At 44.8% G+C, this 144,179-nt stretch overlaps 3 protein-coding genes across 4 annotated transcripts; 1 reads left to right on the plus strand and 2 right to left on the minus strand.

Moving 5' to 3' along the window:
* Nucleotides 1–7,239: 7,239 nt before the first annotated feature.
* Nucleotides 7,240–40,503, minus strand: NDC80 (NDC80 kinetochore complex component). Its single transcript, XM_084780276.1, has 17 exons — nt 40,362–40,503; nt 38,546–38,655; nt 37,402–37,479; nt 35,447–35,570; nt 35,177–35,349; nt 32,431–32,533; nt 26,260–26,349; nt 23,664–23,757; nt 22,280–22,386; nt 21,357–21,501; nt 20,062–20,267; nt 18,254–18,406; nt 14,743–14,832; nt 12,006–12,098; nt 10,206–10,336; nt 9,120–9,222; nt 7,240–7,521 (listed from the first exon to the last, which is right to left on the minus strand). Exons 2-17 carry the CDS (start codon nt 38,644–38,646, stop codon nt 7,384–7,386), a joined length of 1,929 nt encoding a protein of 642 aa, XP_084636402.1. The 5' UTR covers nt 38,647–38,655; nt 40,362–40,503; the 3' UTR covers nt 7,240–7,383.
* A 270-nt stretch (nt 40,504–40,773) lies between these two features.
* On the plus strand, nt 40,774–64,738 carry METTL4 (methyltransferase 4, N6-adenosine). 2 transcript variants are annotated; one of them, XM_084780277.1, is made up of 9 exons: nt 40,774–41,021; nt 42,872–43,905; nt 48,184–48,246; nt 51,671–52,037; nt 53,169–53,238; nt 56,156–56,330; nt 57,977–58,083; nt 58,449–58,540; nt 64,057–64,738. In XM_084780277.1, exons 2-9 carry the CDS (start codon nt 43,513–43,515, stop codon nt 64,200–64,202), a joined length of 1,413 nt encoding a protein of 470 aa, XP_084636403.1. In that variant the 5' UTR covers nt 40,774–41,021; nt 42,872–43,512; the 3' UTR covers nt 64,203–64,738. The 2 variants fall into 2 exon arrangements, with proteins under 2 accessions (XP_084636403.1, XP_084636404.1); XM_084780278.1 differs by lacking the exon at nt 40,774–41,021 and having other exon boundaries at nt 43,491–43,905; nt 51,917–52,037.
* Nucleotides 64,739–79,696: 14,958 nt separating this feature from the next.
* Nucleotides 79,697–80,162, minus strand: LOC311596472 (large ribosomal subunit protein uL23-like; the record flags this gene model as incomplete). The annotated part of the gene is made up of 1 exon (XM_084779931.1): nt 79,697–80,162. Exon 1 carries the CDS (start codon nt 80,150–80,152, stop codon nt 79,697–79,699), a length of 456 nt encoding a protein of 151 aa, XP_084636057.1. The 5' UTR covers nt 80,153–80,162.
* Between the last annotated feature and the right edge of the window lie 64,017 nt (nt 80,163–144,179).

Raw genomic sequence — 144,179 nt, forward strand, 5'->3', positions numbered from 1 at the left:
ATATTCCCTTACAAAGAAAAGTGGGCATGATGCCTCACACCTGTAATCCTGCACAACGGGAGCCAGAGGCAGGAGGACTGGGAGTTGAAGGCTTTAAAAAAATTTTTTTAATTTATTACATATACAGTGTTCTGCCTGCATGTATGCCTACACACCAGAAGAGAGCACCAGATCTCATTAAAGATGGTCATGAGCCACCATATGGTTGTTGGGAATTGAACCCAGGACCACTGAAAGAGCAGATGGTGCTCTTAACTACTAAACCATCTCCCAAGTCTGAAGGCCATTCTTTTTTTTTTTTTAATTTTATTTTATTTTATGCTTTGGTATGGGGATGTCAGATCCCTTGGTACTGGAATTACAGACAGTTGTGAGCTGCCATGTGGGTGCTGGGATTGAACCAGGGTCCTTTGAAAGAGCGGGCGGTGCTCTTAACCACTGGGCCATCTCTCCAGCCCTCCGAAGGCTATTCTTATCCATTCTTACCTACATATTGAGTTGAGTCCATCCTGGGTTACAGGAGACTCTGCCTCAATCAATCAAACAGTATTTTCATTTTCTTAAAGAAGTTTCTGGTTTACAGAAAACTTGGAATGAATCCAGAGACATTTCCCATCCTCCCACAGCTTCTGCCTCCAAACATGTACAGCCCCCCCCCTCCCATTTGTTAATATCCTCTACCTCGAGAACTCAGAGATCCACCTGCGTCTGCCTCCCAAGTGCTGGGACTTGCCGCCACCACCTGGCTCTTTCTCTTTCTTGATTGAATCCCCAGGGTTCCTTTTCTTTTACTTTCCTTTTCTTCTCTTTTCTCCCGATTCCTGCTCTTTCCCCCTTTCTGTGGCAGTCTCATTTAGCCCAGACAGGCCTCAAATTCACCGTGTAGCCCAGCATATCATCACTGAATTCACAATCCTCATAGTCTCTACTTGCCCAGCGCTACTGTAAGTGGATGCTACCACATCCAATATCTTAGCTACTTTCCTACTGCTTTGATAAAGCACCAAGGACAATGCAATTTACAGAAGATGTTGGATTTGGGGCTTAAGGTTTCAGAAGGTGAGTCCATGACTGTCCTGGAGGGAACATGGCAGCAGGCAGGCAAGAATGGCACTGGAGCAGTAGCTGAGAGCTCACATCTTGAGACACAACCGGGAATCATGTGAGCACTTAAAATCGTTTTTTAAAAAAAGATTTATTTATTGTATATGAGTGCTTTATCTGCAGAAGAGGTTATCAGATAACATTATAGATGGTTGTGGTTGCTGGGAGTCAAACTCAGGACCTCTGGAAGAGCAGGTGGTGTTTTTTAGCCACTGAGCCATCTCTCCAGCCCAAGCTTTTGAAATCTTAAATCCCACATCAAGTAATACACCTCCTAATCCTTCCCAAACAGTTCCACCAACTGGGGGCGGGGGGAACCAAGCCTTCAAGTAAGTGAGCCTTGTGGGGCATTCTCGTTCAAAGCTCTCCACTCGGCAATCAAACAGGGTTTCAAGCATGCCAGGCAAGTGCTGTACCAACTGAGCCGCACTCCTAGCTCCCTCCTCTCCTCTCCCCATTCATTCCCTTTCTTTGTTATGGGACGGACATTTTCTTCTGGGCATGACGTCTGCAGCTCTCAATTTGTGGCCACCTTCCAATAACCACCACAGATGGAGAGCGTCTGCACTTGCTTTACCAGCACCTTGCTGCCACCTCCGACTCCTGATCCCCAGCCTTCCATCCCTGTGTCACCTGGCATGCTGGGTTATTTCCTCTTCTCTAAGTCAACTCCTTGTTTAGCCTAACTCAATGTGGCATCTTTTCCTTCTCTCCCGAAAGTGGAACAGTCGGGAGACTACGTGCTCCACTTCTCCACATCCCTCCCATGATGGAGAGAATGAAGGTGTCAGGGTGGGGGCTGGACTTCTTTTCCTGTCTTCTAAGCTTGAACTTTTCCCAAAACACAGTGTGGCAGAGGCTAAGTCACCCCATGGTGGAGAGGAATCAGGAGGCACTAGGTACAGCCTACACAGCCTCTCTCACCCCCCTGCCCGCCTCTCTTTCCCCCCTCCCTCCCCTCGACCCCTCCCCCATCCACCAATTAGGCTTCTCCTAGAGCTGCTACTGCCTGCCCCAACATTTGATACACAGACCTGTAAGGGGACATTCCACATTCGAGGCACAGTGTATACTTATGACAAAGATGCTGAATAAGCCAGGCCTGCTATTGTATGCGCCCGTGATCCCAGCAGCCTGGAGGCTGAGGAGGGATGACTAAGTTACTTTGGGGCCTGGAACTAATTTCTTACCTAGTATCTGGAGAGAAGACACATCTCTGCTTGTGGTGCTGAAATGGTTAAGAAAGGACTAGTCTCCCCCATCAGACCATCCCTCTGATAGCACACTGCTTGGCTTGCATTTTTTATTTGTGTGCATGTTGTGTTTGTGTACATGTGTGTGCATGCAATATGGAGGCCAGAGGGCCACTGTGTCTCCCTTTATCCTCTCTACATGTTATTTTCTCAGACAGGGTTTCTATCGGACCTCAGCTAGAGGATCCACCTGTCTGCCCAGCTCCCGCACTGGGGCTACAGATTCATCACCAGTCCTTTTTTTTTTTTTTTTTTTTTTTTTTTTAAACAAGGGTGCTAGGGATCTGAACTGAGGTCTTCATGCTTACACAAGCATTTTCTGACTCAGCCATCTCCTTAATCTCCTGTGGTTTGTACCTTTTTGATTCATTTGACTTTTTTTTTTTAAACTGGTGATAATTTTATTATCTGTGAGTGGCACACAAGCAAATATTCACTACTCAAAACTATGTCTCTGTGGAAGTGGGGAATGATATACAGGCCATTGTGTGCATTTAATTATTATCCTAGCTGGGCGGTGGTGGTGCATGCCTTTAATCCCAGCACTCGGGAGGTAGAGGCAGGTGGATCGCTGTGAGTTCAAGGCCAGCTTGGCCTACAAAGGAAGTCCAGGACAGCCAAGGCTACACAGAGAAACCTTGTCTCGAAAAAAAAAAATGTCATCCTTTAGGTTTTTTAGCTGCTTCTTATGCAGACGCTCAATCTCTTCCATGTGGTGGCCGATCTCATCTTTGTGACGTTTCTTCAGGGCAGCCAGTTGCTCTCTAGTCTTCTCTTGGAAGTATCGATCCTCTTCAGCCTTCTCCCTCTTTCCGAAGGCCCCACCGGTGTCTCGGATGGAGCCAGCGCCAGGGTCTATGCTGTCCGATGAGTCCGAGCCGAAGCTTCGGGATTGCAGGACCCTCATGCCACGAACACCGAGCCGAGCCCGAGCCGCCAACGCCGAGTCTGCCATTGTCGCTTGCAACGGTCCTCTTAGGTTCCGGGCGTGGCAGCTTCTCTCATTTTGACTTTTGAGACAGGGTCTCACTATGTAGTCCAGTCTGGCCTGGAACTCACGGCTATTCTCCTGCTTTAGGGAGATTAGCTCTGAAATTACAGATATGCACAAGTGGCTGTACCCTTTTTAAAATAGAGAACCCCTGAAGTTCCTTGATAGCCTTTTACAAAAGATTCATTTTTATTTTATGTGTATGTTTTGACTGCATGTATGTAAGTACATCATGTATGTGCAGTGCCCACGGCGGCCTGGAGACAGTTTTGGATCTGGAACTGAGTTATAGATGGTTGTGAGCCACCATGTGTGTACTGGGAACTGAACCCGAATTCTCTGCAAGAGGAGCCAGTGCGCTTAACCACTGAGCTATCACTTTTGCTCCTCGACAGGCTGGTGTTGCCTCCTTTCTTAGGAGAGCTCACCTTACCCCACCCCTGCCACATGCCACTGCATCTGTATGTATTTTAACCCTGCTAGGGTCTAGTGGGTAAAGTGGCCTGCTTCAGAGCTGATGCCGTTCTTTCATTCAGAGGCTGCAAAGTCTGTAAAGGGTAAGCAGCTCCCACTGTCATATCCTTTCAGAGTGTCGGTGCAGCCTGCTCCCTGCCTGCCCCCAAGCCCACTCACACCCACCTACTCCCACTCACACCCACCTACTCCCACTCACACCCACCTACTCCCACTCACACCCACCTACTCCCACTCACACCCACCTACTCCCACTCACACCCACCTACTCCCACTCACACCCACCTACTCCCACTCACACCCACCTACTCCCACTCAAACCCACCTACTCCCACTCACACCCACCTACTCCCACTCACACCCACCTACTCCCACTCACACCCACCTACTCACCCACCCACTTAACCTACTCACCCACTTTACCCAGCGCACATAGCCAAGTCTTCCTGGCTATTACACCACGCCCTTGGAACTGTAATGCCCCTTGGCAACATGAAAGCTAGTTGTGTAACATTTACAGTTTCTTTTGCTTTGTTCACGTTACCAATTTGCTCAATTCAGCTTCTTGAACAGTTGCTTGATTTTTAGGCTACTTTGCAAAATTGCTTTGTTCCTTTCACTTTTATGTGGGTTCTGGGGATCAAACTCAGGGTACCAGACCTGGAAAGCAGCACCTTTGACCCACTGAACTAGCTCACCAGCTGCAACACCAACCTAAAAAAAAAAACAAAAAACTTACCTAATGACGGACAGACTGACACTGAGAAGAGCCACACGAAGTTCCTTCCCTTGGTGGTACAAGGCAAATATTCTTGAAGAAAACGGTGGACTTTAGGTAGTTTAACGGGTAACAGCTCTGCAGGCCCTCTTTGCATAGACTAGACAGGATCCCAGGCTGGCCTCAACCTTCACACCTTCTTACCCCAGCCACCCAGACGCTGGGATTGCAGGCATGTAGTTAGCACTCCCAGCCCTTAATACTTTTATATTCGTCCAGAGAAGTTTAACTTTTATTACTTTTTTAAAAGATACATTTTAAGAAGCACAACACACAGAGTGCTGTGGTATACACTACTAGTGCCAGCTACTTGGAGACTGAAGCAGAGGGCGGAGATCAAGAAGGCCTGACACCGGCGTGGGCACCACAGTGAGACTAGCTCAAAGATAAAACAAAGACGCTGGGCATCTTAGCTCCCAGCGGGCTGCGACAGGAATGTAGGAGAGATAAACATGTTTTGGTGTTGATCCCAAGTGTGGGGTGGGGAACAGACTAGTGAGAGAGCAGGATGTTTATGGGGGACTATGTATACTAGCGGGGGAGCTTGGATGTTGCCAGCTGAAAACATCCTAGCAGAGACTCTGAGAATACACACACATACGTATGCCCCAAAATAGAGGCTTGAGAGAGAGGACTTGGGATTGTTTTGGCTGTTCATCAACACTTCAAGAGAGAACTGCTCCAGGGAAAGCCTCAAGGTTTTGGACTCCAGCTGAGGCTTCAGGCTCCGGTTACTCCAGGTTCCAGCAGCAGCTCCGGTGGGATGGCAGGTCTGCTGAGGTCCTGCTGACTACACCAGGAGAAAGAATCGTTCCTCGGAACTAATATCCTTAAGGTCTCATTATTGCGTTCTTTAATCTCCTTTTCCTATTGTTTGAGTTAGTCAGGTTGTAAGGGAGGTAGGATCATTTAATAAGTTCATAATAAAATATAGTTAAGAAAATTGAGCCTACACAGGAAGACAGCCGTGAGTTGCCAGACCATCCCTCAAAAGCCAGACAAACCAACAGGGAAGGAGAGAGCCCCAGAGGATTCAGATTTCAGATTGGATTTCCGGCACCCCTAAGGTAGCAGCTCCAGTTGCAGGGACCCAGCATCCTCTGGCCTTTGCAGGCATAAGAATGCTTGTGAGGCAGACACACATGCAGGCAAAACCCCAAACCTATTAAAAAAAAGAAACCCAAACAAACACGAGTGTTAAATCTAGCAGCACAAAATTGTATCATAATCAAGTGGTATTTATTCTAGGAATGTATAGATGCATATTTGTTTTCCTGACAATATTCAGACTGACAGTGTTTGACAGGTGCGCTAGGCAAGTGCTTAACCACTGAGTTACAGTCAGTATAAGGAACAAATGTGTTACAGCAAACACGCAGTCTCAAGCTCAGCGAGGCATGATAGCAAACTTGTATCATCTCCAGGATTCATTCAGGATGCTGAGAGGCCCAAGGACTTAGAGGTCAAGGCCTGAGTTGTATAGCAAGTTAGAAAAGGCTAAAGAAAGGCACTTAGCTGACCAGCACGAGCGGCTTTGTGATACAGTAACCCCCCTTAAGCTCCCCAGCCCCCAGCGCTGCCTGTACGCTGCCCGGGGGTTTCCTGATGGTATAGCTGCCCAGCCCCCAGCGCTGCCTGTACGCTGCCCGGGGGTGTCCTGATGGTATAGCTGCCAGGGGTGTCCTGATGGTATAGCTGCCCAGGGGTGTCCTGATGGTATAGCTGCCCAGGGGTGTCCTGATGGTATAGCTGCCAGGGGTGTCCTGATGGTATAGCTGCCCAGGGGTGTCCTGATGGTATAGCTGCCCAGGGGTGTCCTGATGGTATAGCTGCCCAGGGCCATCTGCGGTCCTCTCAGTATCCCCAACGACCTTGCTGATTGAGGAAGCTGGATGTGGATGGAGTCTTCGTTTTTTTGTTGTTACCTTTCCCATGTCCCCAGAAAAAGTCATAGGACAAGGAACCCGAGAGTCAACACATTTGGCTTTGCAGGCCAAGTGGCTTCAGCTGCATACTGCTTTACTGCCTCACACTAGGAGAAAATTAGTAGGCAGCGAGTGGGTGTGTCTAACATGGTTTACAATGTTGGGTATTTTTAAAAAATTCTTTCTTTCTTTTTTTTTTTTTTTTGGTTTTTCGAGACAGGGTCTCTCTGTGTAGCCTTGGCTGTCCTGGACTCACTTTGTAGACCAGGCTGGCCTCGAACTCACAGCGATGTGCCCGCCTCTGCCTCACGAGTGCTGGGATTAAAGGCGTGCGCCACCACGCCTGGCTAAAAAATTCCTTATATTTTATGTGTATTGGTGTTTGTGTCAGATCTTGGAGTTACAGACACTTGTGAGCTGCTGGAAATTGAACCTGCGTCCTTTGGAAGATCAGTCAGTGCTCTGAACTGCTGAGCCCTTTCACACTGTATTTCTAACTCCCAGTTTAAATTTAAATTTTAAATATTTATTAATTATGTATACAGTGCTCTGCTTGCATGTACACCTGCAGGCCAGAAGAGGGCATCAGACCACATTCTAGATGGTTGTGAGCCACCATGTAGGTGCTGGGAATCGAACTCAGGACCGCCCCTAACTCCCAGGTTAGTGCACACCATGTACCTTCCTATCACATCACAGAGATGGGAGGGGAAACCCAGTCCACTAATGTACTTTATTAACTTGTCTGTTACATCTAAAAGGTTAATCTATCATGTTGCCATAATTTTGGGGTAAATATTTCCAGCTTATGCTATACCGGTGAAAGAGAGATACAAGATGACCACCATTAGTTTATCTTCATTCACCAGGAGCCGTAAACAGCGCAGCGTTGTTCCTATATTTCTCTGCAATCTCCCTGATATTTCCCAGGAGATCTTCAGCCATGCACTCTTCATACTCCTTGTCAGCTTTACCAATCTGTTCTTCAAGATGTTTCTAGTGGAAACAACTCATATTAATTTTAAGTGTGATATTTACATATAAGAATGACATTTTTAAATTAAGAACCAGTTAGATATAATAGTAGGTGATCATAATCTCAACACTTGAAAGGCTGAGGCAGGAGGATCACAGTTTAATTCTAGTCTGGGCTGCCAAACAATACCATCTTAAAAGAAAACAAAAGGATTCACATCTGGCCATGAGCTCCGTGCTTCCCTGTGCAGACCAGGCAGGCAGGCACTGTGCCGTGGGGAGAACAGGCCTACTAGCCAAGAGTCATGGCAGTGCATCGTGGGGGCCAACGGAAAGATCCAGGGAAAGGAAGAGACGAAGCAGCCCCTGCACAAAGGACAGGAAGAACAGAAAGACTGCCCTTCGAGAAGAGGTGACGGCCACCAGCCTACAGCAAACACTCCCAACCGAGGAGGGCAGGCTAGCTCACTTGCCCCTAACTTTTGACGGGCCAACCCAACAGGCAGATGAGTGATGGGTCAGGTGGAGCTGGAGATGCCATGGAAATGCTCATGGAAGAGATGAGAGAAATTTGGGAGCTACAGTTGAGAAATTCTCATATGGGAGCTCTCTAGTCGTCACAACACATTCCTCACGCCTGGATGTGGAGCATTTCCCACGAGATCCACACAGCGGCTCCTGCTGTGTTCCTTCCCCTTACACTTTCCTGACAAGCTTTACTGATGTGTTTGTGGTGAGCCTTGTGCCATTTCCATGTGGCAGGTGGGGCTTATGTTGCCAGTTTCTAATTGGAGATTGCCTTCCACTCAGTGTAAGTTTCTGTCAGCAGCACAGTGTTACCACTTGCATGAAAAACAAAAAACAAAACAAACAAGCAAAAACCAAAGCAAATAACTAAAGAAAAAAGAAAAAAAAAAAAAAGAGAAGAAGACTATTCTCACACATTCTACTTCTTTCTTTCTTGTTTGGTTTGGTTTGGCTGGTTTTCTGAGACAGGGTTCCTCTGTGTAGTCTGCTGTCCTGGAAGTACTCTGCAGACACGCACCACCTCTGCTGGGCTGCAGCCCATCTCCTTAAGGGCATTTCCCCTTCTCCAGAGATAACCATTTGCCTAACTGATGTGGGTTTTTTTGTTTTTGTTTTTCCTGGAGACAGGGTCTCTCTGTGTAACAGCCCTGGCTGTCCTGGAACTTGCTCTGTAGTCCAGGCTAACCTCGAACTCACGGAGAGCCACCTGACTCATAACCTAGCCTCACCTTAGGTTCACAGTCCATGTGGACCTGAGCTCTGTGTGAGTGAGGAGTTTGCTTCCTTCAGTATTCTGTGGAATACAATTTCAATTCTAGGCTCGTGCATCTACTTTTGGACTCTTACTTGAGACAGGTTGGTTATGAATTCATAGCAATTCTATTGCCTCAGCTTCCTAAATGCTGGGATTATGGGTATGGGCACCATGTCTGACCTATCCACCCCCTAGTCCCTGTGTGTGTAAACATGAGCAAAACACTACTTTGTAAAGCATACAGGGTCTCCTGTAACCTTGCCACACCAGAACACAGAAATCGTAATTTAGTTTCTACAGAGAACAAGCAGAATTCAGCAAAGACCTTCATACTTACCTCCAAAGATCCCACGTGTGTAGCAACCATCTCTAGAAGACGCTGCAGGCTGTTTCCCACCTTTCTCCTTTCTTCAGTTGTGGTCTGCACAGCTAATTGGTATCTACAGAATTAAAATTAAAAGACAACTCTTGTTTAATGTCTAGAAGAATGACTCAGCACAGTGTAGAAACCTGCATTTACTTATGCTACTATTTTCCCTGAGAATATGTGGTGAGTGTGGAAAGCCTTATTCTACGTAAGCACACTGGCTGCGTCAGTTCACTGCACGTGTGCTGAGCTACTCTGCTGCTAACTCCTTCCATCCCACTTCAGACAAACCTTCCACCTCTTAGCCCAAGTGCTATCCCACAATGCCTGGCTTTGCAGGTCCTCAAAAGTTGAAGTGTTCCACACTTATTGCATCACTTATGTATTTCTTAATTATGTAAGATGTGTCCAGCTGGGTGTAGTGCAGTCTCAGCAAATGCAAGCGGATTTCTGTGAGTTCAAGGCCAACCTGCTCTACATAGTGAGTTTCAGAATAGCCAGGGTTGTGTATAAAGACCCTGTCTGAAAAAACAAACAACCAAACAAGCAAACAAACAAAAAAAAAACAATACCAAAATTGACTATCTCCAGGCATTAAAAGCCATCTAATAACCTATCTGGGCAACAGCTGTAAAGGGGAGCAGGTGTCTTATGGGTTCTCATTCTTTTCACTCCAGATGCTTTTGTTTTGGTTTTCCGAGACAGGGTTTCTCTGTGTAGCCCTGGCTGTCCTGGACTCGCTTTGTAGACCAGGCTGGCTTCAAACTCACAGCAATCCACTAGCCTCTGCTTCCCAAGTGCTGGGATTAAAGGCGTGCGCCACCACGCCCAGCCATCCAGAAAGCTTTATAATAGGAATTAAAGGGGAAAAAATAAATCAGAACAGTTTGTTTTGTTTTGTCTTCAAGACAGGGTTTCTCTGTGTAACAGCTTTGGCTGTCCTGGACTCACTTTTTAGACCAGGCTGGTCTCAGAGTCACAGAGATGCACCTGCCTCTGCCTGTCTCCCAAAGGCTGGGATTACAGTGTGCGCTGCTGCTGGTGAGGGGAACTTACTCCCGCTGCACAGAGTCCAGCTCACGCATGGCTTCGCTGAGGCCCTCGTTCACGGCACTCTCCAGCAGGTGCTTGTGTTTTTCCAGGGACTCAAGCTCACTGGCACACTTCTCATCTTCTGCCTCAGCTTCCTACAGGGAAAAGAAAATCATTTTCCTTGATAGTCATACTCCATTTGCTCAAGGTATACTAAAAATTATAAGGCACTGGAAAAACATAATGTTGCATCATTTGTATTCCCAAGATGTTGACTGCCTCCTCTAACTGTTCCACTGGGGTTCTACATGGTAAACACAAATGTGCCCCTTCCCAAGAGGCTTCTGGGTAGCCACTCACTCAACAGTGTTCCAAGTCTAATTTATAAAAAACCTGAAAATTTGATTAAAATTTTTACACAGATATTAGTTATCTATAGCAAAAGCAGTACATATCTGATTCCTAGGTTTGTGAAGATGAAGTTTGGACTTAAGAATAAACTTAGACTTTCATGGATGAAACATGATAAGAGTAAAATTGATCAGCAGTGCTAACCTTCCCCATCCTCTGGAGCTTATAAACAGTCTGGAGTTCAGTTAGGACAAGCAGTTTGCGATGACTCCTGATGGACAGTTACTTATATAAAATACCTTACTGGGGTTCATTCTTTAGGAATACTTATCAAAAATACATAAGAGAGTATAGTTTTGCTATGTAGCCCAGGTGGGTCTCAAACCTGTGCCAATCCTCCCATTAGGGTCTTCCAAATACTGGGATTACAAGTGCAACAACACCACACCTGCCCCTCAGTGTATGTGTGCCACCAATCCAGCCAGGATTTCAGAGTGATGTCAGAGGATGTGCACAGACTGTCAGTGACGGCAGAGCGCTGGCCGAGCCCTACCTTATAGACTGTCAGTGACGGCAGAGCACTGCCTTATAGACTGTCAGTGACGGCAGAGCACTGGCTGAGCCCTACCTTATAGACTGTCAGTGACGGCAGAGCACTGGCTGAGCCCCTACCTTATAGACTGTCAGTGACGGCAGAGCACTGGCTGAGCCCCTACCTTATAGACTGTCAGTGACGGCAGAGCACTGGCCGAGCCCCTACCTTATAGACTGTCAGTGACGGCAGAGCACTGGCTGAGCCCTACCTTATAGACTGTCAGTGACGGCAGAGCACTGGCTGAGCCCCTACCTTATAGACTGTCAGTGACGGCAGAGCACTGGCTGAGCCCCTACCTTATAGACTGTCAGTGACGGCAGAGCACTGGCTGAGCCCCTACCTTATAGACTGTCAGTGACGGCAGAGCACTGGCCCAGCCCCTACCTTATAGACTGTCAGTGACGGCAGAGCGCTGGCCCAGCCCTACCTTATAGGCTGTTGTCAGTGACGGCAGAGCACTGGCTGAGCCCTACCTTATAGACTGTCAGTGACGGCAGAGCGCTGGCCTAGCCCTACCTTATAGGCTGTTGTCAGTGACGGCAGAGCACTGGCTGAGCCCTACCTTATAGACTGTCAGTGACGGCAGAGTGCTGGCCCAGCCCTACCTTATAGGCTGTTGTCAGTGACGGCAGAGCGCTGGCCCAGCCCTACCTTATAGGCTGTTGTCAGTGACGGCAGAGCGCTGGCCCAGCCCTACCTTATAGGCTGTTGTCAGTGACGGCAGAGCGCTGGCCCAGCCCTACCTTATAGGCTGTTGTCAGTGACGGCAGAGCGCTGGCCCAGCCCTACCTTATAGGCTGTTGTCAGTGACGGCAGAGCGCTGGCCCAGCCCTACCTTATAGACTGTCAGTGACGGCAGAGCGCTGGCCCAGCCCTACCTTGACCTTCTGCTGGTAGAGGTCTTCCAGCTTCTGCACCTCCTCCTTCAGCATCCTCACAATTCTCTTGCTTTCTGTCTTCATGGTGTTCAGCTTGGGGACAGAACTTTGGTTGAGAAATCATAACTAATACAAAGCATCAAAATTTCTTTAACATGAAAATTTTATATTTTCTTTGATACATAATATATTTACTTATTCACTGTGTATGTGAGTGTTTTGCCAGCATGTATGTCTGTGCACCACGTGGATGCCTGGTGCCCACTAAAGTAAGAAGAGGGTGTCAGACCCCTAAGGTTGGTGTTAGCAGACGGGCGTGTGCTGCCCCGTGGGAGGGAAGCACCCTGGGCCCTGTGCAACAGCAACAAGTGCTCTTAACTGCTGAGCCAGCTCTCCAGACCTTGTTTTCTTTTAAAGAATTCCATTTTTTAAAAGATTTCCTTTTATGTGTAAGAGTGCTTTGCCTGTATGTATTCCTCTATGTATTCATGTATGTATGTATGTGCATATACCATGTTTATACCCCGTGGCCATGGAGACCAGAAGAGGGCACCAGGGCTACAAGTGGCTGTGCTGCCGTGTCAGTGCGGCAGCTGACCCTGGGTCCTCTGCGAGAACAGCGAGCGCTCTTATCACGGAGCCGCCTGCCCAGCCCCAGCAGCTACTTAGTCTCTGTTCTCACAGATGTCAAAACATACATTAGGAAATCACAGCCTTTAACAGAAGTTCCCTGAGAAAACGGGTTATGTACTTGTAGAAAAATGAAATCTAGTTCTGAGTATCACCCTACACAAAACATTGAAAACAGGCCAAAGACTTGACGGCAGGACCGGAAATGTTAACTGCCAAGGAAGGTTCTACATCAACAGTCACGCTACGCAGAGGCAGGACTGCTGGAAGGACTCTCAGCACAGGAGATATGCCCAAGCACTAACAAATGGCAATACAGGAAATTAACAAAACAAACTGCTCAACAGGAAGAAACCCACAACTGAAGAGACAGCCTACAGAGTGTGAAAGCCTTGCTAACTATTATCGGATATGTGAAAATTCATGTGTGCTTCTACTATGTAAGAAACAGGAAAAACTAAACACCAGATCCAATCAGCGTATGACAGCAGTACAGTGAACAGACAGCTCTCAAAGGTAGGTATAGAAATAAATGGCCAATAGTATTTGATGAACGGTTCAACATAGTAAGACAACAGGGAAATGCAAAGTAAAGATTTGTGATTTCACCTTACTTGCTTAGAATGACTTTCATCAAAAAAACAAATGACAAACAAAATGCTGGCAAGGATTTGGGGAAAGAGAAACTGTAGTGAGAATATACATCCTTGCAGCTACTATGGGAATCAGTATGAAGGTTTGTCAGGATTAGAAAGGGTAGGAGAGGTGGTTCAGTGGGTAAGAGCACTGGCTGCCTTACAGAGGACCTAGGTTCACTTCCTAGTGCCACGTGGTGGCTTACACGGGGTGTCACTCCAGCTCAGGGCACTCACATCCTCTTCTGGTCTCCACAGGCACCAGGCATATACATGGTGCACACACATCCAGATGAATAAATACATTTCTGAAAACTACAACCAGAGCCATCATATGATCCGAGTTCTGAGTCACTCTCCACATTCATGCTGACGGCTGCGTTCTTCTTCTAGCTGTCCACCACAGTGGCAACAGCACGCTGTATGTGTGCATAATATAACGCTATTCATCTGTATTTAAAAAACAGCCTCCCAAGGGCTGGGGTTGCTGGTTTTTTATTTATTTTTTTATTCTGTCTTTTATTTTTTCGAGATAGGGTCTTACTCTGGGGCCCAGACAGGCCTGAACTTGCAGCTCTCCTGGCCTCTGCTTTCAAAGTGCTGAAATTGAGGTCCAAGGCAATACTCCTGGCCTTGTATTAGAAACAGTCTTTCTAATGCAAAGTAGCATGCCCCCCTCCCTTTTTTTGTGGCACTGGGGATAGAACCTAAGTGTGCAGGCACATGCTAAGAAAGTATCTGCAGTCCACAAAGTCAGATGTTAACAGTGAAAACACCTCTCTGTGGATTACTTGGATAGTTACTTATGAAATGCCACAGGTTTATTTACAGATTAAAAAAAAGAACAAGTCTGTTTTGAGACAGATAACCTTAAATATTGCAATAGTTCCTGAAGAGCTGAGTTAACCAGGGTTTCACTCACTGTTTGCAACCACGTAAAAACAGTTTGAATGAGTTTGAAGCAGTTTCTTAATTAACTAGTCTGGTATCTCAGGGTTAGAGATGGCATATGTCTCAGGTGTCTGCTCCTCAGTGCTGGGAGAACAGGCTTGTACCACCACACCCAGTTGAAAATTACTTAAGAAACCTCACACACTGAGTTTTAAGAAACACATAGCCAATCGACTTGACTATAAAAAGGACACTGGATTTTGCCAAGAAGCAATAAAAAAAAATTGCGTTTACTCCACTTTATTATAGCGGTAAATGGAGCCTCAGATAGTTAAAGAACTTAGTACCTGTCAATGTTAGCACCAACTTCCATTTTTCATAATTTTATTAAAATTTATGGAAGGCAGAGGCAGACATCTCTGAGTTCGAGGCCAGTCTGGTCTATAGAGTGAGTTCCAGAATAGCCAGATCTACACAGAGAAACCCTGTCTCAAAAAACAAAATAAAAAGCCAAACCATTCCTGCCCAGAAACCACAGTGTCACTCAGTGTTCTGCTTCCGCTGCCTTGTGCTGTACTTACTTGTTCTAAAGCATCCTCCAGACTCATCTTTTTATTGAGAGCTCTGTTAATTTCTTCTTCACTTTCATTCAAGAGTTCTTTGAGAGGTAACTAGAAAATACATAGAAACGTAGTGACAAAGTATCTAATTATAAAACTTCTCCCATAAGGCATGTAAATATTATAAGTCAGTTTTGGAAAAAAAAAAATAAAGCCATGACATTTTAAATCTAATATATCATTGATGAGAAAACATTTTTGATTTTTTTTTAAGACAAGGTTTAGGAAAAGAAAAAAAGCTAGTCTCAACCTTCATCCTCCCAAGTGCTGGGATTACAGATGTGTCACAAAAACCTGACACATGTAAACGTGTGTGCATGTGTACATATGTGCATATGAGTGCAGGTGCCTGCTGAGTCTACCTGGAGCTGGAGCTATAGTGTGTTGTAAGTTGACTGATGTGGGTGCTGTGCGCGGAACCTGGGTCCTGTACGACTGCAGGGCACACTCTTAACCATGAGCCACTTCTCTTAATACTTTGCCAAGATTAACTTGTATAATTCTGGTCGTATTTGTATTTGTCTTCTAATCCACTGGTTTTATTTCAATACTATACGTCATTATTTCTCATTGTACTTTTAAAAATTGAGTTAATACACACTTTAAAATGATTAAATAGAAACAGTTATATAAAATTAAACTTGAAACTAAGCTTAGTGGATTTAGTATATTTATAATGTTATATACCATACAAATGTCATTTGTCCTTTTAAAATATTTCATCACTTCAAAAAGAAAATGCCATAGGACATTATGTGTCAAGTAGGCATTTTAAGGCTATTCTTGGCTTCTAATTTTGAGCAGCTCCTTTTTGGTGATGTGCAAACACAAGACCTTCTACACTAGAGTGTGAGCTCAGCTTCTGGTGATGAGTCTGGACATACAAATCTCTAACCCCAGGAGTCTGAGGCTGCTCTAGACTACAAGTTAATTTCAGCAAAGTAAAAACAGGATGTGCACGATGGCTCAGGGGGTAAAGACCCTGCTGTCTAAGCCATGAGACCTGCCCTCCACATGTGTGTCACTGCATGTGCCTTGTTGTCTAAGCCGTGAGACCCGCCTTCCAACATGTGTGTCATTGCATGTGCCTTGTTGTCTAAGCCGTGAGACCTGCCCTCCACATGTGTGTCATTGCATGTGTCTTGCTGTCTAAGCCGTGAGACCTGCCCTCCGCATGTGTGTCATTGCATGTGCCTTGTTGTCTAAGCCGTGAGACCCGCCTTCCAACATGTGCTCTCCTGTACACCTTTCTATACTCTAATAAAAAACAGAACAATGAAAACCCTTGCCCAACCCCAAACCACACAACACAACACGACACAACACAGAACTACCCCAGTTCATCCTGTTTTTAAAAGATTCCATGCCTTTTTATATCTCTTGTCCAAGTAGCTAGGTTGAAGACAGATGCTAGAGAACGGGAGGCAAGGGGTTAACAGTTGGGATGTGAGGGAATCAGTTATAACAAATAAATAAATAAAAGAAAGGCGGATGCCATCGTTTCTAACTATATCTACTTTCTCTTTTTTGGATTTTTAAAAATTAGTTATGTGGCTATATGTGCACACTGAATGCAGACGTCCGCAGAGGCAGAGCCCAGGATCCCCTGGTGCTGGAGTAACAAGTGCGTGTGGGTTAGGTGCTGCAGGGGCCAGGCTTCTAATGTGGGGTGTCTGTAACAGCTGTGAACGCTCTTAACCGAGCCATCGCTCCAGCACCCTATTTCTACCTAAAGTATAACAATATTTCTAGAGAGCAGAGTAAATTTCTTGCTTTCTGAACGTATTCTCTACCTTTTACAAGACTATTATTTGATCGAGGTAATTGCTTTACCACTCAGAGCTGTGATGGGCGAACGCTGCCTGGCTGTACCCTGGTTGACAGCTAGTGGCTTGCAGAACCAGCGAGCAGCTGAGTGTTCACCGTGTGCACCTGCTTTCCCTAACTAGAAGCAACTCTAGCCTGAGTGTCCCAGCACCTAGCAGGAGGAGCGCGAGGCCAGTCTGATGCAAGCAGGGAGTGACTCACAGCCAGAGCTACAGTGAGACCCTGAAGCAAGTGCAGAAGCTGAGCATGTGGCACACGCCTGCAGTCCCAGCACTCAGAGGCCTGTGAGACCAGCACTGCCATGAGTTGAGACCTGGATGGGCTACATGGTGAGTCACAGGCCAGGATTCACAGTACAATCCTGTCTCAAAAACACTATTGAAAAAAAGGGGGACTGGAGAGATGGCTCAGAGGTTAAGAGCACTGACTTTATTTCCAGAGGTCCTGATTTCAATTCCCAGCAACCACATGGTGGCTCACAATCATCTATAATGTGATCTGATGCCCTCTTCTGGCCTGTAGATGTACATGCAGGCAGAGCTCTGTGTACATAATAAATAAGTAAGTAAGTAAGTAAGTAAATGAAAAAGAAAAAAGGGTGGGAGTGGGGCAGGATCTAGCTGGCTTGATTTAAACACTGTCTGTTCATCAATCAGCTTCTCTCTCTGAGAAAACACGGCTCTACTTGGTGTTGTATCTCTAGCACACAGTCTATACACAACAGACACATGGTAGATGCAAGCACTAACCAGACCCAGCCCCGCTTAGCTTCCGATTAGATGAGATCAGCAGGTTCAGGGTGGCTTGCCAATAGACTAGATGAATCATTCTCAATGGAAAAATGCATAGCCTTTGACTCTTGCATTTTTATATTCAAAAGCTAAATATTTCAAAGGTGGCATTTTAGTATTGGTAATAAAACTTTAACACTTATGAATAATCTAAAAATTGTAACATAGCAATTAAAAAATTTCTTCTCAAAATTGTCTCCTTGGACATTTTATTTGTTTGTCTGTTTTGGTTTTTTGTTTTTGAGACAGGGTTTTTCTGTGTACCTTGGCTATACTGGACTAACTTTGTAGACCAGGCTGGCATCAAATTCACAGAGATCCACCTGCCTCCGCCTTCCAGGTGCTGGGATTAAAGGCATGAGCCACCACGCATGGCTTTCCTTGGTCATTTTAAAACTAAGAACTTTTTGCTGTTGCTGATTACTGACATTTCTTTTTCTTTTTTTCTGCCTTTAAAAATAATTCATTATACTTTATGTTTTCATGTGTGTGGTTGTTCCTAGAACTTTTTCCACAGAGGTATCTTCATCTTTCAAGATTTCACTGTAGGACCACCACCCCCTTCAGCTCCCTGGCTGGACAGAATGCCTGGTGACCAGCCTTGTAAGGACTTCCAGTGTGGCACACACTTGGCGTTTACTAATGTTGCTCTCCCAAGAGGGGCTGAAGGTAACTGAAAACAAAGGTTTCCTCGGATTGTTGACACACTCCTGATACTGTACTTGTTATCAACTTACAAATGAAACATTACATGTGAAACAAGACTTCCGCTCCTCGGAAGAAAGAGAGGGCAGGTCAGTGACTTCCTCCTTAGTCCTCAGTCACAGATAACTGGGGTTTGAACACATACTTACATACACTTGCGCCCTGTATTTGACAAGACATTTGGCGCCAGCCTCAGGATTAAACTTAATTTCGAAGTCATAGCCTTTGGAATTCTCAGCACCTTTGGGGAGGAGCTTCAGCTTTCTGGCCAGCTTGTGGTACTCCGCTAATTGTGCCTCAATCTGGGAAAGGAGAACCGGAGAAATGTTACAAGTAAACACCGTGGGTCCTCAGTGGTTGCCTCTGCAATGCTATACAAGCTGTTATGCCAGTTGGTGGTAGTTTGATAAATAAAGGGCAGCAATTTTAAAACATGCAAATGAAAGGTTTGCGCAATAACTCTACAGTTGTGACCGGCCAGTGAGTAGCACACCATTGTTATCTCATTTAGTCTGTATAGTTTAGATTAAGTCCACGTTTTGTTAGCAACTAAAATTTACCTCCTCAAACCTAGATAGAAATATGAGATAAAACTAAAACTTAGATTTGACAATATATAAATTAAAGCATTTAATTACCAAAAATAAATGAAGCAGATAATTTGCATTTCAGAGTGCTAACTATATTGAGAACATTTTTAGTAGCTCCTATCTCTGTCCCTCCTCCCCCTAGCGGAGCCCCTGGCTGCCCACACTCTCACGTATTAGCTCACTGTCACTGGCTGCAGGTGAGCGCTACAGAAGCAGACACATCCTCTCTCTCCTTCCTTATGCTGTTCCACGGTAATGCAGTGATCTTGGTCTAGTGCACTTGGTCTAGGACCAAGTGAGAATTTATCTGTTCTTCTGCTTGTGGCTCTAATGAAAAAGCCTGCAAGAGTTCACTGCATCTGTGTCTGGTTTCTTGTTCCCACAGTAAACACCTCTGATCATCTAGATGAAGCCGCAGTGCTATACTTCATGGGAGTGTGGGAAGGGCACTACCAGAGTTGGATTGTGTGGCAAAAAGTTGGTACAGGAAAAAACGTTACAGACGCGTTGCTTGGAATGAGCGTTAGTGTCCTGGTGAGATCCTCTGGTGTGATCTCAGGCAGCTCTCAGGTACCCCGCACACTCAGCTTTTTTCATGTGGCCAGAGTTGAGGTCCGCCAAGGCCACTGCTTACTAGTTCCTAGATTTCCCCCTTCTCTCTATTTATCTAAATAAATCTGTTATTCTTTTTAGCTTCATAGAGCCGATGCTTACGTAGTGCAGAGATTTGTAACCTTCCCTTTCTTACACAGCGTTTGAGAGATAAAGGACCCTGAAGTAACGCACTTCATTTCCTAAAGCACGTGGAGGCTACGGAAGGTGAGAAGATGCAGACCACGTAAGCAGACAGCGCCAAACTGCAGGCGAAGCCACACCAGGGTCGACCAAACTCTGGGTTCCAAGACTGTGGCTGCCGCATCCTTCTCCTTAGTATTACGACAAAAGCTGGTGTCCTGAGCATGCCACGCTTGCACTCTGTCACTCAGGTGTATTTCTAAGTAGTTCTTACAAGTGTGCATATATATTTCCTTTATACACGGGGACGGAGCTTGCCTACAAGGGTCAGGACAGAAAGAGAACACCCACAACTACTGACACTGACCTGCTTGCTCACTCTATGTCAGAATCATGTATATCTTTTTTCCTCCCTGACTTCATGACTCATTATCAGAAAATTGAGTTTATTTTAAATTTGACTGACATATATTGGGTGTTAATGAGTTGACATAAGGATATGAGTGTTTCGGTTGTGAAAAATGTCAGTGCCAGAAAACTTTAACACTCTACCCACTGAGTTCCTCGTGGTTACACGACCTTTACTGAGGTCGGCTGCGGTGAGTGGCCCCTGAGAATATAGTGTGACTTACAGCCTCTTTGCCTCGGGCATACTTTAATTCCTCATTCCACATTTGTTGTTGTTCGGCCTCCAGGTCTTTGGTTAATTTATTAATGGTCTGCTGCAATTCATTTTTTTCATGATTTATTCTCTCAATGTCAGCAACTGAGTACTTCTGGTTTTCAACAACAGTCTGGAGTCGAGTGTTCTCTTGCTTTATTGTTTCACATTCTAGTTCTGCATTGGAAGAAACACAATTTTCAAATTTAATTCCTAAATGGTAGTAGTAGTGGTAGTGGTGCACGCCTTTAATCCCAGCACTTGGGAGGCAGAGGCAGGAGGATTTCTTGAGTTTGAGGCCAGCCTGGTCTACAAATTGAGTCCAGGCCAGTCAAGGCTACACAGAAAAACCCTGTCTCGAAAAACAAACACAAAAACAAAACAAAACAAAAGATGGTTGGCGTTTAAACACCCTTGTTATAACCACACACCCTTTCTTCTGGACAACTGATCTTACCTCATTAATGACATAAGTCAATACAGCTAAACTTTTGTAGCTTCATCCACACTGGCTTCTAAAGCTTCAGAAAGAACTATATGCCAAAAATGTAGGCCTGTCCAAGGCTTCATTTAAAACTGGGGGCAGCTAGTACACATGTGGTGCACTTACATACATGCAGGCAGAACATTCACACTCAGAAAATTAACAACAACAACAGAACAGAAGGGTGTGGTGGCATTTTATAATCATAGTTTTTAGCAAGCCGAGGAGGCAGGATTTTGAGTTTGAGGCAAGATTGGGCTATGAATTAAAAGCCCCCTGGAGGCTGAGGCAGGAGAGTCATTAATTCAAAGCCAGCGTGGGGGTAGGGGGTGGGGAGGTGAGGGTGGTGGGATACAAAGACAGCCTTTAAAAAAGAGGAAAAAAAAGAAGAGACACAGTGTTGTTGTTGTTATTATGGCAGCTGCTATTATTATTATTGTTGTTGTTGTTGTTGTTGTTGTTGTTGTTCTCCACACAAGGGTTCATTATGTAGCTCTGGCTGTCCTGGAATTCACTATGTAGACTAGACCAGGCTGGCCTCGAACTCACAGAAATCCGCCTGCCTCTGCCTCCCAAGTGCAAGAATTAAAGGTGTGCACCACTCTGTCTGACTGAGGGAACAAATTCTCAGTCTTATAATCCATGTACTAACTACGTAATAGTTTGTTATAGCAGAAAGTTCTCACAAAGGAAAAGATTACCCAGCTGTTTACCAATGAGACAAGTCCACAAAGGCGCAGAGGCCCACTTCAGCGGCCTCTTTTACCATTAGCTCTGCTTACCTACTCTACTAATTTCATCATCAAGGCCACTCAATTTCTGGTCCAGAATGGATGAATGAGACTCCAAATTGCTCATGTATGCTTTATACTTTTGAACATCTGCTTGTAAGGAAGCTCTCAGTTTCTTCAATGATATCAGACGATTCTTGAAATAAAGAACATATTAAATTATTTTCACCAAGAAGCATTCTACATTTTAAAGAAATCAGTATTAGTTACACTTATCTTAGAGGAAGCCAAAAAGAACTAAAAAATAACTATGGTATTACTACAACTTAATAATTTAATGAGACTTCAAACAGTTTAGGATAGGGAAAAACCAAGGAAAATGTAGAAACAGAAGTACTTAATATCTGATTACTTCACAGAACAATCTGGGTGCTCCACTAGTGAGACAGAAGTGAAAGTTAAGATGCTGCTGTCAGGGCTGGAGAGACAGCTCAGGGTTAAGATGAGCACTGGCTGCTCTTCCCCAGACCTGGATTTGATTTCCAGCACCCACACAGTGGCTAACCACCATCTGAATCTTGAGTTCAGGGGACCCGACACCCTTCACAGGTCTCCATGGGCACGGTTATCATGTGGCACACACATGTGCATGCAGGCAAAACACCCATATACACTTAAAAAAAAAAACTCTCCTACTATCACCCTGCTTTTATGAAACCACGTACTTTATACGCAGTTTGTTACCGCTGTTTTCATGAACTAGACTTCAGGCGTCTGGAGAACAGTGCCCCCTGTACACTCCAGGGACCTTGCTCTATGATGAAAGAGTCTTTCATCACACCCTGAGTACCACCAGGCCACGACTGATGGGCCACAGACACCACACGTGGGCTCACTGAAAGGTCTGTAATGTATAAAAGCCCTCACCTTAAAGAAGCTTGTTTGTTTACCCATTTAAAAACACATTTACTAACCGGTTCTTTTTCTCTTTCTTGCTCCAGTCTTGCAATCTGTTCATTTAGTGCCTTGTTTTCTGCTGCTAATGATTCCAGCTTGGACGCATCTACCTTATACAAATCCTCTGGAGACAAAGCCAAACACCCCATCAGTATCGGCCCCAGCGCTCCTGAGGGTTTCGGCATCTTCCTCCCTCACCCCGCCAACACCGATGCAGCAGATGCCTTCTGTGACAGCACGCCCTTGCTTCACTCCATGGAACAACCTGCTTCCCTTCAGCCGCTGACCCGGGGCCACAGTGCTTGTTGCCATTTATTTGCCTGGCAGCCCCTCACTTGCTTACCGTCCTCCCTGTCTCAAGAATACAAGCTCATAAGGCCAAGATCTTCTCCATTACGGTGCCTAAACATAGTAGGTATGTAATAAATGTGTATCTGAGTGGATTAATTTAATTATATATAGAAATGTTAAATAACTCAGAAACTGCTTTTCATAATAAATCAAAGTGAATTTTGCGTGTGTGTGTTATGTATGCCTTGAGTGTGCATGTGTGCTGTAGAGGTCACAGGCTGAGGCTGTGTGCCTTCCTCAGTTATTTTCATCCTATGCTTTTAGATAAGGTGCCTGCTTCGGTTGGACTTGGTCAGCAGGCTCTAGGGACACAGTCCACCTGCTGAGCTGGGTGCTTTTATGAGTGTGGGATCCAGATTCAGGTCCCCATGCTGGTTGAGGATGTACTTTATCGACTGAGCCATTTCTCTAGCCTCGACTTTTGCCTTTTTGGATGTATCCACCTGTTCCCTGTCCCACGTGCACAAGCTAGAACTGTCCTCTTTGCTCTTTAGGATGAAGCACTCCTGGGAATACTTTTGTTTTTCCCTCTCATTTTTTATGCTGTGGTTGTCAAGGTGATATTTCCCTATCACTAGGTATCAATGAGCGGAAAATAATTTATTTAGAAACACAATGGCCTGTTAACTTCCCCCAAGTTTTAATAGAGAGACTTCATATATTTTCCATAAGTAGTGCTGTAACTTCTTAAATATTAAAGCATGTACAAATATCTTCTGTGTCCTTGCAAAGAGCATTTTGTACTTTTTTGAGATGGGGTTTATCTATGTAGTCCTCAGTGTCCTCAAACTCACTTTGAAGACGAGGCTGGCTTTGATCTCAGCAACCTGAGTACTGGGATTAGAGTTATGTGCCACCAGTGTCCGGCCTACTTGGTGTTTTATTACATTGCTGTCTAGTTTGCAGAACTCCTCCTGGACCATGCGTTTCTTAAGCTCTGCAGCCATCGAGGGCTACGACTCAGGCTGAGTAGGCCTTCCGTCCACCTCGCTGTAAAGCAGCTGGCGAAGCACCAGGCACGGCAGGCAAAGCAGCGCAACAGGGACTCACTCAGCTTCGACTGCAGCTCCATGTTCATCTCCTCAAAGCTGTCGGCCCCGGACATGAAGCTCTCGTAGCATTTTATGGTGTAGTCCAGGAACAGCTGGTGGGTTAAGCACATTTTAAAAACAAAGACATGAATCTTTAGTTTTTTTTCCCCCCATACTGGAGATTCAAATTTGCAAGAATAGTAAGCAGTTATATGAATTTCTCAGAACAAGAGATTAAAAACCCGTCATTTGCTGTGTTGTAAAGATGCACACAATCCATTACTTGTAACTATGAATGGGGATGAAAATACCAAATTTGGATAGAGAATATATTTTGAAGCCAACTCGGGAAGCTCATGTTGAATAAATGTAATTCAACATAAACTGAATAAGCTTAGTCTTCTTTAAGACGAATGCTGGGGCTGGAAAGACCCAGGGGCTGAGCGCCCTCGCCTCTCTTGCAGAGGACCTGGGTTCGCGCCCACATGGTGCTTCACCGCCACTCACAGCTTTAGTCCCAGGGTACCCGATGCTCTGACTTCCCTAGGAACCAGGCAAGCATGTGGTACACACACGTATATATAGGCAAAGCATTCATAAACATAAGAAAACAAACCAACCAAGCCACCAACCGCCAGCAACAACAACAAAAAAGAATGGTGGAGCACGGGAGGCAGAGGCAGGTGGATCACTATGAGCTCCAGGTCAGCCTGGTCTACAAAGCGAGCCCAGGACAGCCAGGGTAGCAGAGAAACCCTGTGTCAAAAAAAAAAAAAAAAAAAGCAAGCACACTGTAGCTTGGGATGGCTCAGTGGTTAAGAGCAAGCACACTGTAGCTTGGGATGGCTCAGTGGTTAAGAGCAAGCACGCCGTAGCTTGGGATGGCTCAGTGGTTAAGAGCAAGCACACTGTAGCTTGGGATGGCTCAGTGGTTAGGAGCAATCGCTGCCATCGGAGAAGACTTGGTGTGGTTCCCAGCATCCACATGGTGGGTTACAACTGACCACAGACTCCAGCCCAGAGGACCTGACCACCTCTTTTGGCCTACACAGGCACTGTACACATATACACATACAGTACACAGACATACATGCAGGCAAATCACACACACACACACAAAATATAAATACATTAACAAGCCAAAACAAAAGCACTGTGAGTAACTTCTGTGCGTCTCGAAGACTGGCAGAACAAAACAGGAATGGAACGGACTGATTCGGTCCAGTTAGCAGAGAGGGACTCATTATGAATGTCAGAACACAGCTAATAAACCTGTGACTACAATGACACTGTCACTGGCTACAGGTCCCTTTGCACCAACCGTGTGCTTACTAAGAAACCCTCTCACTACCTTGGGTTCAGGGCACCCCTGAACAGGCAGTAACACTCCTGTAGCCAGAGGGGCACTGACGGTAAGTTACTGCGTCTCCCTGGCACTTAAGTTTATTTCTTGTGGATCTGTCAAGAGTGAATCAGCTTCCCCAGGTTTTCAGTCTGGGGACCGATCAGAAGCTGGTAAAGCTGTCGTCTGTGACAGTGTGCTGTAACTGAGAAGGTGTTCAGTGGTTCCAAAAGTGCTTCTGTGGTTACTGTCATCTTGTGTGGTCAGGAACGTTCACTGGCTTAATCTTTAGGCTGAAAGCCAAGAAAGCTAATAGCTGAGCCAGGAAACTGGGGTAGAGCTAAGTGTAGTCTGGTATGGGCTGTGCCATGGGTGACTTGCCCTGGGATTCGGTTGTTACTGCTGAGCTGCTGAGGACTGAACCCAAGGCTCTGGATGTATCAGGTGAGGGCTCTCAAGAGTTCTGCCTCCAGTCTGAGGAAAGGTTGAAAGACTCTCAGAAGACTCTCCAGCTTGGATCATTATTTAAGCAGAAAAGTGGCTTATTCTTGTTTTAAAAAAGCGTATTAAAACAAACAAACAAAGACCCAACAACAGCAGCAGCAGCAGCAGCAGCAGCAGCGCAGGGGTAAAAGGCCTTACTGTACAAGTCTGACCCTCTTGATTCTACACTCGGAATCTGTACTGGGAAGAAAAAAGAACTCCTGAAAGCTGTCCTTTAATTTCACATGTGCATGTTTGCACGCGTGCGCACGCACATTTTTTTGGGATTTATTTTATTTTATGTGTATTTTGCAGGTATATTTGCCCATGTCACTAATCCCAGCATTTGGAAGCGAGAGGCAGAGAGATTTCTGTGAGTCAGGAGCCAGCCTGGTCTACACAGAGAGTTCCAGGACAGTCAGGGATACATATGAGAATCTGGCGACTTTGCCAAGGCCACCGCTGACACCATCTCCAGTACCTAGAGCTACCTGACCCCTGACCTCTGGAAGGAGACTAGGCCCACTATGTCTTCTTATTAGGAATTCACTGACTGTTTTGTGAAAATCCACACCAGAGCTTCTGTTCAGAGGACCAAAGCTCCACATAAGGGTTTTTACACAAAAAAATTAAAGAGGCTAGAGTACGTTAAAAAACAAAAAACAAAAAAAAAACAAAAAAACTTCAAAAATTTGTTAGAAAGCAAAAGACAATTTCTATAAAAGAATAATTTTTAGTTAACATTATCAAAGCACTCGCTATGTATTATTTACAATAATGTATAATATACCTTATTATGTATAATTCCATCTTCAGTTTCTTCTCCCCAAGGCTGCCCATCATCAAATAAAGGTGAGCTTTCTTTCATGGCAGTATGAATCTTAATTAGAACACAAACAACACATGAGTTGATAGTTTGTAAAATTCACTTGTTTGAGAAATTTTAGAAATATTTAAACATACAACTGAAAATTCTAAAAAGAGAGTTTATCGAGTCTTAAATGTGACACTTCATATTTTAATAATTAAACATCGAGATTTGCTATTACTAAAACAGTGAGAGCACATACTTTATTTTATTTTTACTTTTTTTGTGTGTGTAGTGTGCGTACATACAATACAGCATACATGTGGCAGCCAGAGGAAATTTTAACATATTACTTAATTAAATTATTCACTAGTTAACTGCTTGTTATATAAATTCAAATATAAACTTTATGCTTTTTCTCTCTTTTTTTTAGATAGGGTTTCTCTAGGTAGCCCTGGCTGTCCTGGAACTCTAAATGTAGACCACACTGGCCCCAAATTCAGAGATCAGCCCTCCTCTGCCTCCCGAGTGCTAGGAGTAAAGGCGTGCGCTACCATGCCCGGCTTAGTCCACAAATATGAACTACAGATTGCACTACAGATGTTTAAGTTAGAAAATCCTAAGAATGTGCTTGCCTGCCGTAGTATTCAGGAGGCTAAGGCAGGAAGGCTGGAGTGTTCCGGCCAGCCTTGGACACACAGCAAGACCTCGCCTCAGACAACTAAATGTTGTCGAGAGCAGAGATGTGACTTCAGGAAGACATTGTCCTTCGCTCAGCCCGGGTGGCTTGTCCTGCCACCTTTCCCTATGTTGAAGGCATCATGAGGCTAGGGCAGATCCAGGAGAGCAGGAGCAGCTCACCTTTGCCTTTACCAGGCTGCAGAGGGACACGTTTCATGAAGTCTGAGAGACGGGGAGGACAGACTCAAGAATCAGAATAGGGCCTCTGCCTCATCGCCCAGGTCTCTGCTGCCTGTCAGCACTGCTATACAAGGGCGGAGGAGAGGCTTACTGGCGCAGGCCACACTCAGATGTGCAAGCTGTAGCTGTCTCTCCAGGACAGCATAGTGCTGCACTCAGTGTTGAAGTAGCACTGACTTTAAGATGTAAAGAGATTAAAGCACATTTATCGCTGCTTTTATTTTAGAGACAGAGTCTCACTATGTAGCTCTGACTGGCCTGGAACTAACCCTGCCTTGTCTCCTGAGTGCTGAGACTAAAGGAGGAAGCCACTGCCAGGGCTCTTGTTTATGTTTGAAAGAAAAAAAAAATTAAATTGGCTGTGGTGGTACAAGCATGTACTCCCAGCACTCAGGGAGGCAGAGGCAGGAGGATTGCTGTGAGTTCAAGGTTAGCCTGCTCTACAGAGTGAGTCCAGGACAGCCAATACCACACAGAGAAACCCTATCTCAAACAAAAGAAAACAAAAACATAAACAAAAAGAAAATCTAAAAAATTTAAAGCACACATCTGCATACATCTATGTGTGGGCATGTGCATGTGAGTGTAGGTGCCTGAAGAGGCCAGTGGACCCCTAGAGCTAGGGGTACAGGTAATTAAGAGCTACCTGGAACCCAAATTCTGGTTCTCTGGAAGAGCAGGAAGCTCTCTTAACCAAGTCACCCCTCAAGCCCTTTACTAACATTTTTTGAGATAGGGTCTCACTCTGTATCCCTGCTGTTCTGTACCTCAACATGGAGCCCAGGCTAGCCCTGTATTCATTGCAGTCCTCAACATGGAGCCCAGGCTAGCCCTGTATTCACTGTAGTCCTCTCACCCCAGCCTACAAACGTGGAGCCCAGGCTAGCCCTGTATTCACTGCAGTCCTCTCACCCCAGCCTACAAACGTGGAGCCCAGGCTAGCCCTGTATTCATTGCAGTCCTCTCACCCCAGCCTACAAACGTGGAGCCCAGGCTAGCCCTGTATTCACTGCAGTCCTCTCACCCCAGCCTACAAACGCTCATCACAGGAACAAGTCACTATGCACATCTTCAGACGTAGAATGGAACCATGCCCCACCCCTAATCATGGTATTTTCTCATAGGATGCTGCCACCATGTGTTCAGGGCTCAGGAGATCTAAATCAGGGCCTAAGCATCATCGCTACAGAACTCATGCGACACTGTGACGGAGCTTGTGGAACTTCCTCACTTAGCCTTTACAAACAGCTGTGATGCCAACACATTATGTGCCAAGCTCTGAGCAGAGATGCAGCGGAAGAGTGAGGCACGGAACCAAACCACTTGTAAAATATAATCAATCAATCTGGGAGCAGAACAATGGACAAATGGAGGTCACCAACCAATATATATTCTATATAGTCACGAGAACAATGTTTTTGGAGCTGGAGAGATGGCTCAGCAGGTAGGAGCACTGGATGCTCTTCCTGAGGATTCAAGTTTGACTCCGAACATCCAAGTTGGCGGCTCACAAATGCTTGTGACAAAAGTTCTAGTGGATCCAATGCCCTCTTCTGGCCTCTAAGGCCTCTGCACAGAGGTACACATGGATACATAAATTAAAAAAAAAAAGGAACATTTTCAATTGTTCCTACAACCATTTTTTTGAGGGGGTGAGTGTGGTGGGCAATGGATTGAATCCAAATCTTGTACTTGCTAGACAAGCATTCTATCCTTCAGCTCCATCTCCAGCCATCAATAGCTGAACCTGTTACAGCTGTATGTACCATGCTAAACCATGCTAAGTCCATCACTGAGTTACTTATTCTTAAGTCTCTAGGCTGGCCTGGCCTGGCCTGGAAGCTGTGATTCCTCGACCTTAACTTCCTATGTAGCTGAGATTACAGGCTTTCATCACTAAGCCTGGTGTCAAATACCACTCTTGAGATAAAAGCAGATTCACTTTAGTAGGAAAAATACCATATTCTATCTGAATATATCATGACTAAATAATAAAAAAGCATTTATTTATAAATAGCGGTAGTAATAGAAAATAATTTAGAATAGGTGTAAAACAATTTATTAAAAATAGTGAGAAAGCTGGGCGTGGTGGCTCATGCCTTTAATCCCAGCATTTGGGAGGCAGAGGCAGGCGAATCTCTGTGAGTTCGAGGCCAGCCTGGTCTACAAAGTGAGTCTAGGACAGCTAAGGTTACACAGGGAAACCCTGTCTTGAAAACAAAACATAAACAAACAAACAAACAAAATAGTGAGAAAAGAGGGTGAAAGAGAGAAGGCGGGGTGGTTAAGAGCACCCGAGTTCAATTCTCAGCACCCACATGGCAGTAGATATACCATGTTCATACAGATACACATGTGGGCAAAGCACCAATGCATAAAGTAAGATAAAATGATAATAAAAAATAAGAACATCTCAGCAACAATAACCTAGAAATATAATTAAAACCTCAAAACAAATGGAACTTTAAAAATGTTGCATGATATGAAGGAAACTTCATTTTCCTGAAGAAACAAACGAATAAATAATAAAATTAGTAGTATGCCAAATGGCAATGCTCAATATTGTCAAGATGGCAATTTTCCCCCAAAACGTTTTGAGTGCAATTTGAAACCAATGACAGGACGTTGTGTGTGTGGACTAACAAGACACAGAACTTTAATATCTGTAGAGGGGCCATGCTCTGCGGACTAGCAGATCCTGGGGGGCTGCTGCTCAGTCAGTCTAGCCAGGGAGAGAGTACAAGGACCAGTGAGAAATCCTGTCTCAGAAAACAGCTGGGGAGGATGGCCAAGCAGGTGAGGCGCTCACTGTGCAAGCACGAGGACCTCAGCCTGCATCCCAGCATGACAGAAAAGCTGAGCAGGGCTATGGGTGCCTATAACCCCAGCAGTGGGAGGTTGGGTGGACTGCTGAGGCAGGAGGATCATTTCTGAGTAGGGCTTTCTGTACAGTCTAGGCTGGCTTCAACTCTCTGCATAGCCTGAGCCCTCAAGCCCTGAACTTCTTCTTTTGATCCTCCTGCTTCTGCCCCCAAATGTGGGGATCTCAGGCATTGGTCACCAAGCCTGGTCCAATAAACGATTCTCAACAACGGAATAATATATCATATAAAATCAGAAGGAAAAAAAGGAAGGGGGTGCTTAGACTACAGGCAAGCTGGTTTCTCTAACCTGTCCATGTCTGATCCACAGAATGACCCTCATGGGCTGAAGGTACAGCTGTTCCAATGCAAGGCCAGTGTGTACACAGTCTTGACTTTGTCCCCTTCACCCTAAAGCAAATAAAACACCACCAGAACCAACAAGCTGCCCCAAACAAAAGAGCATTCTTGAAAACTAATTTAAAAACAAAAGGAAGAGAGTGCTGAAGAGAGGGAGGCAGCAGCTCCCGCCAACCTGAGTTTGACCCCACAGTTGTCATGGTGTGCAAAACTTGTATGAAACTTTATATCCAACTTTAAGAATGAAAAATAAAAACACATAAAAAAATAGCTATATTCTTTGTCATGCTGTCCACTATTAAAAGCATGAACAAGAGTTGGGTGCAGTGGCACACACCTCCAATCCCAGCACTCAGGCGAATCTCTCTGTGAGGTTGAGGCCAGTCTGTTCTACAAATCAAGTGCAGGACAGCTATGGCTCCACACAGAGAAACCCTGACTCGAAAAACAAAAACAAAACAAAAAGGGTCCTGGATCAATAACCAACTCCAAAAGGTTGTCCTCTGACTTTCACATGTGTGCCATAACATAAGCATATCTACACACAGCGATAATAAGTTTTTTAAAAGATTTATTTATTTTACATATATGAATGTTCTGTCTTCATGCAAAGTAGAAGAGAGATTCAGATCATATGTTGTGAGCCACCATGTGGTTGCTGGGAATTGAACTCTCGACCTCTGGAAGAACAGATAACGATCTTAACCACTAAGCCATCTCTCCAGCCCCGCAGAGATAATAAATTTAAAAGCCCTTTGAAAACAACAGGGCTGGGAGGCACAGCTCAGTTTAAGAGTACTTGCACAGAGAAACCCTGTCTCGAAAAACAACAAACAAACAACCCCCCAAACCAAAGCAACAACAACAAAAACCAAATAGTAAGATGTAAAACTATGAAAAAAAGCTGCTTTAAAAAGTCCAAACAGGTAAAGAGTTTAAAACAATAGACGCGGCTTCTTTGTGCAGTCCAGGTTGGCCTTGAACTCGGAAGGCCGCCTGCCCCTGCCTCCTCCATTCTGGGACTGAAGGTCTGCACCTTCTCACCTGTCACTGACTAGTTTTTAATAGCTACAAGTTTCCCTGGAGGCAGATTTGTCAGTATGTAGCAAAAGCTTAAAAAAAGAAACAACAACACAGTCATGCGCTGCCTCCTGAGAATGAGCAGCTGCTTCTGTCGTGTGGCCCTCCTACTGCACCTACACAAACCTAGTCAGCGTAGGCCCGTATTTGAATGTGGTTACCTGATCTAGCCAAGAGACAGTGTTTGTGAGACTGCTTCTGGAATAAGATGGTACTGTTTTACAGTAAACATCATTTGTTTTAAATTAGTTCACTCTAAAATAAGTGAACACGTTAGGCAGCATTAACTCCGTGTGCTATATATACTTGGATAGGCTGCAGCACAGTTTATATCAGACTCATCTGAGACACAGGCAGCCTCTTCAATGGCTTCAGCACTAAGTGATGGAAATAGTCATATCTATGATAACTTTATGGAACTATCATGTCATCCATCAGTGGCTGAAACATCTGTAAGCAGCACATGACTGTACACACTTTACAGAGTAAAAAGGACTTTGAAACCCATACCCAGGGCTGAAGTATAGCTGGGTGGTAAGACACGCCCTGGGTTCAACTTCTAATACCACAAGACCAAATTAAAATTATATCCAAAGAAAATGATGTTTATCTGTAAGTCGGGAGAATATTCATTCTATTTGCAATGAACACTGATTTCATTTTGTAAAAGAGGAGAAAATGAATTTCATGAAGAACTATGGAATCATCTTTATCTAAGCTGTAACACCTCAAGAAAAACGACTCTATGTCAGGCAGAGCGTTTCCTTGCTCATCTTTCTCTAATGCTAAGTTTGAAGAGCTGCAAATCAAATGTGCTTTGAAAACTTAAGCAGAGTTTGAGACAAGTTGCAAAAGTCAGATTGGGAGAAAAATAGAAAACTTTTGTGAGAAAACCAAACCAAAGGTAACATTTAAACTATCAATTAAATACCTTGATGCAGTCTATTAGCCACACCAAGGCTGCCACGATGTGAGGCCAGGTGTGAGGGGCTCCCACTGTATACATGGAACTCTTGGACAGTGCAAAGGGATACCTGTGAGAAATCAGGGGGGAAAAGAAGCCGCCGCATTAGGAAGCCATCCAGCGTACGGCCACGCTGTAAACGTTATTTCCTCAGATGAGGGATGAGATGAGAGCCGTATCCACGCTTTACAAATACAAGCCTGGGCTGAGCACAGTGTTTCTAACTATCCCCAGGCCTAGGCCTGGAAGCTTCTAGCCTCTGTACAATTTAATTTTCTGTAAGCCAAGACCTTGAAGGCCTCAGCTTCCAGACTCCGTCTGCTAACCTAGGTCTAGAATGTTTTCAGCCTCTGAGACTTACTGCTGAATAAGCTTACCCTTTTCTAGTTTTGTTTACATACGTATAATTTATGTATATGGATATTTTGGCCGCATGTATGTATAACATATGTGTGCCTGGTGGCTGCAGAGCCCAGAAGAGGGATCGTTATATATGATTGTGAGCCATCATGTGGGTGCTGACAACCTGAGTCCTCTGAATTCTGGCTGGCTGGTTCAACTCAGCTGTTCTGTCTCAAAACTCTTTTGCAAGCTGACTAATTCAAACTGGCTTTTCTCCACTTCTCACTGAATTGCTCTGCTTGGAAAAACTGCCTCTGAAGTCCACAAACTGAACTTCAGGAACTCAAATGCCCTCAACTGAGCTGTACTGAACTCCCAAACTCTACAGCGCCATCTCCACAAACTCTCTCTGCACCATCCTTGGGTAGCCCCGCCTCTCTGGACCAGTGCAAGTCATCTCTGACTCATTCTGTCAATTCTTCCTCTGATTCGTCACTTTGTCTGTCCCTCAGTTAGACATCATTGTTTGGGATTAAAGGTGTGTAACAAAGGCGCTGTATTTCAGCCACAAGGACTAACCGTGTATCCTAAGGGAGTGCCTGCATTCTACCCGGATCACACAGACCTAGGTCTTAGGATGTGGTCCCTTACCAGAGTAGCCATGTTACTGGATTAAAATTCCTCTACACGACACTAAAAGTTACATTTTAAAGATCCATATATACCTGCATATTTGAGTCTACCCTAGTGAGCTTACTCATTAATGATTTTTGTATTTATCCACAATCCACAAATTACTTCGCATTTACAACTCCTTACATTCCAGCGTTTAACAACCGAGTACAGCAGGCTTCTCTTTAAAAACCTTTTTTATTTTCCTAAATTCAGTGTACTTCTATTACACATTAGTGATTGTCTGTCACTGAATCTACTTCCTTCCCTGTGTTTCTTCTTCTTCATCACTATTATTATGATTATGTTTTTTGGAGACAATCTCACTCTGTAGCCTCAGTTTCCCCATGTGTTACAGGTGTGCAGCACATTTCAGTCTGTGCTTTTTTTACGCTTTTTAACTTTATCTCTGTGCTAGTTTGTTTGGTCAACCAGCCACAAACTAGAGTTATTTGGAAAGACAGAACCTCAATAAAGGAATTGCCTCCACTAAGTTGGCCTGTGGGCATGTCTGTGGAGCACGCTCTCACGTGACGACTGATGGAGAGGTGTAGTCCACTGTGGGCAGTGCCACCCTGGGCAGGCGGTCCTGGGTTGCAGGGAAAGCAAACAGAGAAAGCCTCGGAGGACAAGACAGTAAGTAGTCCTCGCTAGGGTCCTGCTCGAGTCTGTATCCTCACTGCCCTCAATGATCAGTGTTAACAGGGACACAACCACATAGACTCTTCCCCACTTGGTTTTATTCTGTGTTTTATCCAAGTATCAGGAAACCAAACTCAGATGATCTCATTGTTTTCATCAATAGAGCTTACTGTCATGGCTTTGCTACTATAAACTGTGGTGACCAGGCTGCACTTTGTTTTGAGGCAGGGTCTCAAAACCCTGGTATTCACCGTGTAGACTAGGACAGCCTCAGACATCCCAGGCTGCACTTTATATCCCTCATTGTTTGGGCCTCATGCTCTCCCAACCAGAGTTCTGTACTAGTGTGCTGCCACGGCCTGACTTCACTCTGCAGAATTCCTGTGGGGACTTAGTCCCCTGAGTCACACCAATGATAGAGACGAGAACTCTGGGAGGTAGCTGCCAGATCCTCACGAACGAATCTATTCCTGTGTTAATGAGCCACTGAAGGAGCGCAGTTGTTAGAAATGTAACCTCTTCCTGGCCACGTGAAACCTTCTAGCACAGCATGACCCACCAGAAGGCCCTCCCTGAGGAAGAGGCTAAGTAGATGCTGCTGACATGCTTTTGGGTTTCCCATCTATCATAACCAAGAGCTAAGCCACTCATGTCTCCCTCTCCCTGCCCCCCCTTGTGTGTGTGTGTGTATGTGTGTGCATGCATGCACATGTCATTAAGGTGAGGTGCAAGCTCAGAGACCTAATGTACCAAGTAGTCTATTATAACTTGGCACACTGCCTGTGAGCCACTGCATGGCGCCCTGGGAGCACAGGCAACGCTGCAAGCGTTATACATCATCGGGCACTGGTGTTTTGCTACAGAAACAACAAAATGTCAAACACTCCAGTATCTATCAATTTTCCTTTCTCTTCAATTGATCCTACAAATGCTGCTCACAGCACTCATCTTAAAACTAAGTCACTAATTCAAACTATGCATGAGCCTATTACAGGCGTTCGTTTGCGTCTTCTCTGTGCTCTGATAAGATCTGTAATTAAGGAAAAACATGACATACCCAAGGTCTTTAAAAATTCTTGGGACCTCTTCTTCGAACTTTGTATCAGGAAGTTCGTATGATGGGCACAGAAAGCCAAAAAGAAAGGCGAAGATCTTTAGGAAATCTTTAGTAGACGGAGCTTGAAGAGACTTCATGGAGACGCTGTACACATAGCCATTCTCTGTAAGAAACTACAACCATTTTTATGAAGCACTGAAAAGATATGAAGGATTAGGAAAAATATTGGAAACAAAAACACTCAATTCAGAAAAATAAATTATAGACTACCTCATAGAGCTGTCGAACACACTGCTGAATGAATGCTTTGTCATTAAGCGGTCGCGGGTCCTTGATCTTTTCAGAACTGGAAAATATACCCAGTTGACTATTCCTGGATCCATGCCCGCTCGTCCTAGGAGCAGATTTTAAAAAGGCAGTGAAAAATATTCTTACTACGTTCAAGTCTACATTATTTCTCTCTCTCTCTCTCTCTCTCTCTCTCTCTCTCTCTCTCTCTCTCTCTCTCACACACACACACACACACACACACACACACACACACACACACACACACGGGCAGGTATCTCAGCGAGTGCTCTGCTCAGCACCCAGCATCCAGCACCTTACACACTTCCATTCTATTTACCCCATGACAGCCCCGACTTCTACTCCCTCACTTGTCCTAAGAGTTAACATTCATGAAAAATTTAAAGCAGCATTTGGCCTATATGAAAACCCAATAGCTACTAGATTTTTTTTTTTCTTTCTTCCGAGACAGGGTTTCTCTGTGTAGCCTTGGCTGTCCTGGACTTGCTTTGGAGACCAGGCTGGCTTCAAATTCACAGAGATCCACCTGCTTCTGCCTCCTGAGTGCTGGGATTAAAAGTGTGTGACACCAAACACTGCAAGTATTAGATTTTATAAGTATTCATTTGATTTCTATCAATCAATCCTGAGAACTGTTCTAAAAGGATACCACCATTACTCCGATTAAATAAGATCTATTTTTATTCATGTGCAGTGTGTCTATACAGTATATGCCACATGTGTGGGAGTGCCTATGTGTGCCCTGACAGGGGCATCAGATGGCCAAGAACTGGAGTTAGAGGTGGCTGTGAGCTGCCCAATGTGGGTCTGGGAACTAAATTCGGGTCCTGTGGTAGAGCAGTGAGCGCTCTTCACTAGCGAGCCACCTCCTGTTATTTCTACTCTCCTACAAAATGAATTCAAAGCACAGGTAGGTGAGGTTATACCTCAGGTCATACAAGTAACAGAATGTCTCCTATTAATCTGTACCAAACTTTCCTCCATCCAGACAACGGCTGATGTAGTCTAGAAAGAATGCTCCAAGGAGTAGCTAGGTGCCACTAAGTCAGATCTATTTCCACAATGAACTGAGACACTATGTGTCCTTCTCATGCTCACTCTCTCATAAGCACAGTTTTCTGGCTGCTCCCGGGGTCTGAATGCGGCACAGACACACACTTAAGCCGTCCTCCATTAACCTGGGTATTAAAGGTGCCTGCAAAAGTGGGAGACCACATTCTACTCATCAATGAATCACTTTGTATCACAAATATCCTAATTCTGTTGCATTTATTTATTGTCTGCGCACGCGTGTGTGCATGTACAGAGAGACAGGCGTCTGGGAGCCAGAGGGCAACCTGCAGGAGGCTGTCTTCTTCTACCATGTGGGACTGGGGGGCTGAAAGCAGGTTGAGCCATCTTGCTGGCTAAGAAGGGGTTTTTTTTGCTTTTTAAAGAAATATTTCTCAAAATTAAAAGTATTTTATATTTTCTAACTATGTAATGAGATTATTGTGATTTAAACTGGGTTTATATGATATTTTCTTAGTTTAATTTATAATTAGCACCAAAAGGTAGAGACCATAAAACAAGAGCTCGCTGGAGTCACCATTAGCCTTCAGAGCGCAATGGTGTTGAGACGTAATGCTGAACTCGAGGCCAGCCCTTCTTTTACCATCTGATGCTACAGTTTCTGAGGACTGGTCACAGAACCGGGCACAGGCGTGACCATTTCCTTATTGCTACAGAGCAGTCTCTGAATCTGCTCAATATGCTCATCATGCTCATCTCTAGCATCATGTAAAGCAGGTACCATCTAGAATTTTAACCTTCTAAACCAGGAAAACTGGATTATAACTTTTGTCTCAAAAGCTCTAAGGGAATCAATGAATGTCTATAAGAATCTATTCATTAAATACAATTAAGAACTTCATTACCTTTTACCAAATATTGAGACTTTTCTTTCAGATGTAGGTTTGTGTGTACTCAGCTTTCCAAAGGTTGATCTCTCTTTGCTTAAAAGAAAAATAAAATACAACACTTTAAAATAAGTACAGCCATTTAAGTCATATTTTCTAAACTATGAAAAAAATGGCAATGGTAATTTTTTTTGCTTATAATACAACTGAATGCACAAAATCTTTTGTTGTAAGCAATGTGCAGTGGTACAAAAATGTGCTTCAGGTATTAAGATTTGTAAATAGTTCCAACTTCCAAAAGCTGCAGAGGCTCAATCCATACAACTCCAAGTGACTTAAGAATGGCTTGTACGTGGACTTAGAGGATGTGGGCACACAGTGGGTCAGAAACATCCTCCTATTAACTGGAGGAGCAATGCTCAGAGTACAACACTAATGTGTACAGTAACAAGTTCTTTGGTTGGCTGTTTTGGAACCATGGCTGTGCTCTGTAGGCTATGGAGCTCACAATATAGTGCACACTGGCCTTGAACTCACCTGGAGCTATTTTCTTCCTAGAGCCTTTGAATACTGGGATTGCAGGTGTGTGTGATCACACACCGCCATGACAGCAAGTTCCCTTAAGACTCTCCCTTCCCCTCCCAGACCTGAGAAAATAACTTTATAGCTTATCACCAAAACAAATAATACTTCTTTCATTTTATTGCCACATTTGGTAGTCAGAAACACCTTAGTAACTTAAGAGTTGAACCCTAGTGTCCGCTTAAACAGTTTACTTTTAAAGTACAAGAGGAAAACGGGAGCCATGAAAGGGCATCAGCAATCCTTTCACGGCACGGCTGGTAAGGCATCTGACTTTGGGAATCAGGAACAATGAGATGAAACCTAGCATCATGCCCACTGTTAGATTTCATTGCCGGGTCTCAGTCCAGTCCTACTGGGAAGAGACACAGGGATCCCATGCCCGAGGGCCTACTATGGAAAGTAGTTTAAAAGATTAATATCTGCCCTGTCCCAGGTTAACAAGGCTATTTTAAAATATAACAAATGTCTGTGTCTTAATTGATTGCTAGCCAGGCCTACAAATAATACATATAATTTAAAAATCAATATTGCCCTAGCAGTAAAGTATGCAGCTGAGAATCCCAGTGGAGGCACTTACGTCTGAGGGGTATGAAGGCCTGGTTTATTGAGGTCCAGGGATCTTAACTCCTGCATAGAGAGGCGGCCAGCACCACCGGTGGAAACCGAACCACGCTTCATGCTTACGACCTAATGCACGATTTCAACAGTAAGCAACAATTATCATCTTTATCCTCAGGAGAAATGTTGGTTCTGTTTCTTAACAATTAAACTTTATTATATAACCCAACTATCTTACACAAGAGGGAAAAAAGGTTAAAGGGAAACATGAGTGAACCTTCCAGTATCCGTTCCACGGGACGGGCCCCTAGGTGTCTCTGGACTGCCAGCTGGTCTGGCCTGTTCGAGCTCGGTCTGAACCCGCTGCCTCCCCCTCGTCCTCTCTCTCACCGCACAGGCCGGTCTCCTCCCCCCATTGAGGGTCAATTAGAAACAGAGTAATCCAGGTGGAGTGTCGAGACCCCCCTCCTTTCCTGAATTCCAGGCCCAGGATGGCTCTACCCAGTCTATCTCAAGATTAATCTCAGGGAGTATCAGTGGTGTGTCCAAGGGCAAAGCCCACCAAGACTGCTTTCACCTGTGACAAAACCTGCAGTCCTTGCACACATCCCGTTTCTTTTAAAATAATTAAGACCTATATACACAAATATACATATATACAGGTATGTGTACAATACCTCATATTAGGGTAGAAATATAATGTGTGAAGAACAATACCAAATTTGAATTCCATTTTAATGAATCAAAATTAAACCTACTTTGCATTAATATACAAAATTCTCTATCAATGAATCAAAATTAACCCTATTTGTGAGTAATGATTAAGGCCTTAAGTTGAGAAGTAGATTCAATAATCTACTTTTTGTCCTATCATCTCTACATATCTCTATATAGAAAAAGCGACTTAGTTTGCTCCTTTATGACACTCTCTTCCCTGTGTGCTACGTTTACTTGTTCATGTATACTGAAGTCCTCACCTATTCAAAACGTGTAAACACTGAACGTGCACAACGCAACACAAAACGAACAGTGGATGATCACAAAATTTCTGCATGCCACCCTGACCACATCACTGCTATCGCTTGTGTCGCTTTCAGTGGTAACTCACGAGTTGCCTGACAAATCTCATGTTCCTTTACTCCCCTCAAACTACTTCCTCTGGTTTAAAAAAAAAGTGTGTGTGGGGGGAGTCATTCTGTTTTTCTAACGTCTATCTCTCCTGCTTTACACTTAACCTGTTGCTTCTCGGTTAATTCTCAACAACTGTCTTTATCTCCCTTTCAACAAAGATAACCATCCGGCCTACAGCATGATGCCCAGGCTCCTTCCACTTTCAAAACACAGCATCACACGTATGTCTATGTCGGATCCTGTCCCCTTCTCGGCAACATTAGACACTATCCACTCAGCCTTTACAGGAAGCCTGCGCGGGCTTCCTTAGAGGGCTATACAGACCCACTTTATTATTGTTTTGCTTTGAGCCGCGCATGGGAAGCCAGGCCCTCTAGCGCGCCAGGCTGCGCACTGAGCCACATTCCCACCTTGCTTTGGCTGCTCACATTCATTCCACTTAACGGTACTCTCAGGATCTCGCCGTTTCCCAGACTTTTAAGATGCAGCATTAGGCCGCGAACGCAGCACACCAACCAGCTCCTCCCTGTCAGTGTCCACCTCGTAAGCAAGCCCCTCTCCTGCTACAGACATAGCCCGCACAAACTTACTGACCCGTGAAAGCAGAGCCCGGCGGGCTGCACCCCAGGTTGCCCCTGCACCCCCAATCAGCTCGCGCACCGCAGAGCTTGTTTGCACAGAGCTGACCCCGCGTCAGCAGTTACCTTCCTCCTGGCGTCTAGACGAGACCCAGCGCCCGACTTTCAGTGAACTGCACAACTGCAAAGGAAAAGCAACCGCCAAAACAACAACAACTTCCGTCTGGGCCCAAAGAAGGGCGGTTTGAATTTTTTAAAATCTCCGCCGCCGTGACGTCAGAACTCCGCGGCGGCACGCACGTGCACTTCCTCCACGCCGGTCCTTGGCGCCGGAAGTGTGCGTCTCGGTCGCGCCGCGGCGCCACCCCGGCTCCTCGGGTTTCGTGGCCAGTGTCGGTGTCCCGAGAGAGGTCCCGTCCTGTCCCCCGAAGCTGGCATCTAGGACGAGTAAGCGACGTCGGGCCGAGCGGCCCAAGCCATCCTGGAGTCGCGTTCCGTACGGCAACATGGCTGCGCCCATGGACTAGGGAAGCGCAGGTTTTTCCTGTGGCTCTGAAATGACCGGTTTTCGATGGGCGGTGTTTTCATGGGGGACGGGCGGGGGTGGCAGCATGAGGCATTTCTGACGGGAGGAGAAACTGTTGAGTGGTGGTGCTCAACTGTTCAGAGGCCTGGAAGAGCCTGGAGGGTCACGAGCAGCAAGGTTCCCCCCGCCCACAGTCGGAACTACAAGCGCGCCCTGCCAGGTCCCGGACGACGGTGGGCGGTCCCTTGGCGGAAGTTTAGGTATCTGGATCCGCTGTTGTGTCAGCTGGAACTGTAGTTTTGGGGGTTAGCGCCTTTTCTGAGTTTCAGTTTTCCCCTAGCCGTCACAGTGTCTCCTCAGCTCACATCTCGACGAGGGAACCAAAATCAGAGTTATTACCAGGATTCCCCCGTCACCAATCGCAGTCCCCAGATGTGTTGTGGTTCAGACACTGAGCAGCAGTTCTCGGGGATTCGTCTCATTTAGTTTCCCAAACTAATGTCAATAGAACATAAACGTGATGACGTTGGTCGGGCGTTGAGGGGAGGCAGGGGGATCTCCTTGAGTTAGAGGCCAGTCTGGTCTACATAGTGAGTTCCAGGACAGCCAGAGCAACATAGTAAGACACTATCTTAAAAACCAAACCAAACAAAACCAAGCAACAAAACAGCAACAACAAAAACCCAGACAAACAAATAACTTTGAGGCTCATTGAAATCAAATAACTTAGCATGAAAGTGTGACACACCTTTAATACCAGTACTGGAAGTAGAGATGGTCAGATCTCTGAGTCTGTTGAATTTGAGACTACCCTGGTCTACATGGCAGTTCCAGGCCAACCAAGGATACATAATGAGACCTCAAATTAAAAAAACAAACACACAAAAACTAGTTCACAGTTGCACAGGAAATTTGATGGCTGTAAATTCTATTATTATTAACTGTGCCTTTAACTTATTTCCTCTTTTATGCCCTTCTAAGGTTTCTACTACATTATAATTAAGCTATATCTGGAATTGCAATATATATATATATATATATATATATATATTTTTTTTTTTTTTTTTTTGAGGCAGAATTTCTCTGTGTAGCCATGGCTGTCCCAGAACAAGAGATGTGCCTGCCTCTGCCTCCCAAGAGCTGGGATTATAGGTGTGCACCCCCACCACCCAGCTACAAAACATATTTTAAATGAAGATAAAGAGGCTCTGAAAAACCTAGTTGATTGATTAAACTAGCAGGATGAGCTAATTGATGATGAAGCTATAATATAAATGCAAGTTTATTGGAAGCTGCAAGGGAGGGGGAAGCGAACGGGGAGTGTGTGCTGGGGGTGGGCGGGAAGGGAAGGAGAGAGGGTGAGAATGTGGGGAAAAAAACGGGAGCCCTGGAACCAAAAAGTGTCTGGTTTATATGTGAATCTCTGCGAGAGGGGAAGCCACGCCCCTAGTTGAGGGCAGGGCCGACCATGCCAGTCACGCCCTGCAGCAGGAGCTAACACTAGTTACTGGAGTGTGGCTTAAGAAGATTATAGATCTAGACTTTTAGTCTGAGAGTTCCGAGCTAGCAAACTAGCTAGTTTTAGTTTTGCTCCTGTGGGTTCTCAACCTGTGGGTCGAAACCCCAAGTCAGATATTTATGATTCATAACAGTAGCAAAATACAGTTATGAGTTAGCAACAAATTAATTTTATGGTCAGGGGTCGCTACTTTATGAGGGGCATTAGTAAAAGGTCTCAGCCTTAGGAAGCTGAGAACTGCTAGAGTCTACACCCTTAATCTTGAGGTTCTGACCGTGTGCTTCCAATGTACTGCTCGCCTGCACTTACTTTGGCTGGAGCAGTCTTTTAATCCTTTTAAAAAATATTTAATTTTATTTATGTGCATTGGTGTGAGGGTGTCAGATCTTGGAGTTACAGACAGTTGTGAGCTGGTATGTGGGTGCTGGGAATTGAACCTGGGTCCTTTGGAAGAGCAGGCAGTGCTCTTAACCACTGAGCTATCTCTCCAGCCCCAGTCTCACAGCTATTAACCAGTAGGGATCAGAGCAATGGGATGACTTCCTGTGGCAAATGTGGCTTGAAAACAATTCTCTGGTCCTCTCTACATAGGTTTATGCCATTTCAAATGGTGAACTCTTTTGACTGTCCTTTGGCGTGACGGACACTCACCTGGATGTAAGGATTTAGCGACTTGAATACTTGGATGACGTGGACTAGAGCCTCAGTTCAAGGCTGAAGCAGGACCATTGAGGGCACTGGGAGAAAGGAGGGTTACCCTGGGAATCCAGAGCAGGCATCTTTGGCTAAGTTGGCTGAAAAGTTTGAATGACCAACTCAGAAATGAAAAGATACTTAAAGTATTGCATTTTCCTTTAGAGGTGCTATATACATGCCCTCCTTGTAGGTTTGCATATCAAACATGTTGTGTGCACAAAGTACATTGTTATTGAAGTATAGAACATTAAGAACTTGATTTTAAAAGGATTTTTAAAAATTGTTTCTACAGCACTGAGTATCAAATCCAGCTCTAAGCCCAGTTCCGATTCTTTATTCTCAGATTATTTTTTATTTTTTATTTTTTTTGGTTTTTCGAGATAGGGTCTCTCTGTGTAGCCTTGGCTGTCCTGGACTCCCTTTATAGACCAGGCTGGCCTCGAACTCACAGCGATCCGCCTGCCTCTGCCTCCCGAGTGCTGGGATTAAAGGTGTGCGCCACTACGGCCCAGCTAGATTTTTTTTTTTTAAAGAGAATGTCTGTGGTGCACCATTTGCCCCATGGGTGGTTACTGGATCATCTTTCTTTCATTAACAACGTAAACTATCAACTTGACCAGCATCAAGAACCTTCCTGTAGGAGAAACAAGCCCACTTCTCCTGTCTCCCTGGGCTCTCTTGAGCTGGGTCCCACGCCTCCTTTGGGAGCTCCCACTACATGCTCTGCCTCTGATGCTGCTGCTGTGCCAGCCAAGGAGGTCGGAGGAAGCCATGAAATGATCACCCAAAAATATGTTTTCCGATCTGAGCTATTCAATGTCAGCAAACCTCACATAACTTCAGCTGTTCACAAAGAATACCAGCAAAGTAAGAAAAAGGACAATCTAATGACTGACGACCAACAAGACATCTCCATTTCTGTTGGGAAGGTAGGAAGTTTTAAGCTTTTTTTTTTTTAATGAAACAAAAATTTCATTCCAATATCTCAAACATCTTTTCATTTTCTAAATATAAAGGAGAATTAATAATACTGCAGAAGGAAGATGCATATCCGAGAACAATGGTGGCTGTGCTCCACCACGCTGTGCGACTGGGGACAGCAGCCTTCCAGTCCTCCTGCCTCACCTCCCAGGCGCTGGGCTGTAAGCACGTGCCATCACCGTTAATTTATATCCTAGCATTCTGCCATGCTAGAACAACACATAGAATATTTCAAAGTCAGCAGAGGTCAGGGGAAATGGCTCAGCAGGTTCTGAGTTTGGTCACAAGAGCCCCCTTGTGGAACTGCCTGCCAGAAGTTATCCTCCAACATGCAAAAGGGTGCCGTGGCTTGCGCTCCTCCCCACAGTGCACAACGGATGAATAAATAACTAAATGTTAAAAGAAATCAATGTAAGCAATGGGCTCAGAAGTAAATTATCTATAAAAGAAACAAAACTCCTTTTGTATAGGACTGTGTTAAAACACAGTCCAAGAATTCTAAGTGCTTGTGAGAAACGAGTCTTGTGACCTAAGTTTCTTCAAAAGCATGAAATTGCTCTTGGAATATGCTTTGGTGTCCTTCCCGGGTGTAGATAGGAGTGAGTTTACTTCAGATTACTCATCACAACTGGCTGTTGTTATTTGTTTAGGCGTCTCTATGGAATAACGTGCTTTTACCACACCTGGCTTGTCCCCTCCTGTGGCTGGCCCTGGTGATTGTACACGCCACTCGCGTGACTCTTTGGCTGTTGTATGAGACTGTGATGTGCGTCGTTTGTCTGCTCCACTCTGCCAGGCCTCACTGCCATCAACAGTGGTAAACAGTAGTGAATGTTTTTACACCTGTTCTGCTTTAAACTTTTGAATGCAGAATTCCCAAGTCGTCAGTGGGCTTTTGAGGAGTTTTTAAAAGCCTTTTGGGAATAGGTTCATATAATACAAGTTTGAGGAAAGATATTTTTGAAAAGTTTACCTAGTGATAAAAATAGGAAAGGCACTACAGAACATGCATATTTATAAGGTACTTGTGTCTGAGTGTATACTTGGGGGGCAGTATTCCAAATGCTTGAGTCTGCTACAGCGGAACACAGCTGTAGCTCCAGCACTTGGCAGTAGAGGCAAGAAGATCAGGAGCTCAAGGCCATCCTAGGCTGCATAGTGAGTTCACGGTCTGCTTGGGATATATGAGGATCTTCTCTCCCCCAAAACAAAAACTCCCAGTATAACCTCTCTACAAAAAAACATGGGACCCAGGATTAAATGTTGGGAGTAGCTTTCTCCTTCCCCCATGTTGCCCTTGTCCCTAGGCATTGAACTGAGGTCCTCAGGCTCAGCAGTGAGCACCTCAGTGTGTGCGTGAGTCTTTTGGATGTGTCTCATGAGCCCAGAGGTGATTGTACAGACGCCATGTTGTCTCGCTAGAGACAGGAATGGATGTTTGTTCTTCTAGCAAAGGTGAGCTAGTGATGAAACACGGTAAGCACAAGGCCTGGACCTGCTGTACCTCGCAGTGGGTTAAGAAGTCAGGGACTGGAGTGAGAAGTTGCTGGCGGGAGCCCTCCCCTGTTGGAGACGCCCGCAGTGCAGGTGGAAGTGCATGGTTTCTTCCTGCACACACTCTTCCTTCTCAGCCAGTGTGTACTGACTCAGCCGCATATGAAGCGTAGAAAAGCAAGCCTCAGGCATGTTATGGTGACTAACTCAGACCACAGCATTTGTTCTAGCTTGGCCAGAGGCTGTTTGTCTGTTTGTAATGAGACAGGGTTTACTGTAGTTCAGGCTGTCTTGGAACACACTGTGTAGACCAGGCTGTCTTATTTTATTTTCTTGGTTTTTAGCCCTAGCTGTCTTGGAACTCTCTCTGTAGACCAGGCTGGCCTCCAACTCACAGACATCTGCCAGCCTCTGCCTCCCAAGTGCTAGGACTAAAGGTGTGAGCAGCCGCCGCCGCCACCGCCGCCACCACCCTCCTCGATCAAGCCGTTTTTTAATTAATGTAGTCACTTTATACCCTGATTGCAGCCCCTCCCTCCTCTCCTCCCAGTCCTACTCTCCCTCCCTCTTTCCTTCCCTCCTCCCTATTCTTCAGAAAGGAGGAGCGTCCCCCCTGCCCCCCAGCTCGTCAAGTCCCATGAACTCACATCCTCTTCCCCTGTGGCTTGGAGAGGCAGAGGGGGAAGTAATGAGAAAGCAGGCAACAGAGTCCATGTCAGAGTCAGCCCCACTGCCCTCACTAGGGGGCCCACGGGAGGCCTGAGCTGCCCATCGGCTGCATGTGTGTCGGGGGCCCAGGTCCAGTCCATGCATGCTCCTTGGTTGGTGCTTCAGTCTCAGCAGGTCCCTGAGGCCCTTGTCAGTTGGCTCTGTTCTTCTTGTGAGGCCCTGTCACCTCCAGGTCCTCCCCCCCCCCCACAACCATGACAACCACTACCGCTGTCTGTCCTGTTTCCCTTCTGGGTGAGATTAAACATCCTCCCTTGGGTCTTCCTTGTTACTTATCTTCTTTGGGTGTGTGCATTGTAGTACAGTTATCCTGTAGCATATGGCTAAAATCTGCTTTTAAGTGATATGTATACCACGTGTGTCTTTCTGGTCTGGGTTGCCTCATTCAGGACGATCTTTTCAAGCAGCAGGTGGACGGAACTTGAACTTGCGGTCTGCCCCTGCCTCTGAGTGCTGCGATGGTAGGCACATGCCACCGTGCCTGACAGCGTTCTCATGAGCACGGGCAATGAATGCTATCATTAGGAAGTTTACTGCATCTCTGATATGCTAATGAGATTACCTACTTAGCCTTTCATGTAATTAGCCAATGACGGTACTTTAGCCTGTTGAGAACCTGAAGTTGCAGCTCTCTGTTCCTGATCTCATGTGCTCTGTGGTGTGGTGTAGTCATGTACAGAGCACTGCCGGGAATGTGGTTTCTCTGTAACCCCTGGGTCAATTCTAAAGGCCTTTAGACATTGCTATTTATTTATTTATTTATTTATTTATTTATTTATTTATTGTGTGTAGGTGCACACAGATGTGCTATGGTGTGCATCTATCTGGAGGTCAGAGAACAGTTTTCAGGAGTCACCTTTGTCCTTGTTCATTTGTGGCTCCTGAAATTGACCATAGGTGGTTGGGTTTGGCAATAAGTGACATTTTGCCAGCCCTCTAAGTACTTTTCCCCCATGACAGGTTTCTCTGTGTACCAGCTCTGGCTGTCCTGGAACTTGCTTTATAGACAAGGCTGGCCTTCAGTTCACAGAGATTGGCCTGCCTCTGTCTCCTGAGTAGTTGTGTGCCACCACCGCCCAGCTAAATACCTTTTTTAAAAAAAATATTTATTTATTATATACACAGTGTTTTTGTCTGCATGTATGTCTGTGCACCAGAAGAGGGCACCAGATCCCATTATAGATGGTTGTGAGCCACCATGTGGTTGCTGGGAATTGAACTCAGGACCTCTAAATACCTTTTAAAATATGGAGGGTTTTTGTTTGTTTGTTTGTTTGCAAGGCAGTCTCGCTATGCTGCTAGGCTAGCTTTGAACTTGAGCCCCCTGCCTTCTGGATGCTGGGATTAGAGCTGAATAGCATCATTCCTGGCACTGGGCGCGCTCTCTTTTTCTCTCTTCTTTCTTTCATTTGTTCGTGTTTGAGCGGGATGCAGGTAGCCCAGGCTGCTCTGGAATCTACTGTGTGGCAGAGGGGTAACCTCGAGCCCCTCCTGTCCCAGCCTTTCAGTTCCTTTTATGGCAGCCTTGAGATGCTAATCCTGGCTTTGAGATTTCCTTTTTCTTTTCTTTTCTTTCTTTCTTTTTAAAAATAACTTTAGTGGTTGGTTGCATATGCGTGTTCTGCCTATATGAATCTCTGGGTGCTGGGAGCCGAGCTGGGCCTTTTGCAGGAGCAGCCAATGCTCTTAGCCATCGGGTCTTCGCTCCAGCCCTGCGTTTCCTTTGACAGCCTGTAGATGGCTCACGTTCAGAAATGAAGAAATTGAGAGTAGTTTGACATGAACTGGTAGGTAACTCTGGCAACATCTTATAAAGAGTCACGGGTCTCCTGTTCCATGGGAACTAGTACTCTTTACATTGATTTTGATCTTAGTGGAGTTGTTACCTGTAAATAATAGATTCAATATTTAAAAATACAGTACAAAACTTAAATCTAACACGTTTCAAATTGTCAACTTTGTGGTAGACTGAAACATTTCTTTTTTTGTCACCCTCTCTTTAGAAGCGTAAAAGATGTATTGCCTTCAATCAAGGTGAACTGGATGCCATGGAGCACCATACAAAGGTGAGTCTAAGATATTTATTGATCATGTGGGAGAGGAATGTGAAGTGGCATAAAAGTGAACAAAGTAAGGCTGTATCTTAGAAGTAAAGCACTTGTTTTGTCAGGATTAGGATTTATTAGTGGTTTACTGTTTCCTAGAAATGAACAGTGTAAGCAGTCTTTATTAACACTATACAGGCTTCTATTAGTTTAAGTAGTTGATGTAATCGTGTGCTATTGGTTAAGTTCACTGAGGATATTTCAGTGTTTTTGCGTTTGCAGTGATGGGCGGGAGGGACCAGTGATGGTGGGAGGGACCAGTGATGGGTGGGAGGGACCAGTGATGGTGGGAGGGACCAGTGATGATGGGAGGGACCAGTGATGGGTGGGAGGGACCAGTGATGATGGGAGGGACCAGTGATGATGGGAGGGACCACTGATGGTGGGAGGGACCAGTGATGGTGGGAAGGACCATTGATGGTGGAGAGGAGGGGGAGAGTAGAATAAGGCCTTTTAGACGTGAGAACAGCATGGTATAAGGCACTTTTGTAGAGTCACGTTTGTGAAAAATTCATAGACTGAGTTAGAACTTTTAAAAAAAATTTTTTTAGCTTTTTTTTCCCTTTATTAATTTATTCTTGTTACATCTCAATGGTTATCCCATCCCTTGTATCCTCCCATTCTTTCTTCCCTCCCATTTTCCCCTTATTCCCCTCCCCTATGACTGTTCCTGAGGGGGATTACCTCCCCCTCTATATGATGATAGGGTATCGAGTCTCTTCTTGGTAACCGGCTATCCTTCCTCTGAGTGCCACCAGGTCTCCCCCTCCAGGGGACATGGTCAAAGGTGAGGCACCAGAGTATATGAGAAAGTCATATCCCACTCTCCACTCTACTGTGGAGAGTGTTCTGTCCATTGGCTAGATCTGGGTAGGGGTTTAAGGTTTGCCACCTGTATTGTCCTTGGCTGGTGCCTTAGTTTGAGCGGGACCCCTGGGCCCAAATCGAGTTAGAACTTTTAAAAAGTCTGCCCAATATTTTTTTTCATATTAGAAATGATGTGAGGATGAAATATATGACGTGACAAATTATGACAATAATGCTGACAGTTTATAGAAGGAAAAAAAATCCATAAAAACAAGAAAACTTGCAAAAGATTCACCACGTGAGCAACTAACTATAGCAGCAGGTGGTGGGGTGCAGCATAGGGCCAGCGCTCATGGCCACATCCGATGTCTCCTACCTTGATTGTTGTCTCTGTTTCTTAACAATTAGACTTTATTGTACAACCCAAGTATCCTATACAAGAGGGGGAAAGGGTTAAAGGGAAACAAGAGTGAACCTTCCGGTGTCTGTTCCCTGGGACGGATCCCCAGTGTCTCTGGCCTGCACACTGGTGTTCCAAAAGATGCAGCCTTCTCTTCTCTCTGGGTTAGGATCCCTCCCCTCATCTTTGTTTGATTAGAAACACAGTAGCCCAGCTGGAGTCCCCCGGTCTGCTTCCTGAATTTCAGACCCAGGATGGCTCTATTCGGTCTATCCGTGGTGTTTCCAAGCCCACCAAGATTGCTTTCACCTGGGACAAGGCTTACAATCCTTCCCACACATGATGAATTGATGATTTTTAAAAATTAATTGTTTATTTATTTTTACATATGATGCTCTATTTGCATGTATACCTGCAGGCCAGAAGAGGCCATCAGATCCCTGTATAGATGGTTGTGAGCCACCCTGTGGTTGCTGGGAATTGAACTCAGACCTTCTGGAAGAGCAGACAGTCCTCTTAACCTCTGAGCTGTCTCTCGTTTTAGTTAACTTAGAAAATCATGAGGTTCATCGTGACATTTCTGAACATGCGCATCAGTGTGCTTAGTTTGTATTCCACCCCCACTGCCTTTCTCTCCCTTTTTACCCCTTCTTGCTAGTTCCTCCTCCCTCCGAGTAGTCCCCTTCTCCTTCATGCTCCGCGCACACAGACACACACACACAGACACACAGACACACACACACAGACACACAGACACACACACACAGACACAGACACACACACACACAGACACACACACACACACACGGAGTTAAACGATGATGTGCATATGTGTTGTCAGGTATCCATTCTGCATGAGAGAAAACACGCATTTTTTTTTTTTGGCTCCTTCCCCCAGGTACTTCCTCTTGCGTTAAACATTTGACGGGTGTTGTCAGATTGCTGCTTCAGAAGTCGTGGGATAGTTAGATTATATATTGAACTCCTTTCCCCCTAGAAGCCACCATTCTGTTTTTCATAGCTGCTGATTCCATGTGTATTAATATTTTATATTTTCACTTACATTGTGAGAAAAACATTTTCTAATCTCTCCTATAATTTCGTCTTTGACCTGCATGAATTATTTAGAAGAAAACTATTTCATTTGCATCTGGGGTTGTTGATTTCCAACTTAAGTCTTTTGGAGTATAAAAATATATTCTCGTTCTTTTAAGTTAATTGGGCTTTGTTTCTTTGCCCAGTGTATGAATTGTCCTTGAGATTGTACCGTGTGGTACTGAGAAGGACATATGTTGTGTAACTCCTAGGTACAGTGCTCCTATGTGTAGTAACGAGAACTTCAGTGTCTGCATAGTTTTGTGTCAGTTGTTCTACCCTGATTGAGTACATTTTAAAAGATGATTTAGAACAGTGTTTATGGTCAGTTTTTCTCCCATACTGGAAGATGTGAAATGTGATTCCCTGCACTCCTGTGAAGAAATGTGAAGGCTGAGACCTTTGGAAGTGAGCAGGTTAGCTTACCGTGACATTTCATAGATGCTGGCAGGAGATTTGTAGTGTTTGGGCTAGGACAACGGACTGTGGTTCCCGCCCAGGGAAAAGCATGTGCTGTGTGTCCATAGCGGCCCTTTGGGCCCACAGTGTTGTGAGGCTTCGCTCTGCAGAGCATACTGATGGCTATTTTTCTCAGCACCACATCTACATCTCTGACAGAAACAACCCAAACAAGGAAAAGCTATTTTTGCCTCAAGGGTTCAGCATGGATTGATTGTCATATTGTTTACTAGTGAGTTTATGTGGTGTGTTTCATTTTGTAGAGTTCAGAAGTATGCTCTTAATACTCTTACAGTCTCATTACAGTACAAGACGACGCTAAGCTTAATAAAAGTGGATTTGAATATATTAAGATATTCAAAGCACAGTAGAAGTTTAATTTTTCAGAAGATAACGTATCTGTGTGCCATGTGTGTGCTTCATGCTCTTGGAGGCCAGAAGCATGATAGGTCTCCTGGGACTGGGCTGACAGCTGCCGTGAGCAGCTGTGTGGGGCTGAGAACTGAACCCAGAGCCTCTGCAGGAGCAGCCAGCGCTCTGAACTGCGGGGCCGTCTCTAACCCCTGGAAAATGATCTTAACACCAGTATTATTTTAATGTACTTTAAATAATTTTTTTTAACAGATCAGAGAGCTGATTTTGGATGGATCTTCACAGTTAATCCAAGAAGGTCTCAAAAGTGGTTTCCTTTATCCACTTGTTGAAAAACAGGATGGAAGTAGTGGATGTACCACTTTCCCACTTGATGCCTGCAATTTGTCAGAATTATGTGAGATGGCAAAGCACTTGCCTTTGAATGAAATGGAGCTTCAGATGCTGCAGCTGATGGACGATGATATGTCTATTTCAGAGCTGGGTTTATCTTCACAGGTCATTGAAAACAACTCCAGCTTTTCTAAAATGATTACTTTAATGGGACAGAAATACCTGTTGCCACCAAAAAGCAGCTTTCTTTTGTCTGATGTTTCTTGTATGCAACCACTTCTTAACTGTAAGTAGCTTTTATGTTTGTTTTAGAAAAGAATTTTTCTCTTGTTTCAGAAGTTAGGAGTATGAACTTAGAATGTAAGTTAAGTTTTAAAGTGCTGAGTTTGCACTGTTGTTTACTTGTTAAGTAAACCAGGCTATCAGTGAACGTGCTGCCCGTCCCAGGCAGGCCTCGGTGCCTCGATCACCCCAGGCAGGCCTCGGTGCCTCGGTCACCCCAGGCAGGCCTCGGTGCCTCGGTCACCCCAGGCAGGCCTCGGTGCCTCGGTCACCCCAGGAGGCCTCGGTGCCTCGGTCACCCCAGGCAGGCCTCGGTGCCTCGGTCACCCCAGGCAGGCCTCGGTGCCTCGGTCACCCCAGGCAGGCCTCGGTGCCTCGGTCACCCCAGGATGGCCTCGGTGCCTCGGTCACCCCAGGCAGGCCTCGGTGCCTCGGTCACCCCAGGCAGGCCTCGGTGCCTCGGTCACCCCAGGATGGCCTTGGTATCTCGGTTCTGCCTGAGCTGCCCAGGTTCTAGGGTTCCAGGTTCAGAACTCAAGAGTGAGTGTCTTTGCATAAATGTCTTTTGTTGTATGCCATTGTATTTGTGTCTGTAATAAAAGTGGGCTGGGGCTGTAGCTCAGCTATATACAGCTTGCTGAGTGTGTCCAAGGCCCTAGGGTAAAAAAACAGTACTGTACTTTTGAAATGTATTAATTTCTTATTATCATTATGTACATCTATAGTGTGTGCAGAGGTCAGAGGACAGTTTTGTGGAATCTGTTTTCCTCTTATGTGGGTTCTAGAGATCCAGCCCAGATCAGCAGGCTTGGTGGCTTTACCTGAAAAGCATCTTGCTGGTCCCTCTTTAAAATGTTTTGCCTTACTTACATCCGTGTGTGTGTGTGTGTGTGTGTGTGTGTGTGTGTGTTTGAATGTGTATCTGTGTGTGAATGAGTGTGTGAGTGTGCATGTATCTGTGTCTCTGTGTGTGTGCCTTTCTTTTGGAGAGCATGTTTAGTCTTGTTTTTGAAGAGTTCTGCAGATGTAGCCTTGCTGATGAACACGTGGGTTCTGTGCTGCCCTCAGTTCCCGTGTTTACTCTTAAGCTCATCACACTCAGAGGGCGTTTCTGAAATTGTGCCTTTGGTTTCAGGTAATAAGACATTTGATGTAATTGTCATCGATCCACCATGGGAGAATAAATCGGTTAAAAGAAGTAACAGGTGAGTGGGAATGACTATCTGTTAGAAACCGCAGAGCTGTGTGCAGTCTGGATGCACGGTGGCAGCCACTACTAACATGCTCTCATCAAAAAACTAATGTCCTTAGTTCTAGATACTTGAACGGGAGCTAATCTGTGTGTGTGTGTGTGTGCGCGCGTACATGCGTGTGTGTGTGTGTGTGTGTGTGTGTGTGTGTGTGTATACATGTATGTACATCTTGGCGATATATAATAAAACATATAACTGATATATGTACACACACACACACACACACACACACACACACACACACACACACACAGTATCTGCAGCTGTCACTGAGGCCTTCTTTCCCGTCACTCTTTGAAACTTAGCTATGCGCCATACTTGCAGTTTTTAACCATGTGCTGGCAGTTCTTCATCTAGTTCATCCTGTATTTGTTTGTATTTTAAGTTTATGTCATCTCATAGGATAAGCTCGGTTAGATACTAGGATGGTACTTACTTTTTATAACATCTTTTTGTTTGTTATTTTTTTTTGTTGTTGTTTTGGTTTCTTGAGACAGGGTTTCTCTCTGTAGCTTTGGCTGTTGTGGACTCGCTTTGTAGACCAGGCTGGCCCTGAACTCACAGCGATCTCCCTGCCTCTGCCTCCCTGAGCACTGGGTTACAGACGCACGCCACCAGGCCTGGTTCTCTCTTGGGTTCTTGAAGCCTCTGCACCCAGCTTCCCCTGTACTTGTAATGAGCGCTGGGCACCTTTCAGTTTACCAGATACAGCAATTCCTGTTTTGTTGTAAACTTAGACTGATGTTTGTCCTCTCAACAGTTATCTTCAGCTTTCTTGGGAATGTGTTTATAAGGTGTGCAGTAGCTTTCTTTTTAAGTTATAAGAGTTATGCAAATAATTCATATCTCTGAGTGTGTGTGTGTGTGTGTGTGTGTGTGTGTGTGTGTGTCATACATTTCCCTGTAGAGAAGATGTGTTGCTGTAGATAAAGTATAGAGGGGAGAGAGGTGGTTGAAGAGACTTGGTGGCTTTCATTTTAGCTAAAGAATAGACAACTTCATCTTCCAGGGGAAATAATGGGCAAAGGACCTGAACAGTGGTGAGGATTTTGTCATATTTAACCATGGGTAAATAAAAGACTCCATGATTGCTTTGAGAACTTGAGAATAGACTGAAGGTTTCAGTGGTCTAATTATTTTCCTCTGTGTGAAGAGGCTGAATCACACTCTGGCCTGGTATGTGTGAGTATACTTCAGCGATGGAGTGTGCACTTGGCACGCACAGGGCTTTGGGTTCAGTCCTTATTGTGCACGTGCATATATGCACATGCATATACACACATGTATATACGCACATGCACACGCGGCATGCGTGAAGGATGACAAGGCCCAGCTTATGCCGTTAGAATGGGGCACTGGAGAGTGGGTGCAGTTGTTTTAAATGAAAAGCCCAAATTGTTCTATTTTACCAATAAAGATTCAGGAGCCAGATGCTGGATGAAAACCTGCGAGCTCAGAGGGGCAGAGAAAACATCCAGCTGACCTTCCTACTCAGCTCACTTCCCCATGGAAAAGGCCCCAAGGGCTCACTAGCTCAGCTGAAGCCCAGGAGGAAAAGGCCAAACACCCCAAGGCCAACAGCTTGCCAGCTCAAAGCTCAAAAATCCCCCAAAGCCAAAGACTAAGGAGCTGAGGAGCTGAAGAGCCAAAGAGTTAAAAGCCAAAAGCCCAAGAACTAAAGAGCCAACAAGCTCCTTCTACTCCTCACACTGTCTTAAACACCCGCAAACTCAAAGTCCCTCCTACTCTTTAATCCCTGTCAGCTGGATTCTTGCTCTGCCTCTTGACCTAGGGTTAACGTTATTAAATCCTGTGTACAGAACGCTCTTGGATTAAAGGTGTGTGTTAGGGCTCAACTACACCAAACAAAAGACAGGTTTTTACAGTTCACAATCTCAGGGATCACAATGGGATCAAAGATCCTGCAAGGTGTAGTTGTCTGTATAGCTAGATAGGCCATTAACAGTTGTGAGCACATTGTATGGGTTGTGCTTTAAAGTGGCTCCGGATAGTGTTAAGGCTTTTCTTGTTGAGTTAGAGGGATCTCAGAGCGTCAGCACACTGAATATTGAGAATGAGGAAGGTTTGGGGCTAGCATGGTGGGCAACGTACTTATTAAAGGGAGGGGGAGGTTTTCCAAAGTTGATAGTCTAGAAGCAACAGTGGGAACACTGGAATGCCGACTTGTCTCCAGTTGTGCGTGGGTGTTGGAGAAAGAGTTGATTTGTTTGGATATTTGTAGAGCAAGTTATGTGTTCTAGTCGAACAGATCTCCTTTGTTAGTGGCCAGGAGCCTTAAGGCAGTGGCCTTTTAAGATGAGAGCGTGAGGATTTGAGAGAGGCCGTGAGCTGATTGAACAGGAAGACAGGAGCAGGAGTAGACTGGCTTCCAAGCTGCAGGGGGAAGGTGAGGTCACACGCGGTGATAGGTGATCTGGGGTCAGCAATGTGTGCAAGACTTGAGGCTCACAGTGGGGCAGGTCGGCTCAACAGAGGCCTTTTGCATGCCTGGTCTCATAGCCACTGCTTCCTTGGGCAAAGCTCACTGTGATGGAGCATCTGAGAAACACCTGATGACAGAATTCAGACAGTACTTGTTTAATTCTGAATGGGAGAGAAAGCATGTTGGATGTGGGGAAATTGCCAAAATGTAAATCATGAAAGTAAACCATACAGGCTGGCAATTTAAAACTAGTAAAATAGAAAAATCTGTGCATGTGTAAGTGCCAGTGAGTCCACCAGGTGTCAGTGTGACTCCATGTTTAGCCACACAGCAGCGGCTCCAGGACCTTTGCATTTGCTGGGTCTTTCCGTGCTTTTGATTCTTTCTTGGAATGAATTTTCTCATACTGTTGCTGTTCGTTTTTAGGTACAGTTGTTTATCACCACAGCAGATAAAGCGAATGCCTGTCCCTAAGCTGGCTGCCGCCGACTGTCTTGTTGCTACGTGGGTGACCAACAGGCAGAAGCACCTGTGTTTCGTGAAGGAGGAGCTCTATCCTTCGTGGTCTGTGGAAGTCATTGCAGAGTGGTACTGGGTGAAAGTGAGTCAGAGTCAGCATGTTTGCTCACTTGGGGTCACACGCTGCTCACAGGAAGACGCCAGCTGTTCTTGCACATCTGTATCACAGCTACCTCGTTACTGATGAGAACTGTCCGTGCTTTGTACCTGAACACCCATCTTCCTGTTCTCAAGGCTTTAGTCTGGTTATCCTACATCTCTGTAGTAGGGCCCCAAACTGCTGGCTTTAGGAAATCGAGGGATTATAAAGAGCTCTAGTTTATTAAAAAATTGTTTGTGCTTGTGTGTGTGTGCGCACGCGCGTTCTTTGTGTGTGCATGCCTGTTTCTCTGTGTGTGCACCCACTCATATGATTATCTGTGGTTTAATGAACAAACAAGGGTCTGGGCCTGTCTTAGCTCCCTTGTCTTTTCCATACGCCAGCAATCTCATTGTCCTTTGCATGATCCATCTTTTCTTCCTGTTTATGGGGCTTAGGGCAGAGACTAGCAAGACCACTGTGGAGAGTGAGAAGATGTGGGGAACAAGACCCTTTTGTTCCCCCCACTGCTCACCCCGCCTTGAGACAGGGTCTCCTGTAATCTATGCTGCCCTGAACTTACTGACCAGCTGAGGATGACCTGAAACCTTTGTAACCATGTTTGGCGACCTTTTAGGCTCTCCTTCAGCTTCTCCCTCTGTCTGTCTGTCTCTGTCTGTCTCTCTGTTTCTGTCTCTGTCTGTCTCTCTGTCTCTGTCTGTCTCTGTCTCTCTGTCTCTGTTTCACTCTCTCTCTCTGTCTCTGTCTGTCTCCGTTTCTCTCTCTGTCTCTCTCTCTCTCTGTTTTTTAAAACAGGGTTTCTCTTTGTAGCCTTGGCTCTTTGTAGACCAGGCTGGCCTGGAACTCACATCGATCCACCTGCCTATGCCCAACTTCTCAGTCTCTGTTGTGTTTTATTTTGGAGAGAGGATTCTGCTAAATCGCCAGGCTGGAATTTACTTTTCTACCTCATCACCTCCGCACTTTCTTCCCTTACTGAACTGTGTCCCTGACGTGGTGCCATCTTAACTCTAGAAGGCTTTGTTTTAACTACTTAGTCACATGGTTAGTAGTCAGTGAATGTTATTTGGTAAATTAATGACTGAATTAATGATGGCCTGGTTTTCAGGAACAAGTGATCATAAAAATTAGAGATTGTTTATGTGTGAGATGACCATAAAATATATTTAAAATATCCGTGTTATGTGATTAAAAAAGTCCTTAAAGCTCCGTTGTCCAGTATGGCAGCTGCTGTGACACATAGCTCTCCCACATTTGACCTGCGCCCTTCAGACAGAGAGGCACTGTTGAGTAGTAAACACGTGTTGGACTTGAAGACCCACTACAGAGGAAAGAATGTCGTGTATCATGATACCTTTTAAAATTGATTGCATGTGGAAATTACATTTCAGACATGCTAGATTAAATGCAATTAAAGGTAATTACCTTGCATTCCTTTTTTTTTTTTTTTTTACTTCTTTCTAATGCTGTTACTAGAGAATCTAAAATTATATATGTGGCTTGTATTTGTGCCTCATATACTATTTTTTATTGGACAGTACTAGCCTGGAGGTTTAATAACTTCTCTTTTTGGTAGAAATCGTATAATGATGGAAAAAAAATGGCTTTCCTTGCTTCATTTCTTTCAGATCACAAATTCAGGAGAGTTCGTGTTTCCATTGGATTCTCCACACAAAAAGCCTTATGAATGTCTTGTGCTAGGGAGAGTTCGAGAAAAAAATGCTTTAGCATTAAGGTAAGAAAAGTAGTTTTTCAAAATTGTGTAAATAGAGTCTTTAAAAAGTAACACAGTCATCACTGATTTTCCTCAATTTTTATACTTTTGAAATCTGAAAATGTTCCAGAGCTGAAGTTTAAGATATAAAATACATTAAAATTTATATTACCTGTTTTGTTTTGTCAATAGTATAGTTAATATAAAAAATTATATTCTAAAAAAAGTTTGAACTTTTAAATTGATTTCCATCATTGATTCTGTCTTTAAATTAATTTATTAATAGAATTAATTGCTATTTGAAAGTGGAAAAGAAATCAATGCAACTGTAGCATACGATAAGAAAATTATCCTCTAAGTAATAGTTTGTTATTCTGTTTAATTAGGAACACAGATGTTAAAGTGTCCCCTGTTCCAGATCAGAAACTGATTGTCAGTGTGCCCTGTGCTCTTCACTCACACAAGCCACCTCTTGCTGGTACGTGTCTGAAACATAACTTTGAAAATATTGGAAGGATTGATCTTAGTATTTGGATGTTCTGTAGACTTGTGAATTAGATGTTTAATATTCTGATGTAGAGAATCCAAGTCAGAACTTGTGAAGTAGAGCACAGGGCATGTTACCTCAGGGCTTCTTTGCTGTCTTTGTCCCTCCAGTAGTGGCCTCGGCAGATGAAGGCTCTTAGGGCCTCCGAGGATAGAGGTTGCCGAGTGACCTTGTTTTGCCCTCGGGTTTAGGATTCAGAGCCAGCGAATCCCTTGCTTGTTTTAAAACCAGGAACCAGCATTAGAGAACCGATGTCCAGGATTCCCTGAATGGTGACATATTTCTTCTGAGCAGGCTACTGTTTTGCAACATGGGGAAGGCAGGTGCTGAGGCTGCAGGTCCCTCAAGCTGGCATGCTCACTGTTACACTCCTCATTGACTAACTGAGAGGCCAGGACTAGCGGCTGGTGTTGGCTTTGGGCCTTGGCTCACACGTGTGTGAGTCTTAGCTTTGCTGCTCCAGCAGGTTCCCTAAGTTGGCCACCTTGCCACCTGCATCCCAGGAGCGAGTAATGACATCTGATACTGCAGAGCAGTGAGGACTGCTTACATCACTTACAGTATATTTAAAAGTCAGTCGTGGAATCCCTGAGCATGAACCTGATAGTCCAGGGTTATTGTATAGATAATGTCTTAAGGAAGAGATTTTATTAATTTGATCATTACTACTTAAAAATGAAGGCAAATCTAAGACAACCAAAACAACCAAACAACAGAACTTCGATAAGCTGCTACTCAAGAAAACTATGGTCCACTTGTCATTTTTACTTTTCCAGACTATAATTCATGAATTAATGTTATATTAAAAATGTATTGGTTCGGTCTAAGCTTGCTAATAAAAGACACAGAGTCTGAAGTGTACTACTTCAAGGCTGCCAGCACAAAGCTGGGCAGAATCTAAACTAATACAAATGGTAAACAAACTACTCTATACTGATACATAATACATACACCCCAAGCATTTGCTGCTAAGATGCTCCTCCATCCATTCTCCCCTTCGCCCTTCTCCACAGTCAACAGTTTCTCTCCTCCCAACTGACAATCCTCCTTGCTCTCCTCCAGGAGGTCTTGCCTTCCCCTCCCTGTCCTTCTGCCCAGCTGATTGGTTAAACAGTGCTTTATTGATAGTTGTTATACCCACTCAGCCTTCCTCCACAAATTAGGAAAAGAAAATGTAAGAAAATAAATTTAGGGGAGCTGGAGGATGGCTCAGCGGGTAAAAGTGCTTGGGAATTCAAGTCTCCAGCATTTATGTAAAAAGACAGACCTGGCTGTGTGCCTGTAACCCCCTCATTAGGGGCAGAGACAGCGCGTCACAGAGAGCTCACTGGCCAGCCAGTCTAGCCAGATGGTGCACTTCTAGTCAGTGAGACCCTGTCTGAAGGGAAGGAAGCCGAGCCATGGTGAGGACAGTTACTGTGACCTTAGCAGTGCACTGTGGTATTAAGTGCTCTGTACTTGTACCACACCTATACACACAGATACACATAGACACACACAGATACACCACACCTATACACACAGACACCCATAGACACACCATACCTATACACACAGACACCCATAGACACACCATACACATAGACACACACACATAGATATACCAAACCTATGCACACATATACACACATAGACACACCACACCCAAACACACAGATACACACACAGACACACCACACCTGTACAGACACACACAGACACACACAGATATACCACACCTATACACACAGATACACACAGACACACACAGATACACCACACCTATACACACAGACACACCATACCTATACACACCTAGACACACACACATAGATATACCAAACCTATGCACACAGATACACACACAGATACACCACACTGAAACACACAGATACACACACAGACACACCACACCTGTACACAGATACACACACAGATACACCACACCGAAACACACAGATACACACACAGACACACTACACCTATGCACACAGATACACACACAGACACACCACACCTATACACACAGATACACATAGACACATCACACCTAGACACACAGGCACACACATACACACCACAAACAAATGAAGTGTGCTCAGGATCCTTGTTACCTTGCATAACATTACAAGGGAGTCCTTATAGTACCTTTAACTTGAGAAATACTCATATGTGTTTGACCATTTGGCTGAGAAGGATCCTCTGACACCTCACATTTGGGACTGCGTAAATGCTAACCTGTTAGTTTGTGGCCTGGATAAAAGCGAGCTATACTGCTGCTTGAGAAAAAAGTTTATTTAACACCAGTTGTACTTTAAGGAAATCTAACTGGTATACTTGACATTTGTTTATTATACGGTGTGTACCAGAGCTTAATGCATAAGCCATTTGCTTTAAGGTTTATGGTTTGCTATAAAACATTTACAAGAAAACCTAAGTACTCAAGCCTTTTATTCTGAAATAATTTTAAATCTGTTTGTCATTTCATTTAAAATAGAATAAAAAAAACCCTTTGTTTAAAAATTATTCTTAAGATAAAAGATTTAAAGACAGTGACTTAAAATTAGTCCTGCCCTGACTACTCTATAAAGTGCAGTGTGGCTGTATTGCCAGTAGAGAGCAGCACAAACACATTTTAGACTTGAGAACGTAGAATCAAGACTGAACAGGAAAGCTGGGTAACTCAGTGTAGTTAGTCTTCAGGCTTTGCTCAGGTAGTGATGCACAGGACGACTTGGAGCACTTCTGTTTTGAGTCCATGTTGGTTTAGAGTCTGTATCTTAGCTATAGAGAGGCACAAGCTGAAGCCACTAGAAAGTAACGCAGACTCCTCTGTGCAGTTTACAGTGAGTCACAGCTCTAGCGCCTTGCATGATACATGGTCTGTACACAGTACTTAGAGCCTTTTCCTGGCAATCTTACTAAACTGTTTTATACTCAAGACATGCTTTGAAACCTCAAGATATATATTTTATTGAATTATAAATTATAAATATTAATTATAAATATTTTAAAATATAAACATAAAAAGTATTTCAAAAATTGTATTTCTATACATGTATTTTATACATATATTTTTATATGTATAGGTGTTTTGCTTGCATGCTTGTCTGTACACCTTATATGTCCCAGATGCCTGCACAGGCCAGAAGAGGGCATTAGATCCCCGGGAACTAGAGTTACAGATGTGGAGCCTCCATGTGGTGCCAGGAACCAAATCCTGCTCTTCTCTAAGAGCAGCAAGCGTTTCTTCTGTTTTGTTCTGTCTCCTTTATTGGGAAGGACGCTTTCTTCAGACGGTACAAGCAACCGTCGTCTCCTTCCAGCTCTTCCCCATCCCTCTCCCCTCCAGGTCCACTCCCTTTCCATTTCTCATCTGAAAAGAACAGGCCTACAACAGATAACAACCAAATATGACAAAATAAAACGCAATAAGATGAAGCAAAAACTATCGTATCAAAGCTGGACTAGGCAACCCAACAGGAAGAAAACAGTCCCAGGGACAGGCAGGAGGTAGAGGCCACCGTTTTCAGTTTCGGCACGTGTTCCTAACCACAGAGCCCTCTCCCCTGTCCCATCATTAAGAGAACATCTTTGTGGCAAAAGACTGAGGAACCTAAGTAAAACCACACTCTTACATCACTCTACCATAGACCATATTAACTTCTAGAAAATAGAGGGAGATTCCAGATTTCCCTAGGTCTCAAGGGATATTTTTCCATTTCAAGTTGTCTGGTGTTTAATTCCATACTTATGAAAGAGTCTTTTATACTGAAACTTATCAAAGTCTAAATTTGAGTTAGTTCAATCGTTTCTCTTTGATTTTTTCAATATTATTTTTTACTTATTATAATTTATTCACATTACATCCTGATTATTATCCCCTTGCTTGTATCTTCCCATTCCTGCCCTCCCTCCCTCTGCCACCCTCTTCCCCTTCCCTAGACCTCGGACAGAAGGCGACCTCCTCCCCCACCATATGATCACAGCCTATCAGGTCTCATCTGGATAGCCTGCTTCCCCTTCCTGTGTGCCTGCTGGGCCTCCTCACCAAGGAGAGGTGATCAAATTGGGAGCACCAATGTTCATGTCAGAGGCAGTCCCCACTCTCCCCACAACATGGAGAATGTGCTGTCCGTTAGCTAGATCTGGACAGAGGGCCTGGCTTCTCCGCATACACTGTCCTTGCTTGGTTCTTGATGGCCTCCCTGTGAGGCTCCTGACCTCTCCAGGTCCTTCCATTCCCCTACTCTTCCATACACCTCTCAGGCCGCTGTCCTGTCCGGTTGCTAGGCTTAGCGTCTGCTCCTATTTTCTTTGATTTTTGATAAGTCAGACTATTACTCTTGGACAAAGAACACCCTGACATTCAGTGTTTTAAATAATCGTATAATAATTTTGTTGACTGTTGAGAGCTTCATATGATGTGTTTTGATCACACTGGCTTCCTCTCCCCCATCTCCCAGACCCACTGCTGTACTGTTTCAACTTTTACAATTGTTAGCCCTTGAATCTTCCCCCCTAGGCTGGAAGTGAGGTCAGAGGTGGACTGCTTGCCTAGCATGAGCGGGGGCCTGGGCTGGATCCTTACCTCCCAAGGCAAAAAGAACACCTGAAGAGGCCTTGCTTGCCGTTCTTAGAATTTGATAGGCTTCTTCTAAGGCCAACCTAACATAGCGACTGTGAGCCGTGTACTGCTTGGTAAAGTACTTTTTCTTGGAACTATTTTTATATCCAGTTCCTGTTATGAGGTTAGTAGAGCAGCCAGAACATGGTCAGGGCTTGAATGATTTAGTCCTTTGTGCTTTAAGTGAGCAGGTGCTTTTAAACCAGTTGCCGCGGCCTTCCTTTCTCTCATGCAGTGCGTGCCACAGTTACTGATCTTTTCTCCTGCAGTAGTTATGACTATGTAGACTTGGCTCCATAACTGAAATAGCGTGCTGGGACTTAGGCAGAGAGCTGCAGTGTGATCAAGGGACTAGGCTGAGTCCTTCCAGTTTCCAGCTGCAGGGCTGTCGCTGCCGCTTTCCAGGACTTCCGTCTGTGTACAGCTCTGTGGTTAGCGCTCTCACTAAAGTATGTGCTAAAACTAGACTTACAGTTTATCTTCAACTTTAAAGCAGGTTTTCATCATATTGTTTTTATGTTTTTTAATGCATGAATTGCATTTATTAAAAAAATTAAAGTAAATTAGTTCTCAGAGATGTGAGAGTATTGGAAAACTGGAGCACCAGAACGTGGTCCTTAAAGCCTTCATTTCTCACCTGCAAATGAAAAGCAGTAAATTGGAGCTAGTGTAGCTTCCACGGCGCTGCTCCCCAGCCTGCAGGCGCAGAGCAACCAGCACATGCTGGACTCCAATTTGCTGTCTGTTTTAAAAACGGAAATACCTGCCTCTTGTTCTCTTCCCTGCTTTTAAAAGGGAAAGCTATTTCTTTATTAATACTGACTCTCTTCTCTTTTGACAGAAGTTCTGAAAGACTACATCAGGCCGGGGGCACAGGGTTTGGAATTATTTGCTCGAAATTTACTGCCAGGTTGGATGAGTTGGGGCAACGAAGTCCTCAAGTTTCAGCACGTGGATTATTTCGTTGCTGTGGAGTCTGGACGCTGACTGTACACGTTGTGCAGTCTTTACCGCAGCTCCTCCCTTCAGACTCATTTCTTCTTGTACCTGTCAGTGTGCTTAGTCATACGAACTTTTATACCAATCAGTGTGCTTAGAGATGCAAACTTTATACCAACCAGTGTGCTTAGAAATATATGTACATCTCCCATGGCCCTTTGCAGTGAGTCCCCTCCTTCAACCCCTGACCTCTGGAAAACAGTGATATGTTTTATCACATGAGTTTTTCCTTTCTAGAAATTTCTACATGTGGGATCATATGTTGGGGAAACTGTTATGTCTCACTTCTCTCACTTAGCGTTTAGAAACAGCATTGGCACTGTTTATAAGCTGCTCACCATTTGCAAGGGATGGTCAGACTGAAATTATTTTGACTCATTTAGTTTACTCACTGATTTCTTCAGCAATTGTTTTTGAAGTTTGTTCGTCTTTTGAAGGTGTAAGGCTAATACCAGAAACTTAATTTTGTGTTTGTATATGTAGCCTAACTTGGCATTAAACTTGAAGCAAGATTTTCAGGATTTCATTTGAAAGTATTCTCAGCTGCTTGTATTTACAGATATTTTGTGTGTGTGTGTAGTTTGTGGAAGCATTTTATTATTAGCATATTTTGTGGCATTTTTTTCATCATGAATATTAGCCCTGAAAGAAAAAAATAACCTTTACTCAATGAGCCTTGTATTCAGCTGGCAGGAGTTCACTGTCAGCTTAACTCTAAGGTCTTGGGCCTTATCATTAGTAGGGTCTTGGCTGGCACAGGCTGACTGCAGAGTCTACAGTGGCTGCCTTCTGTGCCTCAGGAGAACATGTACAGGGCATGAAGGCTGCGCTTGCCATTGCTGTTACCCAGTTGTACCCAACTGACCTGATAAACTTATTTGGGGATTTTCCCCATAAAGCGCTTTATATATTACTTTGTAACTTCTCATTGGGAATGGCAGTGCATCCCTGGGCAAGCAGCTTACTGAAGCTGCCTTGCTTAGTTGTCACTTTGCCTTTTTGAGAGTGTGTCTCACTCTGTAGTCTAGGTTAGTTTCCAACTTCTGTCAAGGGCCCTGGCTCTGCCTCCTGAGTGCTGCTATCACAGGCGCACACTGCTGTACCCTGCCTAGAGCGCTTTAACACAGTCCTCTGGCTTGCTCGTTCTCCTTCATTTCCCTCCCTCTGTGTGTGTCTTAGTTCTTAAAGTGATCTTCGTCATTGTTGTCAGTTGTGCTTTGTACATCAAATGGTCATTTCAGCGAGTACATCAGCTCACAGTGAGGCCAGCCTGGCTAGATTTGAACACCAGTTGGCGGTTAGCCACAGCAAGTTAGGCCCAGTCTCTCCATCCACAGACACGAGCAGTAGTATTACCTCACAGTGCTACAGGGGTTGAGTAACCATGTACCAGGTGCTTGCAGTAGAGCGTGGAGTGTGAGAGAGCTCCGCAGTGAGCATTCCTTACTGTCTCTCACCGCCTGAGGGCTGAGCTCAGGAGTTGCCTGGCAGTTGAAGATGAGGTGTATATCCCTGCAAGCTTCCTCAGATTTTCTGTCTACATTTTATTTGCTTGTTTCTGTGCACAAGATATCCTGGCCTGCACCTGACTTTCTACAGAGGAATCTATGACATCTCTGTTCCCACTGGAGCTCTGCCTTGAAATAGAGCACAGGTCACACGGCTGAGGACTGGCTGAGCTGCTGCCCTCACTCTGCCCTCACTGTGGGCTTCATCTGCTTTGTCCATCAGGTCTCAAACTCACTCTCCTTGGCTTCCAGGTCTTCCTTTCTAAGATTCCAACTCTAAGAGACATGTCTCCCCTCTTCAGACAGTTCTCTCTGTGTAGCCCAGGTTAGCCTTCAACTTGAACTTTCTACCTTGGTTTACAGGTGTGCATTACCACACGAGGCTCTAAACACAAACTCTGACAGGAATTTTAGTTTCAGGAACACATTAGGGTAGTCTTTTCTGCTGATACGATTCAAGAAATTGTAAGCATTTTAAACGGCTATTCTGTATTATTTCTTCTTCTCCTTCTTCTTCTTCTCCTCCTTCTTCTTCTTCTTCTTCTTCTTCTTCTTCTTCTTCTTCTTCTTCTTCTTCTTCTTCTTCTTCTTCTTCCTTCCTCCTCCTCCTCCTCTGCCTCTTCCTCTTCCTCCTCCTCATCTGTTTTTAAAAAAGCATTATTTCTATGTATATGGCTATTTTGTCTATGTGTATGTCTGTGCACCGTGTATGTCTGATGCCTGCAGAAGCCAAGAGAATCCTTGGCTTTCCTGGAGTTACAGACAGTTGTGAGCCACCATGTGGATGCTAGGAATTGAACCCAGGTCCTTTAGAGGAGCAACCAGTACTCTAAAGTGCTGAGCCTTCCTCGGCCCTGGGCTGCACATTCTTTGAAGGTGCTGCCACTTCCCCTCAGTTTTTCTTCCATGTGCCACTAACTGCCACATCTGGGAGGGGCCAGTGCACTGTGCACTGTGTGCGATTCCCAGTTCACCAGTTGTTGGCTTTACACATGTCTGTGAAGATGCAGCTGAAGGAGGAAGCAGTGGTGTGGTGTGGTCAGAGACTAAGAATTGGGTTCTATTTGGTTCCTTACTGGAGGCGCTTTATATTGTACTCTTTGCTGGTGAGGCTGAGACGCCTATTCATTTTAAGTTTTTAAACTGTTCTGCTTATGAGTGTCTTGCTTTCATGTATGTATGTGTACTGCCTGTGTGCCTGGTGTGTGTATGTGTACTACCTGTGTGCCTGGTGTATGTATGTGTACTGCCTGTGTGCCTGGTGTGTGTATGTGTACTACCTGTGTGCCTGGTGTATGTATGTGTACTGCCTGTGTGCCTGGTGTATGTATGTGTACTATCTGTGTGCCTGGTGTGTGTGTGTGTACTGCCTGTGTGCCTGGTGTATGTATGTGTACTGCCTGTGTGCCTGGTGTATGTATGTGTACTGCCTGTGTGCCTGGTGTGTGTGTGTGTACTACCTGTGTGCCTGGTGTGTGTATGTGTACTACCTGTGTGCCTGGTGTGTGTATGTGTACTACTTGTGTGCCTGGTGTATGTATGTGTACTGCCTGTGTGCCTGGTGTGTGTATGTGTACTACCTGTGTGCCTGGTGTATGTATGTGTACTGTCTGTGTGCCTGGTATGTGTATGTGTACTGCCTGTGTGCCTGGTGTGTGTGTGTGTACTGCCTGTGTGCCTGGTGTATGTATGTGTACTGCCTGTGTGCCTGGTGTATGTATGTGTACTGCCTGTGTGCCTGGTGTGTGTGTGTGTACTACCTGTGTGCCTGGTGTGTGTATGTGTACTACCTGTGTGCCTGGTGTCAGCAAAGGCCAGAAGAGGATGTTGGATTCCTTGGGCCTGGAAGTTGAACAAGGACTCTTAACCACAGAGCTGTCTTTCAATCCCTGAACCTGAGATCTTAATAACCGTCTCATTAGCTCCTAATCAAGGGCTCATTGTGTAGCCTGAGGCGTGTTTAGAATGTCTTCTGTGTTATCATGGAAATGCACCTTGTCAATGCGTTGTAGCATCAGTCTTTTTTTTTTTGTTTGTTTGTTTGGTTGTTTGAGACAGGGTTTCTCTGTGTAGCCTTCACTGTCCTAGACTTACTTTATAGACCAGGCTGGCTTGACCTCACAGTGATCCTCCTGCCTCTGCCTCCCGAGTCCTAGGATTAAAGGCGTGCACCACCATGCAGGGCTATAGCATCAGTCTTAAGTCCTGACACAGTGTTTCTTTTTAGAGATTTTTTAAGTGAGTTGATACCCTGAGAGAGGTTTAAAATCTAATGGGCTGCTAAATCTTCTGGCTAAGCCTTTAACATTACTGTGAGGTTGTGTTTATCCACTAAGTCACATTTTAATAAAGTTCTACAAAACACTGAGTACAAGTAATTAAAAGTGGAGGATTCCATAACCTAAGGATGCCACAAATGACTTATGTTGCCTGTTATCTGTGTATGTCTGCATCAACCCAAAACTCCACGGGTACTAGTCTTAATTACCACCTCTGTTACCAGCCCGCTCCAGGTCGATAACAAGTCAGAACTATCATGGTGTTGAACTACACAGCAAGCCCTTTCTGCATAAATAGTCTTAGAGCTAACCTAGATCTCCCAGTCTTATAAACCTGAGTGGAATCTACAGATTTTTTTCCCAAGGCCAGTCCAAATCCTTGGACCAAGTAAGAACAAGTGGACCCCTAGGAGTGCTGAACAGAGGGCCGTTGTTCACTGTTCTTTCCTGTTAGACATAGGCTGACAGGGCCACCTAACAGAGACGGCCCAGGCAGGTGCATGGTGGCTTGTCGTATGGGAATTGCTTTTAGCTATTAAAGACAGTATGACATCCAGAGTCTCAGCACAAGCTGGTCTTGAGTTTGCTATATAGTCAAGGCTGGTACTTAGTACCCAATAAACTATCTCCCTGGCCTAAAAAACATTCTTACTAGAGAAACAAAGTTATCCAACATAGAATACAGACACCAACACCACCTCAGATGTATGATCCAAAAGGCAAAGGCCCTAAGGTTCCATCCATCCTGAGCTGGGACTTCAGAGGTTGCTTTGGCACATTTTGGTGTTAGCCTCTCCTGGGGAACACTTGCAGAGTTGTTTTTATGAGAATTCCCACACTGGAGTCCAGGGCTTTGCAGAGCCTCCTTCTGTCCAAGCCCCACACTGTTTAGTTGTAGTGAGACACTCACTTTCATAGAGTTTTCTGCAAGCCTGGAAGACACCTGAAGTAGCATTGGGAACAACCAGAATATTCTTGGTGTTCTTGGCTGCTAAGAAGCTCTTTGACGGTATCACTGTGCCACACGATGAGATTTATAATCTGTTCAGTTGTCCCACCACGCACACGGGCAGGCACAACCATCTCCCATGTGTGTTCTGAAGTTTGCCTTAGAATAGCAGTGAACAAGTGGACTAATTGTGGATCCTGCTGGATGCTAGCTGTGAAGTAAGGTAGCCGTCTGAGAAGGGCAGCAGCTGCTCCTCCATCTCCACCTGCATCTGTTCATGTTTCAAGAACAGTGTTTCCCATGTCCCCAACTGCAAAGGCACCAGGACCATCTCAGTAGCTCCTAGGTTCTTGCCCAGGCAAGGCACAGCTGTTCCATAAGCATCTCAGTGTGTGCATTTGGGCAGTCTGTAAGATAGGAAGCAGCTGAGCAGCAGCTACCTGCTAGCGCTTCTGGGTCGCTGTGATGTAGGAGATGAGGCAAAATAGAAGAGTTTGCTCAGTAGCATCTAGCAGGTGCAGAATTCTTGCAAAATGAGAAACAGAAGTTTGAAGGCTTCCAGTTAATATTACCTAAGCTAAGGGTGGTATCAGGAGCTACAGTCAGGGGCAGCTTCATAGCACCACACCTGATAACCAAGTCTCAGAAAGCTGACCCATCACCTACAGTGGCTTCCCAGATCGCACACAGCTTGTTGGCTGATGTGAGCATGTGTAGAGACTGGCAGAAATGAATGCTGGGAAAGCGCCTCTATATATCACTGTCTCGGTCTGTTCTGATGTGCCAGAAGTGACAAGCGCACATGCAGAGTCAAGCCAAACAGCACGACACTCTGCTCTGTGATCAAACGTCATGTTTGTTCATTTTTTAGGTTTATTTTGGGGGTGTGTATGTACCAGGGTAGGTTCCTTTGGAGGCCACAAGAGGCCATCAGATCCCCTGAGGCTGACATCACAGAGCTGTGAGTGCTGGGGACTAAACTTGGGTCCTCTGCAGGAAACAGCACATGCTTTTAACTGCCAAGCCGTTTGGCCAGCCCTGCGATGGTTATTTTTGACTCTATACTTCTTTGTATAGAAGGTGACTTGAGAGGGTGGCAGGCCATGTCTGGGTGTGCCTGAGAATGTTCCCAGGCAGCATTAACCTAGGGAGGAAACTCCGTCTGCATGTGGGCGGCTCCATCTGATATGCTAGAGGCCCAGGAGAAATAATGGGAAAGAGGAAGAGGCCAGCCAGCATGGCCGCCTCTGCTGTCTGCCTGTCATGATGGAACTGCACAGTGTTGCCATGCCATCCCCGCCTCACCACAGTGGACTAAACTCCTGAAAACAGCAAAACTGAGCTTTCCCCCGCCTCCCCCGCGCCCCACCTCATTAAGTTGTTTATGTCAGGTGTGCTGTCACAGCGATGAGAGAGCTAAAATGGTTTCCCAGTACCTTCGGGGGCGAGGAGCCAACTCCAGTTATTTATCCCCATGACAGTAGCATCGGCAGACCACAGGTGCACTTCTGCAGTGGAGCATCATCATCATCAGGCAGTGCTGTTTCTCCTTCGCATCTGGTCTCCTTTGCCTCTCCCAGCACCAGTTTGCTTCGATCCGCTGGGTACTGCCTCGCTTCTGCGTGGTAGTTGCACTTGGTCTTGAGTCTGTTAAGATCTGCGTTTGGCGAGCACCGATGAGCTCCCACTAGACAGGGAGCTGCCAGGCCACGGTTGGGCTGCTTCTGTCAGGTCACTTGTTTCTTCCTAGGCAGATTATGTGGGGTAGGACCACTTTTCAGTACCCTCTCATGCCAATGCATGGCAGCCCAATCTGCCAAAGTATGCTTTGGACTGAGGTTGATTTTAAGCTGGAGGCTGACAAGCAGAAACAGAAAAGCTCCCTGCCTTCACCTCATTTGTTAAGAAGCAGCACATGAGTTTACAAAGATGGCTGTGCCTTCTCTACAGAGGAGACACTGAGGACTGAAGTCCATCACCACCCAGAGAAAACTCTGCCCTTATCAGCCTGGGGACAACACCGAGGAGACCACAGACCAAGACTGGCTTCCCCTTCCTAACATGCAGCACTGGCAGGAATCTCGGGTCCTTTTCTTTTCTTTTCTTTTCTTTTTTTTTTTTTTCAGCTCCTCTCTGCTTTATTGTTGTCTGTTGAAGATACTGTTTTAAGCCAGACTGCTCAGCTACTTATGGGAATTTCTTCGCTGGGTAATTCCCATGTGCATTTGAGATACACATGTTAATAAGCTTCTGCTTGTTTTTCTCTTGTTAATCTGTCTTTTATTACAGAGGCTCCAGCCAAGAATTTATACAGATAGAGGGAACAGTTTTTTCCTTCCCTCATACCACTTTGAAACTGCTATTATATAATGACCGAATGAGCAGACTTTTAACGTATCCTTGGACTTCACTGAAGAGACATGGCTAGTGCAAGAAATTAGTAGAAAGCTGCACACTGCTGCTTAGTGAAACCCAGAGCTGTGGAGTGGAGCACAAGCCTAGAGACCACTAAGATGTGAAATGGAGGGGCAGAACTGCACCTTGATTAAATTTCAATTTATTTCCTAACTCAGGCTAGTGGTTGTAATGCTGGTAATTGATAATAGCCACCCAGAACATGCTGGTTCAGAAGAGCTACAAAGGCACACTGCCCTCTAGATTGTAAACTTTAAAAAAGTTAGATATGATGAATGCATGCGATTTTTGTCAATTTAATAAAGTGATACTAAATTTACTGATGAGTTAAAGACATTTTTGTATTGTCCATTTACAATAAATTGCAGTATTTGAATATGTGGTTTTTCAGTTTTTATTTATGTGTATATACATGAAGTCACCATTTCATAAAAGATAATAAACAACTTAATTTAGTTATATAGTACGCATCATAGTGTGAATTTTCTCATGGACTTTCATAATCCATCTTCCCTAGCCACCCCAGACCATCCTCAAAGTATAGATCTGTTTTCCCTTGTGTACATTTTAAAAACTTTACAGAAATGAAGTCATGTGTCACATACAAATTTTTGGTTTTATTTGTTTGTTTGTAGTCATTTTGAGATAATCTGGTGAACAGTATTTGATGATTATACAGCTAAGCCAATTTCATTTATTGGTAGTTTTCTGTTGCTGATATGACAAATTACCATAACCATAAACTATGCTCCATTGTTAGTTCAATTTTCTTAGGTCAGCTTCAAGTAGTCAGGACTGGTTTATTGTTTGTGGTGGCAACTGGAACGGGCTTTTACCTGAAGGCTGTAGGAGGCACACTTTCTTCTTCTTCTTCTTTTTTTTTTTTAAAGCTTACTCTGGTGAGGCGGTGGTCAGGCTGTGTGACGCTACCTGTTGCTGTGGCAGTTGCATGGCAGTCTTTCTTAGGACCTAAGAGCTGCTGCCTGGGTTTTCCACTTGACCCTCCAGCTTCAAAGCCACAAGAACAGACAGTCTTTTTTTTTTTTTAAACAACAAAACTTTGGGGTTGAACTTGACAGGCAAGTGCTCTACCACTGAGCCACACCCAATCCAAAAAAGAAAATTGAGACTGTTCACTGAGTTGCCCAGGTAGGCCTTGATCTTGGAATCCTCCTGCCTCAGCCTCCTAAGTAGCTGAAATTAAAGGCCTGTGTTAGCAGGCTTGCTTCACTTTGTCTTCAAATCTGATACTCCTTTATGCCACTCTAAAAAAATTACTACTTTTGGGGCCTGCACCCCACCCCAGAGGGCAGGCACATGGTGGAAGGGGGAGGAGAGGGCGCCCTATTGGGCCACACCCTTCTGGGTGTGGGTTGATGTCTGTGGCGTATGTCTGCGCCATAGAGATGTCCATAGTTGGTTCTGCCGTCTGAAGCCATGTTCATGTCTGCAGGCTGTGCTGCCCGCAGGTTGGTGGTACAAATGGCCTGCATTGCCACCTGAGGCCATAGTGATGTTGAGGTCTGTGGTCCTACTGCGGCCAAGGACTGTGTTGATGTCCATAGTCTGTGCTGTAGTCTGAGGCCATGTCAGTGTCCATTGGCTCTGCTGCTGCCGAGAGCCATATTGGTGGGAACGGCCTGCACTGCTACCTGAGGCCATCTTGATGTCTGTGGTCTGAGAAGCCTCCAACCTTGTGTGGGTCTGCGGTCCTGCTGTAGCAGGAGGCCGTGTTCGTGGTCCGTGCTGTTGCCAAAAACCACCAGGCGGAGGCCCATGACCTGTGCTCCCGTGGACTGTGAAGAGCACGGAGGCTACTCTTGCTGTGATAACTGCAGACACAGTCCAGAGGGAGGGACATGGAAAGCTATTGTGACAACCCTTACTCCCACCCCCAAAGTAACAGCCTAGACAGGAAGCCACAGAAGAGAACTCATAAAAAGTGCCATAAGGATGCTGAAGGATGCTCCCCACATTGTTGGCTTCTGGTGGAGGTGTGGGAAGGGAAGGGCTTGGGCCACTGAGGACGGGCCACTGAGAGTTAGACCAAGCTCCAGGGAGTGTAGAGATAACACGAACTGGACTTTTCATTTTTTTCTTATTTGTACTTTTATTTTTGGGGGGTCATTAGGTGGGGGAGATGTGGAAAGACTGCGAACTGATTGTGACTAGGGTGGAAGATGATGAGAAACGCCCAGAGAATCGATAAAAATGTTATGTGGAAATAAAATTAATTCCTTTCAATGGGTTTCTGATTCGGTTTGAGCTCCCCCAAATAATCTCTTTTTAAGGATATTGTTAAAATTAATTTGCTAATATTTTGTTGAATAAAAATCTTTAATTTTGAGAGTTTCACACACATACACAATGAGATATAGCCATATCTACTTCCCACCTTCCCCCAACTCCTAATCCTCATCATACCTGCATCTAAGCTTCATGGCTTTAATTTTTATTTTTTTATTTTTTTGATAATCTACTAAATGCTGTTAGTGCTGTCCATATAAATGTTTATGAGTGTGGGGCCATGAACTGAGACATAGGAAATCTACCAGTAGGAATGTCCTTAAAAAGATTGGTCCTCTCCCAGAAGCTACTGAGGAAGGGGCGTGCCTAGAGAGCCACTCAGCCTGTGTGGGAATGTGGCTGCTTTGGTCTTGTGCAGGTAACCACGGCTACTGTGTAGTCACGAATGCAAAGGCCACGCCGTGCTCAGAAGACAGTACTTCACCACACTTCTCCCCACCCGTCAGCCCTTACAGCCTTCCTTCCACCTTGGTGTTCCCCAGGAGTCTTGGCGGTGGGAGCTTACTTTATACGTCCCATTTAGGGCTGAGTACTGAGTATTCAGCACTTTGGCTGTTTTCATATCATTCCACACTGACGGCTGCAAAAGCCAGCTTCTCTGACCAAGGTTGAGAGCAGCCGTAGACTATGACTATAAACAAAAGTATTTAGAAGACAGTTTGACAGCGTTACCAATCTTGGTTTCCAACCTGGCCCATGAGGAAAGAGGGAGCCTAGACTGAGCTGCCTCTACTAGACTGGCCTGTGGGCATGTCCGTGGGACACTGCCTTGACGAATGAGCAGTGTGAGAAGGCCCTGCCGACTGTGTGCAGTGCCGTCCTCGCCCAGGTGGCCCTGATCTGTGCTAACTGAGCAAGCCAGGGGGATAAAGCCTTAGCGTTTCTACTGTGGTCCGCGCCTCGGTTCCTGTCTCCGGGTTATTGCTGCCTCGATGGACGTAACCTGTGAACCAAGTGATCCAACATTTCCTCCCCGTGTTGTCTGTGGCCGTGGTGTTTATCCGGCAACTGAAAGCAAACCAGCACACCACACAGCAATAGTAGGTTCCGCTCCGCGGTCCTGTGACCTGCCCAGCCAGGACCTTCTGACCAGGGTTACAGTACCGCGTGAAGTTCCTTCCTGTGCGGCCTCCGATCCGATCCGAGCGAAGGTGGTTATCCCATAACACGTTACATGAGGGGCAACAGCTTGCCCGGCAGGTCACTATTGCAGTGTGTATGGATGTCTTTTCTTACCTAACAGCCTCCAGAGCACTTCTTAACACCGTGGAGGCTAGCTAGCAGACAGAAAGCTCCCTTGCCCGTTTCAGATTGATTTATTTCTGTCAGGCAGCCAGAGTGTGGTATGTCTTTAGCAACAGGGACTTACGACGTAGTTACAGTGGGTCTTTGCAGACCTCTAGGACCACTCTGACCAATAACTCACACAAAGGCATTTCTACGCCTTGTACTGCAATTTTCATTCAATAACCATATATTCTAGAAATTCCATTTGAGCTCAATTTTGTTTAAAGCTGTACTTTGAAATTAGTTTACTACCTAGTACATTTCCATAAGGCTTTTTAGTTAAAGTTATTTTTTTTTTATAAAATTATGTTTACTTTTCAATTTCTCTCGTAACCTGGCTATCACCCAAATAATTGAGACTCCAATATATATATATTTAAGTCAAGCTTTACAACACAATGTTGAGCAGTTATTACTCTATTCTTAACCTTCTAAACTAATCTGGCTCCCTCCCAGGGTGCCTCTCAGGGACACTTGGACTTTGTAGCTTTCCATGCCTCCGGCTCCTTCCTGATATCTCTTGGACCTCTGCAGTGGCTGAGTCCCGGCCTTCTTCCTCTAACTCCGCCCCCCCCACCCCCCCACCCCCCGCTGGCAGGAAGCCCAGCCCCATTCTCTCTCTCCTGCTCATTGATTGGCTATATGCTGCCTGATTGACATATGAGGGAACAATTGGGGAGCAGTTTTCTCACATTAAAACAGGAGGTTATTGTTGTTGTTGTTTTTCTTTTTGAGACAAGGTTTCTCTGTGTAGCCTTGACTGTCCTGGACTCACTTTGTAGACCAGGCTGGCCTCGAACTCACAGCAATGAGCCTGCCTCCGCCTCCTGGGTGCTGGGATTAAACGCATGCGCGCCACCACACCCGGTTCAAAACAGGAGATTTTAAAGACAAGTATTGCAACTAGATACGGAGGGATCAGGAATCAGCATTTGAATTACACAATAACCTGCGCCTACACTTTTTCATACATCTGTAGTTGATCTTTGTTGTTTTGTGGGCTCTTTTCCCCTATCTTTTACCCCCGCCCCTCCTTCGTTTCACCCTGGGTAAACACTGGATAGGAGAAAAACCAGGTGCTAGGAGGGAGGGGAAATTAGGAAAATCCTTGAATTTAATTTCTTTGCTTTTTCTTTTTTTTTCTTTGCCTATCACTACTTGCAAATGGCAACAACCCCCCTCCTATGCGAGCGTTAGCATTTATGTACCCTCGGGAAAGTTCTCAGAATTCTAAGCATCACACAATTGCAAACATTATCCGCAGCTGGCGAAACTCCGCTTCTGCTAGAGCACGGGGCAAATCATAGTCAGCAGCTGCAGTCTGAAGCAGCCCCACATCCCTACACTTGGGAGCAAACGAAAGAACATTTTTATAATATTTCTGTGTTTTGTCTTGTTTTTGACATTCTTGTGTTTGTAAAAAAAAGGCCAAAATTCCATACTTGTCACTACATACAACCTTAGTTTTGGTTAACTCACCAGGCTGCTGCTTCCTCTCTCCAGCACAGCTCTTCCCCCCCCCAACCCCCCCCAACCCCCCCCCCCCCCGCCTGCTTAACCCTTTAACCACCCACTATTCCCTCCTCCTCTCATTGCACATGTGTCTTTCTATTTCCCCAATTATTTTTCAGAATCTGCCTTGTAAGATAGTAGGTTTCCATGTGGCTTTTATCCCTCCTTACTTTGGCATCGCCCGATATTGTCCATAGTCCCATCTCTCTCCTCACGCTACCTTTCCGTCGCCAGTATTCCACCACTCTTATTTTTGTTTTACCTATAAATCTCCCCCCCCCCCCCTTAACAATGTTCCCCACTCGAAAGGCCAATATCTAGTTTCCTGGCTTCCTTGTGCTTCAAGTTAAACACAAAAGATTTGGAGCAAGAACCCACCTATGGGAGACAACATACAGAGTCAGTATTTGCCTTTCTGGGCCTGCGTGGCCTCACTCACGATAGTTTTCTCCAGCTCTATCTATTTACCTGCAAATCTAATGATTTCATTTTTTCTTAAACTTGACGTGAACGGAGGGATAATCCGCTGTGTATATGTACCACACTTTTTGTTATCCATTCTTCTGTTGGTTGGCATCAGGTAGTTTCCGTTTCGTAGCGCCTGTGAATAGAGCAGCGATGAACACGGTGTGTCCTATTAGTGTTCTGGATAGTTTTATGTCAACTTGACACAAGCTCAAGTTACCTGAAAGGAGGGAACCTTAAATAAGAAAGAGTCTCCATAAGATCAGGCTGTAGGCAAGCCTGTAGGGCATTTTCTTAATTAGTGACTGAGGGTGAGGACCCCGCCCACTGAGGATGGCACTGTCTCTGGGCTGGTGGTCCTGCTTCTAGAGGAGAGCAGGCTGAGCAAGCCATGACGGGCAAGCCAGTACGCAGCACTCTTCCATGGACTCTGTATCAGCTCCTGTGTCCAGGTTCCTGCCCTGCGTGAGTTCTCACTGCTTCTGGTGATGGACTGTGATGTGGAACTGTGAGTGAAACAAACCCTCTTCTCCTCGCGGTGCTGTGGGTCATGAGGCTTCATAACTGCAATAGTAACTCTAATTAAGACAAGTAGGACATAAAGTCTGTTTGCTGTATGTTCAGCAGTGGTATAGCTGGGTCATATAGCACTTCTATTTCTAGTGGGTTTTTTTGTTTGTTTGTTTTGTTTTATTTTGTTTTCTTTTTTTTTCTTTTTTCTTTTTCTTTCTTTCTTTTTTTTTTTTTTTTTTTTTTTTTTTTTTTTTTTGAGTCAGGGTTTCTTTGTGTAGCCTTGGCTGTCCTGGAACTCACTCACTTTCTCTGTAGACCAGGCTGGACTCGAACTCATAGAGATCCACCTGCCTCTGCCTCCCAAGTGCTGGGGTTAAAGCTGTACGCTGCCACCGCCCGGGTCTATTTCTAGTTTTTGAGACACCTCTAGTCTTATTTCCAAAGTTGCTGCATCAGTTTACACTCTATCAACAGTATGTAAGAGTTTCCTCTTGGTTGAAAATTTTATAAGTTGTATTTACTTACTTATGTAGTGTGTATGCATGACTGTGCGTATAGAGGTCAGAGGACCACTTGTCTCCTTCCACCATGTTGGTGGCCATGGTCATCAGGTCATCAGGCGTGGCAGCTATCACCTCTACACATATAACCAGCTCCTGGTTGAGACTTTATGTGTCTCACTTTATGAGACACATAAGCCTCTAGTTCTCTATTGTTGTTATTAATCAAAAATCCCAATTGTTTGTTTGACCTTACCAATAAAGACTCAGGAGCCAGCTACTGGGTGAAGGCCTGCTCGGTAGGGAGGCAGAGAAAGCACCCAGCTGACCTTCCTACTCAGCCAATGCCCCAGAAGGAAAAAGCCAGACGTTCTTTCTTGTTCTCCATGCGGCCTTAAACACCCTTTCTCAATGTCCCTCTTTTCTGTTTAATCGCTGTCAGCTGGTTTCTTGCTCTGTCCGTTGACCTAAGGTTGATTTTATTTAGCTCTTGGGTTAAAGGTGTCGTCTGGGGCTGAGCTACACCACACAAGAAACAGGTGTTTACAGTTCACAATCTTGGGGTTCATGGTAGCACACGCCTTTAATCCCAGCACACGGGAGGCAGAGGCAGGTGGATCCATGGGAGTTTGAGGCCAGCCTGGTCTACAAAGCGAGTCCAGGACAGCCAAGACTACACAGAGAAACTCTGTATTGAAAAACAACAACAACAAAACAAACAAATAACCCCCCCCAAAACAAACAAAACAAAACAAAAACAAAAAAACGCCCAATCTTGGGGTTCATAATGGGGTCGCATCTCCTACACCATTCTGTTTCTGCACGACTGTCCGTTCATGGTGCCAGGGTGACACTGCCCCACACCACGAGCTGAAGAATGTTCCTTCCTGTGCAGGTTTCTTGAGGAGCTCATGTGAAGTTGATGCCTATCAAGCCTTTAGGTATGTCGTGGAGTTTGTTAGGGTAATCTGTGCTTGGACGATGAACTTTTTGGAAGTTTTTAAGTGACAAATTCAACTTAGTAGTTAAGGGGTTCTTTGAGTTTTTCATTTTGTTTTAGAATGTTTTGATAATGTGTGGTTTAGAAAAACAGACCATGCTTCCTTCTTCTCTCTCTCTCTCTCCTTTTCTTTCTTTTGTGGTGCGTGGGATGAAACCCAGGACCCTTGTGCACGCTCATTTTTTCAAGTGTTAACCAGTTGATAATAGTACTAATCAACGAGAACCTTCTTTTCTGATATTGAGCTGGTTTGTTTAAAAAAACAAAACAAAACAAAAAACAACTACCAACTAAGACACAGCAGTCTCTTTGTTGGGTGCTCAGTTTTGTTTTGTTGAATTATACAGCTTCATTTGTGCCAGTTCCATAGTCCTGATTATTGTGGTTTTTTAGGTCTTGAAATCAGATCAAATCAGTCTAATAGTTTTATTCTTAAAAAAAAAAACATATTATTTATTTACTGTCCATCTATACAGTGGGCATCTGTAGGTCAGAGGTCAACTTTCAGGAGTTTGTTCTCTCTTTCCATTATGTGAGTTCCAGCAGTTGAACTGAGGTTGGCAGGCTTGGTGGCTAGTGTCTTCTTTGTCCTCCTCCTTGTCCTCCTCCTCCTCATCCTCCTCCTCCTCCTCTTCTTCCTCGTCCTCTGTATACCATCCTTTTCTTCCTCCTCTTCTTTGTTCATCCTAAATACTTTTTTTTATGGTGAAAAAAGTGTGTATTCAGAATTAGCCAGCTAGACACAGTTTAGATGATCCCCATCTTGTTGGCAACATCCAGAGCATCATAATCAGAAGCCAGTTGAACACACGCCTTCTTCTCTCCGTCAGGCCTTATCAGAGTATTGTCTTTGGCCACACCAATGTCGTACAGTTTGATCTGGTGCTTGTTAGCCTTGACATCCACAGTGAACACTAGTGTGTTGTTGTCCTCTATTTTTATCATGGCTGACTCGGTGGTCAGGGGGAATGTGATGATGGCATACTGGTCAAACTTGTTTCTCCTGGGTGCGCTCTTTCGAGGGTATTTGGGCTTCCTCTGCAGCCGCAGGGTTTTGGGCCGCTGGGAGGTAGGTGACTTGCGGATCTTCTTCTTCTTGTCGCTGTGGACGCCTTTCAGCACTGCCTTCTTAGCTTTCAAGGCCTTTGCTTTGGCTTCGGCTTTGGGAGGGGCAGGAGCTTCCTTCTTTGCCTTCGGTGCCATCTTGGTGAAAAGGATTCTATCCTAAGTACTTTTAACTTTTATGTGCATTTTGAAATCAGGTTTTTGATTTCTGTTTAAGAAAAGCCTGTTGGGTTTTGATTGGAAAGAAATTGAACCAGTTTGTCAATATCAGAAATGACTGCTCGGGCCCTTTGTCCAGGCAGTTGCTGTGCAGCCCCACGTCCCTGTCTCTGCACCACCTGCTCCCCTGGGCACTGTTAAGCATTCTGCCAGCTTGTCTGACAGAGCCCTTCTCTTTCACATGTCCCATGTTGGGTGGCAGCAAGCATGCTAAGATGATTCACGTGTCCCTTCCCCACCCCTAACTCTGCCTGATGTAAATTCTTTCCCATTAGGAAGAGGGTAGAAAGAAAGACAGGAGGAAAATAGTATGATGGGGAAGGGAATATGGGGAGAAAAAGAGGCTGAAGTTTCTAAAGCCCTGTAAAGAAAATCTGAGGCCAGGCATGGTGGCACACACCTGTACTCCCAGCACCTGTTAATGTGTGGACAAAGAGTTGCAAGTTCCAGGGTCCATCTGAAGTCAGGAGGGAGACTGTGAAGGATAAAACAGGTTAAAGGAGGAGAACTTGTCAATTGTGTTAATGCTGCACTATGTGGAGCAAGATGAAGATTGCTCCTTAGGTTTGACAAAGGAAAACTCACCTCTCGGTGTGATGAGCACGGCTCAAAATGCCAACAGGAGTTACAGAACTGACAAAGGGGAAGAAGGTGGAGCAGGCAACCAAATAACTTAAAAAAAAAAAAAGATTTATTTTATTATTATGTACACAGTGTTGTCTGCTTGTTTACCTGCAGGCCAGAAGAGGGCACCAGGTTACATTATAGATGATTGTGAGCCACCACGTGGTTGCTGGGAATTGAACTCAGGACCTTTGGAAGAGCAGGCGGTGCTCTTAACCACTGAGCCATCTCTCCAGCCCCCCAAATAACTTTTTAATGGAATATTTTGTGAAGAACAGCAGGGAAGTGAGCCTAGAAGCAGGGAACTAGTGAGCGCGTGGGTCATCTGCTAAGTCACCAGGCAGTTAACATGCTTTATTATGGGAGCTGTAGTAGGTGACGTTGAATGGTGTTGCGCAGCAGTTAACATGCTTTATTATGGGAGCTGTGCTAGGTGACGTTGAATGGTGTTGCGCAGCAGTTAGCATGCTTTATTATGGGAGCTGTGCTAGGTGACGTTGAATGGTGTTGCGCAGCAACAAGCCACACTACACTAACATGATTCATTCCTTGCTTTACATGTTTGTAGCTGTGGCTTCATTGTCATGGTTCTGGTTCAGATGGCGTGCCACATTCAGCCGTCACCTGTGTCATTTGACCCCATGACTCTGGCTGAGGAAACAGCCACTAATGAGATGTGTCCTTCTTGCAGCACAAGGTCATGGCAGAAAGAGTCCCGTGTTTTCACACAGATATGAACCAGGTCATTTTTTTTTTTTACATGTACTGTTGGCTAAACAAGCCACATCACCACGTTCAGTGCCAGTGCAATGGGAAGAGTGCCCTGCATGGCAAGGGAGGACAGATGGGAACCTCTTAGAAAGAAGGAATAAGTGATTGTGAACAGTGTTTAAATGAACCATAGACTCTGTCCATCCCACTTTGTACAAATGTGGTCACATCACACATCATTGATCCTAGCTCTGGCTGGGAATGAGCTCCTGAAACATAATGACATCAGTGATTAAAAAACAATGTATCAGTTTCTAATGTCACAGAAAATGCAAAGCTTAACTCAGGATATCTTAAAAACATATGGTTTTATAATGGAGAGGAACATGGACCATCTAGCCCAACTGTTACAGTAGGCTTACGTGTTGAAGGTGTAGTCCTTAATATGGTGGTGCCTAGGGTTTGGGCCCTTGGCCTTATCAGTGGATAAAACTCTTGATAGGCTCATCACTTTTTCCTTTCTTCTTTCCCCTCTGCCTTGATATGAGCATCTCCGGTTAACCATTTGATTTCCACCATGATGCTTGGCCTCTCATCTCAAGCCCAAAGTGGTGGGACTAAAAGCTGTGTACTGAAATCTCTGAAACCTTGGTACAAAATCCTTCCTCGCTTACATTGATTTTCTGTTATTTTATTTTTGTAGCAATGGAAAGCTGACTAATAATTCCCTTTATTTTACAAATAAGGCAACTTGAGGCCAAATGAGGCAGCCCGACTTGTTGAAATCTCATGGGTAGGAAATATTAGACTATGTAGCTCAGGGAACTCATATGTGTACTTCTCTTCTTCCAGAAAAAAAAGGGAACTAGGCCTCCAGTGTAGTTCTCAGGGACATAAAGCAGACCACAAGGCTAAGCGCAGCCTGACGGGGAAGGCGTCAGAGGGCTGTAAAGAGATTAGAAGTGACCATTTCACATGAAGGTTTCGAGGTGTTGATGTGCATTGGATGGCTCTGTTTCACTCTGTTTCCTTCTATTGTCCTCTTTCTCTAACATGACTAAGAAAATGGGCCAGCTCTATCTGCCCTTCCCTTGGGAAGGGGACCCTTGGACAGCTCATCAGACAAAATGGTGGAATACAGAAGATGTGCAGAGTCTTCCTCCAGCCTGCAAAGATGCTTTTACATACACTCTGCTTTACCTCACCATACTAGTTGTGATCCTAGGGTCAGGATCAGGATCAGGATCAAGATCTTGTGGGTAGGGGTGGAGCTGTTAGTTAAGGGAAGGATTAGGGTCTTTAGAGTCTGCCAAGTTTTCCATTTAAGACTAAGAAATATAATTTGTTATTACACCACGCCATAACTTTAAATGCACTGACGAGCAGGAAGATTTTTACGTCTGAGGACAGTGTTCTATGGCCATTTCAGTAAAGGAAAACATGTTTACTCTCTCGGCACTCATGAAATGTAGTAACTAAGCCGGGCGCGGTGGCACACGCCTTTAATCCCAGCACTCGGGAGGCAGAGGCAGGCGGATCGCTGTGAGTTCGAGGCCAGCCTGGGCTACAAAGGGAGTCCAAGACAGCAAAGGCTACACAGAGAAACCCTGTCTCAAAAAAAAAACAACAACAAAAACAAAACAAAACAAAAAAAAAAGAAATGTAGTAACTAAAAGAATACAAAGAGAAAAAAGAGGAGAAACAATGTTAGGTAATAAGATGTCAGGCATTACTGTGCACACGTGCCCCAAGGCTGTTCTGTTCTGTTGTGTTCAGTAGCCGAGCTGAGCTCATGCAATTTCTGCTCCTCCTCTTTGGGACCCTCAGCTCCTCACACAGCGCTTTACGTATATCAGAAATGCAGGAAGGCGGTGCTGATGCTGGACTGGAGACATTTGGTTAAAGTTGAAGGTTGATGTAGGGAGGATGTGGCGGGGGTGTATGTGATGGAGTCACGGAAACACAGGTCACCATGTATAATGCTCCAGGTTCCTGCCCTGTTGGAGTTCCTGTTCTGACTTCTTTCGATGATGAACAGTGATATGGAAGTGTAAGTCAAATAAATCCTTTCCTTCTCAGCTTGCTTTTTGGTCATGGTGTTTCATTGCAGCAATAGAAACCCCAGCGAATACACACAGAAATCAAACACTTTACTGATAATATGCCATAAAGAAATTTATTTTAAAACAATTCTTTGGTGTACATATACTAATACTATATAATAAAAATTAAAGAAAACTTGCATAATAATGTGTTTTTTTAAAACACAAAGAATTAAATTTTGGGTGAATATTTGTTACTATGCTTATATAACATCTTCAACATGTTTTCCAGGGTTGATAAATCATCTGATTTTATAATAGTTAATATCAAGAATGCCATTTTATGTGAATATGTGGTATAAAATTGTAAAGTATATGTAGGATAACTTCAGAAATTGTTGGAAATGCTGTCCTGGTCCCATTTAGTGATTTTACTCTATGAAGCTCAAGTCAGCAACTCAAACAGGAACTTTTTGTGTGGGAAACATGTATATGAGTGTGTGGTTTATGCATGTGTTCATGCATGTACATGTGTGTGTGTGAGTGTTGTGTGTTAGCCAGAGGTGTCTTCAATTGCTCTGGCCTTTGTATTATTTATGCAATTGCTGTCTGACATCATGATTTCAGAGTTAGGTTGATCTTACAGTTGGCTTTGCAGTGTGAGCTGGTCTCCGTTTTCATTTCATAGGTGATGACAATTTAATATGTTGAATGGAATTTATAATCTATCCTATCCAAACTTGCTCCTATTTCTAATTCTCTTGGTTAACAATGCCACTAACCTCTGAGCTTCCCAGGTCAGAAACCAGTGAGCCACCCTGAACTGTCTCCCGTTTGGGACGTCCCATACCCAGTTCAGTTACTGTCCAGCACATTCTTCAATTCTCTTCAGTCCGTTCCATGTTTCTCTTTGTGTTTTCATTGCCTCATCACAGGTTTAGGTTGTTGCAGTAAATATAAATGGCTAGTTATGTTTATTATAAAAGCCTATAATTATTATGGCAGTTTTACTTAACTCCACTATCAAACAGTAAAAGACACAGACAACCCTATAAATTTTAGATAAGCCTGGGGCTGGGCAGATATTAACCCCTTAACTACCTTTTTGCCACTCAGCCCTACATCCTGTTCCATTTGCCCTAATCATTCCTGTCTGGGCTCCCTCGCATCCAACATCCCCATAAACACTTGTGCCTGCTCTCCACCTGGGCCGCTCCTCTCCACGGCATCCCTGGAGGGAGGTCACTGCTCCTGTAAGACTGAGACCTCCAGAGAGATCTCTAGTCTATACCCAGAGTCCCCAGAGAGAAACAGAGTCCGATGTCGATGCAACACCCACAGGAATTTTATTGAGTCGATGCGCATCGAGGTCTGACAAGCTCTCTCAAGCTGCTGATCCCTGAAAGAAGGTGCAAGTGCTTTTTATATCTTTTTGTAAAAGCAGAGTTTAGCAGGCTAGCTAGGAGGGGTAAGTACATTCCAGGGGTAGGGATAGTGGAATATTTTTAGATACAGCATAGGTTGGCTGGCCTTGAGTCAAGCTGGACCCTCAGCAAAGGTTGGCTGGCTTTGAGTCAAGCTGGACCCTCATTATTTTTATACAGCTGGACCCTCAGCGTAGGCTGGCTGGCCTTGAGTCAAGCTGGACCCTACAAGGGGCTAAACAGCTACAGAACACACATAGTGATTTGATACTGATACCTTGGTTCAACATCAATACTGCTTCCTGGCCCCTCCACTCCCGGGCAACATGGTTCTTTACCTATCCCACGGTGGCTCTCCTCCTTTCTCCTTTCATGATGCTCTGTCCTTCTTCACTATGCCTGCCTCACTTCTGCCCTGCGCAGGTACGTAGGCATTTATTATTCCAAGCAAGGATAACTGAGGACCATTCCTTACATCACAGGGACACAAGAGATGGTTCAAATGTCCTAACAATGACGGCAGGGCAGTAACCAGATCTCAGGGCACTGAGATCAGCATCTGGAAACACGGTGCACGAGACCCTCCTCCAATGTTAGATTTAGAGAACTCCTATCTTCTAATTGCTTTCTATTTTGGAGCGTGTGTGTGCGTGCATGCATGCGTGCGTGCGTGCGTGCATGTGTGTTGAGCCAGGGTTTCCCTGTGTAGCCCTGGCTGTCCTGGAACTCACTCTGTAGACCAGGCTGGCCTCAAACTCGTAGAGCTCCACCTGCCTCTGCCTCTTGAGTGCTGGGATTAAAGGTGTGCGCTGCCGACGCCACCACCACCCAGCTATAGTTTCTATCTTTAAAGCTTGTTCTCTTCAATCTATTTCCACTTATTAAAGTAATCTTTCTAAGACAAGTGCGATCAGTATTGTGGTATAGTCCCCAGAGAAGACTGCATGGGTATGGGTTTAGGCCAATAGAAGGCCTTTATTAGCCAGCCAGTGACTACTATACTGGGTGTTCAGCATTGACCTACGGGTAGAGAGATCCAAACTTAGAAGGCAATTTGATACCATGTCCAAATAAGGTAATTTCAACAGTAAATGGACTCGACAGAAAACCTTAGAATGACACAGCAAAACAGGCAAACCTTATACCACCAGGGGCTTCACCTGGTTTTGCCTTTGCCTTAGTTTATTTTCCTGTTGCTGTGGTAAAGTTTTAGCTCACAGTGCTACAGACAGTCCATCCTGGCTGAGAAGTCAAGGTACCAGGAGTGTGAAACAGCTGCGTATGCTGCATCCACACTCAAAAGGGAGCAGGGAATGCAAGGGCTCGGCTTGCTTTCTTCACCCACATGGTCTAGGATTCCCTGCCTAGGGATTGGTGCCGCCCACAGACAAGGCCAGAGGCTGTCTCCCAGGTGACTTTTCAAGTTGACAACCCAGTTCGTCACAGTGCTCACTTCCATTTCTCGCTCCCTCCGCCCCCCACATAGGGATTGAACCCAGGGCCTGTGGTTTGCATGAGGGCCAATGCTCTACTACCTACCTGAGTTCCTAACTTCAGGAGTTTAGCCTGTAAAAAACGAAAGGTTTCTTTATAGTCAAATGTGTGTTTTAGTCTGTTTCTTTTTTTAAATCAATATTTCTATAGTTAAGGGAGTTTCTATTCAAGATCAATAATTTGTATAGTTTTTGATGATATAACTGATTAGAGGCAGAAATACTTTCCTTTAATAGTATTATTTTTTAAAAATGATGTGTACATGTGGGGGTCTGTACATAAGAGTGCAAGCACTTATAGGGGGCAGACGGTGTTGGGGCTCCTGCTTGCTGTGAGCCACCAAATGTGAGTTCCGGGAAGTGAGCTCTGGACTTCTGCAAGAGCAGTGTGCACTCTTAACATCTGAGCTCTTTCCTGCCCTGGACACGTGTCTCTTCATACACAGTGTGACACCTGTCACTGCCCTTTAGCTATTGTGCACGCCAATGTATATGGAGCTATTTCTCTCTGATTGTAATAAAATTAAGTCTGCAGGAAAGGATAACAGGACACATGGAGAAATGTGAAAACTAATTTGCAATTACTTAGTCACATACAAGCATTTAGTGGAACACCCTCTTTGTGCCTTGCATCGCCTCGAGGCACAGTGGGATTCAATACTGACCACCAGAGCTTTGTAATCCAACTGCAAAGATAAGGCACAGAAGAATTGAATCTTGTGGAGCGTTTAGACTAGATGCTACTCTGAATGGCAATAGTTGTCTCCCCCCCCCCCACCCAGATAAGAGAGGTACACAGGAAAAGCAGGGAAAAGATGTGCAGTAAGGAACCTTTGGTCTTTTTTTCTGTCTGCTTTAAGTCACCATGTTAGGATTGCAGTTTCATAGTCTTGCAATACTCAGGCACAAGCAGCCCTGCCTTTCTACAAAGTATTTGGGAAGTTACTGAGTACTCAGGTGATTCTATTTTAAAAACCTTCTAAAATTTGAAATGTACAGGTTAATATCTTTTTTAAAAATTTGGGAACAGAAGGCTCAGGAGAGGACCCCTGGCCCCTGTTACCCAGGAACATGTAGTTTCTTCTGTCCTTGGGATTTCACGGTCTTAGAGATAGGCAGGCAGACACTTGGGCCTTTCTGGTTGCCCTTTCCAACTTGACTCACCTCCCTTAGGGTATGGAATGGCTTGAGCTGCCTGAACACTTGTGAGGTATAACCCGAGTGATGAACAGTGAACTTTCCTCACACATGAGAGTTCTCGCCCTGCCAAGATGGCCCAGTTGTGCACTGCAGTGCTAGAGTGGACGGACTGTACACACACGTGACTAAAGTGGAGACATCATGCCTTATGCCTCATCTCATCTTTCCTTAATGGGAATGTCTTTTGTCTTTTATTCTATTTTATTTTATCTTATTTTTGGTTTGGGGCCCAAATCTGCTGTTTGGTGGCTGATCAAAATTGCTTTCCTTTCAGGCACCTGCACACCAATTCAATTAGACTTTCTCACCTCAGGGCACCTGGTCATATATATTCACCTAAGTTGCCCTTGATGCTTCATGCCACTACCCAACCCTAATAACTTCCTGTTGTTTCCTCTTTAGAAGTCCTTGAGTTTTACACGTTCATCTCTGTTTCCACACTGACATTTTACTTGGCTTCTCTTCTGAGAAGCAACTTCTGTTCCGCTGCCTGCAACAGTGGAGTATCTACCAACTAGTTACATTTTAGTACCTCCAGCCTTGGGTAACTTGGGATTTCTTAATTTGCTTTTGATTTCAGGAAAATGTTCCCCCTGAAATCATTTAATGATTCAGTAGTCACAGCAGCTGAGACTTTGAAGGGTTAAACGGCCTCAGCCTATCTAATTAAAAGCACCGCGCTACCTTAGCAAAGTTAGGAGGATGCATAGCGAAATGTCCATCAGTCTCTCTGTCTGAAACAAAAGAGCATCTTGAAGCGTCATATCAGCCCAAACCTACATGGATACCTTAGGGTTTCACTTGAGAAAGAACTGGGACCATTATTATAACTATTTCCATAATCAGAGCCCTCCAGCATGCACCATAGATTATTGTGGCCTTGGCATTCACAAGATTTTATATCACCCTCCCAGTGAGGGGCGCTGTCTCTGGTTTCAGCTCCACTAGCCAACACCAGCTGAAATCTTAAGACTAAAATAAGAATTAATAAATATACCAGGGACAGGCGTGGTGGCACATACCTGTAATCCCAGCACTTAGGGAAGCAGAGGCAGGCAGATCTCTGTGAGTTCAAGGCCAGACTGGCCTACAAAGTAAGGCCAGCCTGGCCTACAAAGTAAGGCCAGGACAGCCAAGAATACCCAGAGAGAAACCCTTGTCTTGAAAAAAAAAAAAACCAAAAAAAGAAGAAAACATATATAGTAGAAACATCGTTGCCTTGCAAATTGCAGAACGCAGCGCAGGATAATGAAGATGTTAAAATGACTCCTCATGTTTTATTCATGTAATTAAAACAGATCCTGAAGGTGAGTTTGCCTTTAGTAATATAATGACTGCAAAGAAACAGAGTTTGTTATTAAGTATCTGCACGGCGTATTTCCCAGGGGGGAATGTGAAATTTGCCTTATTTCACTTCAACAGTTGCTTGTTAGACACTAGAGGTTTGGTTGGGTGTACCAGACAACCCCTCTTGCTAGGAAAATTGTTTGTGTTGATCAAGTAGAGGCAAATTGTATAGAGCCATCAGCAGATCCACACACAATGCATTAATTTTTAAACAGTGTTTTTTATGGTAGCTTTAATTTCAATTACTAGACCGAAAGTTAAGATTTGCCCAGATTCCTCAGTTTTATTAAGACCTTTTGAAGTCCTTCACAGTTTAACAGTTTTGGCCATGCTGCTCAAGATCACATGACCATTCGAAGAAAGTCCTGCAAGAGGTAATAATTGACATTTGAAGTATATAGATTTGGGGCTGGAGAAATGGCTCATAGGTTAAGAGCACTGACTGCTCTTCCAGAGGTCCTGAGTTCAATTCCCAGCAATCACATGTTGGCTCACAACTATCTGTAATGAGGTGACTTTCTCTTCTGGTGTGTGTGAAGACAGAACACTCATATATATAAAATAAATAAATAAATACTTAAAAAAAGAAATATATAGACTTGATTGCAATTTGTAAACTTTTGTTATGACCCATTGTATCATCTGAGCCTCAAAAGGACCCTGTGGAGTAAGAACAAATATTATTATATTACAAATAAGGAAGGTAGAGACAAAACACTTCATAGTCTCTATATTTCAGATTACAAATTAGGACTATAATTTTTTAAAGGGTTAAGGCCGACTAAAATTGGGTTTTCATAAACGAAAATTAGCTAACTAGGAGATTTCCGCACCAGTGCATTTGAAGTTGCAGAGCTGGGCTACTGTAGCTGGGCCATATACCACATAGTTCTTAACAGTGTGCAAAAGTCTCTGCTGTGCTTGCTCCCATGTGAAATCAGTGCAGTTCTGTCAAATTCAAGGAAAAAAAAATAGCTATACCTGCATTACTCCTGCTTTATTCCTTTACCAACCCTCTGCTTTATAATTATAACTTAATGTTAAAGTGTTGTGAGTTGTTAGTTTCAATGTCTAGTATCTACACTTCAGTGTTATGTACCAAAACCCCTGTTTTTTAAAATTAATTTATTCAGATTACAACTCAGTTGTTGTCCCATCACTCGTATCCTTCTGTTCCTCCTACCCTCCCACCCCACCCTATGACCCTCCCTTAGGTCCATATCCTAGGGGGACCTCCTCCCCCACTTTTGGTGGCAGGCTAACAAGTCTTATCTTGGTGGTATGCCTATTCTTTCTTTGAGTGCCACCAGGGCTCCCCACCAAGTGGAGGTCATCAAAATGGGGCACTAGAGCTCATGTCAGAGGTAGTCCCTGCTTTTCACATAACTATGGAGAATGTCCTGTCCATTGGCTAGATCAGAGTAGGGGTTCGGTGTTTACTACTTGTATTGTCCTTGGTTAGTGCAATAGTTTGAGCAGATACCCCTGGGCCCTGATCCACCTGTTATGATTTTTTTCTTAGGTTTCTAAGATCCTCTGGATCCTTCTATTTCCCCATCTCCTATATTTCTCTTACCTAGAGGCTCAGTAGGATGTCCTCACATCTGTCTCAATCTCATGGTAAGTGAAGACTTTCATGGGATGTGCCTTTTGGGCTAGTGTCCAATTATAAGTGAGTATATACCATAAGTGAGTCTTTCTGCTTCTGGGTTAACTCACTCAGTATGATCATTTCTAATTTCCTCCATTTGTCCACAAATTTCTGGATTTCCTTGTTTTTTTATAGCTGAGTAGCATGCCATAGTGTAAATGTACCACAATTTCTTTATCCATTCAACTGAGGGACATTTAGACTGGTTCCAGATCCTGGCTATTATGAATAACAAAACCCTATTCTTGACCATTACATACAAGTAGCATAAGGTATATGCGCACTATCCCTGAACAATTAAGTTGTGCGTGTATGACCAAATTATATACACACAAATAGAACGCAACATACTTTTATTTATTTTTATTCTTTAAAAACATTTTAAGCCTTTGTTTTTTATTTACTTTGTATGTATGTTTTGCCTGATTGCATGTCAGTGTACTGTACGCATGCAGTGGCCATGGAGGCTGGAAGAGAGCGTTAGATCCTCTGGAGCTGAGGAGATACAGGTGGCTCTGATCCTCCAGTGGGTGCTGGGAATTGAACCCACGTCCTCTGGAAGAGCCACTGGTGCTCTTAACCACTGAGCCATCTCTCCAGTCCCACTTCCAACATATTTCACTATGAATGAGGCAGATTTTTCTCTGCAGTGAGAGTGGGTGAGCCGAATAGGTTTTGGGTTGTTGACACTGCTTCTGTGAAGTGTGTTCAGAGGACTCCATCGTCAGGAGTCCTGAGGTGGAGAATTGCAGATATTTCTTTGCTTGGCATGTGATCACAGGGTTATGCATGTCCACGTCTAGTTTTATAAAGCCCATTTAATGTTATGTGTTTGTGAGAAGAAAACAGACCGCCTCAGAACTCAGGCTATTGCGACATGACTGTAAAGATCTGCAATCACACCTGTGTGGACCAAGGCCACCATTAAGCTCTTGACAAGGCTAAGTTCAGGGGCCAGGGATGAAAGACAGCAGGAACTAGGAGATGAAAGAACAGTTGAAGAGCCATGTGTCCTTGGTCTCGAGGACATTTTAAAGAGATTCGCATGGAACTGTTTAGATAACAGCTTATACAACAGTCCCGTCTTCTGCTTTCCCATGGTTCCTCAGGAGCTGACAGTGGCCATCTTAGCTGATTCCAGGTACCCTCACCGACTCCATGCTTTAAAGTCTTTGTCTGGCCCTTTCAGCCTTTAGTATTTTCAGATTTATATGCAAAAGGCAAAACCTTCATGATTGTTTCACACACTCCCCAAATTCAAAAGTAAGGAGACATTAAAGATTTGCTAACCCCATCTTTCTTATTAAAATAAAACAAATGTTGCTGGGTGTGGTTGTGACTGCCTTTAATTTTAGCACTAGTGAGACAGAGACAGGTACATCTTTGAGTTTGAGGCCACCTGGGACTATGTAGTATGACAGGCACTGCTTTTTTTTTTAATTGCATGAATGCATGCTTGTGTGTGTGTGTGTGTGTGTGTGTGTGTGTGTGTGTTGTATATGATGCCATAGGTGTGCATAGAGGCCAGAAGAAGATGTCTCCTGTCCTGTTTTACTGCTCGCCACCTTACTCCTTTGAGGACAAGGTCTCTTATTGAGTCTGGAGCTAAGCTGGCAGCCAGCAAGCCCTTTGATCCTCCTGTCTCTATCCCACAACAGCGCTGGGGATTTGAACTCAGGTCTTCATGTTTGCACAGCAAGTGCCCTTGTGCACTGAGTCACTTCATCAGCCCTGTTTTTATTTTGAATTATAGCATACAATCATATGTTTCAAAAGTTACAGAAAGCTCGTAGTGAAGACCTACATTCCGTTCTGTTCCTCAACATCTACCCTTCCTCCTCAGAAATGAACTGTGCTGTTAGTTCTGTTAACAATGCTTCCAACAACTACGTGTGCCCATACATTCCTCTTCTTCAGGCAGACGACAAAATACGCACCCCTTAAAACACCCTGTGGTTTAAAAAAAATTCCACAGTTACAAGGAAACTCACCAAATTTTATGGCCAAAGAATATTTCATTAGGGGCTGGAGAGATGGCTCAGAGGTTAAAAACACTGCCTGCTCTTCCAAAGGTCCTGAGTTCAATTCCCAGCAACCACATGGTGGCTCACAACCATCTATACTGAGATCTGGTGCCCTCTTCTGGCCTGCAGGCACACATACAGGCGAAACACTGTACTTAATAAAGAAATATTAAAAAAGAATATTTCATTGGATAGATATATTAAAATTGAGTTAGTTAGTCACCTACTGACAACTAGGTTGTTTTTAAGCTTTGGCTACATCAAGTGGTGCTGTGGTAAATGTCTCATACATTCCACACTGTACTTGTTTGAACACATCTAAAGGATAAACTCCTAGAAAAGGAATTTCACGTTTAAAGGTATTATCTGATATATATTACTGCAAAAATTTTAACTGCAGGATGGCTGACTTATACGGAGTGTTCTTCCTGTAGTACTTGATTGCTGTCTAACAAGTGGGTAAGCTGGTGGATAGCATTGCTTTAACATGCACCTCTCTCATTTTGTAAAAGTTTCTATCTCACCCATTTTTAAAAAAAGTTGTGCACATATAAATGACCCACTTTTACTTGTTAAAAATGTGCAGTGTCTTTGGGAGCTGACAAGGACACTGTATCCATGTATGCTCTACAGCAGGCTTGCTGCACACAAGCTGTACAAGGCCACAGCACTCAGCACTCCAGCAGGGAAGCAGAAGAGCTCGCAAGGCCCCTGCTCCAGCTGGAGAGCGGCTGAGGGAGGGAGAGTCAGCTTTCTCCAGGGACAAGCCTTGGGTTAGATCGCTCATGGCCAGAGCCATCAGCCCTGCACCCAGCAGCGCAGCAAGATCCAACAGTCCAGTGGAGACTGATCGGACTCTGCGGAGCCGAACTTTTAATGAACGGTGTCTGAGTGTAGACATCCAGCAGGTGGCAATCCCTGGCGTGGAAGGTGGGTTTGCTGTGGCTTTTCTGCTCTAGGTTTGTTTTTGGGACATGTTGCTGGAAAACCATGTTGATGAATTAAAGGCATAAGATAAAGAATTCTATTTTGAGGAAGAGAAGCACAGTCCTGTTACACAGGATATAAAGCAAGTAGAATTTATAAATTTTTAATAGCTATCAGAATGAGGTTCTCAGCTGGTCAAGGATCCAATTGTCCTTTATTCCTTTAAAGTGATGTCTTGAGAGCACTTCACTTCCTTTAAATTAGTTTACCGTGTTATTGGTAAGATCATGAATCTCGCTCTTCGGCCCTGTTCAGAGCCTGAGTCATGATCACGCTTTCTTTTCCAGTGAGATTATTACAGGATCAAGGCCAAGTGGATGTCAGAGGAAACAGAGCTTCAATAAATGGGATGTCTGGAACCTTGTATCAGAGAGTTTAAAGACGAAATGAGTGTGTGACTTTGAAGCAGAGGGCATTGTATGTGTGGAGAGGGATGAACTTTTTTCCCTCACTTCTCCGGGCAGCAGCTCTTGCAACATGGAGGGAACAAAGAGCGTGTTGATGAGCTTGGTGCGAAGTACCACACACGGCACTTTGCCGTACTGTATCTAAGGCCAAAGCTTGTGTGCAGATGAGAAGAGGGAAACTGATCCTTGGCATCAGCAGGCTTGATGTGGCTGCAGACGGCTGGGGCTCTCGGTCCTGCTTGACTCCTGTAGAACCCCTCTAACCCGCCCCCGCACAACAGGAGAAGGTGGCATTTGCCCACTGGCCTCCTTCCTCCGTTGCACCAACCTTGTACTCACGCCTGTTCTTAGGGGCTGTAGAGTCAATGAAGCCTTGAGGTAGAAGTGGAGAGGTGATTCTGCCACGAGGTGGGGAGGAGCTGGCGCCAGATACACAACCTGTGCAACCTCACAAGGCTCTTGGAGTTCTGAACGGTTTTTATAGCCAGAGTTTTTGCCTTTTTGTTTTTCACTAGATTCTCCAAATTATGGAGCTGCCTTGGCATATCAGATTATATTGCATGAAGTTGGTTATCATATAGTGGCTCGAGCAAAAAATCCAAAAGGTTCCAAAAGAGTGAGGGCTAGACTTTGTGCGATGCCGACTTAGCCATCACAGCGCCTTCTGTCCTAGGCGCTAACTCCATTTCAAAAATGACGGGGAGAGGGGGGCAGGGGTCACGTGACAGGGGTGAGATGAGTCTGCATGTGGCCATCCCAGCTTGAACAGCGTCTAAATAGCCTTTCTTCATCTTCTCACAGCAAGATCTTTTTTTCTCTTTGGTTTCTTCTTCTAGTCTGTGGACAGGGATCTAACAAGGTAAGAACAAGAAGAGTGCTAATCCCCAGACCTACTTCCCAACACAGATCTATAGAAGGCAACTCCTGGGCTTAGTGGTTAAGAGCACTGTCTCCTCTTCCAAAGGTTCCAGGTTCAATTCCCAGCACCCACATGGCAGCTCACAACTGTCTGTAACTCCAAGGTCTGTCACCCTTACACCAATGCACATAAATTAAAATTAAATAAAAATATTTTAAAAAGAAAAAAAAAAGGTAACTCCTTCCTCCTTGCTAACTTTACAGCAGTGACCAGTGTCACTAGTGCCTATGGCCCCTCGTACTCCAAGCAGTAAGACCAAGAGCCTATAAGACATAGCTGGTTCCTCCCTTCCTGGACAGTTTGGTGTGTAGAAGTGCATACTGGGTTCTGGAGGCCACAGAGCTAGCAGCGGGAGGGCTGCCTTCTGGTGACAGTCATTACAAGTAATTGTCTATCAGGTAAAAATTGCCCATTTAGCACTTCAGCAGACATAGAAACCTTGTCTCAAACAAACAAACAAACAAACAAGCATGAAATACTTGGGTTTAGTAGATAAACTTAGAAAAATCCTAAAATGATTTATTGTTTGTTTGTTTGTTTTTTGTTTTTTGAGACAGGGTCTCTCTGTGTAGCCTTGGCTGCCCTGGACTTGCTTTGTAGACCAGGCTGGCCTCGAACTCACAGCGATCCGCCTGCCTCTGCCTCCCAAGTGCTGGGATTAAAGGCGTGCGCCATCACGTCCAGCCCTAAAATGATTTAATTTTATACCATGTAGGTGAGAAATTTTTATTAATTTGGCAAAATAGCCCTATTTTCTTTCTTTCTTCCTTTTTTTTTGGGGGGGGGGACAGGGTCTCTCTGTGTAGCCTTGGCTGTCCTGGACTTGCTTTGTAGAACAAGCTGGCCTCGAACTCACAGAGATCCACCCGCCTTTGCCTCTTGAGTGCTGGGATTAAAGGCATGCGCCACCACACCTGGTGGCCTATTTCATTTCACACTTACTTTAACTATATAAAAGAAGATTTTTACCCTTTTGAGATTCATTCAGATGTCAATAAATTTCTTCCAATATTTTTGAACACACATGTGTAGGCTTTGAACTTTTTCAAACCTACTTTATTTGGGATTCTTTAATGCTTATACCTCCCTTCCAACCCACCTACCCTAGACAGGAGAGAAAAGAGGCTACTGGAAACAGGAGAAGTAGACCTTTTTTAGACTCAGTTCCTTGGAGTGAGTCCACTGGCATAGTAGGCAGGACTCCAGTAGACCAGTTAAACAGCAAACCAGCAATTCAGAGATTAGCTGTAACTGCAGCCGCCGGAGCCCGGAGCAGCAGCCGGAACCTGGAGCCTCTAAATGTTCGCAGGAATAGTTTTCTCTAGGGAACATCTCGAAGCGGAGTAATGAACAGCAACACCAAAAAGCCCTGGCTCTTTGTTTTGGGCTTCATATATATATATCACCCTTCATAGTCCGTACTAGGATGTTTATCGGTTGGCAAAGACCTTCCCACCTCAAGAGGCTGTTACTCTTCCAGTGGACAAACATCACCTGTTCTCTTACAAGTCTGTTTTCAGTGGAAAAACACCACACACCCTTACACAGGTCTGTTTCACATCCCACACTTGGGATCAAAACAAAAACATGTTTACATCCACTACATACATGGGTTTTAATTATATGAAATAAATATATGTATGTATTTATATAATAAAGAAAATTAACATATGGGTTAGCGTATTTTCCAATTTACTGGTTAATATCTGCTCATATGGAATCTGTTGCCATTTGCTAAAAACTCTTCTGGGAGAAAAACACTGTGATTCTAGCACTGGAGGGGCTTAGCAGGGGGATATCAGGGTTAAGGGCATCCTAAGCTATGTAATGGACTCTATCTTAAAAAACAAAACAAAACAAAACAAAACAGACAAGGAGAAAATAGTGATTATGTGGTTAAATTGTTTCTCAAAAGTTACTGGCCAGCACTCGGGAGGCAGAGGCAGGCAGATCGCTGTGAGTTCAAGGCCAGCCTGGTCTACAAAGTGAGTCCAGGATAGCCAAGGCTACACAGAGAAACCCTGTCTCAAAAAACCAAAAAACCAAACCAAAACAAAAAAACGTTACTGGGGATGGGAGGGGGCGCGGCCTAGAGGTAGAGCTCTCGCCGAGCCTGTGTGAAGCCTTGGGTTCAATCCATAGCACCAGGGAAAATGCAGTTGTATTTTTGGCTCTGTAACGTGGAACGTTGGGTGACTTTGTGTTTACTTTCTCACTAATTGGACTGCAGAGCTAGGCAGCTTCGTATGGGGCTGTTCCCTGCCACTATAACAAAACACCTTAATCTAGGTAAATTATCCAAACCGGGAAATGTATTGCTTCCACTTCTGGAGGTTGGGAAGTCTGAGGTCAAGGTGCCAGCCACCTTGGAGTCTAGTAAGGTTCCATACCTCATAGGAGGCCCCTTGTCACCGTGTCCGCTTGTGGGGGAAGGAAAGAAAGGAAAGGAGCAAACATCCACTGGGGAAGAGCGCTAACCCCGTTCATGAGGGCTGAGGCTTGCCTGCCTTCCAGTACCCTGGTGCAGGGAGTGGTGCTTCAGTGTGGGCTTGGAGGGAGCGAAACATTGTGTGCGTAGACACTGCTAACTTGTCAAAACCCTTCCCTTTTCCACCTGGACCAGTGTCTCCACTGCCATGCCACAGGAAATAGCATCTTGGTGACCACAGCAGCTCATGGAGGAGTCAGTGGGCACCTGGCCTATGCTCACGCAGCAGGAGGGTACTTTGTGGCTCACTGTGTGGTAGGGCTGTGGTGGGTTGTGAGGCCTGGACGGTCCAGCCGAGTCCCCTGCCACCAGCAAGCTGAGGTACCAAGAATGGTATTTAGAAACAGAGAGACTGAGAGCCTAAAGATGTTACAATTCGGGGTTCTTGCCCTTTTGTGGGACTAGTTTAAATGAACATTTCCCTATTTTTCTGAAATTACTTGATTTTTTTTCACCTATAACATGAGGAATCTATAAGGAAGTCTCATTCGTATGCAGGGTTTCATAAGTTTTGGTATACTGGTGGACATTTTGTGTGTATGTGCATAAGTGTACATTATGGATATATATGTATGTGTTGGTGTATGTGGCTCTTTTTCTATTTCCCCTTTCTTAGGAGTCCAGTGTCTTCCTCCAATTCAGCCTGTCTCCTCTGCTTAAGCAATTTGAGTTTTCTTTTATTCATGTAAAACATTTTTATTTATTTATTATTTTAAAGTACTAGGGGTTGGGGATTTGGCTCAGTGGCAGAGCGCTTGCTAGGCAAGCTCTAGGCAAGGCCCTGGGTTCGGTCCTCAGCTGGGGTGGGGGGGAGGGGGGGAGGGCGGAAGAAACAAACAAACACCATTTAGTGCTGGCTGTGGTGGCGCTCAACTTTAATCCCAGAACTTGGGAGGCAGAGGCAGGCAGATCACTGTGAATTCGAGGCCAGCCTGGTCTACCAAGCAAGTCCAGGACAGCCAAGGCTACACAGAGAGAAACCCTGTCTCGAAAAACAAAAACAAAAACAAAAAGAAAAAAACAACAACAACAAAAAAGAAATTACTGAGTGCTGAGGACTTCCTCTTTCTCAAACAGACCGAAGGCCAGCTAATCTGTTCCTGTAGCTAAAGAGTTAATCTCAATAAAGGCAGTACTCTCTCTACAAAGAAATCTTTGAGCAGACTGGGAAGAACACACAGGATTCGCTATGTTACAGCACCTGCTGTGGTCCAGTGCTTTCCCCTCATTAACCAAGCTACGTTCTGACATTCTCATGGCCCCATCTCTGCACCTTTTACTCTAAAATAGCTAATTTATATCTATTACTTTCTTTTTCTACCCAATTTCCTAGGCAAAGCTAGATACACCTCTCATCAGGGTCTACCACTTACTTTCAAAGCTGACTAATATAATCTAGGTCCTCTTTCATATTCGTTGAAGACTTTCTGAAATTCTGCCACGTCCACATATTTTATGATTTAGTTGGATAAGTATTTGAAATGACTTGTTTCATTTATTCTTGCTCAGAATAAATGTACAGCGCGTGTGCAGCTCCTTTTCCTTTTTTCTCACCCTCCCAGGTATTCTCAGGAACAGCTTTGCTGTGGAAATTGAGATGTGTCTAAGATGTCCTTCCCAGGACAGGAAGGAGGGGACGTTCTTAGGTGACTGCTTGAGGGGGACTCTGAGGAAAGCTGGTTGCTCTAGACAATTACAGGGTGGGGCCCAGCCCTTCCTCCCGACGTTCAATGTGAATACATGAACACCAGGAGCAGACAGGTGTGGTGTCTAAGTAGGTGTCTTTGAATCTTCAGCAAATGAAGTTTTACTTTTTCTTAATTTCTCTTGACTGTCGTTGGACCAAATCTGGCCACGGTAACCATGTAAGACAATTGATATGATCACTTGCTCCGCAAACCATCTGACTAAATATGTAATCTTATTACCTCACGTTGTAGATTTTAAATACACATGATATGGCCGAAAATTCTTTGCAGCCTTTGCAAACAAAATTTTGAGTCTCTTTTCTGTCTCTCTCTCTCTCTTTTTAAAAATATTTTATTAGTTTATTCATATTACATCTCAATTGTTATCCCATCCCTTGTATCCTCCCATTCCTCACTCCCTACCACTTTCCCCTTACTCCCCTCCCCTATGACTGTGACTGAGGGGAGCCTCCTCCCCCTGTATATGCTCATAGGGTATCAAGTCTCTTCTTGGTCGCCTGCTGTCCTTCCTCTGAGTGCCATCTGGCTTCTCCACACACAGTGTCTTGACAGATCTCGTAGTTTCTGCTCATTCCCAGTTGCAATGGGTTTCTCTACGCTCACCGCTGGAGCTTTCCAGCCAGAAAGCCTGGACAGAAGAGGATGGAGTGGCCCTGGCCAATAACTTTGGTTATCACAAGTGAAACCAAGTGAACTATCAGATGACAGGAGCCGCACGAGTGACCTTGTGAGAGAGCGTCTTGAAAAAACTGCCCACCTACTCAGCCCAAACCCGAGCATCATGAGGGGCCCACACAAGAACCACGCTCTACAGTAGGAGGGAAGTGGTCGAGTCTAGTCAAAAAAGGGAAGGACCCAGGAACACAGGCAGCCTTCTCTCTTTAATAGTAGGAAGGCATATAAATGATGTGGCATTGTTTGTGTGGCCTGGAGAGTGGTCTAAGACACACTTACAGTTTCAAATGAGGTTGTTAAGCATACAGCAAAGAAAGTAAAAGAGTGAGTAGCAGGGAGCTGGAAGCAGCGCATGGATCTCAACATCGTCAGATCGTGAACTGACAACAGCCAGCAGATGGCCGGAGCGGCCTGAGAGAGCAAACCCGGGGAAACCGCACTGAGGCGGGCCGCTTGAGGCCCCGGTTGACAGCTCTGTGCTTCCTTGTTTCCACTACAGACGCTTTTATACCAGGGGTTGAACTACAGTTATGTCTGTTGGAAATGGCTTATCAGGGACATGATGGTTATAATCCCCTCAGCTGCTTTTCTCTCTGTTACGGAGGCGAGGGCCAGCCTGACCCAGGAGAGCAGATTTTGGAGGGCACTTGACATAAACATTGCTGAGTCTGAGACCAGGGAGGGGCCTTCCTTGCTCCTGGAATCCACTTTCAACAAGTATAAGTAGATAATTCGCCAGTGTCATATGTATTACAGATATTTTGGAAGGTAGAAGGGCAGATTTGGAGGAACTTTCTGAAAATGTCTTCTGGTTGCTCCGGTTTACTTAGTGTGAGGATACGATGGTGTTACGGACTTGCCAAGGTGAAGGTGATTTAGTAGGATTACAGGAAGGAGCCAGAGCGCCCAGAGAGTGTGGCCGAGATGCGAGGTTGGACTTAGTCATGGTACGGACGGTGGAGTCACGGAGGGAGATCATGGAGCACACATGCAGGGGAGTGGCTGCCACAGGCAGTGACAGAGTACAGGAATAAGAGCCCCAAGTGGGCAAGTGACAACACGCGGAGAGACTGGGAGAAGTGGTAAGACAAGCACGCCCCAGGTGGCCCTGTGAGGAGAGATACCAGGGGTGTCTTGCTTTGTATCAGATACCGGCAAAGTATGTGGGGGAGATTACCTAGATCAGAGAGTTAGATTGGAATAAACCCTATGTCTCTACCAATGTTTTACCCTAAGATTCCATAGCCTGTTCTTCTATGATTCACCACAAAAGTAGCACACAACACAGACACTAATGAGGGATATGTTCAATTAGCACAGAAATACTCACGAAGACTTCTGCTAAGGTTTCGTACAGCATCTTAAGGTTAATTAGCCACTAATTATTTCCCTCACTTGTTTGCTGCATTCTTTTTGGATGACTGTGGCATAAATCAGTACTTTTGGAGGATGTATTGAGAGATAAAATGGGACAAATCTGGAACCCTGGCACTATAGGCCAGCAGGCAGGACCACAGTGGGAGAAGAGAACGCTGGGCCCCTGCTCTGATCCTGCGCTGTTATGTAATACCGTATTTATCCATTTCACCGAGGCTCGTTGAAAGTTCTGAGACACTTCACAATTTGTGCTTCACTTGAATATTTGGCTAAGGCAGCCTTGGACCCAGAAGCCCTGGAGCAGAAGAGGAAGGGATGAATTCTTTTCATCTGTTTGTCAGAGTCCGGGCGTGACAACAGCAGCCCCGCGATATGTTTTGGAGAGCTAGGAAAGCAAATAAAACTTTTTAACATCTCAGTAAAAAGCTTTTTGTAATTGGGAAGAAACTTCCAGCACGCCTATGATCACTGTGGCTGACTTTGCCTCTCCTTCCTTCCCTTCTCTCTCACTAGCTATTGACCGTGCAGCAGCCAAGGCAGCCGTTTAAAGAATCCATCCTGTCAGGCCATACTTTGGCTCATAACTCTCTTGTTAGATGGAGAGTAAAAATCCAGGCTCCTCATTTTTCCATTGAAGATCTCACTTGAACTGGCCCGTACTTCCTGCTGTGGTCTTGTGGTGAGCACCTTTCTACTTCAGGCACCACCTACCAGACACATCGGCTTTCTGCTGTTCCAGAAGCATGTACAAGTCTTCACTACCTCGGAACTTGGTACCAGTGGTGTTCCACGCTGGGAAGCTCTTTCCAGGCCTCAGAAGGCAGATTGGTCACTGTGAGAGTTTCCTCTTCCTTCTATACCTTTTTTATTTTTGTTCCTGTTCCACCTTGAACTACACAAGGGGATGTGTTGTTGTTGTTGTTATTATTTATTATTGTTATTATTGTTATTATTACTTTAAATCATTGGACGGTATATGTTCTGTGCCTAAGACAAAATTAGCAGGCACAATGGAGAACAGAGAGACCTCCAAAGTAGATGGTGTTGAAGAGTTTGTCTGGAGTCACCTGAGGAAGGCCTGGGGCTTAGCTGCTGTGCTCCAAACTGCTGTTTCTATTTCCCACACCATGACTATTACGGCACAGGCATCTTCAAGTCCTGTAAAATGTGTGGCCTCCAAGATTCCCCACTGAAAGTGCAAATAGTCCTGTGAATTTATTCCTTAAACAAAGACAGAGGATGTGTGAGCCAGCATGGCTCCATGCATGAGTGACAGAACAGAGCCAAAGGGCCACCCAGGAGAGAAAATACCAGGGAAGGAGAAAGGTCTGGAAAGACCTGGGCAGGAGAACAGCATCAGTTTTGTTTGCAGTAGCACCGTTTCTGCTTCTCAATCTGTAAGAAATGGCACTGCCAACCACCAATGATGCACATTTCCAAGTTTTGCTTTTAAAAAGCAGATTCTTGATGCTTTTTTCTTGATTGCAGAAAAGTTGTTCGTGCTTGGAGGGGGAAGAAAGTGATGTGCATGCTGAAAAAGAAAGGGAATGTGCAAACTTAACCGCACAGCATGTGCATGGCATGGGGAGATTTGGTGTCTATAGTGTTGTGGTTACCATGGTGACAATGTATTTTTAATGACACCATTAAATGGTGGTATAGCTTCTTGTAACTAAGGGAGCTGTACAGAACAGCTGTGCTGTTTGGCCTTCGCCTGTCTTTTCTACAGGATTGTTTTTAATGACTCCAAAATAAAGGTATTGGATAGGAGAACACTGCTTTGTTATGTAATCTCTATATATTTTAGATATAGACAGGTCTTTAGAGAATGCTAATTCTCCCATTTCAAAACACACACACACACACACACACACACACACACACACACACACACACACGTGTGTATACTTTGTAGATGAAGAGCTGGAGGCAAATCAAGTAGTTTTCACCAGGCCACTTAGTACTGACAGACTTAGGGCAAGCAGTTGGGATCTTGACTGCAAATCATTGCATGCTGCCTGCCCAAAATATAGTATGACACAGGACACATTGTGTGTGTGTCTTTCATACATCAACACTGGTAAGTGGTCATGGTAGGACATGCCTTTAGTCCTAGCACTTGGGAGACAGAGGCAGAAAGATCTCTGTGAGTTTGGCATCAGCTTCATCTATATAGGGAGTTCCAGGCCAGCCGAGACCCAGTCTCAAAAGAAAAACCGTTGCTAAGTAGTTGCGGTGAACGTGTAATCACCCTGAGTGGGTTGTAGGGTGGCTAGAGCCCGGAGGAGGAGTAATTAACACACGATATAATTGGTAAGAGGCAGAGACGGAATTTAAATGACCCACGAGCCCTTTAAGATTTTTGCAAACGTTTGTGTTTTCATGTGCATGTGCTTTACTTTTCGTTCTTCCCTCAAATCCCCTTTCCTCCTTTCTCTTCTTGGACTCACGAGTGTTTGCCATTACACCCCACATCCTGTATACTTTTTAGAGAGAGCTATCAATGGGTTTCTGACTTTACCCCAGTAAGTGACAAATCATGGCTCTTTCCTCATTTGTGTCCAGATCCCATAACCCCAACGAGAAGATAAATTCTATAGTGAGAAAACTGCTTGTTGTTATGACACCATAAAGGTTAACGTCCTTGATTGTAAAGCACGTATATACCTGAAGAAAATGACCACGATCCAGCTGAAATGAAGGGAACGAATAGAAGCTTCCCAGAGTGAGAAGTACACAAATGAACATCACTCATCCTCACACGTCACCAACGAAACAAAATCAATTCAGATTCATGGGCTTTATGCAAGATTAGCAGTCACGGACAACTACAGTGCATTCCGTGCTGCGGAGGTGGTACAGGAGCAGGCTCCTGAATTCTTACTAGGAGTTTAAGTTTGGATAAAAAGTTTGAAAGTCAAATTAAGATTTGATTTAGATTCAGAGCCTTATAAATGTTTGAAATCAGTAATTCAACTTTTAATAAAACACCACCTTTCCGAGGTAACAATTAGAGGTGTTGGCGTAAAAGCACTTCTTTTCATGTTATTTCAAATTGCAAAAGAAATGTAAGAGAGTGAAAAGAATGAAAGTTAGGAAAACCCCACCATATTTCACTATATTTCTAGAAATCCAACAAGTGGTTTTGACATTTTTTTCTTTTCCTTTTTTTTCTTTTTGTTTTGCTTGTTTTTGTTTTTTTGAGACTGTGTGTGTGTATGTGTGTGTGTGTGTAGCCTTGGCTGTACTAGACCAGGCTGGCCACAAACTCACAGAGATTCACCTGACTCTGCCTCCAGAGTGTTAGGATTAAAGGTGTGTACCACCACTACCTGGACATTTTTTTTTAATGATACAGAAGCCACTTGTGATATATTGATACATTTGGAAATATTCAGCTTTCTCTAGAGGGGACCTAGAGACCCTCCAAACACATGTGTTCCCCATACACACAAACACTAAATAAAGTGTAACAAATAACTAGAAAATATTAAAACAAGAATTACTTAACCCGGGTGTAGCTTTTAGGCCTATATACTTTGTTTCTTAGACATATCCCAAATTGGATGTTTGAACCTCGCTCAATGAGCTGACCTACTTGAGATGCCATGAAACAGAGGAAGGCTTTAGGAGAGGAATTGAAAGGAAACAGTTTTAGGAATACAGGGGAGCAAAAGATCAAGGAGGGGAAGGAGCATGGGATTTGGGGGTACCCTAGGAACAAGCGGGGATGTCCAGGGCCTGAGAGAAGGGGAGCTGGGCCTTTCTGGAGGAAAGCAGTGGCGCTGTACTAACAACACAGCAAGGCAATAGATGATGTGAATGCCAGATAGAAAACACCTGAAAACACCTGGTTTGGAGGACGCTGGGGCTGGGGAGACACAAGCACTGCAGAGGAGGAACTGGCAGGGAGGTTTTTCTATTCTGAGGAAAATAGGGCAGGATGAATCACAGGCTTCAGCCCAAAGTTGACAACTGGAGTCTGAGGAAACAGCTTAGGGCTATTTAGTGAAAGCCAGTGCTGAAAAATTGCACGTAGACAACATTTGGCCTGATAGATGGTTTTGCTCTGAGACTCAACATGAGAGAGCTGCCTTTATACAGACATTAAGAAAATTAATCTACTTTACAAAAAAGAGCAGCTTAAGTTTTCTAGAAAAACTGTCACGGAAACTGTGTAGTTGCCTTGTAGTCTCTCTCCATAGCATGCCGAGCTGTTGTGGTACATTGTTACAATCAGTGAGCCAGTACTGATACGATGTTCTTCTTTTCAAGTTACTTACTGTAACCCTGCGTGCTTGTGGGTGTGCTATGGAACTGGTGTGGAGGACAGGGGATGCTTTCTGGGAGTTGGTCCCTCAATTTAGGACTTGAGTCTTGTGGACCAAGCACCTTTACCTGCGGAGCCATCTTGCTGGCCTGATATTGATGTATTATTATTAAGTCCCTATGGGTTTAGCCTTTCACTGTGTTGTTTTATGAATTTTGGAAAATGCATGACACATGTGTTCTCTTACATTTCTACAGGATGCTCCCACTGTCCTAAGATGCTGCCCCACCCCTAACTTTCTATGTGTTTACTTCTCTCTTCACCCCAACCTGGCAGCCAAAAATATATTTTTGTTCTCACTTTACTTGGTTTTGGATTCCCAGAGTTCTGGGAGTGTGACTGGACTCATACACTCTGAGTCCTTTTCGGATTGGCTTCTTTCATTGAAGCCTCCTCTCTTTCCTCTCAGGGCTTGACATTTTGTTTTTTCTATCACCTACTCTATTTTTCATTCCCAGCAGTAATGAGAGTGGTTGCCTCATGACATCTCTAGCACTTGTTGGTGTCAGGGTTTGGAATTTTGTCATCTCTTAGACACGTCATGGCATCTTAAGGTTGGTTTGAGTTTTCTTCATGACATTTAATGCGGGGCAAGCTTTCATGTGTTTACATCTGTTCAGCCTGTCTGAAACACTTGTGATGTCAGACTCTTTCTGCTGTGTTTAGGGGTTAGACTCAAGGCTTTTATCAGCTATGCATTTCACAGGGGTTTGTCCCTGTGTGTGTGGTTTTCCCTTCATTCTTCTTGGAATTTATTTATTTATTTAGACATCGCTCAAACGCCCAGTAAAGCTCTGGAACTTTGCCTCAGTCCCTTATGGGTGGTTTTATATGGTACCATAAGGTGGCTTCAAGCAACATAATTAAAACAATTATTTACTTGCTTTGTGGTGCAAGACTGAACCCAGGGGCTTATTGATGTAGGGCCGACAGCACAGTGGAGCTATACCACCAGCTTCAAACAGTACAAATACAGTATTTCACCATTTGGGGCCTAGAAGTTCAAGATCAGAGTGTTGCAGGGTCATAGCTCCTCTGATCTCCATTGTATCGTGTCCTACCGATGGGGGCAGCCCTGTCTGCAGCTTGGCATGTGGCTGCATTTCCCTGGTCTGCTCCTGTTATCCCATGGTCCTCCCCTCGTGTGCGCTGGTCTGCTCTGTTATCCATGGTCCTCCCCTCGTGTGTGCTGGTCTGCTCTGTTATCCCACGGTCCTCCCCTCGTGTGTGCTGGTCTGCTCTGTTGTCCCATGGTCCTCCCCTCGTGTGCGCTGGTCTGCTCTGTTATCCCATGGTCCTCCCCTCGTGTGTGCTGGTCTGCTCTGTTGTCCCATGGTCCTCCCCTCGTGTGTGCTGGTCTGCTCTGTTGTCCCATGGTCCTCCCCTCGTGTGTGCTGGTCTGCTCTGTTATCCCATGGTCCTCCCCTCGTGTGTGCTGGTCTGCTTTGTTATCCCATGGTCCTCCCCTCATGTGCTGGTCTGCTCTGTTATCCCATGGTCCTCCCCTCGTGTGTGCTGGTCTGCTCTGTTATCCCACGGTCCTCCCCTCGTGTGTGCTGGTCTGCTCTGTTATCCCATGGTCCTCCCCTCATGTGCTGGTCTGCTCTGTTATCCCATGGTCCTCCCCTCGTGTGTGCTGGTCTGCTCTGTTATCCCATGGTCCTCCCCTCGTGTGCGCTGGTCTGCTCTGTTATCCATGGTCCTCCCCTCGTGTGTGCTGGTCTGCTCTGTTATCCATGGTCCTCCCCTCATGTGCGCTGGTCTGCTCTGTTATCCCACGGTCCTCCCCTCGTGTGTGCTGGTCTGCTCTGTTGTCCCATGGTCCTCCCCTCGTGTGCGCTGGTCTGCTCTGTTGTCCCATGGTCCTCCCCTCGTGTGTGCTGGTCTGCTCTGTTATCCCATGGTCCTCCCCTCGTGTGCGCTGGTCTGCTCTGTTATCCATGGTCCTCCCCTCGTGTGTGCTGGTCTGCTCTGTTATCCCATGGTCCTCCCCTCATGTGCTGGTCTGCTCTGTTATCCCATGGTCCTCCCCTCGTGTGTGCTGGTCTGCTCTGTTATCCCATGGTCCTCCCCTCGTGTGCGCTGGTCTGCTCTGTTATCCATGGTCCTCCCCTCGTGTGTGCTGGTCTGCTCTGTTATCCCATGGTCCTCCCCTCATGTGCTGGTCTGCTCTGTTGTCCCATGGTCCTCCCCTCGTGTGTGCTGGTCTGCTCTGTTATCCCATGGTCCTCCCCTCGTGTGCGCTGGTCTGCTCTGTTATCCATGGTCCTTCCCTCGTGTGTGCTGGTCTGCTCTGTTATCCATGGTCCTCCCCTCATGTGCGCTGGTCTGCTCTGTTATCCCACGGTCCTCCCCTCGTGTGTGCTGGTCTGCTCTGTTGTCCCATGGTCCTCCCCTCGTGTGCGCTGGTCTGCTCTGTTGTCCCATGGTCCTCCCCTCGTGTGTGCTGGTCTGCTCTGTTATCCCATGGTCCTCCCCTCGTGTGCGCTGGTCTGCTCTGTTATCCATGGTCCTCCCCTCGTGTGTGCTGGTCTGCTCTGTTATCCCATGGTCCTCCCCTCATGTGCTGGTCTGCTCTGTTATCCCATGGTCCTCCCCTCGTGTGTGCTGGTCTGCTCTGTTGTCCCATGGTCCTCCCCTCGTGTGTGCTGGTCTGCTCTGTTATCCCATGGTCCTCCCCTCATGTGCTGGTCTGCTCTGTTGTCCCATGGTCCTCCCCTCGTGTGCGCTGGTCTGCTCTGTTATCCATGGTCCTCCCCTCGTGTGTGCTGGTCTGCTCTGTTGTCCCATGGTCCTCCCCTCGTGTGTGCTGGTCTGCTCTGTTATCCCATGGTCCTCCCCTCGTGTGCGCTGGTCTGCTCTGTTGTCCCATGGTCCTCCCCTCGTGTGCGCTGGTCTGCTCTGTTATCCCATGGTCCTCCCCTCATGTGCTGGTCTGCTCTGTTATCCCATGGTCCTCCCCTCGTGTGTGCTGGTCTGCTCTGTTATCCCATGGTCCTCCCCTCGTGTGTGCTGGTCTGCTCTGTTATCCCATGGTCCTCCCCTCATGTGCTGGTCTGCTCTGTTATCCCATGGTCCTCCCCTCGTGTGTGCTGGTCTGCTCTGTTATCCCATGGTCCTCCCCTCGTGTGCGCTGGTCTGCTCTGTTATCCATGGTCCTCCCCTCGTGTGTGCTGGTCTGCTCTGTTATCCATGGTCCTCCCCTCGTGTGCGCTGGTCTGCTCTGTTATCCCACGGTCCTCCCCTCGTGTGTGCTGGTCTGCTCTGTTGTCCCATGGTCCTCCCCTCGTGTGCGCTGGTCTGCTCTGTTGTCCCATGGTCCTCCCCTCGTGTGCGCTGGTCTGCTCTGTTGTCCCATGGTCCTCCCCTCGTGTGTGCATATTGTTATTTTTTCTTTGTGTGTGGTTGTTCAAGCTTATCTGTTGTATTTTTTTTTAAAAAAGTCTATCTGTATTGATTTTAGATTTTAATGTATGACGGTCATTATTTATAACATTATTGGCAAAATGGAGAAAACTAAACAGCATCATATGGGACATGGATCTGAGCCTGTCAGGTAAGAACAATTCCATTTTAAGTGTTCCTTGAGTTGAGCAAAGTTATGCAGTGCTGAATCTACACATGCTGGTCCCTTTGCCAAGCACAAAGCTCACCTTTTGGACAGGCTTTCAGATGGATACATACAAAGGAGAGGGAATTAAATCAGACATTAAAACTGAATTTTAGTGTGTGTGTGTGTGTGTGTGTGTGTGTGTGTGTGTGTGTGTGTGTTGTTCCTGGTTAACAATACACGGTTACTGAAAACAAAAAGCTGGAATGGCAATTATAATCATCCTTGAGTGACAATTGCAATAACCAATCATTTTCTGTTATGAGCACTTTTAACTTATCATAAACTACCCTGGGTTTCCTATGAGATGTACTCGGAGTCAGTAAGGAAGACTCGGGAGACGATTCCTGTTTTGGGAGAGAGTAATATCCCAGGAATTGCCTGAGAAATAAGCACCCTGTTCATTCTTGGTGGAGGAAGACCAGTGTTGTTAGTTTCAACTCATGTTGAATTTGTATTGTTCTTCTAAATCCAGTGGGCTTAATTCTTCTTCCAGTTAATCCAAATCTTCCACAGTCAAGAGATTTTCACCCACGGCAACGGCCGAGGGCTCCATCTTCTTTCCTCCCCCTTAGCTGTCATCTTCTCCATCACTCCTTCCACTGCTTTCTTCCTGACCTTCAGAAGCTTTTCTTAGTGGGTTCTCATCATTGTCTGGAGTACACGTGGCCGGCACTTCATGGCTGACCATGGTGACGCCTGTCTTGTCTGACTCTTGGGATGCCATTTGTGCACACAGCATCATCAGCCTCATCACCACCTGCTCCCTGCTCATACTGAGCACTGTCTGCTGCTTCCTCCTCGTGGACCAGTTCAGGGTGTGTGTGTGTGTGTGTGTGTGTGTGTGTGTGTGTGTGTGTGTGTATCTCCTCTCAGTCTGTTCAGGGATATTTTTCAGCTGGCAACAACCAAGCTCCCCATGAAGTAGTTCAAATTCTAAGTGGAAAAACATCCTGCTGTCTCACATCTAAGTGGTAAACATCCTGCTCTCCTCCCCAGCCCACACGTGAGATCATAATAAAAACAGGTTTATCTCCCCTACATCAAACTGATACAGGCCTGACTAATAACCACCAAGTACATTCCCCACTTTAAAGAAAACTTTCCTCCTTTTCATATATTGGTCAAGTCTATCTGTTTTCTCTTGTCACTTCTTTTTTTTTCCTCGAGAGTCTAGGATGATTTTTAGAAACATTTATACCCAGGACAGGCCACATGCTTTCTTTTAATTCCTTGAAAATGTCCTGCATGTATATGATGTAGTTTGATTGTACCTACCACTTACCTGCTCCCAAATCCCTCTAGGAATTCTTTCTCCAGCCATCACACCTCCCTTCAAGCTTCATGTCTGCTTAGCATTAATTAACTAGGGGTATATCTGTAGCTCCATCTAAGATTTCAGCTCCAGGGATCTGGTGTCTGTTCCTGGCCTTAGTGGGCACTGCATGTTTGTAGTGCACTTATACACATGCAGGCAAAAAACACTCATTCAAATAAAATAAAAAATTAAAAAAATCTTTAAAAAAACAATGAGTTAATTAACCCATTGAATCTCATTATTGCTGTCCGTATGCTCATGGGTGCGGGCTCATCTGCAAGAAAGGGAACACAGCTGTGGACACAACCCAAAGAAAAATGACTCTCTCTTCCCCATCAACTGCCAATAGCTTCTCAAGTAGGCGTCAGATCTTAGAAACGTCTCTTGCGTTCTGTGCTGGGATTTCTCAACTGACTTTATCTTGTGCAGATTGTCATAAAGCCTCGAGTCCACCTGTGCAGCAGTCACGTCATATCAGGAGGGCAGCATGCCACAGGGCTCCCTGTTGATACCGATGTCCCCTCTGTTGCTGGACACCCACTGTCTCTCTTCTCAGCACTTTAAACAGTAAAGAGTCTCTGCATTAGTCACCACCCACCTCAACAGGAAGCTTCTCCAATTTGTGCTTGGGAGAAGCACAAATCTATGGACATAAACAGGTTTTTAGAAGGCATATAGAATGTTGACCTATAAAACAACACAAGCAGGTCCTCCCCTAGGGCCTAGCTATGAGTTTTGGCTTTGCTTATAGCATCATGTGTGAATCCTGCCCACAGAGCATGCCTCGAATCCAATCAAGAGAACAGATGGTAACATTCCACTATCATATCGGTGGCCGTCTCTTGCCTGGTGGGTTGGTATTTCAGGAGGCAGGGTCTCATGCCTGATAAAACTGTTGATGCCTTTTGCCCTTTATGAACCTGTGCAGGTTCTTAAGAACCTTCCTGCACTGTGGAAGCTAGCCAGTGGGGTCAGTTCAAGATTTATCTCCCTGCACCCTATAACCAAAGCGTGTGGTGTCTTCAAGAGTGGAGTCTTATCGTCAACTTAGTGTGGGAAACCAAGAGCAACGGTGGGAACCTGTGCTGTCTTAGGGGCGTCCCCGAGCAACAACCCCTAAGGAGGTAACCTGTGCCTGACGCTTAGGTTTTCATCTAATAGCCCATGCCTTCCCGGAGCCCCAATCTCGAGCCAGGCGCTGTGGGACGCACCAGTAGTCCCAGCTGCTGGGAGGCTGAGGCAGGAGGATCACTTGAGCAACAGAAGACAAAAAAACAAGATGAAACTCAACACAAACAAAACCAACAAGCAAAGAACCAAAGGGAAACACAGGAGCAAAACAACTATATCCTTGCTGTTAGAAAAGAATATCATTAGTATCTATCAATAAATAACTCAGGGACTGATGCCTTTTTGAGTACCGACTTTTTATTTTGAGTTAAAAAAAAAAAGTCTTAGCCTAGGTTAGTCTCCAACTTGCAGAGAGATCCACCTGCTTTGGCCTCTGAAGTGTCGGGACTAAAGGCCTGCCCGGCAGGGTCATATTTACTCTTAAGTCTTTTTTGTTTTTGTTTTGTAGAAGAATAAAAGGTCTGTTCTCATTTAACACGAATTCCGAGAACACCCCTCAAGTAGAGAAGTTGCCATTTGTACCTGCTCACTAGATAGATTAAGGAGTCTTTTCTCATAACTCTCCCCCAACCTCTTCATTACTGATTTTTTTTTTTTAAAGCGTGCCACTTCTTGCCGCTGCATCTGGAGCGTCTTGGTGACCCGGGGAAAGACCCTGGAAATGCTGTGATGCGGCGGGTACTCGGGCACAGCGCGCACCTCTGCTGTGTCCCCTCTGCAGGCGGGCATCTCTGGTAGGAATCAGAACAAGCCCGTTACAGTCTCTGCCCTCTCCTTCCCTCTGCCCAGGAGCCCCACGCTGGACTCAGCTTCATTCAGAACGAAAGCCTGCAATAATAAATTACCCCCTGTAGCCTGTTGCTTAACCTTTTCAGGGAAGACAAATGTGGCCCTTCCATTTTCCGGAGCCCAACCCTTCAGAGACCGGTGTCTCGGCAGAACGCGTTATTTGTCTCAATGAAGGAGGAACTGTCCTCCCCAAGACACAAATTAGGACAAAAAGCTCCGTTTTACAGCAGCGATCCTGAATTTGACCCTAAGCCCTTATGGTATGAGTGAACAGCAGGCTGAAGTGAAGACCAAAGCAGAAAGTGGGTGAAGCAGGGAAGGGAGTGCCGTAAGTACTTGTAAGACCTGTTTCCCCCCACTCTGTGTTTATAATTCAATTTCAGTAACATTTCTGTTGTTAGCATCATTTATATGAAGTAGTTATTTGGGGTGAGGAAATAAAAAATCATTACGTTCCTTGGCCGTCGCTGCCTCCACCCCCGCCCCACTGGGATGAATCTAATAAGTATCTATTGCATAAAAGCAGCTAGCTACAGAATAAACAAGAGCTTTAAAAAGGAGAGAGAGAGAGAGAGAGAGAGAGAGAGAGAGAGAGAGAGAGAGAGAGAGAGAGAGAGAGAGAGAGAGAGAGAGAGAGAGAGAGAAGGGGGCTGGAGAGATGGCTCAGCTATTGCGTTTATAACATTTATAACTCAGGAGGAGTTGAGTTCTTTTATAAGCACCCACATGGGAACGCACAACTACCTGTAACTACCATTCCATGGTGTTTGTCGCCCTCTTCTGGCCTCTGTGGGTAGTGCATACATGTGCTACACAGGTGCACACGTAGGCAAAAAACTGCACACACAGAATCAACATACAAATAAAAAACTAGTTTAGAGTTGATGTCCTAGCATCGAAGTAATAAAACAGAAAGAAGAAGCTCTACCTGACTCTGCCTTTCTGTCTGTGACTTCCCTCAAAGGACTTGGAGAAAGCCCACTAAAGCTCAGGGAGCCCAACCTCTTTTCCTCAGATGCGCATCTCACTCAGCAGCACCCTCACAGATGCGGCCACGATAATATAATGTTTAGCCAAGCATCTGCCTTCTCATGGTCCAGTAAGGTTGACAGACGAGTTTGCACAGCAGCCTGGACCTACTTTCAAAACGAGCAGCTCTGTGTGCTACTTGGCAAATGATCAGAGTTCCATAAGCAAACAACATGTAGGGGACCTCCGGAATCCATTGGGGTCACCACTCCTTGGGCTCCCCTTTGGCATTTAGAGGCGCCAGATGCAGCCACACATTTTTCACATGTCTCAACATGTCCCACACTATCGCAGCTTTAGGAATTTAACTGGTTTTCTTTGAGACTCGCTCTATAGCCCAAGCTGGCCTCAGACTTGTGAGGTATCTCAGATATACGGCACATTTGTTATGTAACTCAGGCCAGTCTTAAACTTAAACCTTCCTACCTCAGCCTCCTGGGTGCTTAGAGCGGAGTGCTGGGATTGTAGGCACGGACTATCACGCCTGGGTAGAAACGTTTACACAAAGTTATTTCCCACTCTGAAATAGACCTCCAAATGCCTTATCTGCACAGGTAGAGAGCTTGCTAGGTTTAATCAGTGTAGGCTTGTCCATGAACTAGTGTGGCTTCCTGCGGAAAGAAGAAAGGGTTGTCTTAGGTACTTTCTCATCACTGTGACCAAAAAAAAAAGAAAAGCACAAACAAACAAACAAACAAACTAACGGCCTAAGAAGAGAAAGGCGTGTTGTGACTCACAGTTTGAGGGGACAGCGCTGCGTCTACCATCAAGAAACACAGAGAGAGTAGTGCTGGGATCCACCTGCTTCCTGCTTTTTCCTCACTCCAGGCCTTAGGCTGTACATGGTGCTGTCCAAATGCACAGTGGGTCTTTCTGCCTCAGCTGAGTCTGTGTGGGGATCACCTCCAGACACAGTCATGGGTTTGTCTCCTAGACGGGTTCCAAATCTCGCAAGAATGACAAAGTTAACCATCATGGTGGTCAAGTGCCCTGCAACCCGGAAGTAAAGATAAGGCATTCTGCTGGTCTTATTAGCCAACAGTAAATTTTTCTGCTAGGCCTTTGGGACAGGAATGAGGGAAGGGCTTTTTTCAGGCCAGTAGTTGGATACCAGGGGCTCATCTGGCTAAACTGTTAATATGAGCATTCGCATTTTGAATCAGCAGCTCTGCTTCTTGGTGTCTGTTGAGATTATGGAAGAGCCAGTGTGGTGTCACAGGGTGTAATTCCAGTGAGGCCGAGGCGGCAGGACCTTGTGTTCAAAGCCAGGTTGGGCTAAATAGCAAATTCTTGGCCATCCGGGGTTATATAACACACACACACACACAAAACATACACACATACACACCACACACACCCAAATACACAGACAGACAGACAGACAGACAGACAGACAGACAGACACACACACACACACACACACACAAAACAACAACAAAAAATCCTCTACAACCAAAGGAGAGAAAAAAGTCCACTCAGAAAAAAAAAAAAAAAACACCACCACCACCAACAGAATGACTGACCCATACTGCAATGTACTGTCTTGTAATTTGTGCCACAAAACATCAGAAACAACCCGAGTATTCATCAATAGGGAATGGGCACCTTTTGGTGTGACCATAGACTGGTCTGCTAAATAGAAACAGGTAAGTCCTGCTGTGGAGAGCACTCTGCTACGCAATGTATAAGGGGAATTAAAATATCCAGTCTATGTATGCATATGCAGCACACAGCACAACAAACCAGTCAAATGTGTACACAAGGGTGTGAGATCATACCAAGATAAGCTTTGAGCTCAGAGTCTTTAGGAATCGTGACGAGACAGGACTCAAGAAGAGCTGGTGGTGTAACTCAAGGCCGAAGAACCTCTAACAGAGTTTCCTCTTTCCTCTTGCCTGCTGTTTCCTCCAGACCTTCAGCTGGCTGGACAAGGCCTACACAGCACATGGAGGGCAGCCTGCTTTACTTAATACGTACTGAGTCAAATGAAAATTCTGCTTAAAAATGTGCACATGGGAACCCCTAGTAACTGACCAAATATGCAGTCCTGTTGTCAAGTCAAGTGAGCATACAAATTGATGTGGAGGCACACACCTGTAACAGCTGAGGCAGAAAGAGAGTAAGTTTGGGGCCACAAAGAAAGTTCCAGGTCAACCCAGGTTACAGGTTTACATAGTGAGAACTTGTTTCAACAAACAAACAATCTAATAAACTATGAATACAACCCTGTAAAACCCTTACACATAAAATTAACTACAAGTACATAGAATTCAATTAAAGATAATGTATATATACCCATATGCTTATGTGTGTGTGTGTGTGTGTGTGTGTGTGTGTGTGTGTATAAAGCCATGATATAGTTAGCACTAGTGTTTTCATCTTGAAGATACAATACACATAGACTTGGCTAAAATACATGTTTTTTTTAATGCCATGAAGTGCCTTGTTTTTCAGTGTCAGACAAATATAGTCAAATAAAACCACAAATCCTCCAAATTTCTAATCATAGCTTGGAAACTTCAGTGTGGACTGAAGAAATAGTCCTAGGTAAAGTCACAAAAAGGCTAAAGCCACAAAGACCAACCTAGCAACAAAAGCACTGGTTCTGCCCTCAAAGGACTTCAGGTTCTTGGGGAAAAAAAAAAACAGCAAAGTTCAGATTCTGGCCAGAAAATATGCAAGGTGGCTTTGAAATGCCTTGTAACCCAAAGCAAAGGGTCTACCAAAGACGGCTGGGACCACGTCTTCAGGACTTGGGATTCCACTAACTAAAGACAGGACACCTAGCTGGCAAGGCGTGTTTGTAATCCCAGCATGAGGAGGTTTGAGGACACCTGCACTGTATCGTGAGGTGCTGTCTTTTTTTTTTTTAAATAAAGATTTTGTTTTATTTTTATTTACATGTATTTTTGTGTGTCCATGTACGGGTATATGCACATGTGTACAGGTGCCCACAGGGGTCAGAAAAGGGGCACTGAATCCCTTGGAGCTGTGATTATAGGAGGTTGTAAGTCACCCTATGTAGGTGCTGGAAACCGAACTCTGGTCCTCTGGAACAGTGGTAAGTGCTCTTAGGTGCTGCAACAATTTTCCAGTCGCATTAGACTTTCTCTTAAAACACACAAAGAAACAAGCAAACAAACCAAGTAAAAAGATGAAAGGAGCTGGGTGTGGTGGCGCACGCCTTTAATCCCAGCACTCACGAGGCAGAGGCAGAGGCAGGTGGATCACTGTGAGTTCGAGGCCAGCCTGGTCTACAAAGAGAGTCCAGGACAGCCAAGGTTACACAGAGAAACCCTGTCTCGAAAAACAAACAAACAAACAAAACAAAACAAAACAAAAAAAAAAAAAAAAAGAAAAAGAAAAAGAAAAAGAAAAAAGATGAAAAGATGCGACTATCAAAAGCCAGTGCAGCTGAGAGGAAATGAGTCTGGTATAGATGGAAAATCGCATAATTTCATGACCATGAGCGAGAGGCGAGTGATGGGTGAAGTGCGTTTCACATGCGAGGACCTAAGGCTTCCCAGGGAGCAGGGACAAGAAGCTGGTGTAACCCGCAGTCTTCTGCCTTTTGCCTTTTAGTCCCTCAGGTTTGCGAAGCGTGCACACCTGCAGGTTAACAAGTGTGTCCCGTGGGAAATGCTGGGATCTGGTATAGCAGGATGTGTGCACTTGAGCCTTCGGTGTGGTGGTTAGTGGCAAACATGTGCACATGTTTAATGTGTGGAAATGCACATGTATGCACTCACTCTCCAGCCAGGCTCATTTGTATAGCTCCAAGCCTGTATTAAAAAAAAAACCACCTTGATTTTCCTTTTTTCTGCATTTATTGAGTCATGATTAAGAAATACGATTTGTACATGTTTAAAGTGTACAAAGTGATGCCCTTTTCTTGTTGCAAATCGAGGCCTTGCTACGTATATGTTTCGCAACAATGATCACACTCAACCTAATTAACATAATTATAGCATTTAGTTAAAAAAAAATCACATACATACAACTTTGTAGGTCATGTCCAGGCACTTAAGAAACGCAAGTTTCACCACAGTTTGTTAAAGCCACAATCCCATCATGCACTTGGTTTTCAGAGCTGAAGCACTTTGGCAACGTTTCTACCCTTCGACTGCCACCTCTCCGTTTTCTGTCACCCCCCCCCCCCCAAGCCCCTGGCAACTGTCTTTCTATTTTCTGTTTTTGCGAGTCCAGTTCTTTTTTTATGATTATGTATACCAGTGAGATTACCACGTATTTATCTTTTTTTCTGACTGGCTTACTTATCATGGTCCCCAGGATGATATTGTGGTTGTAATGGAAAGTTTTCTTTCCCTTTTAAGGCCTAAATAATTTTTACACACGGTACACATCGCTTACATTTCTCCATCCACTCACCCACTGGTGTAGTCCCCTCCATATCCTGGGTATATACTGTGACTATGCTTGTTAGGATTTTTTTTTGCCCACTTGACATCAACTAGAGTCACCCCTTGATGCCAATTGAGGAACTTTCCCCACCTGATTGCCTGCGGCGTGTCACTTTCTAGATTAATGATTCCCGTGGGAGAGTCCAGTGCATCGTGGGAGCACAGCCCCTGGGCAGGTAGGTGAGCCTGGGTTATATAAGAGAGCAGGCCAGGGAGAGCAGCTCAGTTAACAGTTCCTTCTGCTTCCGTCCTACTTCTGCCTTTGATGGCGGATGGGGCCTACAGCCCAAATAACCTCTTTCCTCCCCACGCTGCATTGGACTGTGGTGTTTCTCACACCAACAGCAAACCAATACAGCGAACAATACAGAGCCTAGAGCGTAGATGGCTCTTTACGACTTTTGAGCTTTCCTTTGGTATGCGCAAGGACGTACCATGGACTGGGCGGCTTAACAGCGAGTCCTGTTGTTCCACAGCCCTGGAGGCTGCAAGTTCAAACTCAAGGGCCTGGCTTGTTGATTCCGACCGAGAGCTGTGATGGCCTCTGGTTCAGGTGTCTCTCTTGGTGGCAGTCTTTTTTTTTTTTTCCCCTAGCCCTCATGGACATAATTTTTCTATTTGCATCTCCGGGTCCAAATTTTTCCTCTTTATAAGGGCACTGGTTGTATTGATTTAGGTCCTGTGCTCGTGGCTACAATTTAATTCAACTACTTCTGTAAAGTACCTGTTCCCAAGTACGGTCACATTCTGAATTAAAGAAAATTAGACCGTCAATGTGAAGAGAAACTTGCTTGTTCCTGTATTCCACAACTTTGCCGGAGACTCTGTGGAGAAGGTAGTGAGGATTTTTTGGCGATGGAAGGAGTTGAAATGTTGGGGCTTTTATAGTCGGGATCAGTAGGAAACAAACAAGAGGAAGTTGGTAAACTGGCAAGCGCTCAGTGCTCCACAGTTTCAGGTACTGAGTTGTTAGCCCACAGATAAACGAGCTTTGGAGTGACTTTGCACTAACTGTACCTTTTGATTTGAGATTTTGGCAATAGACAAAAAAGAAAAAGAAAAAGAAAAAAAGTGGTGGAGGCCCCATTGATCTCAGCATTCTTGGCTTGGGGCAAAGTGGTAAATGAGAAAAAGGCAAATTCTACTGACATCTTAATTCCGTCCATACTCACGAATTCTTCCTTATCTTAAAAACATGTGTAAAGAAGTAATAAGTGCCTGTAATTCCAACACTTGGGTCACAGATACAGGACTAGTCCAAGTTTGAGGGGAAACCTGAGCCAAGTAGCGAGACTGGGACCAGAGAGGAACACTGTTTCTTCTCTTTCTTTCTTTTTAAAAAAGCATTAAACAGAACAATAACTTTAACAGACTACAGTAGAATACCAAGGAGCCGTTAGAAGGTATAAGTACAGATGTTTCCATCGACACATTTTGGGGATGCCTTCTGAAAGCAAAGACTGAGATACGGAAGTGGCTGGGAAGGATGCCCAGTGAGGTGCTGTTGGAAGTGGACGAGCTTCATCACGTTGGAAGGAAGCAGGCAGCAGATGCCGCTCTCCTGAGTCCCAGGGTTCCAGGTTCCCACGGGATGCAGCTCAGCTGTGATCGCAGATGCTCCCTCCACGGAGGTTTCCTGGGCGTACGCCTGTGTGTTTACTCCAGCGCTCTCTGATCTCCGGTTTCAGTGAGGGCTCTTGCTATGTGTTTCTCCTCAGCTGGCCTTGCTTTGCACCCATTTTGCTTCTGGAGATCCCCCAGTCACCTCAGCAGGAGAGAAAAATCCCTCTGCCCCCTCAGTGATGAGCAGACCTCTTCCTGTTGTTTCTGTCCTGGCTGGAGACATTTCTCTTAAGATAAACTGCTGAACCCCGGTGCTCCACACCGGCTGCTTGAGTAAAAATCAGAGCTAGGTTTGTGAAAACTTGGAAACAGAAGATAATGTATAATATGCGGCTCAAAGGCAGTGTGTCGCTTACGCGTCTGTGCTCTGTATGACACCCGATTTTCAGGATCACACCTGATTTTCAGGATGATTCCCAGTAGCTGCGTTTGTGCTTGATGCTTCTGTCTACCACTCCTCCTGGCTGAGGTTTGGCATAGGTACAACCGCAGGGGCAAACAGCTGGTGCTCTGCAGTGCACTGCGTGGCTCCTTTTTTTTTTTTTTTTTAAACTAGAAAGCATTGCTTTGGGTTGTCAGAGTTTGGAAAGATGGATGCCGAGACTGGATGTGGAGAGGAACTGTGATAGTAGGATCCTGAGGAAGAGAGCAGCAGCAGCAGGAGGAGGAGGAGGAGGAAGGATCTGGGGCATGGCAGAAAGACTCCAGGGTCATGTCCTGTGGAGAGCAACTGTCCATATTGCATTCGCCTGGGTCCATCCTTCTTTCCTTAGATCCAAACTCTCTCCTTTCCTGAAGCCTTCTAAACTGCTCTCCCACTGCCACGCTCTCCTCCTTTTGGGTCCCTTGTCATCTTTGCCATGGTCTCCACCAGGAGTGGAGCTGCCAGAGGCCTCGCTTGTGTGCTTAGAGATGGTTTCGGCACAAGGAAGGTTGGTGTTTCCAGGGTCAGAGGACGAACAGAGGGGGACCGGCTTTGAAGTTCTCGCAAACCGCCCGCCGGAGCGCTCAGGCATAACTTCAGCGGGGCGGCGCCTGTCTCTTGTTACTCTGTACATTGCTGATAGCGCTGGGGAAGAACTTAGGTGGTAAATGTTCACAGTGACGTATCTCAGAACAAGGGCACAGCCCTTTGTCCTCACGGCGGCTATTGGCAGTCACCCCTCGGGTGGGCACCTTTTCCCTATACTCGGACATGTCTGTATCTGTCATGTATGTTTAGATATTCATACGCACACATTCCATGTATATATGTGTGTGTGTGTATACATATACACTTATGTTTATATATATGCCATATATAACCAGCCAGTTCCTGATGTGATGGTCTTATTTATTATTTTTTTAAATGTTTTGTTACCAAAGCAACAAGACTTTAAGTTTTGAATCTGCCTGTTTTCCGTCTAGTGTCACACAGCACAGTGTCCCCTGTGCCTCTGGGTACCATCGGCAGAAAATTGCAGCCAGCCACATAGTCATGGGGTGAACAGCTGGCATTCTGCATCCCGTTACATTGCTAAACTACAGCATGGGGAAGGAAGGTGAAGTGTGTTACACATGCTTTCTTTTTACATTGTTGTGTGTGCGTGCATATGTGTGTGGTGAGTGTATGCATGCACCTGTGTGGTGAGTGGGTGCATGCACATGCGTAGTGAGTGTGTGTAGTGTGTGTGCATAGTATGTATATGTAGTGAGTATGTGTGTAGTGAGTATGTTAATGAGTGTGTGTAGTGTGTGCATAGTGTATATTTGTAGTGAGTGTGTATAATGAGTATGTGTATAGTGAGTGTGTTAATTAGCATGTGTAGTGAGTGTGTGTGCATAGTATGTATATGTAGTGAGTGTGTGTAGTGTATGTGTACATGTAGTGAGTATGTGAGCATGTATAGTGAGTGTGTACATGCATGTGTGTAGTGAGAGTGTGTTAGTGAATGTGTGTAGTGAGTGTGTGCATAGTATATGTGTATAGTGAGTGTGTGTAGTGACTATGTGTGTGTAGTGAGTATGTACATGTGCATAGTGTGTATGTGTAGTGAGTGTGTGTGTATATATATATATATATATATATATATATATATATATATATATATAGTGAGTGTGCGGCATGTGTGTAGTGAGTGTATATGTATGGTGAGTATGCAGCCAGTGTGTAGTGAGTGTGTATATATATATATGTATATGGTGAGTGTGCGGCATGTGTGTAGTGAGTGTGTGCATGCATGTATGTAGTTAGTGTGTGTGTAGTGAGTATGTGTGTGTGTGTGTGTGTAGTGAGTGTGCCCTGTATCACGGCATATGTGGAAGTCGGAGGACAACATGAGGGAGTCAGTCCTCTCCTCCGGCCGTGTGGTCACAGGGATCGAGCTCAGGTGTCAGGCTTGGCCTCAGGTGCCTTTGCCCATCTAGCCGTCTTTCTGTGCAGACTTATGTGACTTTTAACGCATGACTTAGTTTATTGTGCTTCAGTGATGCTTATGTAGGAGATCGAGCTACACTCAAAGGCTGATTAACCAATGACAGGGACGACAAGACAAACAGCAAGCGCAGGAAAGGTCCCAACAGCAGGAGCAGGAAAGGTCCCAACAGCAGGAGCAGGAAAGGTCCCAACAGCAGGAGCAGGAAAGGTCCCAACAGCAGGAGCAGGAAAGGTCCCAACAGCAGGAGCAGGAAAGGTCCCAACAGCAGGAGCAAGAAAGGTCCCAACAGCAGGAGCAAGAAAGGTCCCAACAGCAGGAGCAGGAAAGGTCCCAACAGCAGGAGCAAGAAAGGTCCCAACAGCAGGAGCAAGAAAGGTCCCAACAGCAGGAGCAAGAAAGGTCCCAACAGCAAGTGCAGGAAAGGTCCCAACAGCAGGAGCAGGAAAGGTCCCAACAGCAGGAGCAGGAAAGGTCCCAACAGCAGGAGCAGGAAAGGTCCCAACAGCAGGAGCAGGAAAGGTCCCAACAGCAGGAGCAGGAAAGGTCCCAACAGCAGGAGCAGGAAAGGTCCCAACAGCAGGAGCAAGAAAGGTCCCAACAGCAGGAGCAGGAAAGGTCCCAACAGCAGGAGCAGGAAAGGTCCCAACAGCAGGAGCAAGAAAGGTCCCAACAGCAGGAGCAGGAAAGGTCCCAACAGCAGGAGCAGGAAAGGTCCCAACAGCAGGAGCAGCGCTAGATGCACCTGTGTTCTTCTCCACTCTAGTGGTTCTGTTCCTCAGCACCTGGAAAAGACACGTAATTTTCTGGCTAATCACTCTCTGATATGTATTTTTTTACACTTTCATGTGTGTATATGTGTGGTCCATGTATGTATATGTGTCTGAATATGTGTGGGTCTATGTGTGTTCTGTATGTGGTGACCCAAGGCTGACATGAGGCGTTGTTTTCACTCGCTCTCTACTGAATTCACAGGGACAGTTCCCCAACTGAACACAGATCTGCTGATGTTGACTTGCTAACCAGCCACCCTGTTCAGGGAGCCCCCGTGTGCGTCTTTTCATCGCTGTAATTACAGGTGGGCTGACATGCCTATTTGCCATCTGTTGTGGAGATCTGGACTCTCTGGTCTTCACGTCTGTGCGGCAAGTGCTTTATCACCGAGCCAGCCCCTCGCCTGAAACCACTTGCCTAAGGTATAAATGGCGACACGGATTAAAGATCCCACAGATGGTAGTTATTACGGTGTAGTAATGGAGAATATAATTCTTAGAGAGGTGCAAAAAAAAAATCCCTCTTCCTATGTGCACTTTTTATCTGGGATCCTCTGTGACGAAAAAGCAAATTAGGAGACAAGAAACAGGATCGCTAGAGTGTGTAATTTACACGCAGATAAGATGTGCAGGGAGGGAGCCACTTTCAAGGAGGAGGCTCAGGACTCTGGTTTATGCAGCAGTCTTCAAGAAAGAACAATACATTTACAGAGAGGTGACAAGACAAAACAAGAGGACTGGAGTCTCGGGCAGGCGACAGGCAAGGCCCGTATTTGGGAAACCAAGTGGGTGGAGGCTGCTTGGCACCATTTTTTTTTTGTACTGCTTTCTGTGATGTAAGCTCCAGGCTCAGCATACTGTGTTAGGCAACAGAACTTTGTCCTTCTGTGTGGAGGGGGTGCAGAGGGACACATTAGAAAACTTTTGGGTTACGATGTAGAACGGCATCTGAGAGCTTTTCTTGTACATGTTTCTTCTTTGCTGTCATTACCTCAAAATAATGCTTATAGCAAAGTTGCTCTTCACAGACAGGAGCCCCAGGAAAGGTGTAAAAACTGTCAGGTGGCTGGCTGAAAGATAAAAATCTGTTATATGCATTTGTGGGATTCACACTTAAATTACGAAAATGAAAATTATAACAAGGACTCAGAGAGCATTCTCTGAAGGAATGTGTGGAATGTTTTGTTTTAGCATAGAAATTTGTATTTTGTAACCAATATAAACATGACACTCTATTGCACCATAAACCAAGAATATGACACAGAAAACAGTAAACAGTGAATGATCACTGAGGGTAGGAGAAACCAGGACCGAGGTTGAGAGGTGAAGCATCCAATATTTGTATTTACCAGTGGTAATAAAGTAAGAAAATGGCTGATTGTGTTTTATTATAGGGTAATGCACATTTGGGCTTCATCTCCAAATCCTAATTGCTCATACATGATCACGAGGTGTCTGTCGCTGGATTTTGCAACCTGGCAGAATAGATTAACATGACTCTTGTCATCTGAGTGCCCCGTCCATCCCCCAAGCTGAATAACCGATCATTGTTCCCAACACACAGTGACTTATTTACTCCTGGACTGTGTTTGTGATAATCTTAGGATGTAGTTGTATTTAGTTGTAGGTTGTTTTTCCAGAAGTAAGTGCGGTGAGTGGAGGCCATGGCTTGCACACGAGGCTGGCTTAGGTGTAAGGTGTCGGGAGCCACTGGTGCTGTTCTAGTGTTTCCTGTAGAATTCTGTAATGGCCTGTGTTGTGCAAACATCTCTCCATTTGTCACTGTAATGTAATAGAGAGGAGTACCTTATGGGGATAAGGCTAGGCGAGACTTTTATATGATTACATCACAGGGTGATAGATGCTAGCAATTTTGCTTATTATGAGAACAGTTCTCCAAAGAGAATTCCTGATATATTTTTTTTTGCAATTTCTCTTTTCTATATGTATACAAATTTAGCTAATATCATATCATAAATATAAATAAAAAGTTAGGAATAGTCAAGAGGGATTTAACATTTATCTGAATAGAACAAATTGGAATTTGTGCTTATTTGCTCAGGTCTCGTTTTGATTAAAGGATGACTGTGAAGACTGAAGAAAAAAAAAGAGAGAGACCTATTCTAGGAAAATATTTACTAGGCTCCTAGTGTTTGCCATTGTGGCCTTTGGGATAAATTATTAAAGGGTGCAGAAGCAGAGACCAGAAGAATACTCCTTAAAATTGGGACTAGCAGGCCTGGAGAGATGGCTCAGCAGTTAGAAACACTTGCGGCTCTCTCAGAAGGCTTTGATCCCAGCACCCACACGGTGGCTCACCGTCATCCGTAATGGCAGCATCAGGGAAAGCCACACACTCTGGCCTCCCAGTGCCGCGTGTGCCGCAATAGACACGCATTCAGGCAAAACACCTGTGTGTGTGACTAAACGTTGGAATTTCATGTAGATAACCTGAGATAAAGGGAACTCCCAGGGCCCTAAAGCGTGCCGTTCCTATCTTCCTAACACGTATTTTGTGTGTTTATATGTTTGTGCACATAGATGTATGGACACCACGTATATGTGGCAGCGTACGTGCGGAGTCAGAGGAGAGCTTGTGGGAGTAGATTTTCTCCTTCTACCATGTGGGTTCCAGGGTTTGAACTCAGGCTGTTAGGCTTGGCAGAAAATGCTTTCGCCCACTGGGCCATCTTGCTGGCTCTTCTGCAGTCTTCTTCTTAAAGCTCAGGTCGTGGGGTCAGGACAGGGCTGTGAAGATGCTGAGCCCACGATGGGTAGACTGCAGAAATGTTAAATTAACATCTATATGGTCCCTCTATTCTCGAGGCCTAATTTTACCAAGAAGATATCAGAGTTCCTCCTAGGACTTGCTTGTTACTACACAGCTGGAAGCACGATGGTAGCGTGTTTGAATTCCTGTGCTGTCCTGTGCCTGCATATACATCACAACGTATGGACTAAGTTAGCGTGGCTGAACAAATATTTAACATTTGTACATACACCAAACATTACGAATGATACCAGGGAGAAAAGCAGTAAGGCATGGTGTTGATACAGGCGCACGCTCACTAAGTATTGCAGGCAAGGCTTTATTTTTGCAGACAGGCTGGTCTCAAGCGTACGATCCTCTAGTTTTAGCCTCCCAAGTGTTAGGGTTATAAGTGTGTACCACCACAACCTAGCTATGACAAGGATTCCTTCCTTCCTTCCTTCCTTCCTTCCTTCCTTCCTTCCTTCCTTTCTTCCCTTTTGGTTTTTTTGAGACAGCGTCTCTCCATGTAGCCCTGGCTGCCCTGGAACTCACTATGTGGACCAGACTGGCCTCAAGCTCACACAGATCCTGTGTCTGCCTCCCCAGTGCTGAAGGCATGCGCCACCACACTCTGCTAAAATGAGGATTTTTAACCAGGTCTACCGGATGCTAAATCTAATATATACAGTGCATCATTGGCAATTTTATTATAGTACGTTGTTTAATATCTATAAAAAAACTGGGCAAGCTGTTGACAAACTTGAAATTTCAACAGTAGCATTGTAATAATGGGAAAAAACTTCCTTAAAAAAAATCAAAGAGGCAAAGCCACTCCTACTCTACACACAGACTCTTCTTGTACAGCTATGGATGCAATATTGTTGTAATTTTCTGTAAGGAAGCAGCAGTTCACAGAGGTAAAAAGAAAACCCTTCTGTGCTGGAATCAGCAGCATGTGAAGATCCCAACTGAAGGCTGTCCTTTGTATCTGATGGTGCCTTGCTCTGTAGTGGGGAGTAAAACTTGACCTTGACGGACAGGAACTTTATCAATAGAGAGAGTTGCATAGGCATGCCAGATAACCACCCAGTTCCTAAATTAGACAACCGTTCTCATACTGAACAAGTGTCATCTGTGCTCATAGGACCCTGCGCATTGTAGGAACTCAGTCTGTGTTAGCAGGAGTGAACGTTCCCTGACCGTCTCAACATTATTCGCAGGCGAGCCTTTAACAGACTTTTGCACACATCCACTTGTCTTCAAATTACCTTTTATTTCTTGACTTACTTTGTGTGTATGTGTGTGGGTGCGTGAGGACCACAGCATAGTTATGGAGGGCAGAGACAGCATGTGGAGGTTGGTTTTCTCCTGCCATGTGGGTGCCGGGGATTAGACTTCAGGCTTGGCATCAGGTACCTTTACCCACAGAGACATTTTGCCAGATATTTGTGTTTAAAGGGCGTGTGTGTGTGTGTGTGTGTGTGTGTGTGTGTATTATTTGGCATATGCATGTATGGTACAAGCACACAGAACACATGCAGATACCAGAGGGTGAATTCTAGCATCTTCCTCTGTTGCTCTCTGTTTTATTGCTGAACTTGAAGCTCGCTGCTTTGCCTAACCTGGCTGGCTAGCAAGCTCCTGGGAGCTGTCTGGCTCCACTGCCTCCTCCCAGTGCTAGGGTTAGTGCGGTTCTTTTAAAACAAATGGGTGCTGGGGATTCAAACTCAAGTCCTCATGCTGGGACGGCAACACCCTTTCCGACTAACTCATCTCCCTAGCCCCCAACATTGCCTGGTTATCACTGATTTGAAAACTGTTTGAGGTAAGGAAAAAGGTCTCTACTTGTACCAGTGACAGGATGCTCTGGGCAGGTGGGGCTAGACAGCTCTCTTCCACATGCCTCTGGAGGATGCGGCAGCCATGGCAACAGTGGCATCTTCCAGTTGCTGTTCTGTACCCTTTGCAGAGCTCGCTGATTCTCACAGATGGGCATTTATGAGCTGGAGTGGAACTGGTTTTCTCTTTAAGTGGTTTGTTCACGTCCTTGTTAATTGCAGCTCAACTCTAGAGGTACCGGAGACTGAGCTGCTTGCTGGAATCATTAGTTTGAAAAGCTTAAATATCACCCATTGTATGCATTTTGTACCTCAACATTTTTTTAAAGGCGTTCATCTAAAAGATGGGGAAAAAAAAGTAGCAACAGCAATCTTTTTCAAGAAACACCAGGTTCCCACCGTTAATTAGTTAATACAGCGGTTGTAAGGCACTTAGAAAATGAAATGTAATAAGATGTCTCCTCCCCGATCACGGACCAGCTGTTTGGCTGGGACAAGATTCTTCTTCTCCTGGGAGGCATTTCCTTAGGAAAAAATGTGGACTGAGATTATTTTCTTGGGGTTGCAGTGTTTCCTGCCTGTAACAAATACAATCTTTGGACCTTCCGTGGGTTCTGAGAGCTCATTGCTGCTCGGGGGTGTCTTCTGGGTCTGGGCTTGTAAATACACCCCTCTTTCATTCTGACCTCTGCCTTTTCTGAGCACTGCTGACCCACGGAAGACACAGCTCAACCTTGACCCAACTTTCCGGTCACACCTGTGCCCGAAAGTTTCTTCTCATTTCACCTCGCTCTCACCTAGGGCCTGTCAGTGTGTTGCCACCATTCCCCTCGCCTTCTGTCGAGCTAGGTCCTCTGGCACTTGTCAGATTTTTGGTTTTTTTTTTCTTCTTTTGTTTGTAAAAGCACAGTCTTATATTCATAAGAGGCCATGAGCAATAAAAGAAGTTTGCTTCTTGGAGCAAGGAATTGCACTGAAGCTGTGAGCGGCCGCCTCATACCCTGTGAATGGCATTAGTTGTCATTGTGTTTTGAGTAATGTGACTATTTTAAGACTCTGCCCTAACTGGAAGTCATGACTAAGAGAGTAAATTATGGGATAGGGATAGCTATAATGATTTTTATTTACAAATTACTTATTTTTGCAACCAATACGGGTTGGCATACTCTATAAAATCTCTAGCAAGGATCTGTGTTTAAAAGTATTTTAAAAATCCACATTATTTGTCCAATAGAGCTCAGCAATCTATAGGGGAGGGATAATGAATTTACATTCATAGAGTTAGCAGTCCTAGACATGCTATGCTCAGGGTATAGCAGTATTTTAATTTGTATATGTTTTTGGCTTGTTGTTTTGAGGTAGGGTCTTGCTTTGTAGGCCAAGCTTGTCACAAGCCTGTGCTTCTCCCACGTTAGTCCTGCCCCTAACTAACAGCCTTTCCACGCAGGGGTGGCATACAGCTGTATACCATCAGGCCTGGCCAGTGTTTTTTTTTTTTTTAATATTAATTTTTGGTATTTTGAGGTAGAATCTCATTTTATACTCTGTAGCCCAGGCTGGCCTCAAATGTTTTGTGATTCTCCTGCCTCAGCATTGTGAGGGCTGTGTTGACGGGCACGCTCTACCATGCATACCGATATATACTTAAAACATATAGAACAAAACAAAAGCAGGCCCCCTTTTAAAATTTGTTTAAAAAGCTCTTTTTATTTAAAAAAAGGTTTTTATACAACATATTTTGATCATGTCTCCCCTTCCTCCAGCTCCTCCTGGATCTGCTGTACCTCCCTACACAGCCTTTATGTGCTTTCTCACTTTCCATCATTCAAAAAAGAAAACCAAAATACAAAACAACGTTAACAAACAAACAGAAAAACCAAAGAGACAAACATGGAGTTTGTGTTGTTGGCCAGCCCCTGCTGGGTATGGGGCCCCCCTGAGTGTGCTTAGCTTACCCAGTGACTCCCCTGGAGAAATGACTTCCTTCTGCCAGCTGGTATCAACTGCAAATAGATTCGTGGCTGCAGGTGGAACCAGCCCTGTGTCCAGTTTCCCACCTCAGGCTGGGGCCCTCTCTGGCTTGAACCTGTGCAGGGCTCCTGCACTTTACTAATTATGTTCCCTCCCCCCTCCCTCCCTCCCTCCCTCCTTCCCTCCCCCCTCCCTCCCTCCCTCCCTCCCCCTTCCCTCCTTCCTTCCCTCCCTCCCCCTTCCCTCCCTCCCTCCCCCTTCCCTCCCCCTTCCCTCCTTCCCTCCCTCCCTCCCCCTTCACTCCCTCCCTCCCTCCCTCCCTCCCTCCCCTGACAACCCTCCCCCTCCCCCCGCCGTCTCTGTCTTTTTCTGTGATCTATTGCATTTTTTACTTGACTACACCATTCAGAGGCAGCTTCCAGTCTACCATCTAACTTGGAAGTTGCTGCTTGAGACAGGATTTCATGTAATCCAGGCTGGCCTTAAACTTGCTATGTAGGTGAGGTGTCCTGGAAATTCTTTTAAATCCCATTTTACTCGGTGTATATGGTGTGTGTGTGTGTGTGTGTGTGTGTGTGTGTGTGTGTGTAAGCCACAGGTCGATATTGGGTCTCTTCTTTCATGGTCTTCCACCTTATTATTTGAGACAGGGTGTCATATTGAACTGGGGCTCACTGATTGGTCAGAGTGGCAGTTCAATGAATTCCAGGAAGCTGCCTGTCTCTGACCCCTCCCCTCTGGTATAGATGCTGTGTACTAGCATTGCCGAGCCATTTGAACTCATGTCCTTGTGTATGTGTGACAAGCACTTCACAGAGCCATTTCCCTGGGACCCACCGGGAACGGATGAAGCTTCTAAGTGCTCTAGTTGGAGGCATTTGCCGACATACCGTTTGTGGATCCGAGTTAGGGCTTTATGTATGCTACACAAATGCTCTAATGATTGGGCTACTCATATGTGCCCAACTGCTCCACTGTGCAGTTATTTTTAAAATTTATTTTTGCATTATATTAATATTAATTTATTATTATTATTGTCATTATGATTTTTTTTTGAGACAGTGTTTCTCTGCATAGCCCTGGATGTCCTGGAATTCACTCCATAGACCAAGCTGGCCCTGAATTCAGAGATCTGCCTGCCTTCTCGTGGTCCAAAATGTTCAGATTAAAGGTATGTACCACCATACCCAGATGATAATGATGATGATTAGTATTATTAGTATTACTACTACTACTACTAATTAGTGTGTGTATGTGTGTGCATGTGTACCGAGGAGTGTGGGTGGTGGTTAGCGGACAGCTTGTGGGAGCCAGTTCTGTCCTCCTACCATGTGGGGTCCCAGGCACCGGGTCAGCAGGGCTGTTGGCAGAAGCCTTTAACTGTCCACAGTGCACTTTAAAAATCAAATTAAATATCCATCACTGCAAATGTTATTTCTTTATAGTGAAAACATTAAAAGAAAAACACAACCCAATGTGTGGTATTCAATGAGTGTGAGGCATTCCTAGCTGCAAGTGCCAGCATCTGTCTAAAAAAGATACACGTTCTTCATGTTTATGGTTTGTCCCGACGTCCCAGTGGGGTGAGGAGGTCAGCGCTTATCCTCCCACTGTTCTTCGTCATTACGGTCTGAGTTCATTAGTCATGCGGCCATCACAGTTGTGTAAGAGCTGCATTCTGTTCCTTGCCCACGATCCCATTATTTTTAACCTTGGGTCTGTACCTACTGACTTCATAGCTTCCCACTAACTTCCGTTTTGTTGCTTGTAGCTGACTCGCCTTGTCTTGTGAGAACTGTCATAATAGCAGTTTTCCCAAGAAGGATTGCGGTCACGGGCTTTAGGCAATATCTTTCGGCTCCTCTGCATTTATTTATTTATTTATTTTTGAGCTCTTGAAATCTACTGATTGGATAATGTCCCCCTGCTTAGTGTTGATCTGTCCACATCTCCATGTCACAGTTTTATAGACTCGCCACCTTCCTGCAAGCTCCGCCTTCACACAGCCAGGGGAACACGCTGGAAGCCGGATGACGGCTCTGTACTACCGCTTTTCTCAGCGCGGCGGCCCTTGGATAAAGCTGCTACAAATCCAGGCAGCAGAGTACTGCCACGTCTATAACGCGCACAGTTCAAATATCTTCACTGTGGCCCTTAAATCTCGTCAGCCTCTTTGATTCTTTGATGATCCTTGAGGTACATGACTTCGTTCTTTTCAGACGACACCATGAGAAGATGACCTAACTTGTGCTTCAACATCCCACAGACAAAGACCTTAGTGCTTTGGCTGGAGATCTCTCCATTGTGGAAAAGCCTTACACTGACCGGCCACTAGCTGGCGCGATGGAGCGTTTGCGCTTCATTCTTCTTTCAGTGACTTTAAGGGTTATGTCTCTTCCATTTGTGTCTCCTTTTCTTTTTTTGTGAACTGTATTTTGAAGGATGGCTTCAAGGGGAATCTTTAAAAAACAAAACCTTTAACATAAAATCTTACCCTTTTTATTTTAAATAATTCAATATATTTTATAACTATAATGCTTCTGCGTTGACAATGCTCTAGAAATAATTTATGAGTATGGTTTGTGTATGAGCCACACTGTTGTACGCAGATTCATTTGTTCTAACAATACATTTATATTTATAATACAATTTCGCACTTAATGAGAGGATGACATCAGTGGTGGCCAAATTAAAACAATTTTTTTTGAAGACTGAAATTATGCGCCACAGAGAGAAAGATTCTTTACTCTTTTGGGTGCTTTGTCTGTGGAACCAACTGACAGCTGATTAATGGGAGAAAAGGCAGACAGTGTATGTGACATGGAGAGTTTTGTGTGGCAGAGCAGGAAAAGAATGCCGTGTAGAGAGAACAAAGAACTCCCCAAAGAAATGGCTGGGCTCTGATGCTTTTATATCATTGGACAAGAATGAAGACCTTAGGAGGAATGAAAAGAAAAAGGAGAAAGGAAGTGGATGATAGGAAGGATAACATGGAGAAATAACAGCAGGCCTTGGCTCCACTGGCTTCCGGTGCGCTCTGATCTTTTCCGCATGAGAAGTGGAGGAGTTTAGAAACACCCTCTCAAGGGAGTCAGGCGGATCTAGCAAGGTAGCCTTTTTTATTCTTATTTTTATTTTTTTTATAAACCACTGTTAATAGAAAATAATCCCTGTGCTAGAATGTCTTATTTTGGTGATGATAAACAATGCCCTCAGCAAACAGAGCTTGTGATGCCATTTGAAAACCACTCACCAGGCAGTGAGGCCAGCGTACCAAGGCAGATAGGGGAAGATGGGCTCCTTCACACTGCCACACAGGGAGAGGAAGAAGAGCACGGGTGTTCACTCCATCTAGCTGGGAGACAGATCTGGAATTTTATGCCATTAAAATACCGTAGGCTCTTGGAGAAAATACAAATTCAAGGTCATTCTCAAAGACTTAGTTGGGACCATGTACTAATGGTGAGCACTCTTGAGTTCCAAGCACCATTCTAGGTACTTTGCATACACTTAATAATCACTGCAGGGGACAGATATAACCCCCACCTTCCATTTTACAGGTAGAGAATTAGAGACATAGAAAGGCAATAAATAAATGGCAGACACATAGCCAACGTTATACTAATGGGGAAAACTGAAGGCATCTCTAGTAAGATAAGGAGCTCATGACCACAGCCTATCAAGTCCTATCCAGATCACACGAAGCCCTTTCCTCTGTGTGCCTGCATGGTCTCCCTGACAAGGAGGTGATCAAATTGGGAGCACGGTAGTTCATGTCAGAGTCAGTCCCTGCTCTCCCCACAACCGTGGAGAATGAGCTGTCCATTGGCTAGATCTGAACAGAGCGTCTAGGTTCACGGCATGCATTGTCCTTGGTTGGTGCAACAGTTTATGCAGCTCCCCCTGGGTCTAGATCTGCTGGCCTTGGAGATCTCCATGTGGGGCTCCTGAACCCTCTGGGTCCTTCCGTTGCTCATTCTTCCATATGAGCTCTGTCCATAGTCCAGCAAGTGAGTCCCAGCATCTGTCCCAATCCCCTGCTGAGTGAAGACTCTCAGAGGACATCTACGTTTGTCGCGCCTCGCTCGACCAGCAAGAAAGACGCGACCACCAGTTCTTCTCCTAAGCGGTTTATTCAGGCCTTCTTTCTTCTTTCTCAGAGAATCCCCCGAGCCACTCCCGTCACGCTCATTTATACCACCCAAACAGCCAATCACACTAAGCCACGTCTCACATGCTGATAGGCTCGTAGAGGCAGAGCTAATGCAAGCAGCGGGCCTTTTCCAAATAAGGGGTTGTTTGTCTAAATCGAGGCGGCTCTGGCTGCATGCCAGGTGCCATCTTGGGGCGAGGTCCACAAAGGGCTCTGTGGCTCTACACAGTTCCTCTTTTTTGTTTTATTAGCGCTGACGCAACAGGTGAGAGTAGAGGTCTGATCTCTAGGAGGACACTGATGTATAACAGCCCACAATCTAAGCCCTCCACCAGATTGAGTGCTGAACCCATCCTGTCGAATGGACACTGATGTACAACAGTACTCAGCCAAAGCCCTTCACTTGGCTCAGCACTGGACCTGTCCGGTACCTTTTTTCTGGAGGTGGGTTCTGGGGTACCAACCCACACGCCATCAGACTTGCTCCCCAGGAGGCCATTAACTGCAAACAATGTACCTCCTGTGCAGTGCTTTGCCTTGCACCCTGAGAGTGGCGAGGTGATCAGTTCTTCAGGACCGACAGCCACACTTGTGGAGATTGCCCCGCCTCAACTGCTGCAAATGCCTGAGCCATCATAACTTGAGTACGCATCTGAGACACACGTAAGCAACAAATACACCAAAAGCATACCACACATACAGCAAACATCAAAAACCCCAGGACTCCTATTCCCGCCCACTCTTTCAGGTGGTTCATAGCCGCCGACATCCAGGAGGAGAAGGCCATTGCCATGGGAGCATCTACTCGCATCGAATTCACAGTGACAATGGCGAGGCGCAGATCTCTTAGGGTATGTTCAAACTCTGCGGACCAGTTTCCCTGGAGATAAGCTGAAAGACTCTTAGACAAATTAGCAGCTCATGTAAAATTGTTATATGGCACAGATGTAATGCATAACCCTGACATTTCCATTTGCATCTGAGCTGAACCACCTGTAACAGGATATCTACTTGTTCTTGTACCAGATCAACGCGTTGATTTAAAATCATGATGCCACCTTTCAAGTGTGCATTTCAGATGTATTCCAGCTGAAAGTAGTATTACCAAATGCTCCTCCATTAATCATGGCCATTGGCGTCAGCTGCCATTGACCCCACAAAGGAGCCAATTGTTAAAAGGATTGGACAGTATCAGGAGGTTAGTTGACCCGATACAGCAAACCAGGGGGCTACGGTATCACATTCTGACAAAAAGGTTTCCAAGGTTTTACTCTTTAACTTGATTCCCTTTGATTTTAACAGCTCTTGAAGAGCGGTGAAAACCGGATGAGACTGTGACGCACCCATATTTTCACTTTCTTTTCTGAGATAAACCTTACGTATTGGCTCCCTTCTGGAGACTTAAGAATTAGCTCCCTTCCGGAGACTTAGGAATTAGCTCCCTTCTGGAGACCTAAGAATTAGCTCCCTTCCGGAGACCTAAGGATAGCCTCCCTCCCGAGGACTTTCCCCTTCCCCAGGGGTTGTAAGCTCCACTTACCAGGAACTTACCCGCCGGCAATCCCTGACCACTTGGAGTTCTGAACTTAACGGTGGGGGAGTCGGGTCCCCGTACGGGCCATCACTTGTCGCGCCTCGCTCGCCAGCAAGAAAGACGCGACCACCAGTTCTTCTCCTAAGCGGTTTATTCAGGCCTTCTTTCTTCTTTCTCAGAGAATCCCCCGAGCCACTCCCGTCACGCTCATTTATACCACCCAAACAGCCAATCACACTAAGCCACGTCTCACACGCTGATAGGCTCGTAGAGGCAGAGCTAATGCAAGCAGCGGGCCTTTTCCAAATAAGGGGTTGTTTGTCTAAATCGAGGCGGCTCTGGCTGCATGCCAGGTGCCATCTTGGGGCGAGGTCCACAAAGGGCTCTGTGGCTCTACACAGTTCCTCTTTTTTGTTTTATTAGCGCTGACGCAACAGGTGAGAGTAGAGGTCTGATCTCTAGGAGGACACTGATGTATAACAGCCCACAATCTAAGCCCTCCACCAGATTGAGTGCTGAACCCATCCTGTCGAATGGACACTGATGTACAACAGTACTCAGCCAAAGCCCTTCACTTGGCTCAGCACTGGACCTGTCCGGTACCTTTTTTCTGGAGGTGGGTTCTGGGGTACCAACCCACACGCCATCAGACTTGCTCCCCAGGAGGCCATTAACTGCAAACAATGTACCTCCTGTGCAGTGCTTTGCCTTGCACCCTGAGAGTGGCGAGGTGATCAGTTCTTCAGGACCGACAGCCACACTTGTGGAGATTGCCCCGCCTCAACTGCTGCAAATGCCTGAGCCATCATAACTTGAGTACGCATCTGAGACACACGTAAGCAACAAATACACCAAAAGCATACCACACATACAGCAAACATCAAAAACCCCAGGACTCCTATTCCCGCCCACTCTTTCAGGTGGTTCATAGCCGCCGACATCCAGGAGGAGAAGGCCATTGCCATGGGAGCATCTACTCGCATCGAATTCACAGTGACAATGGCGAGGCGCAGATCTCTTAGGGTATGTTCAAACTCTGCGGACCAGTTTCCCTGGAGATAAGCTGAAAGACTCTTAGACAAATTAGCAGCTCATGTAAAATTGTTATATGGCACAGATGTAATGCATAACCCTGACATTTCCATTTGCATCTGAGCTGAACCACCTGTAACAGGATATCTACTTGTTCTTGTACCAGATCAACGCGTTGATTTAAAATCATGATGCCACCTTTCAAGTGTGCATTTCAGATGTATTCCAGCTGAAAGTAGTATTACCAAATGCTCCTCCATTAATCATGGCCATTGGCGTCAGCTGCCATTGACCCCACAAAGGAGCCAATTGTTAAAAGGATTGGACAGTATCAGGAGGTTAGTTGACCCGATACAGCAAACCAGGGGGCTACGGTATCACATTCTGACAAAAAGGTTTCCAAGGTTTTACTCTTTAACTTGATTCCCTTTGATTTTAACAGCTCTTGAAGAGCGGTGAAAACCGGATGAGACTGTGACGCACCCATATTTTCACTTTCTTTTCTGAGATAAACCTTACGTATTGGTTCCCTTCCGGAGACTTAAGAATTAGCTCCCTTCCGGAGACTTAGGAATTAGCTCCCTTCTGGAGACCTAAGAATTAGCTCCCTTCCGGAGACCTAAGGATAGCCTCCCTCCCGAGGACTTTCCCCTTCCCCAGGGGTTGTAAGCTCCACTTACCAGGAACTTACCCGCCGGCAATCCCTGACCACTTGGAGTTCTGAACTTAACGGTGGGGGAGTCGGGTCCCCGTACGGGCCACCACTTGTCGCGCCTCGCTCGCCAGCAAGAAAGACGCGACCACCAGTTCTTCTCCTAAGCGGTTTATTCAGGCCTTCTTTCTTCTTTCTCAGAGAATCCCCCGAGCCACTCCCGTCACGCTCATTTATACCACCCAAACAGCCAATCACACTAAGCCACGTCTCACACGCTGATAGGCTCGTAGAGGCAGAGCTAATGCAAGCAGCGGGCCTTTTCCAAATAAGGGGTTGTTTGTCTAAATCGAGGCGGCTCTGGCTGCATGCCAGGTGCCATCTTGGGGCGAGGTCCACAAAGGGCTCTGTGGCTCTCCACATACGTTGGGCTAATATCCACTTATAAGTGACCATATACTATGGGTGTCTTTCTGGGTCTAGGTTGCCTCACTCAAGATGATCCTTTCTGGTTCCATCCATTTGCCCGCAAATTTCAAGATTTCTTTGCTTTTAATGGCTGAGTAGTGTTCCATTGTGTAAATGTACCACAGTTTCCTTATCCATTCTTTGGTTGAGGAACATGTAGGTTGTTTCCAGATTCTGGCTATTGCAAATAAAACTTCTATGTACATAGTTGAGCAAATGTCCTTGTTGGTAAGATGGCCAACATCTTCTTCAATTTCTTTCTTCAGAGACTTTAAGTTTTTTTTTTTTTTCCATACAAGTCTTTTACTTGCTTGGTTAGAGTTACACCAAGATACTTTATATTATTTGTGGCTATTGTGACAGGTGTAGTTTCCCTAATTTCTTTTTTAGTCCATTTGTCATTTGTATGCAGGAGGGCTACTGATGTTTTGAATTAATTTTGTATCCGGCCACTTTGATGATAGTGTTTATCAGCTGTAGGAGTTCTCTGGTGGAAATTTGGGGGTCCCTTATGTAAACTATCATATCACCTGTGAATATTGATACTTTGACTTCCTTCCTCCTATCCAATGTGGATCCCCTTGATCTCCTTTTGTTGGCTTATTTCTCTAGCTAGAACTTCAAGAACTATATTGAAGAGATACGGAGAGAGCGAGCAGCCTTGTTTGGTCCCTGATTTTAGTGGAATTTCTTTAAGTATCTTTCCGTTTAATTTGATGTTGGCTATCGGCTTGCTGTATGTAGCATCTATTATGTTTACTTATGTGTTTTGTATCCCTGATCTCTTTAAGAATTTAAACATGAACAGGTGTTGGGTTTTGTCAAATGCATTTTTAGCATCTAAAGAGATGATTGTGTATTTTTTTCTTTCAGTTTGTTTATATTGTGGGTTAAATTGATGGATTTCTGTACATTGACCCATGCCTGCATGCCTGAGATAAAGCCTATTGGTCATGGTGAATGATATTTTTGATGTGTTCTTGCATTCAGTTTGTGGGTATTTTATTGAGTACTTTTGCGTCAATGTTCATAAGGGAAATTGGTCTGAAATTCTCTTTGTTGGGTCTTTATATGGTTTAGATATCAAGGTGATTGTGGCCTCATAGAATGAGTTTGGTAATGTTCCTTCTGCTTCTATTTTGTGTAATAGTTTGAAAAGAATTGGTATTAGCTCTTCTTAGAGGGTGGTAGAATTCTGCTCTGAAAGTGTCTGGCCCTGATCTTTTCTTGGTTGGGAGACTTTTGATGACTGCTTCTATTTCTGTAGGTGAAACAGGACCATTTAATTTGTTTATCTGATCTTCATTCAACTTTGGCAAGTGGAATCTATTAAGAAAATTGTCCATTTCACTTAGATTTACAAATTTTGTGGCATATAGGCTTTTGAAGTAGGATCTAATGATTCTTTCGATTTCCTTGGTGTCTGTCATTATATCTCCCTTGTCATTTCTGATTTTGTTGATTTGGGCAATCTCCCTCTGCCTTGTTTGGCTAAGGGTTTGTCTATCTTGTTGATTTTCTCAAAGAACCAGCTCTTGGTTTTATTTATTCTTTGAACTGTTCTCTTTGTTTCTAACTTATTGATTTTCAGCCCTGAGTTTGATTATTTCAACCTATCTACTCCTCTCGTGTCTGTCTGCTTCTCTTTTTTTCCCCCCTAGGGCTTCCAGATGTGCTGTTAAGTTGCTTGTATGAGGTGTTTCCAATTCCTTTATAAAGGAACTTAATTCCATGAACTTTCCTCTTAGCGCTGTTTTCCTTGTGTCTCATAAGTTTGGGCATGTTTTACTTTCATTTTCATTGAATTTTAGGAAGTCCCTAATTTCTTTCTTTATTTCTTCCCTGGTCCAGTTGTCATTTAGTAGAGACTTGTTCAGTTTCCATGTGTGTGTGTGTGTGTGTGTGTGTGTGTGTGTGTGTATAGGATTTTTGTTATTTATTTTTTTGTTGAGGTGCAGCTTTAGTCCATGGTGGTCTGATAGGATACAAGGTATTATTTCAATCTTCTTGTATCTGTTGAGGCTTGCTTTGTGACCTACTATATGGTCTATTTTGGAGAAAGTTCCATGAGGTGCTGAGAAGAAGTTATAATCTTTTGTAGAATGTTCTGTAGATACCTCTTAGGTTCATTTGATTCTGATAGTGTCATTATTTCTGCTTAGCTTATGTTTTGTTGATCTATTCTTTGGTGAGAGGAGGTTACTGAAGCCTTCCACTACTAATGTGTGGCTTAAGCCTTATTAATGTTTCTTTTACAAATGTTGGTACCCTTGTATTTGGGGCACAAGTATTCAGAATTGTGATGTCATCTTGGTTGAGTTTTCCTTTGATTAGTATGAAGTGTCCTTCTTCATTTCTTTTGATTAATTCTCATTGAAAATTTATTTTATTAGATATTAGGATGGCTCCTCCAGCTTGTTTCTTGTGTGCATTTGCTTGGAAGACCTTCTTCCAGCCCTTTACTCTCAGGAAATGTCTATCTTTGTGACTGAGGTGGTTTTCTCGTAAGCAGCAGACAATTGGGTCCTGTTTATTCATCCATTCTGTTAGTTTGTGTCTCTTTATTGGAGAATTGAGACCATTGGTATTGAGAGAGATTAATGTCAAGTGACTGCTAGGTCCTTTTGTTTTGATCTTTGTTGTGATAGTGCATTTGTGTTCTTGTCTAATTTTTGTTTTGCTAGTGTGAAGTTATCTATTTCCTGTGTTTTCCTGGGTGTAGTTAGCCCCTTTGGGTTGGAGTTTTCCTTCTAGTATCTTCTGTAAAGCTTGACTTTTGGATAGGTACTGTTTAAGTTTGTTTCTGTTGTGAAATATCTTGTTTTCTCCATCTATGGTTTTTGAAAGTTTTGCTGGATATACTAGTCTGGACTGGCATCTGTGGTCTCTTAGGTTTTGCAAGACCTCTGCCCAGGACCTTCTGGCTTTTATGGTCTCTGATGAAAAGTTGGGTGTGATTCTCATAGGTTTGCCATTGTATATTACTTGGCTTTTTCCCCTTGCCACTTTTAATATTTTTTTCTGTGTCCTGTACATTTTGTGTTTTGATTATTATGTGGGAACAGGTTTTTATTTTTTGGTCTACTCTATTTGTTGTTTTGTAGGCCTCTTGTGTGTTTATATGCATTTCTTTCTTTAAATTGGGAAATTTTTCTTCTATGATTTTGTTGAAAATATTTTCTGTGCCTTGGAGCTGGGCATCTTCTCTTTCCTCAATTCCTATTATTCTTAGGTTTCATCTTTTCATGGTGTTCTTGATTTCTTGGATGTTTTGTGTTAGGAATTTTTTAGATTTAACATTTCTTTGATGGTTGCATCAAGTTCTTCAACTGCGTCTTCTACACCTGAGATTCTTTCCTCCATCTCTTGTATTCTGCTGCCAATGCTTACCTCTGCAGTTCCTATTTTTCTAAGTTCTGTCTTTCCAGGCTTTCCTCAGTTTGTACTTTGTTATTGTTTCATTTTTCATTTTCAGGTCTTTGACTATTGTGTTTCAGTTGTGTTAGAGTGTCCAGGGCTGACTGCATCAGGATAACTGGATTCTGGAGCTGCCATAGTGTTTTGGCTTTTGTTGTTTGTGTTTTTACACTGGCCCTTAGCCATCTGGCTATGTCTGGTGTTCAGCGGTAGTTTCTAGTGCCCTTCACTGGCTATTGAGAGCATCTTGTAGGTGAGTAGCTATAGGTTGAGATGTCTTAACTGCGGGAGGGTGAGAGAGGGGGCAGGAATCAGGGAACTGTTCTGATGGACCAGCTGGGTGACCTGAGGTCAGATCCACTTGTGTTCTGGTCTGTGGTGTCTCCTCTGGGCTAAGACACCCAGACACTGGTGTTTTATATCCCACAGTTCAGTCTGAGACACATAGCACAGATGCTGCACACAGGCAGGTGAGTGGCTAGATTTGGAGACTGCACACAGGCCTGCAGGGGCCCAGGGACTTTTCTATGGATTCATTGAGTGGCCTGAGGCTGGACGCACCTATGCTCCACATAGTGTGGACCCCTCTTACCTGAGAAACACCAGAACTTGTGTTTTGTAGCTCTCATTTGGCCTTTAGGTTGCTATGCAGGGACTGCTGTCCTGCTGATCAGACACTGTGTGTGATTGGTGCTGCCATCTTGGGTCTCTAAACGCATTGGAGAATTTTAAGTTATCAAAGTAAGTATGAACTACGTAACAGGATTATACATTCCTCAAGAAAACAGTAACTGGAAAACTTTGACTTGGATCTTCCTTTTAATAGTAAAATATATGCAGAAGAGCTGATAATATTATTGGATTCATTCCCTTTACTTTTCTAAGGAAAGCACTGAAGTCTGTAGATCTTGACCTGATAACTAATACCTATGCCACATGGCTAGCCATGGAGAGCCTATGTCTGGATTCTTCTTCTTATTATTTATTTAAAAAAATTTATTTATTTATTATGTATACAGTGCTCTGTCTGCACATACACCTGCATGCCAGAAGAGGACAAAAGATCTCATTATAGATGGTTGTGAGCCTCCATATGGTTGCTGGGAATTGAACTCAGGACCTTTGGAAGAGCAGCCAGTGCTCTTAACCTCTGAGCCATCTCTCCAGGCCCTGTGTCTGGATTGTAGATGGATCTGCAGCAGGCTGCAATCTAGTCATGATGATCTTTAGTCGATAATACTATCTGTTTACAAAAAGGTTGTGGGCATTCATCACGCACTTAAGATACTTAGAGTTTTTTAGGCATGCTGGTAGGAAATACAGAAAAGAGTTCTACTGAGAAGTTAAACAACAAAGAATTGCCTAGAATAAGCACTGAAGTTTCACTTTATACAGTGGTTTTGATTCTCTCCTTTGAGAAGACTGTACAATTGGGTGTGTATTCTCCCAGATATCTCCTTATGCATATGGATACATTGGTTTGGTTAAAGTAATTTCCTATAATAATGTTCACAAATATATGTAGTTCTTTGGCTTATTTGATAATAGATATGCATGTATCGATATTTCAACATTAGAGATCAGTATTCTTCTCTTTTATTCTTAATTGAATATAATGAAAATAGCAGCACAGTAGCATCATCTGACAAAGAAGAGACTACAGGATTAAAAATTTTTTTTTGTAGATTTCCATTTCTTTCCTCTTATTATTGTTTGATTCCTTTGTTCTATTTGTTCTCTGAAATTAAGGTTTATTTTTATCAGAATGTCTTTCATGTCTTTCTCTTTCCTACAAGAAATATATTTATAACTGTAATGATTTAAAAAAATAAGAAAATAAGATGATAAGAAAATAAAATGCCAGGCAACAGATATTATATTACATGAGGTTATTAAGTGAGCTTGGGGAGAGAAAGAGAGGGGGAGGGGTATGAGAGAGAGAGAGAGAGAGAGGCAGAGAGAGAGAGAGAGAGAGAGAGAGAGGAAGAGGTAAGGGATAAGAGAGAGAGAGACCCAGGAGGAGGATCTGTCCTTTTCTATAGCCCTGGGCAGGGCCACGCCCCCATGGCAGGTAAGCAATGACACCACAGGTAGCCAGACTGAAGCAGAATCCCAACAATAACAGTTGCCTTCATTGCATTTTCCAGTTTTCTTAGATACATGATTAACTGAAGTTCAAGTTTAGAACTAGCTATTGTGTTGGTAAAGCATTTATATAAGAACCTAGACTATAGAGAGATAAGGTAAGATAGCTAGATAAGGTCTTCAAAAACCTCGAAGACCTACAGAATATGGCATTTAAAATGTTTTTATTATTTTAAAGATTCATTGACAATGAGACAGGTTAACTCCTGGCAACACCCAGCCTACCTCAAAGAGGATGATGAGCTTCAAAGAGCTTCCTAATGGAGATGGCTTCAAATGTGGCAAACAAGCCACTGGGGAAAATGTCCTCCTTTCTACCACAGACAAAATTCTTCCTAAAAAAAGGGCAAGCTTGGATGCAGGCAGAGTTGACGGCCAAACTCTGCCAAGACAGGGTAAGCAAGTCCTCAATTGTTCCTGCCTCACAGATATGTCTGTCAGATATATTGGGCCAGAGGGCTGAAGATGATGCTCCAATGTTATAGAGAATTTTGAGTGACTGCTTAGGTAGCAAACTATCTCTGTCATCTTCTCATTTGGCAAGCTCCCAACCTGCACTCCTGGCATACTCAGGTAATCAAGTTTATTCTTCTCAAGTCTCTGATGGGATTGAAGACTAGATAGTTTAGTTTTACAATTAAGCCTAGTTGTTTAGGGGTTAAGATGTTTTTAGGTCTAGATAGACATATTAAGTTGATAATGATGAGATATGATAGATACTGATTTGGATTCAGAATCTTAGACGCACCAAGACAGGAAAGATGTTTTCTTCAAGCTGCCAAATACAAATAACCAAAGCACTAAGAATGTAACACTTATATAATTCCTGACTGTGTCATGGTTATTCTTGCTATAGGTAGTTTATTGTATATATGTGTAATAATATAAATGTATATGTAAAAAAACCTAGGCAGAGTGATGAGTGCTGAAAATCTCAGAACTAAGGGAGTTCAGACAGGAGGCTCCCCGGGTCCTGCTCCAGCCAAGTGAGTGTGCTCCAGGCTCAGTGAGAGATGGCATCTCAAAAAAGCAGTGGGCAGACTAATGAGGCAGACACCCAATGGCAACTGAGGTCTGGATGTGTGAGCACACAGACATGAGAAACAAAAACAAAACAACACAACACTATAGCTACTGTGATAGGAAAGGCCTTACTCATCAAAACCAGAGATTAATTATTCATGAGTTGCAAATGGAATAAACAGAAGTCATTAGCAGTTGCTTTACTTTTCTGTATTAACTGAAAATGTTTTCCTATGTCCTCAAGCAGACACAAAACATCAGGTCTTCAATGCAATATTTATTAAACATTCTTGGAACAAATTTAAAATATTAAGTGGGTGTTTTCTTTACAATGATTAGCATGTTTACAGTTTTTTCTCATTTTAATCCTACCTAAAATTGCCTTTTCCTGAATGACTGGACGAATCTGCAAAATCCCCCCCCCCCCCCCGCCCCACATTTATTC

Source organism: Acomys minous (genome assembly GCF_964271855.1).
Source record: "Acomys minous genome assembly, chromosome: 4".
NCBI lineage: Eukaryota > Metazoa > Chordata > Mammalia > Rodentia > Muridae > Acomys > Acomys minous.

Excerpts from the sequence above, each read along its gene's own strand:
- NDC80 (XM_084780276.1), bottom strand. The coding sequence starts at position 38,646 with ATGAAGCGTGGTTCGGTTTCCACCGGTGGTGCTGGCCGCCTCTCTATG. Across the intron at positions 35,350-35,446 it reads GTGTTCGACAGCTCTATGAG|TTTCTTACAGAGAATGGCTA; the intron begins GTAGTCTATAAT and ends AAATGGTTGTAG. Across the intron at positions 10,337-12,005 it reads TCTACCAGCAGAAGGTCAAG|GAAGCTGAGGCAGAAGATGA; the intron begins GTAGGGCTGGGC and ends TTTTCCCTGTAG.
- METTL4 (XM_084780277.1), top strand. The coding sequence starts at position 43,513 with ATGTCTGTGGTGCACCATTTGCCCCATGGGTGGTTACTGGATCATCTT. Across the intron at positions 43,906-48,183 it reads TCTCCATTTCTGTTGGGAAG|AAGCGTAAAAGATGTATTGC; the intron begins GTAGGAAGTTTT and ends CCCTCTCTTTAG. Across the intron at positions 58,541-64,056 it reads ACACAAGCCACCTCTTGCTG|AAGTTCTGAAAGACTACATC; the intron begins GTACGTGTCTGA and ends CTCTTTTGACAG.